Raw genomic sequence first — 126,047 nt, 5'->3', positions numbered from 1 at the left:
GTCCTATGTCTGCAGAAGAGTGTATTCACGGGCCCGGTTTGTTTGCCAATTCTGGGAACAAAAAACCGGAGTTTCCAGGTTACCTCCCCCACCACCGCCTCCGTATGAGACCGGGTAATTCACCTTTAGTTGAAAGAGACCAGATGAAGATCCTCATGTCTTGGACGTGAATCGAACCTCGGTCTTTCCGACCAAAAGGATTCGTCTGTTCCAGTGGGTCTTAACCTTTTAAGTGATCGGCACCCCCTTGAATCTAAAAATAAGTTCTCGTACCCCCTTGAAAAATATGTTTCTATTTCTTTATTTAGGAAATTACATCTATTGCAAGATAATTTATTTATTGAAAAATAAACACATACATACAAAACAATATCTCAATTTTAATGGCTATGTTGTTGTTGTTTATTCATAATAATACTTTTGAAGCGAGGCTCCTTTTTTAAAGAGCCACGCGTAAGTCATCACTTGCATTTAAGCGATTTCTGGCTTTTGTTTTTTTTTTATGTGCAAAAGTGATGAAAATCCCATTTCACACAGGTAGGTGGTGGAAAATGGTAAAAGTGTCTGCAATTCTGCTTTTGCCAGCTGTGAATAAGGTTCTAACTGTGTACACAAGAATTGTTCTAAGTCCAGTTTTTCAAATTCTATTTGAATACGCGCAATTGGCTCGTATTTCAATAAGATCGTCTTTTATTAAATAGCTGTCGTCCATCGAATCTGGATCAAAATTTAGAAACTTCTCTCGCACCCCTGGAAATGCTTTCTCGTACCCCCAGGGGTGCACACGCCCCAGGTTAAGAACCGCTGGTCTATACTGACTGAGCTACTGAGGCTCTAAGAAATTAATAATAAAACATAAAAACTTTAGTAGTTAAATAACAGAATGTTAATCTCAAAACGATTCGAAATGATACAAAATTACACGATAAAAATTACAAATTACTGTTTTACAAATATTACTGGAACACTTGAGAAATAAGACAAATACAAATGAGGAGGTGGAAGCTCAACTTTAGCATTTGTTACAACATTTAGTCTGCGTGACAAACTTTGTAAGCACTTCTGGTATGTTTCATGCAGAAATTAATGTCGATTTGATATGTCACAAATCCCGTAGTGAAGAACAAGTTCACTATCGGATTCCATAAATGTAAAGTTATTCAGAATCTCGACTTACATTCGTGGAAATGACGCTAAAAGTTGGCGAATCGATTCCACATCACGATCCTCCCCACATCATCATCATCATCATCATCATCATCATCATCTTTCCAACAACAAGGTTTCACCTCTTGTAAAACAAGCAAACCACAGATATTTGCAAACACAATACTCGATCCTCGTACCTTAGCTGCCTTGACAGTGATTCGAAACAAAACTATTATTATTATTATTATTATTACTTGACACCTCCAGGGAGTCCAAAGACTCATCGAGGGAGGGCACCTACTCTACCACTCTCCGTCTCCACCACTCACTCAATCCACCAACTACAACGAACTGCAACTACCAACATCATCTACACGAACGCCATCTACCGTCCACACTACCGCTAGTATTTTAACAGACAATCACAAATATCCCTGCCCGCTGCCGGATAACATGGCAGGACTACCAGCCCTTCTTCTATCATGCTTTACAGTTTCAATCCAGATCCAAGTTCTTTCATGTGTTTAAAACACAATCTAGCGAGATTCAACTATCGAATTTCAAAGATTTAGCTTTTAAGCTCACTACAACTATTGCTAACTATGATTTCTTGATATTACGTTCGAAGTCATAGTTCTACTCGTGTGACATTTGAATTCCAACTGAACGCAATGTTTACATAAATTACTTCTCTGTGTATCTTACTAGAATGGCATCGAAGTTATATGCGTAGAATCTCTTTGGATGGTCTTTCCATCATGTGCTGCTTCGCTTGAGTGTTCCAACAATTTCATCAAAATAGAATACGTCTAAAACAGCCCTAAATTCACCTGTGGTAATAATGAATGATGTTTGCTATGCAAGCATGCTTCAATATTATTTTTATTAATCGAATCAGTCTAAAACTGTGCTGAGCATGTAGCAGCTTATTTTTTATGTTTCATATTATATAAGCGTTCGCGCGTTTAGCCTACTGGCTATGCGCTTCGCAACCATATGCCTGGGAAAAGAGTATCCTGGGCTCGATTCCCGTCGTCGACGAGAGGAGCTTAAGGATCTTTCTCAGACATAGCCAAGTTAGCTGGTCTTGGGCGTAGACAGCAGGGTTTTTCTCCCCAGTTTATCTGGGGTTTTTCCTCCCACCAACAGGCAAACCGGCTCCGTAAACAAGCGCAGCTACAGCCATAGAATATACCGGAAGGAATAGGGCTAATCACCTTATCCACAGGACCGGTACGACTTAGAAGCGCTTAAGGTAGCTCTGTAACAGGCCAGTAGGCCTAACATGTAAAAAGGAGAAGAAGATTATAATAAGCAGAAGTCTGGCTCAGGCGTAAACACATAAACAGTTTATAAATATCTAGTATCTAGCAAAAGCGCAAATTTATGTTTCAGAATGTTAACACAATACCTACCGAAATATACCCGGATGTTCTTTTCTATCTTCCATGAAACACAATCTTATAGTCATTATAAGGACTAGGTTAAAGGGGGCAATGCAAGAATGCTTTTCATCTTCCACGTTATCTGTAGAGGACAGCGTAGGGATAAGGTGTTAATGAACTATTAAAGCTCTTATCATGGCAGGAGGGTAACAGCTATAGCCGAGCCTCAGTCAGAACTTCATTGGCTACAGCATTGCCATCCATTGCCCTCCAAGGGTATTGGATTGAATGAATCAATCACCGCATCTCACCTGAAACTAAATCTTTTTACAATAGTTTCTTTTCAATTATTTGATTATAAAATAATGTTTGGTGTCGGAAGAAAAAAACTATTTTATACTAAACTTTTATGACATACACAAGACTAATATTATGTAAACAAATTAATATATTTATTAATGTTATATATATATATTTTAAAAACATTATTCTTAATAAATATTTCAGATAAACTGTCCAAAGAATATAAGGAATTACAGATATATTGCGCTTACCTCATAATAGCAGTTGTTTAACGTACATCCCACTCAAGAAATGTTATAAGCTTACAACACTAAGGGGGCGGGGAAAAGGGTTAAATAATCGATGAACCCTGGAGACCGAACATGGAAGTTTCCCGAGCTACTTCAGGCTTCCAATAAACAGAGTGACGATTCGATTTCTCAATGAAAATACTCTACTGCTTCCTCAAAGTTGATTTGATTTAGCCCTAAATAACCACAACAACATTAAAATGTCAGATATATTAATACATTTTACATATGTGTATTGCTCTTTCAGCTTCAAACTATGATTTTTAAAAAAGTGATTTTCTTACTAGAAACTAAATGCTTTAGAACTACTGGCTATTGCATTGTAAGCGACAATTTTCTATATATACTTATAACTTATTAATTGATAAATGCCAAGAGTGTTTCCAATAATCTAAGAACATGAATATATTCTTTCATCTTCGTAGAAGATGAAGAAACATCTTTAATATTAATTCTTTTAGACTATTTATAAGATCAGCTAGTAAAATTCTCAGAAATAATCGAAAATCTTTTTTAATTAAATCATGACGAACAACAAATGCCTTACTTCCAGGATGTAATAAACGACAGGTGAAATTAATGATATGAAATAATAAGATCCATACACTACTGACAGAGGATGAAACCGTTTTTGCGGAGAATTCATTAAAACGTATATAACTTATAGGTAGCAACTGGGATGGACAAAGATAAGTCTAATGAAGCTTTTACCAACGTCTGAGAAACCTTATGTGGAAGGTTGCAATCATATTGCTTTGATTAATTAACTTTTGTCGTCTACCCATCATCGTATTCGATGTTTCGATCCCCCAGCTCACTTACTGTACCAGTTATTGATTTTAGCGGAATTCCTCCTTGACGAATGCAAAGAATCTGAATTTACTTTGCTACTGAAACAGCAAGGGAATTGTGATATTTCCTAAAAAGCTAATGGTAGCATAAGTCCAAATGTTTCTTTGACATTCATTCATCACTGATGACTATATGCAAGGATACACATGCTTTATAATTAAACATATTTATGAAATAAAGCATTTAAAATATTAAAGTACGAAAATAATCAGCTTGGGTGCCAGAGTAGATAACGGCTCCAGTCCTCAAACTACAGATTCTGTTCAATTCTATTGTGGTATGGACTTTTATTAATATCTTGAAGGGGGGAGGGGTGACAATTCTCATTGCACATTATGGATGCTGCTTATTGGATATTTGAAATGATTTGAAAAGAAAAGTGCCATGCATGTTTGGTCTATTCAATATTACTGGCGTCAAGGATAAACTTTGGAAAGACTTAGGTTACAATCCTTCCTGGGACGTGAGGAATCATTATAATGGCTTCTCAGATGAAGATGAGTTAGCCAGTATCATACGAAGGAAGAAAGGTTTTGCCTTCCTGGAAATACGAGTTTATATCCCACCATACAGGCACACTGGCCACAAGAACACACCCAGTTGACAGATTTAATAAAACAAACTCATAGCCTTAGTTGCTTTTTCAGCTATTCAATATAATTCATAGTACTCCATATATTGCCTAAGATTCCATTCTTGCACTTCTTTCTTATATTTCTAAAGATCCCTGACAATTCCTGCACCGCTGGATCGAAATGGATGGCGAAGAAGGAGAGGGCAGGAAAATGCCAAAACATCACTAAAGACAATATCATTTAACCTATTTCGAACAGGTTTTTAGATAAAATAATTTATCTAAAATTTCACGGAAAATTTTAGATGGGGTTCGAACCCCCCCTTTTTTTTTCCAACTCAGTAGCACCTCGATTGATTGGAACTGAGCTACGCATCCTCTCTGCTGTTACAGGTACGGTATCATTCTTATGTGATTCGATTTCAATGTTACATAACACGGTGGCACATTGTTTATTTCATTTATTACCCAATACTTTATTGTGATCATTTGTCATCTCATTACTTATGTCATTCTGAAGAGAAATCAGATACAGCAGAGAACATAAAGGAAAAGTGCATTCTGATGGTTAACTTGTGATGGGTCATCAAATAGTCCTTGCGCGCAACACTTTATGATGTACATAGAATATTAAACATAGAGCATGTTTGTTACACACACACACACACACACACACACACACACACACACACACACACACACACACACACACACACACACTCCATAACGCTAATTAGGGGTAGATGAAAAGTGGTGCATCTAATTACTGATGATTAGTTAATTAGCCTGGTGATGTGATTAGATAAAGGACTTTGTCTGTCTCTTAATTAATATTTAACATACGTTAGTATAAAGAAGTTTTATTACTAACTACTATAAGTCTATTGAGTCCAAAGTAGATCCGATATTCTTCTTCTACAAAATATATTCGCTCATTTCTCTAGGTCACATGTTTTGCCAATAAGGGACGATTAGTAACATAAAAATGTGAGAGGAAATTCCTATAAATTATTCTTTTCAAGGGACGTACTATGTTTGGTACGATACAACGCTACATCACGCAAAACTCGACATAGCGTGCAGTTGTCATGGAGACTTCCATGTTTCCAAGCAGATACAACACTAACATTGGCTTCTCGGTTTGGACCAACTGGAATAAGAATCCACTTCAAAATGTGAAGTATATTTGACCCTTGTGACCTCTTATAGCGACATCAACGTGTTTATTTACTGTAAATCTCTTTCCTGATCCTATGTTAAAGTGTTTAAAATATCAATCGCATCAGTAAATCTCATTGGTTGAATGACAAGGTGTACATTCACGAGATATATTTCTGGTAGTAATGATTTTACTTTTGCATTTGAACATTGCTAAAAACTAGCTCGCTGAAGAGGACATTGGCGATTATTAAAAATATATAAAGTTTTGCCTTCAAAACCTAAAAAAACTTTAGGTTTTGAAGGCATTGTAACTAAACTCATCGAGAGGTGAATATATTCTATGGAAATAAATAATATCTTAATGTACTGTACTATGTGAAGAGTTCATAAATATAAAAATCGAAACTAAATGAAAGAAAACTCAAGAAATGATAAAAGAATAGAGGCAAGAAGACAAAAAGAAAAGAAAGTGAAAGAGGAAAGATCGAAGATAAATACGAGATTAGAAAGCAAGAACGTAGGGGAAAAAACAGGCAATCGACGAGAAAAGGTCAAAATAAGAAAGAGAAATGAAATAAGGAAATAATAAAAAAAATCAAAGCTGGACAGGATTACTAATTCCACTATACTATAGCAATGAGATGGTTTGTGATTTTAGCGGGAAATAAATCACTTATTAAATGTTAAATCACATTTTCGCTTAGGAACAGTAGTTGCAAAGAAATAATGGAGAGAGAGAGAGAGAGAGAGAGACTGTTGTTGTTTTGAGTTAAGAATGAAGCAATTAAGGCCATGAGGCCTGTGTGTTAGGTCCTTTAACTACATGTATTCTGGTAATTTTTTCTGTTTCGCAGAATGGCAGATCCAAGTTTCCAAGCGGAAAAACTGGAAAAGTTCGGGTAATTCACCAGTTGAGAAGAGTGAGGGGGAGAGAGAGAGACTGCTTATCCTGGGTACTACGACCTGATTGGTTGAATTTTAACGATAGTGCTTTTAAAAACAGGAAAAAACATAGGAGTGTTGAATTAAATTTCTTATAAAAGGCCTTCAAAAGGCTTGAGTAATGAAACTATGGGAAATGTGGGAGAATTGCAGCGTTATTATTGTGCAGTTCTGATTGACACAGTTTAACGTATCCGCTTTCCAGGCTGCGGGTTCGAATCCTGTGTGTGTGTGTGTGTGTGTGTGTGTGTGTGTGTGTGTGTGTGTGTGTGTGTGTGTGTGTGTGTGTGTGTGTGTGTGTGTGTGTGTGTGTGTGTGTGTGTGTGTGTGTGTGTGTGTGTGTGTGTGTGTGTTCCATTATATATGAGTTCCGTGTTTCTTTTCTGGAACAGGATTTCCGTACTATGTAAAAAATAAACAAAAATAGAACAAATATATAAATTTGATTTCTTAAACTACCTGATTTGGAGTTAATTAAAATAGTTATGAACTAAAATAACCAACGACGCTTCCATAAGGAGGAGAATGTATGCTTCTTTGGCTTAGTTTTGGATTAATTAGGAAGCCATTTTCCAATCGAAAATCACGTCATGGACTTGGAAAAGATTTTCCAAGTCCATGACGAAGAAATCTGGCTAGATTCAAACTGAGTGGCTTTGTTTAACAGGCCTAGCACATGGAATTCATTAAATCGGTTTATAGAAAACAAATTCAACTAACAACTGCAAAGTAAGCATAATTAATATATCTATGACGAAGTGTGCCTGACATCAATTCATAACACTGCACGCAATTCTTTCGATTTCATATCAAACCTGAAACTCCTGCTATTACGAACTTTGAAATTACATTAATTATACATTTATTTAGACATTTATATAAATTAAAAACATCGAACTTGATTTTAATCTAGCAGATATTCGACTACTAGGGGAAATCGCACAAAAGAACTTCAGAAAAAGGAATGTTCCTCAAAAACTTTCTACCACCACTCAGTTAGCTATGTGGCCTCTCTCTCTCTCTCTCTCTCTCTCTCTCTCTCTCTCTCTCTCTTGCTTGTATTCTTTTTTATTGTGTTTACTCGTTCTGTTTGAATATTTTCGCATTTTCCAAAATCTTTCCACCTTTTCTCTTCTTTCTTCCTTTCACTATGCAATATTCTTCTCTCCTATTTATCACAAGATGATTAAGATTGTTGTCATTTCTTCTTCTACTTCTGAATGTTTTCCTCAAAACTGCTCAGGAATATGAAGAAAATGCGTTTCATTTATCTTACATTCTTTATTCATCTCATTTCATATCTAATCTCTCTCTCTCTCTATTATTTGAAGCAGAGTGCTTGCTTTGTGTTTCAGCAATGCTTCTGTAATCATGATCTCCCTGTTGGCACAAGGAAACATCCGAATGAAATATGAAATTCTTTCATGGAAGAAAGTTGAACGAAACGACGAATGACAAGCCCACACCCATGAAATGAAACTCTCATCGCTTTCTCCAACTATGTCATCAATATTTACATATTGACAAATATTCTACTCATGTTTCGCACCAGGTAGCTTTTGGGTGTCGGAAGGTCTGATAAGATGTGTTTTATATATTATGACATACCTGGAAGAAATTACTCTATCTATCCTTTCATATTAGCTCCATTTCCAAGATGTCTCTTATCCAAGAATTTTAACTTCTTATAAATTCAGAAGAAGAAAAAAACACAGTGGATACAAAAACAGTATAAAATATTTTGTTTGAAAGGGGTATGATATTATATTTTCATTCCATTCCAATGTCAAAAAGTGTTAGAGAGAGAGAGAGAGAGAGAGAAATATATATATATTTATATATATATATATATATATATATATATATATATATATATATATATATATATATAATCATAAAATAATCATAGCAGTAATCTCCTGCTGCTGAGAGGTCATCACGGGATGACTGAAATAGTAGGTTTACCATACAAAATATAAGATTGCAAAGACAATCAAAAGGGAAATGAATTTATCATGATCGCAAAAAAGCCAACAGAACAAAGGGTTAATGAAGCTGTTATCATAGTAAAACAGAAAAACAAGCAGTGACGAGTTTGATTCAATTTTTAACAACATAAAACCACACGACATGATTTATTTAATGTGGTCATGTTTTGCCAGTTCATTATTTTGGCGTAATCTGAACACAAACCTAAGATAATTCTGCACAAATTTTCCTGCAACTAAACTTCAAAATGTCTGCTGGACTCGATGAACGTATTCTTCTTACGGGCTTATAGCAACATCTGCATGAAGTCCTCTGTGTAATTGAATGGTTAATAAATATGCAACATTGACTCTTTTAGATTGTTTCGTGACTATTGGCGAAAAACTCTAATTATATATTATTATTATTATTATTATTATTATTATTATTATTATTATTATTATTATTATTATTATTATTAAGGGAAACCTCCGGGAAGTCAGGAACTTAATCTTGTTCTTAAATTCATTCGTACTGCTTACACACACATCCATTGGCAATAGATTCCAATCACGCAGCCCTCTCTATGAAAGAAAAATCTAGCCCTCACCCACTTCATAGCAGCATTCACTCTCAGCTTCCAAGAATGCCTCCATTGTCCTTTCCCAACCCTCCATAAAAATTAAAAATTCCATCAACTGAAATCCTGTATGACCCTTTCAGAAGTTTCAGAATAAGATCACCCATCTTTCTCCTGTTTGCTGGTGTCTGCAGTCTATACATTCTCGTTCTTTCTTCATAATCATTATCCAACAATGCTGATATCATTTTAACACTCTCCTTTCCACTCTTTTCACCATATCTGCCACAGTATTTCAAGTGAGGCCTTGTAAAGAGGCAAAAATGGCATCCGTATCTTTAAATGTCAAAGTTCGTTTCAACATTGCAATTATCTTTTGGGGTGCATCTTTGGGGTGCATCAAAGTTCGTTTCAACATTGCAATTATCTTTTGGGGTGCATCAACTTCACATCTACTAACACTCCATGATCCCCCCTGGCCTGATCATTTTCTTCCAGCATAATCCCATAATGGAACTAAAACCCATTTTCCCATGCCCCCACAATTCCAGCCTATTCAAATCATTCTTCAAATACTGCATATCAGTAGCATTCGTGATTACTCTACCTATCTTTGCTGTATTATATAAATTTGTGTGTGTGTGTGTGTGTGTGTGTGTGTGTGTGTGTGTGTGTGTGTGTGTGTGTGTGTGTGTGTGTGTGTGTGTGTGTGTGTGTGTGTGTGTGTGTGTGTGTGTGTGTGTGTGTGTGTGTGTGTGTCATTAAAAATTTCGGTCTAAAATATCTATTCCAAAAATCAAAGTATTAGAAAAAGGTCTTTTCAAAAGACTTCTAAGTAATTCTAAAAGAAATCAAAATTTCATTAAAGGTTTTAAATTTATTATTTTGGACTATTCTATACGCTTCAAGGATCACTTGTCTAATTTCTATTAAGCTCTCTTAAATGCTGACACATAAAGAGGGGTAATATAGGCTGCAGACGTCTGTGAATTCGTTAAGCGGTCTGAGAGACAATCTTCAATTTAATTAGACTGCAGTGAATTTGATATGCCTTTTAACGTTGTTTTCCTGAACTAATGTAAGCAATTGTTTCGGTGACTGTATAATCTATTTCCAGGTGATTAACACTTCCAGTTGAACACGGAACAGTAGTGTGGAATGTGCGTCTACCTCTCATTAAGCACAGCTGTTGACTTGACCTTGTTCCGTCGAAAATTAATGGCACATCCTACAGCCAAATGTTACTGCAATGGAACTTTAAATAATTTCAAGTGCCTCTCACTCTAACTGTTATTCTCTTAACTCAAATGAGAACGTACAATTGTTGAACTCCAATAAAAATATTCGTATTAATCATATATAAATAATTATTTTAAATTATAATATAATTAAAGTAATTTTGCAATAATAAAGCATGCGTTGTGATTTTAAATCAACCTAAATGTCAAAATTAAAGACACACTTAGTTTAAAAGTAAGATATTGTTAATTTAAAATTTAATTTATAATTTCAAGATCGTTTTGAAAGCAAGTAAATCAATAACAGAATAGCTGTAACACAGATTAATGCAGTTGAGCAGTTTTAATTGATTCACTGAATGATGTTGATGAGTTAAGATTAACTCCATGAACAGTTGAGATCACACAGCCTACTACTTTCTTTCTCTTTAATGAACCATGTACTGAATTGCCTTTTTATAACCTCATAGGACTTACATGTCTAATAATATTAGTGTAATTCTCTGTTCGAATAATATAATTGTTTCCAGATGACTCCACACTGCAGAAATTTGTACTTCGTTTTTCCATTAGGAAAACGATGAGTGACTGGCCAACTATGCTATCTAGACACTGCAAATTTTACAGTACGTGATGAACTTCAGTGGCTACTCGCTGGCTATGTTCTTCTTGGCTTGCTATTTTCCCAAATTACGAATATCAAAACCTGAACCTTCTGAGTATCAATATGTTTTTGTCCGTTTCAAAAACAAATTATTTATTTTATGGAGACTCTTCTTGAATTCGTAAATATAATCTCTGTGTTCAAACGTTCACGGAGATCAAATCTGCTGGTCACATTTATCGAGAAGTGTTCATTGACAATGCTAATATCAGCAATGGGACGGCTAATATTCAGTTATTCAATGTAGAATTCGCAAAAGAGGGTGTTGAAAATAAGTTTTCAACAAACATCTGAGAGTTTGCATTCAACATTCGTGCCCTTGGTTGCACTGAGTTATCTTCTACTGTTACCTCCGTGCATGATAATCTCTGTCACTATTCGTCTCAAAGGCCATCTAACTGTGAAAGCGAGTAGTGAGCGAGATTTTTTCCATTGTGATTACTAATATCTTAATTATCTCTCTATATGCAACATAAATAATTATTTATTAGCACTTAAACCTATCTACCAGCCTTGAATGATACTTAATAAATTTTACGGGAACATTAGTTCATGATATCCTCCATTTAATTAAAAATCACATCTTCATTTTTTCTAAATCGACACTTCTGTATTTGAGTAAGTCATAGACTCGCAAATAAACGCAATTATTCTGTTGAAATTATTACTTGAGGGGTAAAATGGTTCGTTCCCCTCCTATGAAGTATCTTGTAGAAGGGCTGAAGTTTTGAGCAATGTAAAACATTATACTCTCAAATCTTCTTAAAATGCACGATAGAAATGATAGATCTTTCAGTCAAAGTTTGTCAGGAATTATCAGTTACCTAGAGTTGAAAGAAAATAACAAAAATATAAAAAATCAACACGCATTTCTCGCAAGATTCTTATTTATATATGTATAACGGAACAAATTGGACTTTGGCCAAATGAGTTATTTTCGATTTTCTTTCAAAAATAAGAAATAACTAGAACATTTCTGTGGAAGTTTTAAGCATGAATAGTTTGATTGTAAAGGTTACAATACTTCTGTTAACATACTTTACAGCCATTCCTCAATATTAAATTCTAAAGAGCTTTCTTAATAGCATGTGCTCTCATTGGCAGGTGAGGAGCGGTCTTGTTTTACAATAATTTCAAATGACTGTGGATATTAGCCAGGTGTGCAAAAGTGCATACATGTTGTACATGAAAACTAACGTGATTTTAGTTCCAAAAAAGTGTCCTTTTGCGCAAGAAGAAAAATGAGCAGACATACTGAGGCTTTAGATATCTCTAGATAGAGGTTGTGGGTGTGGTTTTATCTCGTGTAACACGGAAGAATAGACTTCAGTATTTTTATCTTTCTCTATGATTCTATAGTTGAACCAAAGTAGGGGGGAAAAAGAAAAAAAAAGTATTTCAGTGCGCCGTACGCTCAAGTCTTACAATACTATTATTAGATGAAGCCACATGCCGCGAGGTGGCGCTGCTCACTCTACAGTTCCTCTTGAGGAGTGTTCGATGAGGAGGAAACACGCGGCGGGGCCAGCAGAGAGAGTAACCTGCGTAGCACTTAGAGTTTGTCGGTGGAGGTATGTGGGGTGTTCCCGCGACGGCGAATAAATGCGTCGTCGTGGCTTAAAAACACTGTGTAGAGCGTAGCGGCCCCTGTGATCAAATGAAGGGTTAGAGATTAGACCATACAAATACATTACTAATACACAAGGTTGCCTGTGATCGTTCGTAATGGTGTGCCTTAGAGACCTGTCATCCCGAGCCTTCTGTAACGGGCCAAATCAAAAACATTATCGTGCACATGAGTGTTGGTGACAATAGTCTACGATACTGGAGATCATCCAATAAACACGTGTTCTATTATCTCTTCTAGCTGTACCATGTGTTGCCATGGAAGCGCACGAGAAGTTTCGAAAGTGTCGTAAAGTAATTTCAGACCCGTCCTGTATTGTTGTGTCGTACTATCTGAAAAGCTGCTGGGATAATTGCAGGTGGATCCCTTTCGTAGGCCTAATCTTATGGATCTTTGGCAGGTGAGTACAAATGCACAAAATTTTCAACTTCGTGGACAAAATGTTTTCTTCGGTATTCTCTCTTGGCGAAGATTGTAGTTCGGAGTTTGTTAATAGTGATGATTACCTTTGATAGTTTAATCTACGTGTGATTGAAAAGGTATAAAAGCGATTTGGAAAATAAGTCCAAGTCAGTTTATTAAACTGAGTTTCAGATAGAGAAAACTGTTTAGGCCTCAAAAATCTTTCGGATGAGTCAATGAAAATGGCAGTTGAAACTCAAACATCACATTTGCTTAGATAAAGATACAAAATATCGAAGAAATAGTAATAATTAGCAAGCGAGTTGGTATTAATTGACTTTAGAATAAACTATATGGTAAAAATAATCCAAACTTTCTTAATTTTTGATAGAAATATGAGGTGAAAAGAATGGAAAACAAATAGGTCACGTGATCTAAATTGATGCGTGCGTATCTTTAAGTAGGTAAACTTAGATTAGCTGTAAATGGACTTAATTTCGTTTCGCAATCATCTGCTGAAATTTATTCCTCCTTTGTTATTAATTTGCCATGATAGATTATGTATCATATTACATGACTATTTTTCTCTTCTCATTATTCTGCTTATACTTTAAGAACTTGATGTTCAGAATACATAATTAATAATAATAATAATAATAATAATAATAATAATAATAATAATAATATATATAAAATTTATTATTTATTACAGAACTCTCAACTTGCTCATAGATTTTACATCTTTCCTTTGAAGCATATAACTTCCCTTAAGCTATCACTTTGTCAATATTATCGACTTAAAGAACATAATTTTAATATTTTAGACAAAAACTGAAATAATCATTAATACAAAAACACATAACTCCATCAGTTTTGCATTCTTGCATAAGTTATAAGATATGGGATTGGTGTCAGTGCAAGCCGATAATACTGATGTATTTGTCGTTAACAAAGACTACATTTTGTTAAATAGCTCATTACTTTTAAAAAATCTTCCAAACCTTTGACCCGCCAACGATTTCAATCAAGCTATTGAGAATAAATTAAGAAATTGGTTCAAAACATCCATATAAAGTAAAACCATCAAAAACACGAGAGCGCGTATACGAATTTTAAATATTTAATAGCTACAAACAACTGTACAATTTTGTTATTTGGTATTTTTATTTTTAATTTCTGACTTCTCTCGCATTGGGAGGAAACTATATTCGAAGCGTTAATAGCTTAACCCTAGAAATAGAACAACAAACTAATCTCTTCAAAATTGGTGCATCATCATTGAAAACCGTAATTAATAATATGGAAAATGTATAATCATGTAAGAAAAGAATGCATCCCTATGAGCCAAAGCATCTACGCAATTAAGTAACAAACGGTTTTTAAGTTTCATAATTTTTTAAAAATAATAAATATTTTCAGTATTTCAATATTCCTTACTTTATTAATTAAACACCAAAAATATGACCATATATACCAAGTATTATTAGCATTCAACTTAGTGTTCACATTTATGACGTCTGTAAATAAAAATGAACCCGATTGTACTTTTTGGCGCAAAATAATCAATGATAGATGCTCTATGGGTTTCATCTTCAAAACGAAGTTTGCTCGTGCATTGTCAAAACTAGTTTGTTTGTCTTTATCTGTCATTATGTGCCTGTAAAGAGTAAGAGCACTGAATTGAAGGTGAAAGTTAATGTCTAAGTTAATGTCTCAACCACCTCAGTTGAATTTTTTTAATTGCTTATTAGGAATATTTGCTAGATTTCTCCAAGAAAAACAGAATTAGGAATGTAATCTTGATATTTATATCCTAGTATTGTTCGAAGGCATGTTTTCCCGAAGCTATTGATGATATTAACTGCTTTTTGAGTGGTGATGTTCCATGTTGGGGTCCCATATGTGTAAATATCGCTTGACTTATAGTTTTTAATGTTGGTATTTGTGGTGATGAGATTTCATTTTCAAATAGTTAGGCGTGTATCGAATTGAAGGCATTTGTGGTTTCTTGTAACTGTGTCAGAGTATGAAGTAGAAACCATATGAAGTAGAATGACATCATACTTATTGTCATTATTGATAATTTTTCTCAAACTTAATCTACTGTCAAGACTCCAACTCAAATATTATATTTCGGTTTTCTATGACAGTCTTTACTGTGCCAATCCACCTAGAACTTCATTTTCCTCTGAGTGTTTTTCCTTCCAAGTAGCAATGGAAGTACTGAAAATCACTTCTTCGAGAATGTGGTCATTCATCCTAATATTTTCTTATATATTAATACTCTTTAATACTTTAATTTTAGTACTTTTGAATGCCAATTCAATCAGTACTGCATTTTTATATAAATTATCATTGGCTTCTGGCAGTCTGAATGTTAGAGTCAATCAGCACAACATCATCGACAAAACAAATATTGTTTATGTGGGTTTGACCTGTCGAATCTTCGAGTTATTCCGTAGTTATTTTCTGTGTCTGAATACATAATCAGAGATAAGGATGAAGAAAACGTGGTGCCAAAGAATCTCCTTCCCAAAGAACGCCAGTGGAAATATAATGATATAAATGCCAACTCTGGTTGACTGAGTGATTAGCATATCCGCTCTCCAACCAACAGTCTGCAGGTTCAAATCCTGCCATAAACGCGAATGTTTGTGATTGTCTTTAGGCGGGAGATGAATTTCATCGCGCGGTGTGAGACCACCATCCCGCTTATTGGAGGTCTGAAGTGGCTTAAAATATTCCATATTTGGTCTCTAGAGCAGAGTTCCAGACCATGTAGACATTAATAAAAATACCCGGATATATAATGTAAGTAATTTTAAAAAAATAGAAAAAAATCTTTAGCCTCCCACGGTACAAATTGACAGAAAAACCTTTCGTGGGTATGAGCTGTATATATGATGAAAAGTTAATCGGTAATATTTTCTGAATCTTATTTAGGAGCTATTTATTCTTCTCCTCTAATTCTTTATGTATATTCTTATTTTCTTAATCCAATATTTTGAAATTTCATCTTAAGCGCATTTGCCATGTAACAGTCAAGCCATTAAACCTTTTCCAAAGAACAGGCTTACTTTACACTTGCTGTTGTTTTGGTTTTATATTACAAAACTACTACGAAAAATGCTATTCAAATATATTTTGTAGTCTGATTCAAAAGTATGTTTGCTTTTTTTTTTAAATATTTCTTTTACATTTATATAAGAAATATATTAATATTAATAAAAAACTGTGGATAGATTGTTTGTTTTGTTTTAAAGAAAACGGTTTTAATTTATTTTATTTCTTCCATTTATTTATGTAGAATGCTTTATATGCACGCAATATGTGTATTGATATATAATTTATTATAATAGGTATATTAAATTATCCGGCATTGTATTATGTTATGTATTATATTCTAAATTAGTTATTTAAAATATTCTTTTGGTACGTAACTCTTAATAAGATAGGAACAAAGAGAATGTATTGTACATTTAAATTCGTTATGTGCTGTCTTAACAAGTTTTAAGTAGCCTATGAATTTGCATTTTTCGGATGTGAGAAATTATTTATTATTTATGATGTATTTTTATTTCAAAAGGCAGCAGACAAAAAAGTTGGAGATCATAAAATAATATTTTATTTATTTAAACGACTGAGTGATAATCTATAACTGCATTTAAGTTGGATAGACTGATAAACACAAAATATAAAGTAAATATCAAATAAAACATTAAATAAAATTTATTAATTTATACTAAAATATAAACTATATGTGAAATATCTCAAAATAGTTTAATATATTTCGATATATAAACTTACACCTATCCTGACAAATAGATATAAAATTATATATACCAACTTATTTGGTTCTATTCCAAAACAGTATAGCAATGCTTAGTGCTTAATAGGATGCACGTGTTTAATTTACTAGTCCAGAATTCTTTGGCTGAAAACATTTGGTGATTGACGACCTGCCTTATCTAAACATTGTTTCAAGTGTAGAACTCAGCTGATGTTCTTGCTTCGCTTTAAGAAAAACATTTTTCTACTTGTTAATCGTATCACGTGAAATGAATATTTCATGCAGCCTATAAACTTGCATTTGGCATGAATATACGGCGGGTGAATTAACGAACACGTACTCAGCTATATGGCAGTTTTCTATGGAACATCTGGGAATTCTATGAGAATGAAAATTAGATTTAGAAATTCCAACCAAGCAAACCTTGACATCCTTATAAATATACACTGCAGAAATTTAATAAATATATTTTATTTTCATCATTACCTCATTCCTTGATACCATCTAGACAACACTCTACACACGTATAAAACGTCAAAAAAAGCTCTTTTCTGTGGATGAATTATGATGGCCTTTTACACTATTTATAAGAAATGTTTGAGAAATTTCCTAATTAATATTTCGTGATTTTATCCTTTACAGCTCTTGCAGGGTAAACTGTAGATTTAGTTGCGTATCGAAGAAGAATAAAAAAATTACAAATCAAATATATCAGAAGAGAGAGTAGCCTAGAACAAGCCAGAAGCTATAAAATTGTCTTCTCTGAGTTATAAAAAATGGAATTCCTTTCCGGAAGCTACTACTTTTAATTTAGCATTCCAATAAACTTAATTAGAACATATACTTTTCATTCCATCATAACATTCTTCGGTAACAGCTAATTTACATTTTGGTCAGTGCATTATTTTCTTCAAGCGTGGGCTGAAATCCATATTTATAAAACATCAAAGCTATTTTTTTTATTTCCTTTGATAATCAAGCGAAATCGGCGTTATTTAGAAGACCGAAGACTAGCTTGCCCCTTTATCGATTCAAATATTAAATTTATGTATGCGTTCTGAGTTAATAACTTTTTATTTATTGTAGAGTTTTCTTTGTGCAATATTATACCCACCCTACAATAGATAAATCAGCCAACTTACAACAATATACACCAATGACATGAGTTAATAGTAAACGTCTACGGTTGCCTTTATCACACATTCTGTTTAAATACTAACTGATTAATAAATCTATTTCCTTACTTTTTAATTAATATCCTAAGAAGGGCAAGTCTAATTGCTCTTACATCTCTCTTTTTTAAAACAAAAGTGAAACCAAATCATTAAACATATGATTGATTATTATATTTATTTCAGTTCAACTGGCGTTAATAATATTTTCAGAAATAAGCATGGCTTCAAATCTGGAAAGATATATATACACAGATTTAGAAAGGCTGGTTTCCAATCGCATCCTAACATTCAGAGGATAATGCGAATGAATAGTCCAAATCGACTTCTCTGTAAAAAGTTGTTAAATCAATGTTTACTTTCCCTCTTATCAACCTATCAATATCTCATAAGTTGTATTTAGCACAGATTAAGGAAATCTTGGTTTGAAAAAAAAAATTAATTATAAATGCTTTAAAATCCATATTTCATAATTAGATTATATAAGGATTGTTGCCACATAAGATAACATTAAAATTCAAGAAGTAAGAAGTGATCCAAATAATATTAAAACATGTCATTCAAGAGTTTTGAATGACATGTTTTAATATTATTTTTTGCTTTGTAACATTCCGAACGTTACAAAGCAAAAGGTTTTGTAACGTTCGGAATGTTTTTGCAAAACATTACCACTCAATACAACCATATCCAAACCAAAACTGAGAAAATGTAACCAAATAAAGTGGAAATCCTAAATTCTAATAACTCATTTGGCTAGGGCTAAAGAACAGACACTAAGAACGAATCGGCTCTTATGTATTTTCTGAAGCACGCTTGAAAAAATACGTCAAAATATTTTGACTTACACTTTTTGAAACAAATTTTTAATTTCTTTTCTTTCAAGTCCACAGCAAGCGCCAATAAAAATTTCGGTTTTGACCAGTTTTGTCCCCTTTTTTTTTTAATCTAATGTTTCTATTTTGAAGAAAATATATTAATAATTGTCAAAAGGAATGTAGAGTAAAACTTGGAGAACTGTCACCGAAAATAGCATGCGAATCATTATTTAAGATAAAGATTAATCACGTTCTGAAATACCCGAGATTAGAGTTGAGTTCAGCCACTCAGTGGCCGAAATGAGAAATAAGGAAAGAGAAAACTGTTAAAAAAGAAATCGCTAGCCACTGTGCATGATGTGAAAACCATTTCCTAAATTTATATATTTCATGCATTAATTTTTTATTAAAATTATATATTTTGCGATTAATTTTTAATTGCCCTTGAAATGTTACTTTCTCTGTATTCATCTTTATATTTATAGACGTTAATGGCAAAATATATATTTCATTCGGTTATTTTAGTCAAAATCAATGAGAACGATACCAACATTATTGGATATTGCAATATTGTGTTTGCGAAAACGCTAAATAATATGCAGAGGGCACTTTTCGGAAACGATAAGAAAAATGTTTTATTGAAATAAACAACATTTAAAATGCAGCAATAGTGATTAAACTAAAGTCCGCTGTATTTGTTCTAAAGAACCTGATCTCTACGAATATATCATCCTCTAAAGAAGTTATCTTTCTTTAAAATCCGACTTAACTCAGTTCCATCTTTCTTCTGATTTTTCATCCCTTAATAAAACGAAAACCCTCCTCAAAAAAAGCACATAATTGATAAGCATAATACGCTGGAGTCATGGCTTTAATTGTTGCAGTCATAATTCCAACCAATACCTAACCGTAATCGTCTGTCTAGCCATAACTGCACGTTTAGCGTTTGCAGACTAATCTCATATATTTAAGAGGACCATAACTAGGTTAATTTTTCATTAATATTCCCAGCGAAATTTAAACTGTCTAATATCTCTACATCAAGCAAACTCTAAATAAATCTTGGTAATCATAGTGAGTATTGCTTCTGATTTACTTGGAAAATTCATTTTTTAATCTAATTCCTTAATATATTTAACTTTATATTGTTCTTTTAGCATAAAACCTCGTGTTATTAGTTATTAGTAGTAAAATATCATTTTTATACCGTTTATAAGAAAAATTGCTAAAGATTTTTGTTTTTCCGTTATACACGGAAAAACAAAATATACATCAGTACATACATTAGGAAGAAATGTATGTAATAATGCAAATGATAGATTAAAAATCAAATGAATTATCAAAATTCTATAAAGAATTCTAATACGCCCTGTTGTAGATGGAATGAGTTCTCTAGCTTGTTATACGAACGACGACTGGCAGCTATTTGTACGCTAAAAATTCTTCACGCTTTGTTCCAAACTTTTGGATCTTTGAAATATGATATTTCTTTCCAAAAATATTCTAAAAATCTATAAATATAAACATTTACAAATGCAAATCTGTTATATCGCTCAGACAGACAGAAAATTTGATATTAGAGAAGAATAACATCGTAGCGACGACGCTGGTCATAACAGTAATGAAATGTCAGATTAACTTCTCACATCTTTTCCGCTAATCACGGAAATTCACGAAAATGGAGACAATGTACAGTGAAATAACATAGAGAGAGGGAAAATTCCTTATTCGATATTTTAAGGAATCTTTGGATGTTTCTATTCCGATCTTGTGATTCTTCGTCAGTTACTAGTAATCATTTGAAAGTATTTGAAGTAATTTAAAGGCTAGTCATATGTTACAAACATACTGTTTGCATAGTCTTCCTCGGCATTTATCTTGTTGACTGTATTTCATATCATTATTTCACTATCTTCTGTGTATTATGCAAGCAACTGGTAACTGAACTTTCTTCCGCTGAGAGAAAGTTACCAGATATTAAGACAGTGAAACGTATCGGATATTTCAGTATGTGTATTTGTGATTTGCATTAAAAATTCACTGGATTTATTATTATCATTAATCAAATAGTCTAGTCAATTCAAAGTTTCTGAATCCCCTCATAATCATCAAAATAAACCTCATTTCCTGGAACTTGTTGGACTTAGTTTAAGACGGCAACCGCTATTTATAAATTCCCTTCTGGTACTCCCTTTCGTTTGTATATGAAGTTGTAGAGCTGGACATGATCAGCATTGATCAGTGCTGATCGGAAGTGACAGAAATTCGATGCTGGATGACTTTAGCTAGCAGTTTTAAAGTATGTGAAGTGTAATAAAAATTATCGCTGACTTTGCTTATCTCTCATTAATCACATTGCTCAATAACATCATCTAAAGTGTCTGTACAAGTTACTGTTTATGTTATAACTTAATAATAATAATAAAAATAATACAAGGTTTCGATTAGAGCTAAAGATTTGTAACATTTCGTGATACAGTAGAATCTCTCTGAACCAGCAACAACGGGACCTCGCCGATTCCGGATACGAAATTCATGTTTTTGCGATGCCATATGTAGAAATTGCAGCATGCGAAGTTCGTTCGTTGGTCGTGTTTTTCGATCTGCCGGTTATAATTAAATAAATAAAAAATCGTGCGGATGATTTTTTTTAAATTTAAAACACATACATATAATTTTATATTTCACAAAATCAAATTTAAACTGCATTTAAAAATTACAGTACGCATTATCACATGAAAGTTGTTGTGAATTTCTTAGTGTGACGACATAACATAACTTACAATTTCTGCCTGCTTACAAGATTATCGCCGGTGCTTTAAAAATTCACTGTGCATACAATGAAGTTTCATAACATCATGTGATGACATGGATGAACATTGCTCAACAAATCTTGCAGAATGCAAGCCCATTGCATATTTGTCTTATCTCACAGGCTTAAAATTCAGATTTAAATTTAGACCTTCGAATGTGCCGTTGTTTTGGTATTGCCAGTTAATTGAGTGCCAGTTACGAGAGATTTTACTGTGTATCGAGAATTAGGAACATTAGAATAAGTCTATAAATGCATACAGAGAACGGTTTGTCTTGAGAGGAATAATCCAAGATTCTGCACGTTCAACATTTTGGTTTCCTCATTCCGGATTTTGATCATCCCTCGCATTTTTCATTAAAGGAGACCTAGACGTCAGGAAAAATCTTTTAGAGTTTCCATTGAGGTCCCTAAAGAAACTACTGCATCTCCATAGTAACTCTAAGATAAACAACTACCTTCCACTTAACCTATGGGATGATTAAAGACTTTTTTCATGTTATGAATGGTGTACGCTGGACTTCTAGGAAAATTTAACTAAGTTAATCAATGCAGAAAAAAAATGATATTTTTCTTCCCTGATTCCAGGATTGCGTAAAACAAAAAATAAATAAATATAAAAATTATTTTAAAAAATCATAAAAATATTTTCCGAACCAATATATATTTGGAATGCCTCAACACGGTTTCAGCGTCATCTGTAGGAAAATTATAAAAGCATATCAAGAAGTCATGTTTGACTTGCATATCCTTAACCATTCATACTATTTAATTATCTTCAAATGCTGTAAAAGGATTTTCAGTTTATCTTCTTAATTTTATTTTATTTACCATCTCTTTTATTTTCTAAATACTCGCATATTTTTAAATGTATATCTGTTAATTATGTTTTGTTATTAATCGTCTTTTATTGCGTTGCAGAAAATACGAATAGATAAACTCCTTTTTCCAGTCAGAATTCTGTATATTTTAACCGATCTTCATCAATCTCTCTCTCTCTCTCTCTCTCTCTCTCTCTCTCTCTCTCTCTCTCTCTCTCTCTCTCTCTCTCTCTCTCTCTCTCTCTCCCTTTTTTGTTTTAGCATTTTTACACATTCTAATCAGGTTTTGCTTAAATAATGATACTGCCTTTCTCATAATATTCCCTTTTAATATTCTATACGCATCGCTTTCCCTCAGTGATTTAACCATTCAGTTTTCAAGAGACGGATAGACATACGTCACTTAAATACGCTTTAGTAATGATCCTTGTCCAACATTTTATAAAGAGATTTACGCTCTTCTTTTGATATATGCGTTGGTATTATTCTTGAAATAAATTTAGTTAATGATATAGTTCTGACCAATGATTTGGGATTTAATTTCGTTTAGAAGGAACCGTTCCAACAGTGAGTTCTCATTCGTTTTAAAATTGCAAACTATTTGGATAATTCCATAAATGTGTAGCTAATTCTAGAAAATGCATTATTAGTAGTAATCACGGCCTAAGTAACCAAGGCTGCATTCCTTGGTTACTTAGGAACCGTTAATTACAAGAGCTCTCCACTCTGTTTTCATTTCCTCTCTTGCGTTCGATTACTCTGATTTTTGGGAAGAATAACATTTTGCTATTTCTGTATGACACCTAAACCCCCACATTTCATTGAAAATCAGTTAAGAACTTCCTAGAATTCTAGATGTGACTCGAAAAGGTAATGTTTTGCTAAATATCTATGTATTTTACCTATATGAATATCTATATTAAACTCTCTCTGTGTCTTGAAGAACTGGCATCTTGGATATTTGTCCTCTAGGTTACTTTATTTGCTTAATGATCGGCCGGCTATAATTTTATTCCTAATATTTTAATTCCTTTTTCAAAATGAACCACGGGAATTCTAAAAAATCATATTGATCCATAGAATTGAAAACTGAAACCATTTGAATGTTTTTGGAAATTCTTTCCACTTGGTTAGACTATAATAATTTAGTTTAATCCTTTATCCAAGTGTAAGCAAACAAAGTCTGCGCCTGAAGTATCTTCAGGACTGAGGCAACGCGTGGTAAAGGTGGACCAAGCTCTCATCATTACTTGTCTTAGTATTTCCCATAATGCAAAGCATATATCCTTACGGACATGTATAATGCTATGCATTAAGGGAAGGGCCACTACCCAGACCGGTTCCGACCTTTATTGAGGTCTCATTAAGGAGCCAGACATAGAGGTGGTGATACTAAGGTGGGAGCAATGGAGAAGTCATATTTACCTATACGAGTTTCCAAAAGGTGTCTCACCTTATTATTAAATTACCTTGGATTTAAAGAAAGATGTTCGAAGTTTTTTCCACTTGGTTGGACTATAATAAATTTAGTTTAAGTAGTGATGAGTAGCTTCATCATCATCATCATCACAAGAAGTGGTGAGAGCTTGGTCCATCTTTACTACAAGTTGACTCAATCCTGAAGATACTTCAGGCGAAAACTTTGTTTTGCTTACACTTGGATAAAGGATTAAACTAAAGTTATTATAGTCTAATTAAGTGGGAAAAAATTTCCATCTTTCTCTAAATCCAGAGTAATTTAATAATAAGGCGAGACACCTTTTGGCAACTGGTATAGGTAAAGATGACTTCTCCATTGCTTCCACCTTAGTATCATCACCTCTGGGTCTGGCTCCCATTGACAAGACCTCAATAAAGGTCGACACCGGGCTGGGTAGTGGTCTTTCCCCTAATGCATAGCATTCTACATGTCCGCAAGGAGATGTGCTTTGCAATATGGGAGATAGTAAGACAAGTTGTGATGAAAGCTTGGTCCACCTTTACCATCAGTTGCCTTAGTCCCGAAGATACTTAAGGCGCAAACTTTGTTTGCTTACACTTGGATAAAGAATTAAACTAAATTTATCATTTGAATGGTTTCTTGGTACTGAACTTCAATTTAGTCATTTTTTTAAAATCTCAACAACGAAGTTAGAAAGTCCACGTACCTGAAGAATAAATATTTCTTGCCAAATAGCCCTGTAGGTGATAAAAGTACTAAAAAAAAGTGCTCATCTCCTTTATTCCACAGTGAACATGGTAATAGAGTTATGCCTATTAAATGAAATTATTCTGATTTTTGAAGTCCTCATGTCTCAGGTGACAACAGAAATTAATTTTTTTCCCGACAACCATCTACACGTGGTTTATCTGTGATCGTTGCAAAATAAGTCGTTATTTTCCTCTTTATTTGTTTATCAAGTTCTAACGTGGTCTTGATATGTCTCATCCGTTGTTATCTTAGACGTGATCGCGATACGGACATGTCGTGCGTGCTTCTTTGGATGAGAGAGAAACTCCTCTACTTATAACTACAGAGCTCTCTTCTTGACTACAGAATCGAAGTGCTTTACTCAATGTCTACAGGCATGTGGGCACTGGCTAAGTGTTCGATTGTTGCTATTTCTGTGCAGATTAGTTTGGTCCTTATTACAATGGAAATACTGGAACGAGAAAACGTACGGGAGTAGTTCGAAGTGAGGCAAAACAACAAAAACATCTTTAGAAGTTAATCGAAACGATATAGATAATGTTAGTGAATGGTGCTTTTCATGATCTACTAAGCCTCTATATTGACCCACGTGATATTTAAACAAAATACATTTCTAGGTATATCATGATATTTTTTCCTGAAAGTATGTGGATACTTGGAAACATCTAAAAATAATTTTGCCATCGCAATTTTAATATCTCTCTTAGCTTTCTGGGATTTGAATTCATGTTACAGGACTTATGGTATTAGCCACATGTATTAACGAAACTAAATAAACTAAAAACGATATGGATATCTTTTCATTATTTATATGTGATATCGTTATTTAATTCAAGTGTTAACATCTTTATAGATAAAATATATAAAATATCAAGACAGCATGAAATAAAGGTAGCATTCTTAGCTTTACTCAAGGTCCTCATATTTTTTCCACCTAAATCACATCGTCTTTCTCTCAAAAAATTAGAGAATGGTATAGTATCGGGAATCTCTAAAACCTACTGAAATATTTTGAAATACCTGTGATATGAGACAAACTGAAAGCTCTGGAGAAATCTGCACGTCATGACACACAGTAGGTGTAAAAAATAAAAAAATAAATAAAACATAATTCAGTGTCTAGCCTTTCGCACAGAAAGCGAAGGCCATCATGTGCTTGCCCACAAACCGAAATGGTCAACACGAAATGGAGTTGCACAACAGATACGTCCAAAATTACCTACGGCACTCCTACTCAGTCTATCAAAAAGAAAGGACTTGTTTTATGTTAAATGTCTTCCTAACGTATAAAACATTTCAGCCACATAGATATGGGATATAATGAATATTAATTTTTATAATACAATTATGTCCATATAATGGCAATTATGATTTAATTTATATCATTGTTTGGATGTTGCAATTGCCCCTGAATTGCAACATCATTATTCATTTACTTCGAAGAATACAAACGCTAATCCCTACTTGAGTTAATAACTATAAATCAGTTTATTCCCCCACCCTATTACATTTATGTGGTTGATACCAGCAATTCTTTAGCACACGATTAATATTTCTAATGAATAAATTTACGTGGATAATCTATTTCTCCGACTATTAGGTATGATATACAGTAATTTTCTAGTCGCTTGGCGTATTATCATTAGCTTCCATCTTTTTCTGAGGAGTGCCATGTCTTGTCACATTTTATACACGTATATATTTATTCTCCTCTACACACACACACACACACACACACACACACACACACACACACACACACACACACACACACACACACACACACGAGAGATATAAGTACGTATAGTGCATTAGTGTTGTGGGGGGGGGGGGGGAGGCTGCAAGTAAGAAATGAGAAAGAAGAAATCTAGCGACATCTTTATTGAAGAGCTAGTGGGAAACACTGTTCCAGAGGACAGATATACATGGAAAAAATTAGGAGGAGGTTCGAAGAGTTTCCAGTTGCACTGAAAAGGTATGGTGGGCAGCTGCTGCTCTTGTTTTAACAGGTCTAACAGAAAGGGAAAGAATGATATTTTTATATTCCTGCCATTCACTGGAGCAACGACCATTGAAGTACCATGAGAATAAAGAAAGGTAAGTTGAAATCTCTTTTTAGAAAGAAAAGGCAGGATTCCATTTTGGTGTACATTGAAGGTTACCTTTCGTCCGTCCACTGAAGACGGTATGAAGATCAGTGTTTACGCATTGGTTGCAGTTGATCTTGAAGCTTTGGATGCCTGAGAATTACATGTGTCCGAAATTGGGATGAGTGGAGTGTACCATCGTCGGCAACGTCGTCGATAGGATTAGTAATAATTGAAAGTTAGTAATTTATGCATAGTAGAAAAAGAGTAAGTTAGAGAACAGAGTCCTGAGGCATTCCTGCATTGGTGGTAAAGCTCGAAGAGAGAAAGAGAGAGAGAGAGAGAGTGCCATCCTCCATGACACGCAGTGAACAACCATAGAGAAAGCTAGCTATCCAATTACAGTGGGTGGCAGGAAATTAATTTGCTAAGCAGGTCTGGTTGCTGAAAGCAAGACCGACGGCTGATCTCTTAAACTACATCACCCACCACCAGACACATGGAAAGGCAACAGTGCAAGTTTCTCAGAACATTTCCATGTGTCCAGTGGAGAGTGATATAAGTTAAGAGGTCGGTTGTCGATCTATGTCGGCGGAATCCATACTGATGTTCCTCAAGAAGGTGACTGTTGATAATTTTCTCCATTCCATTATTTTCGAGACGACTGAGGTGACCTCAATTCGTCAGTAGTTGGACTCTAGGCTTTTATCTCCCTTTCAAGGAGATAAAAGGAGATAAAGGGACAAAAAACAGACCCTGTAAGGGAGATAACGGAACAGTTAACTGGCATGCTTGAGTCGTGTGCAATGCAGTCTCGGATATACGGAGAATGACTTGAAAGAAGAAAGCATCAAGTCGGAAGACGAAGGATTTACATGATCGTAAAGTCCCTTACGTAAAGTGTGCAATAATTGATCAAATGACTATGCAAGTATAAGTAGAGATTGTGAAGAAGTACCCTCAAGGTACTCTTATGATGGTGATCGGCCGTTATGGCTCAGTCAGAAAAGGGTGTGCATGTCCTGTTAGTATAGTTTATCTATGCTACAAAACAATCTGCGGCTAAGATGGGTAAAGAAACATCAGCTTCGGTTATAGAAAACTGAAAGAAAGTCGTAAGGCATAAAATTCAGGTTTCTGTTCTCATGCTGATGGAAATCCACAACGGTATGGCGACAACAACACAAAGTCATGGTGTCATCATGCTTAGTCGCAATAGTGCAAGGCATAATAGAGGGAAAGCAGTGATGATTTGGGACATGTTTCATGGAACTGCATGGATTAAAATGGCATATACTTACTTTACTGATAATATCCATACATGTTGTCCTTTAATCTTCTACGTAATGAACGTTTTCAGCAGGATAATGACCCATGTCACAAGGTAAGTAGTCTAGAAATGATTACAGAGACATTATTTCCCATCCCCATCCCCATCCCTATCCCACCCAACTTCATGCTGGATATCAATCCCATTTTTGGATTGATATCCAGCATGAACGATGTGTTACTGACAGAGACTATCCATCAGCGAATCTTATGGAAATGTCAGAATTCATCATTGGTCTGACACTCTTTCAGTGAATATAATATTAACAAACTAACCATTCAATGTATATATACGTATAAAGACATCTTATTTATCAAAGTACTTTACGGAAATCAGTATGTTTGATTCAATACTAATCAGAACACTGGAACGCACTAAATTGATTTTACAAAAAAAAAAAAAAAAAGAAAGAAAGAAAGAAAAAAAATGCTAAGATTAAAAGAGGATCCTCTTAATATGTTTCTGAAATTTGAGGAAAGTAGTACTTGAAATAAACATGATGAGGAATGCTGTTCTAAAAATGTACGTTTGAAGCTGAACTGCAGGTGGATCAGCTGCTCCTGATTTTACAGGTTTTAATCAGAAAACAAATTATTGTAGGACGTTCGCCATAAAACAGTCCATGAAAATGTCTACAGAAAAAAACTCAAGTCAATAAGAGAAATTCTACAAGGAAATGAATGAAATGGATCTTGGGAGGGCGACGAGAGAGAGAGAGAGATTATTAACTAATTTAATTTTTTAAAAGAAATATTATTTACTGTAATTGTAATAACATTTTATACTTAAACACTGATTTTACTCTATTTTTTTTTTCATCAAGTTGTGTCGCCACAGAAGAAACGTTTGGCAACCAATATAGAACAGAACTTTGAATTTGCAGCTGAAGGGTTTCTATTGTCACGCTCAATAAAATCTAAAATAATCATCCTACGTTGTTCAGTTCAGTGTATTATAAAATAATAATAATACTACTACTGCGATGTTATCAAAGTAGGCTTTATAAAATCTACATATATGTTTTCAGGGAGAAAATTAGATAAATGGGATACATTATTGCGAACTGTTGATAAACGAAAAGTCCTTGTGGGTCAGAAAGTAGATTTTAAGTGACGTATTTCAAAGAAAAATGTATGCAATCATCTGATTATCAGTGTTATCTATTTTATTATAGGTCACTTATGGCACTTATTAAATGTCGCTTATCCACGAAATTCCGGTATAACAAGAATGTTTGCGAAAGTCTTTCCGTGATAGTTGAATTTCATCACCAGGTTTTGCGACAGGTAAAATGTGAGAGAATTCAAGCCATCAACCTACTTATTAACGGGATGGTAGTGTGAAGTAGTTTAAAAAGAGCGTTCACGTGTGGTGTCTAATTTATCTAATTCATAGACATTAGTAGTTTCCACAACTACTAACATACTATAGGTTTAGATCCAAAGTGAAAAAGAACGTTATTGCTTTTTAGATTTGATTTTGTCCCAGAAATGATTGAAATATAACAACCAAAATATGATTGCACTTTTTAATAAATAAATTGGAAATTAAGTAGCTAAAGACCGAATAAATTATGTTAATTTATTGTGTTCGTGAGAATTAAAAAGGGTAGAAAAACCTTGCTACCTCTGTATAACACCAGCTAACGTTACATTTAACACGGTGACAATTTACAAAATTAACAAATACTCAAAAATCCAAAATTGTTTCTTATTTCTAATAATCTATCATTTATATGTCCTCGTGGTTATCCTAGTGGCTATGCACTTCTCAACCATATGCCTGGCGAAGGAGTGTCCTAGGTTCGATTCCCGTTGGAGACGTGAGAAGCTGAAGGATTTTCCTCAACCATAGCCAAGTTAACCGGTTTGGGCGAGGGCAGTAAGGTTTTTCCTCCAGTTTAATTGGGGGTTTTTCATCCCGCAAGCAGGCAAACCGGCTAAGCAGGCACACACGGACTACAGTCATGAATATCTCCATTAGGGATGCAGCAGAGGAGTGGCGTGCAGGCTGCATTGTTTCGCCGTGACTCCTCATTAGGAGGAGACCCAACCCGTCTGTAACAGACGGAAGGGAGAGATAGATAGATAGATCATTTATATGTGTTTTCTAAAGCCGGAGCTTTCAGTTAACATTTCAATGTGATTGCTAAAATGTGATGAAGGATAAAACTTATGGTAATTAATGAAGTATTCCGTAACCAGTATGCAGCACAGTTGAAAAATCTGCATATGTACAATCTAACCTAGATCTTGTCTATCTGAAAATAGCAGGTAATCCCTATGTATTAATCTGTTATTGCTATAATAAAATATTAATACGACATTGTGCATCTTTTCATCCCAATCTCACATTCAACAGAAATACAGTATCTCTGATATCTTACCAAGCTCCTCGCTGTTCGAATCCGAGCAAATGGGATGGTTTACATCCTGTGTTAGTCCACTGCACTAGCATAGCCATCGCTGGCGCATGCACGCTCAGAAAAAAACAATATCAACAACAAATAACAGCGTAGTAGTCGTAAATTTAAAAAATTCAGTCAACCGTTTTCTACGATAGATATGAAGGATATCTAACATAAGTATCACTAGCCAACTGCTAATACAATTAATTCAAGGTTCATAAGCATCATCGTTATCTGAAATGTGCATATTCGTCTATTAATTCCGTTTCACCATTTTTATTTCCAATTCCAAACTTAAAGTCAATACGAATCAACTTCATAAAATGCTGAGGTTTGACTTTGCTTTTATCTTAAAAATGTTGAAAGTGAATTAATAGGTTAAGGAATAGAAGTGTTTTTTTTATTTTTAAAAATCGCTTTTATTAATAAAATAGGCTATTTGTGGAAATTCGAATTTTGCACACTCGATCAAAATATAACAAAATTATTAAATAAATAAATAAATAAATAAATAATTCATTATTTTTTTCTCAATTTCTTTTTATTTAAGTGCTAGGTATTTGTTTTCATTTATTACAGAGCTGACGGTCAATTAACAATGAACGAGATGTTATCAAACACTTCCTATTTGCTGGATAGCCTATTATCGGAGGAAAATTATGATCGTCAACTTAGGCCTGAATTTGGAGGTAAGATTCTTCAAGATGATCGAAATTGGGGTTATCTTTTCTCCATTTTAATTATTGCTCCATCCGTACGTTTAATATATTAACATGACATCACGAATGTTCAAATATGTTATTGGCTGTTATTTGTTATTATATTTTATATTTATGTTACAGAAGAATGCAATCAATAAGAATTCTATGTTGTCCTGAAACGCTTTCACAAAGTCCATCATAAATTATTTTCTTAACTTCTTTTAGGTAATTTAAATAATAAAGTTAAAAATAAAATTTTAAATGCTATAGCTTTAAAAAATTCTGAAATATGGAGAAAATTAAACTGAATCCGACATTAATAATAATTAGGAAAATCAAATAGAGAATCTCTTCCACTGTTCTTTCAGAGTAACGTTTTCTATTCTTCTAAATTCCAAAGTAGAATGCTAAAATTATAATACTTATGAGTGACTTACTTTAATATTATTTTAAAAAATGAATAATTCCAATAATGATAATTGGTTTGAATCACGAAGCGCAATGTAAAGTAGATGCTATTTATAACTGAGTGGCTTATTGCCAATAAAAAATAAAGCAAAATGTCTTGAATTGAGTTTTAATTAATTCAAAAAAAACAAAAATAAATTACTGAAATCATCTTAAAATCCCTTGCGGTTTCATCACGAAGCGATCTTTAGACTTCTATTTTATTCCAAAGCGAGCAAGTTCTGAAGACAGCTTTCCGTAGAGATTTTAACAGTGGATACATGATGATGTCACCATGGCGTCATCAAACGTCATCGAGACAGCATATATTAAACAGATACTTCACTAAATCTATAACAAGCAGCTGCTGCTCAGTGAAATAAGAATTGTATCAATTATAGACAAAAAATCTCAGTTCTCTTAGTCTTATTTAAATGTCTTAAGTATCTTAAAATCTCTCTTAAAGAAGTAAATGACGTAGGGTTATTATTACAGAGAAAATTTTTAAAAATATGATTATGTAATATCGCTTTTGTTAAATTTCTCCAGACAAAGGACATTGTTCTGGATGACATCAGAGCTTGAAGTCATGAGGAAGTAACTTTAAAAAAAAGTAAAAGCACGTAGTAATACATCTACTTCTGTGTTTTTTCCTACCGTCATTAATGTCAAAAATATAATCAATGCTTCGCATCCATAACATATAATTTCATGAATGTAAAGTACTGATTATATATTTTTATAATAAGTAACTTTTATTATTTCATGAATAAAAAATTGTGCATTAAAATAGTATGGAAATTCTAAGTTGTGCAAAAATTTATCTGATGTGAATATTTTATATTCACGACAGGTAGATTCATGTGAGATAATAATTCGGCCTTGATTATATTTGATTGATTACAGTGACGTAGTCGTTGTATGTTATTTTGCATCCATCTTCTCTTCATTAAGATCTGCGGTTAGGCAAGAAGTACCCAAGATTTTTTTTCTAATATTTAGTAGAGAAAAACCTTCTTCTTCAGTCCATCAGTCCCTTAGGAAGGTTAGAGTACACTAATTAGGGATCAGGACGATTTAATGCGGCCGGCACGTCACTCCTCTGCTCCATCCTTTAAGGGAAAATATTTATGAATGTCGTTCTGTATGTCTCCGGGACGGATTTTCCTGTTTTGAGGGACAAAAAACTCGAGTTTTCAGGAGAAAAGACTTCTACCTCCGTATGAGACCGGTTAATTGACCATCTGATTTCAGCACATCCATCTGGTTTTTATGAAAAAGCTACTGGCCGACTTTTCTCCAATAGTGAGTCCACTTTTGCACTTGCATCGTTATTTACAAACAAACAATAACAAATAAAAACACTTCTGGTTTCTTATATTTCCTGTAATTCTTGCATAGTTGGTTCTTGTAAATCTACTCATTCCATTCCTAACAAACACCATTCAATGTTCTTTTTTATTTTTCTAAAGAAAGTGATCAAATATAAGTTTAAGCTTGATGCTAAAATGCCGCTTGGTTCCTATGAAATTGCTAACATTCTGAAGGTTTGGGCTCTAAAGTTGACTTCTATTATGTGTCGGCTTTTACTCTCTCCTTCTTTAATGGTATGCATCCTGCAACCTGGAAATTAGCCCATACTCAACCCAAAGAAGAACTGAAGGATGATTCATAAGAAGTATAACAAATCTCACTTCAGAACCATTAAAAGTAATCTTTTAAGCTACGTTGAATTCTCACAACCAATAAACGATCACCAATATGGATTTCACTGTCAATCAAAACGGGATGTTCTTTTTTGTTTCTTACGTTACGAACATCCGAACAATGCCACGGAAAAGGTAGAGAAATTTCAAGTGGTTGCTCTTGACATATGTAAGACATTTCATCCTTTTGGTATAAAAGCCTATTAAGTAATCTTCCGTCATATGATCTATCTTCTGACTTTTGTATTTGTGTTTCTAGATTTCTGACCGAACGAACATTACCAGTAATGATGGATGGATATTTTATCTTAAGCCTCGAAACTAATGCCAGTGTTCCACAAGGCTCTCTTGTTTTTATATATATATATATATATATATATATATATACTAGGTGGGCTTTGCCCCCCCCCCCTGACGCCTACTGCACCCAATCCTCCGAGTTCCGGGCTGGTAGGCCGGTTCTTTATGAACCTCACTTTAATTATTCAAAATCACGAAATGAAAATAAAATATTTACTATATAATCAGTCATGACATGCGCGCTATGCTAATTTCAGTAATGAATACTAACACGTACTGTTCTAATGGTCTACAATGAGTTTGATTGTTGTAATCCTGAAACGATAAAATTGTTGTCTCATGAAAGCAAACACACTGTTGGACGTTTCAAAACAATGAAGACGTGACATAAGAACATGACAAATTTTGTTTCAAATTTCGGCTTATCGGCTTAACAAATTGTTGTCTCATGAAGTCCTTCAATGACCTTCTTCAGTGAACTGCAAGTTCAGCGCAATTTTCCAATGATATACACCATATTCCTGTCTCATTTGAAAAGCCTTATACTACACAAATCACTAAACACAATCCTGTTTCACTTCATTTCATCAAAAAAAAAAAACGTTTTCTTCAAGTGTTATTTTTGACAACACCCAAATCTTTAGGAAAGGCGAAATTTCTCTTCCTGATATTATTCTGGCCTTAAATCTCTTTTGTCATAAGCATATTACAAACAATGCATCTTCAATATCCAAAAAAATCGGACTTTGTGTTTCGCTTACCGATTAATTTTGAATAGCTCTTAACTGCGTGAAAATCAGAAATTCGTCCTACCATTGAATACTATTCTCATATTTCTAATAGTTACCATAAGCGCTTCCTAAAATACTTGATTCAGTATAGATGAAAGCAATTAGGTTGATAATTGACCCGTGTGTCGCTAATCTAGATCCCATTCTATCATACAGACGTTAAGTTTCGGCTGTTTACAGTTTCCACAAATATATTCATGCATATGTTTAGCAGAAATGGCATTGATAGTTTTCCTCACTTCTCTTCTAAATATATTAAAACACGTGCGGTAGCCATTCCCCTCTCCTAGAGTTCAACTCCAAACTTCCATCAGAAAATTTTCTTCCTCTTCATTCATTCCTTGTGTTGCTCTCCTTTGAAAAGGTCTCACCGCTGATGTGTTTCTTAAAGAATGCTATCTGCAAGTCTTCAAACCCGTCTTTAATTCTCCTTTCCTTTTGCCATAAAAAAGGGTGAAGTTTAGAGTTAACAGAATTCCAGGTCAGTGTAATCGGAAGAAAATCGAGAATCCCTGTAGTGTAATAGTTGTTGCTCATTAAGGAATCTCCCCATAAACTAGCGAAAGGAATTTCAGAGCTACAGTTAGAAAGCAAATTTGATTGTCCTGAGGGGCGCAGAGGCCGACATGACTGGATAGTAGACCGTCAGATAGCTGGGAAATGAGGTGTCGTATCACCATACATAGTCTTCATATCAAATGAATATTCTTAGATATGAACGCAGCAGGAAAACATTAACAGATTTTATTTACTTTTTTTTATTTTTTCCCATATGTTAAGTCGTATTATAGTGTGTTGATGCTCCACCTGGTGATTATCAAGTAATTTGGTTTAAGAAGCACGGCAGATGTATATAAGGGAGGAAGCCAAGATATTTTGACGGTTAATTCTTTTGTGTTTGTGGCTGTTTTCCTGTTTAGCGGAACGACAAACTCAAGATTTTGGGAGAAAAAAAAACCCTACAGCCCTATATGAGACGAGCTAACTGGCCTGTAATTAAGAATTAAGACTCTTATGTTTCTCTGTTCCAAAATAGATTCGAACCCTGCTCCTTCTAACTAAATTGAAAATATTTAGTTTATAATTCAGGAAATTAAAGTACTGACGTTAGGCTAAATAGCACAGATTCTGTATTTCAATCTTACAGAATTCGATTCATGACGAGACCAACATCGCATGATTGAAAGTTTGAAGAATAGACCAAAATATGTGTGTTCGTTCATCAACATTTATTAAAAAGTCTATCCGTCAGAGCAGCATCAGTATTTATGGCAAAAAGACTGAATAACGGCATACGGAGGCTTGAGAAATGAAAGAGTATTAAAATTCTCCGATGTCATAATTCTTTCAGCATAGGTTAACGTTAAAATTAAAAAAGTCATCAACCTGCAAAAAATTATAATAGTCGTAACCTTTCTAAGAAAACAAAATATTAAAAATAGAATAGCTGTGTATATTTCCATGTGTTCAATAAATTTCAAATTGATAGTTTTTCAGTAATATTCCCTTCACTGGGTGCGACTATTTTTTTTTTTAATTCATGAAGCCCAAATATTTTGGAAGATCACAAATTAAATTATGTTAAAGCCACTGGAATGGATTTCGATAAATGTTTACTTCATCGGCAGAAACGTTGGGCAAAGGACAGTTACACTAGATGGACTTATTTCAGAGGCTATCCTGTGAGTTATATTGCTTGTGAATTCAAATCAATCCGCATGCACAATGAACAGAACCGTGTATTTGAGCAATAGCGTCATTTTTCTTTGTTTTTTCACAATATAAATAATTTGTTTTTCATTAAAATCCTTCTCTTCTTCGAGTCGTCTTCTTTGTTCTCTTCAGTTTCTGTATTTCGATCTTCATCTTACGCTATTCTTCTTCAGATTTCTTCTCATCAAAATCAACTTTTCTTTTTTTTTCTTTTCAACTGCACATAGAATATTTTATTATTCAGATATTCAAATTTCCATCGTTCTTCGAAGAATGTATCATTACCAGTTCTGAACCACAGAAAACTATCGTTTTTAAATATATATTTCAAATTATCTTCAGTTTTGTCACAGGATGAAAACGATAGTGAAATTGCACATCCTGCATGGAAACGTCACTCTGGTTAGTAATCCTATGCATTCTTACCAAATGGTCTGTTTATCAAAACTCGCTTACTCATTGTGAAATACCCTCCTATTCATTGAAAATATCCTCCATGTGACTGTTGTAAACTTTTTCTCTTAGGAAAACTTCTTTCAAATTAGAATTTTATTAAGAATTTGTTGGTAAATAAAATACGACTAAGAATTAATTTTTAAATTAAAAAGAAATTTAAAAATTAATTATTATTTTTCGATGAGTAATTACGTAGTTTTAATTTCATATAATATCATGTCCACAAACCACGCAGTTACAGCATCAGACTTATGACAGGGTTCATTGTCCTGCTGAAAGAAGCAGTGGTCAGTTTCCAAGAAACGCCACAAAGTAGGAAGCATTGCATTGTCAAGAATGTTTAGATACCTCTCAGAGTTCAATGTTCGCGACACCAAAAACAGAGGTCCGATGCCAAACAAGGAAACATGGGGGGCCATAACATCACACGACCTCTTAATTTCATAGTTGAGGGGTACTCACTCTGGTAAGAGACGGTTAGTTGCGTATTGCTACCGTACCATGGAAACCAATGTTATGAGCGTCGGTTCTGAATATTTTGTGCAGATTCGTGTTCCCGAAACTCCGCATTCAATATGTCTCGGTCGACGAATGGTAGTTTTTGCATATTATCCTTTGTAGCATCCTACGGTCACGTTCGGTGAGTGTGATGAGTCGTCCACTGCGAGTAGCACTTGCAGTTGACTCCTTGAATTTCCACCTCAGTATGGTATCACTGATTGTTGACCTGAGATGGCCCAATTTGTCAATAATCTGCCGAATGAAGAGGCCTGCAATATGGCATGGTGTCCTATTACGACGCTCCTTTCAAAGTCCTTCAGGTGCCTTTTCGCACCCATTTCACCAGGACACAGTTGCACCGATTTGGGAGCATCATATTCCTCCAATTTATACCGGCTACAAACACGTGACTCGTAACAGGGCACGATGTACTTTGTCCATGGGATGCCCTTGACTTCTTTCTAAGCAGTGTACATGGAATCCTGATAATTTCCTTTTAACAATAACGGAAAACCCACATGTAGTCTGCATATAGTTTAAGACCCAGTCATGTTTGGTCTTGAAGTCTGAATGATTATAATGATACTTTTTCCCTACTCGGACATCTCACTCAAAACAGTTTTTTGTATCACGTTAATAATGTACATGATCTTTTTTCACTTGGAGGAAACGCTTATCAACAATTTCACTTGGTTTCAGTTATCAAGACTTCATACCACACTCTAAAAATAGCACATACAGTAAATGTATATATAGCTGTTTGCCGGTCAGGTTTTCCGAGTAGTTAGCATACTTGTTCTACAATCATTAGGTTGCTGGTTCGATACCGCTGCAAGTATGGATGTTTGTGGTAATCTTTAGGTGGGAGATGAATTTCATTGCCCGGTGTCATACCGCAACTCTGCCTGACAGAGGACTGAAGTTGCTTAATCTCTAGAGAAAAGTTTTTAGATTATGTAAAAATAAATAATTAAAATAAAAGAAATAAAAATATTTTGGCCCACCTTCACTACTAATGCACTATATACAGATTCACAACTTTTCACTGGTTAAAAGTCTCATTAAAGAAATATTATAACAACGTTCATAGAAGACGTCTACACATTTCTCCAGGGTAGCTGTCTACCAGTGTATAAGGTTCCATATTTTGCAATCATGTTGAATTCTCCCTAATAATGCAAAGTAATATTGATAGTGTTCGTTGTTATGCTCTCTATGTATGTTGAAAAGTAATCTCTTCGCTTTAAGCTGTATTAGAACGTTCTCCAAAAGAGTGAACGTTCTGTAAATGATGAAATACACTTAGCGTCTGTTACGTTTTTTGGACTTCTTTAGTCTGCTTTCCAAATTCCATTAACATCACCTAATCTCACCAAGAAATTTCGTATCTTTGATTTAGAGTCATTGTTTCTTGAGTTGTCTTCATAATTTTTTCTTTATCATCAGTCATCATCTGATCCTCATTGTGAGTCATCATCATGTTTACCTTATTCTCATTCCATCTTTATATTTACTGATCTTGTTTCACCATATTCTCATATGAATTTCTGTTACTGCTTTGTCTTCGGATATATTCATTTTTCTTTGCACTTCAGGCAGGTGTTGTAATAAATAAATTCTTATTCTTTTCAATTCCCTTACCAAGCTCTCATTTCTTTCTTATTTGTTGCCCATGGTCTCATTTCTTTCGTCCCTACACTGTTTGCTTCCCTTCTTATTTCTTCTTTATTATTATTTTCTCCTTAACATTCAAAGCTCCGTGTCCCGAACCCCCTGCCCCCCCGTTCATTTTCTTTCACCTACACTTTATCTCGCGAATATGTACGCACCACACCAAAAGGATGAGTTGTGTCAGTCAATTATAACTTTTATAGTTCAGTCTTCATTACACCCTGAGGGTTCTTCATAGGAATACATCACTCATTTGATTCTTGTTTAATTCAAATCAGGATTGTAAGATAAATCCCCCCCCTTTCTAATTGCAATTAATAATGTTAAATTATATTACAGCTTGTTTCCTTGTTCACTGGACATTCTATTATGAATTAAATTATACTCCTATTTCCCTAGTATATTGGTTAGGTCCAAAATTAGCATCTATAATATTTTTGAATAATCCAATTGATAATCGAATATCTAATGTTCAAGACAACTTTTGTTCAAGTTCTCTTCAACAGATATTTTGAAGAGAACTTGGACAAAAGAACTGTTGAAGAGACCTTAGGCTAAACATGGATTTCAAACAATGGACAGTGCTACGTAATAACAACCAATGTGTTGTTATTACTTATAACAATAATAATTACCAACAACATGTTAGATGACCTTGCAACAATCAACTATCCGCGACAATTTGTTTCTCGTTGAGATGAACATATAATGCACATTCATCTGTTTCCAAGTGTTTATCACCTTATTGTTTTCGAGTTTTTATGAGTTGATTTCTAACCATTACAAAATCTGTTCATGTTAAAGAGGCAGCTGATATCTCGCAATTAGAGATGAATATATAAAGTACTGTCTTAACATTCATCCACGTTCTGTATATCGAAGACTATGAAGAGAAGGCTACAGTAATAGCCTTGACCCTGTGCATGACAGCAACGAAACCACACAGTGCATTTTGACTACGAAGTGCATTGCACTTGGTGGTCAAAACTGTTATCCGCCTATGGAGTAGAGTCTCTCAGGTATTCCATATAACGTACTCGTGAATCAAGAAATAATTAAAATGTTATGCTTGTCAATCTGAAGAAAATCTTTCATTTATAGTCAAAATAAAAAAAAAATCAAATAAAACTATATTAAAACTGAAAGAGGTGTCTTATGTTTAAAGCCTTTTTCGACATTTAATTTCACTTCGCATCACCTTTCTATATTATTTATATGTTCCGGGATCAATATTCTCACCTTTTTCTATAGCAACGAACCCCACAATCTTCTAAAGGATTCTAATTTTTCTTAAATCCTAGTGACAAGAGTGGATGGTTCCAATTAGTCTTCAATCAATTCTAATCGCTCACACTTTTTTCCCTGAATAATTCAAGCGACAGTCCACTAATCAACACATTCTAGATAATTAATCTTGATTAATCCCTGCAAAAATTCCTTTTCTTAAGTTCTGACGGTCTGAAAAATAAAAAGGCATCACTCAACATTATGGCACATGAAATTGTATATAGCAGCTTACTGAAGTGCTTCTTCTTAATTATCATTCATCATCTGATTTTTTTCAGCTGTTTCCATTTAGGAAAGAAATAAAAGATTCCAAAATATCGTCAGTGGTTGAAACAAACAATTTGTTCACTTATTGTCATTTTAACACCGGAAATGAAATGTCAAGCGATTGTGATAACTGCAACAAATGAAAATTTGTTCAATTGTTGCCATTTTAATGCCGGAAATGAATATGTTGAAACAGTATGATAATTGCTACAATTGAATGTTTGTTCGATTGTTGTCATTTTTAAGGCAACAATTCCAGTTACTGTTATACCGCTGTCGAGATTGTAATTGACAATAATGGAAAGATCAATAATGCATTGGTCGCCAGTTTTACCTATCTGCCTTTGTTTATTTACAGTTATTGGCTTTCTTTCAACAAAAAAAAGTAAAGAAAAAAAAACTAGGCTGAGCTTCGTCATGTCAACAGTACGTTTGTATATAGGATTGGTACCTGACTTGTCTGTCTATTCGCGTTGGTGCATGCATTCACTCCAAACAGAGTAAAGATATGCGTGCCAGGTGTAGTGCAGATGGTTTAAGCGGATCTATAACTGGTGAGAGGTGGGAACACTATGGCGACAATCGCGGACACGAATGTCTCTTTGGATACAATATCAATGCAACGTCACACAAGGCACGCTCATGTGCGTGCACTTCTAATTAAAAACAAAATTATGCTCTCTTGTCTATAATGGCCAAATTTATTCGAACTCTGAGAAGTCCTTTTTTACGATGCGTTAAAATTCGCTGTATATTCCTGTGGCTTGTTCTGCTTATGCCTTACTTTGCGCTTCTATAAAAGCAGTTAGCTGCTGCCTACTTATATAAACATAGCTGCTCCTAATGCCCAGGGGATGACAAAGAATTGTTTATTCCTACTAATTTTGACGAAAAAACATACCAGCAAAGTGTGAAAATGTTTTGTACTTGGTTAAGCATCACGTACCAAGAAATTTGAAAAAAAAAAAAAAAAAAGAGAGAGAATTAAAAAACCAGTGCATAAACTCATGGTGGTTGTCATAGTAACCCAACGGTAACAGATAACATCATAGCATTTACATTGTCGTGAAAGAGAACCAACTTGCGTGAATTTTCATGCGTTGTGAACATCCCTCCCCCCCTCCCAGAACAGGAAATGTTTCTTCCAAGGCCTTTTTAGTTCAATAAAACCAGTATATGCTATATGCAAATTCATAAACATTCGTTTTGGGTAGTAGCATTAGGATATTCTGTGCACATTATTTACTCTTTAATTTTAAGAAAAAATTTAACGAACACAATTATAATCAGAATCCAAGGAAGTCCTTAATTTGAACCCTGCCTAGGACGCGAGGAATTTTATATTGACTTTTCGCCTAAAGCTGAGTTAGTTGGTCTCATCCGACAACGGACGGTTTTAACTTCATTACCTTCTTCTCCTTCTGCAAAATAGACAAAACCCAGAACAAGCCATAAACAAATAAAATACACTTGTTTTCGAACTTTATCAGTCTAATATTACACTGACCTCACCGCCTTGGCATCATTAATTGAAGTAAGTTATCCTAAGTTAATCGGACAGAAATTTCTCTGGTCTCTCCAGTTTCTTCAACTTAGGAATTAAATAATTTATAATTAATAGACTTCTACATTAACTAGAAAATTAAACTCTTTCTAGGACATACATCTGCATAGGAGAGACAGATAACAAAGGCAATATTATGATGATTTAATTTAGTCGAATGGAATAAAAGAAGGAATGTGATTTCGATTTTATATTAATTACAAATATAATTAAAATATGTAGACAATTAAAAATCAATGCATAAAATTCGGTTGCGTAGTTTTACATTTTTAAAATAACCGCTTTCGTGAAGTTTACTTAAACTTATTAGGAATCCTAAGACGAATTTCTACAATTGAAGTCACGTTAAAGAAGAATTATCAGACCAGACATCGCATCCTTCAGCAGTGTTTGACATATCGGTAGATAAACAGCATGAATAATCCATTTCAATCCAAGAAAATGATGTGATTTGCAGGTCCTCTCTGCAATCACTTATATGCTTCAGCGCCCTCTTTTCGATGCGTATTATGCTGACTGTAAGCCTTCTGATCATCATGTCAACAACATTCTGCGAATTCTTTCACTCTTCTCAAACAGAGACTAAAGGAGATATTTTCGAATATTATTTGTGTTAATACCATTAACTTTAAACGCATGCAATGGCGTTTGGTTGGTTAACACGTATCAACTTAATTATAGCCTTTAGATAAAAGTTATACTTATTTAAAAATAGTGTTTTAAAAAATAATAATTTAAATAGCGTACTTTTTTTACTTAAAACAAACTGAAATTATTTGCAATAAAATAAAACAATTAAAATGTAGCTGTTATCTCAAAATCCAATTTTTCTTTAAAATTAATATTTAAAATTTTATTTTATCAAACTCTTAATTTTTCTATTTGAAAAAGAAATACCATCTGTTATTTTATATAAGAAAATGAACATGCAAAAAAGCGATTACATTTCTGTTTTGTTTAGTGAAAAGATTACAAGAATCGTTTACATTTCCAGACAATGTGAAATACATACACGCGCTCGCATGAGTACGCGTGAAAGAAAGCATTGTGCTTCCGTTGTTGTTATTTACAAGAGGAAATTTAAAGTCGATATTTAATTAAGCGCTATTTTCTCGAAGTCAACTTTTACGGGAGAATTTAATAGACTTTGAAACTCTTCAAATTTAACTAATGCGTTTCAAGGCATTTTCCCCTAAGTTTGACTTCGATTATTTTCCTTTTAATATTTTGGAAGAAAAACTCTTAAAATGGAACTAAATTTTTGGGCATCATACATTAAATTAGTGCAATTATTTACTTACTTACTGATTTTTTAGAAAACACTTGAATATTTAGTAAACATTTGTCTCGCTAGACGTCTCTGTGTTCTCACACATTGCAATAATGGAATAAACCAGAATTCTTCTGCTGAAAAGAAATTAGAGATAAATAGAGAGGACATTAACACACATTGGTATCGCAAATGCCGCTTTTCATTAGATGCCACTTCCTTATCCACCTGTTTCCCTTTTTTCACCTTGTCAAGATGTCATCGTATGCAACGTAGCGAAGTAAAGCGATTTGCCGTTGGTATTAACGGTTGTCCAGGAGACAAATTCTCCGCCGGAAAATCAACATTCCCTACTGACTTGCTACTTGACGATGAGCTTCTTGATTGTGTGTGTGTGTGTGTGTGTATGTGTGTGTGTGTGTGTGTGTTTAGCATTGCATGCACGGTCAGTTGTTCCTTTGATAGAAGAATACTTTGAATCTTCGTGTTTCTTTTGTATTGGTACTTTTTTCTGATACTTATATTATCAAACATTATTTGGGTTATTTCATACAGCATAGTTATATCGAAGTGAATGACTAAGTTTAAGGTTGTATAATTATTGTTTATTTAAAATATAATCAATTATTGTTGACTTGTTTATTTCATAAACAACAAAATGACTTATCTATTTCGCTTCTATATCTTCTTCAATAGTAATTTTATCGATTTTCAAAACCTTTCAAGTCTATTGTTTAGCTCTTCTTTCATTTTTCTAATCTGAATACAATTTGTATATGAACAGAAAACTGTGTTGAATAGAGAGTCACAATAGCTCAGTCGGTTGTGACGAATCCCTATAGGTGGAAAGATCTGGGTTAGACTCTTCTAGCAAACAATCAAGGATTTTTTCAACTGATGGTGAGTTAGCTAGTCTCAAAAGGAGGTAGCAAGGTTTCTCCTGCCGAAATTCTGGTTTTTCATCCTCAGGCAAGCGGGCTAGATTTTTATAGCCTTAGGTGCTTCGCGGTACAGCTGTAACAATGCTATAATTTCAGGTACAGTAAAAATAAATGAAAACAGGACCTGTCCTTTAGAGAACGAAGAAAGTTGAATATGGTAAGAATACGTGTTAAGGCCACTCTGATGTTACGAATTTAAATGAGTTGAAAGTTATCGTCGTAACTAAGTGAAATGAAATGGAATCGCTGGTAATGAATTCCAACATTTGGCCGTGGAGGAAGAATAGAAAAAAGTAATTTTGCACGATTCCTCTTAAATATCCGTTGAGGATGAGCTGGCTCAATAGAAACTGATCCTTTCTCTGTCTCCCGTCATCTTTTAAAACGAAAACTGCAAGGTTTGTTAAAGTGTGAATTATAGGTGATTTTTGAGATTGAAAGAAAAAACAAATTATATTATGAGGAATGAAGATAACGGGAGATTATATAAGCTTACCAACCACTGCTTCGATGAATGAATGATAGTCGTTAATCCACCATAAACAATCAAAAAACTTAGCCATATACATTCGCCATATATAAACAAACAGCTCAGCACTGACGACTTACTTTTTTTAACATAAAAATGATTTCTGCAATTCGTATCTCTACAAAGAGATGCCAGCAAATTTTTGTACAGATATTCACATATCACTAAACACAGTTCTTTTATCTTAAAAAATAAATCGCTACAGATAAAGAATTACACTCACACATAACGAAAGCGAACCTTTTTTGTAAAGAATAAAAAAACATCCCGAAGCTATGTTCATCAATACTTTCTAGTTCCATTTATAAGATAAGCTGTAAAAGAGCTAGCGTGGGACTTGAGTCATGAAAAATTAAAATATGGCAGAGATTTCGTCTGTAATGGTGTTAAAAAGAGGAAGAGATTTCTTCGAGAGATCACCTTCTCAACTACAGCGCTTTCTTCAATTTATACGAAGCTTTAGTCATTCATAATTCAGCTCTAAGGATCATAACATCTTGGTAAAGTTTAATTTTTTATCACCGTAATCTTCCGTTCTTTCTTGAGTGTTACATGCTAATTTTTGACACAAAGACACCTTTTTTGCGGATGATACTGTGATATCATATAGAAATATAACAAGTTATTAATGTATCTTTTTATGTAATATTGACTAAAGTAATATTTATATTAGTGTATTATGAAAATAATCGTTACATTTTATTACATTACTTAGAAATGCTTATTATTATCATTTTACCATTATAATTATTAAATATCGATTCCTTTTAAACTTACACGTATCTAAGTCAGAGATTTTCTTTCGAAGAAAGGTTCATATCATCAATGTTATTTTGTTTTATTGGGTTAACAACTAAGTTAATTCCTAAATCATGTTATCGTTTCTTATAAAAAATATGAAACTTCAGCTTATCAATAGAACAAAATTAATTTCTTGGCCTTCTCTCCATTTGCTCTGAAAGATCATTGCTAGGGTAGAATCTCAAAGTGATCCTCATTAGCAATGCTATCCACCCTAATAATCTGTTATCTTCGCTGATTTTAATTATTCATTTTAAAAATAAATATTTATTATCTAATTGTTATTAATGAAATAAGTTGTCACTGACTCATCAGAAGAACGTGGTTATCGCACTTGCAATTTATGTTATGTGAAGTATTTTCTAAATATATCAACGCGCTTTTCTTTTAAAATGCCACGAAGACGAAAAAAAATATCGAAGTGAGGTCTTAGATACAGGTGTCATTAAAGGTATTTTTTCAGCCTTTATAAATTCGCAATTGGCACAATAGAAATGTCATTTCTAAAATAAGAATCTCGACCTTTCTCTGAGCATCATAGTGAGTGGGTATATACGATCTTTAGTAAATTCAAATAATAAATTATTAGCAGTGGTTTTTACTCTTCAAGATCGAAAGGCGTGTCAGCTATTACAAAGCTTTTAATGATGACAGGGTTACCACAGCGATAGGGACAAATTCAGTTGGACATTTGCCACTTTCAACAGTCTTAGAAAGAGAAAAAAAAAGTGTAATAATGCCTGTATTCTTTCTTATTTCATATTGGCAAGACATGCATTTTAAAGTTAGAGAAATCTTAGATTCAGATAACGTTTTCTTTATTTCTTTAGATTTTTCTACAAAAAAATACATTAATATCAAGAAATGCGAATAACTAGAAATTATTCATGAAGAAGGTTTGCTTCTAAGTGAATTTTTATTTCTTTTACTATTAATTGATTGGCTATCAGAGAGCTTCAACTCTGCCTGTTTTTAATCCCTCTGACAATTAATTTAATTCAAATCTAATATTCAACTTGATTTAGAAAAATGTTATGATGCAGCACAATCTGAAAGTTTTGGGCTTGATATCCGCGTGATTCGTTTTGTACTAGTTTCATGGCAGTAAATGGCTACGTTCCCTAAGATGGTCGGATACATTATTGGGAAAGATCAATCTCAGTTCCGTCATACTCATTATTGTGATTAATCTAAATGTAAAGCTTTCGAAATTCAACAAATAATTGTTCAATATATCGGGTATCAATTTTTTTTCTGTTATGTCTTGTTATGCTTATCCTGGGTAGAAGGCTTTATCAAAGCCAAGTTTCATAAGCCTTAACAATCCATTGGAAGACGAAATGGGATTTAACATTTTTATCCTTTATGCGGTTTTAAATATTTCATTAATCCGAATTTATAAGTTTAAGAATTAGGCTTGTGATAAATAAAATTATAATAAACTTATAACTATAATTAAATTCTAGAATTTTACAATTTTATTTTTTTTACAATCATAATTCCATAGCTCAAGTAGTTTCTTCCTTGCTCTAATAACACATCATCTGATTCTTGGCTGGAACATTTTTTAAAAGTTCATGAATTCAGCTCTCTATGAGTTCCCGTGACTCACTAAGTTTCTCCATACTAAAATCTACCATTTCTCTTTTGTGCCAGTGGCCTTGACGTGACTAATAGAAATTTATTATCGAAATCCTGGACTCATTGATTACGATAAAGCTAGCGCTGTCAGAATGTAAAAAAATGCCTTATTGGGTATAAAAATACATTAGAATTGTGCAATAGTATTAAGTAAATTGTTACAAGCCACAATACTGATATCGTACGGAACAACAATGCAAAGGAATTGCCTCGAGACCATTTGGAGCCATCATATGAAGTTAAATTCTTTTGAGAGAGAGAGAGAGAGAGAGAGAGAGAAATTCAGTAGAATGATAATAATGAAGAATTCTTAGTCCTTATTCAGCACTAAAAGCGCCCCTGTATTCTGAAATCTCAACTAAATGTTTTATTGAATTATTTTTTCCTTTATTGCCTATAACTAACATCAATGCTCTTGTTATTTTTATACAGTCTCTGCATAATCCATATAATGTCTCAATTCTATAAGTTTTAAGTCTCATATAAAGAAAATCAGTCATAATTCCGCTTGATATTTATATCATTACGATAAATTTTTTTCAAGTCGGAAAAAACATGCACATAAACAATGTTCGCGTTATGAGCATGCGTCAACTTGTCTGTTGGTCTTCAAGCCGTGAGAGTTTACGAGTTCAAAGCACGAAAACATTACAAAACGAAGTTGATAATCCGACCGCAAGACTTTGGCTCTTTTGTGTTTATTTTTGCAATGTGCGTGATTTCAGAAATTTCAAGACTCTTGGCTCCTTGTGCAAGTTATAAGAGGCGTTTCTGACGTAAGGGCCAAACATTTCTTTGACGTCACAAGTCAAACATGTAACCACAGAGTCTACGATTAGGAAATCAGCAACATATTAAATGATCATTTATAATGTAATTCTTTGGACTACATGTGAAATAATTTACCTGGAACATTTACACCACGGTACAGTAAAGAAAAAAGCTTCCAGATACTGAAAAATAAACAATTTTGACAATAATTTTTGTCAATAATAATTTACACATTAAATAGCTGTAAAATCACATTTTTACACAAAATTGACAATTGACATTTATGTCTTTAGGGGTGAAGCAAGATGTTTTTCATATCCCCCGCTATCTGTTGCGGTTACAATGAGGGTAGAATTTATGAGCAGTTTTCTTGTCCTGGATGGGCATGGAGATTATGCGTTCGCTGCAGGAAGTTATAATGGTTTTTGGTCTTTTATATTTAAACATATCCGTAGCCTCGTATGCTACAGCTGCACTAGATCATTGGAGTGTATGGACGTCTTTAGGGAGAACTTATAAGAGAAGAAAATATAAGGAATATTTGTATCTCTATGAAGTTGATTGTTTCCAACATACCATGGGGCGTTCAGAATCATTCTCAAGCACTTGTTCTGTACTCGTTGTATTTTGATAATGTTAGTATTAGAGGTGTGGCTCCACGCTGGAGAGGCATAGGTGATGACAGGACGAATCGTCATCTGGTATAGCTGCAATTTGATTCTGTTGCTGAGGTTGCTATTTCTATTTATTAGCGGGTAGAGCTGAGCGATGGCTTTAGATGCCTTTGCGCGCACAGACTTGATGTGTTGGTTGAAAGTTGGCTTTTTGTCGAGCATTACACCCAGATATTTTGTTTCTGTATGCCAGGGAATTTTAGTATGGAATAGTAATACGTAAAATTGTCTAATATAAAAGTTATTTCTAAAACTAACTTACACAATCTTTTCAGGTGTATAATAATAAATACAAAATTTTCAAAAAATATTTTTTTCTTTCTAAGCAAATTATTATTATTACTTGAACATGTAAAAGTTTCATATAAGATTATTTTATATTTAAAAAAGAAAAAATCAGCACATATTCTTTATTTTATCTGATTGACCTTGAATAAAAATCAAAATCCATATATTCAGAATCACATTAGTCAAGAGAAAAGTTAATTATGTTTGCGGTTTGCAGCCAACTGAACAGTAGACATAATATTAGTGCAAGAAATATAATGGCGGTGTTGTTCTTCTAATAACTAGAAGCGGTAAAAGGTCTTAGTGATTTCAATCTATTTTGGGATGGCCGATAAGGCGACTCTTGGCTGAAATGGCTTGTCTTTATGGCCATTTAAAGAAACTGCCGACACTTAAGTGACAGCTGTTTTGTAGGCATTATATCGATGACCAAATAAAGAACAAATTCCAAAAAGGAACGAAAAAAAATAAAAATTACGTTTTTGAGAGAAATGTCTTAGGAAAATGTATTTATTATGCTTTCCGCCAATGGAAAATGTTTAATTAGGAAAAATTATATATATATATATATATATATATATATAGCCTTAAAATGCTTTAGTTAATAAACGGGAACTAAACAAATATCCACAATTATCTTATTATTAGTAAGCAGACTTATTTACAATGGGCACATAAAATGCAATGAATAATAATGTTTAATTTTTAATATCTGTTATCACGATGTCCTAATACAATAAAATGATATTCCGTCTCCCTCTTCTCATGCCTTTGATCTCATCAGGAGATCAGTGGAACGATTCTGAATACTCTGAATAGCTTTAATAAACATCCCTCTATAGGCACAATATACGTAGAAATAGTTGTCTTTGAGGTTACAAGGTAAAACAGCAGTACTTCATTATACAAAATTTATTTTTATATAAATTATAAACAGTTGATTGACGAAATACAACACGCTGTGGCAGTAAAAGTGTTATCCCTTTTATTTAAAAACTGTGCTACTTGCTCTAAGTATTTTACATCGGTACCGAATCGATAATTATAAAAAAGACAACCGAAAAATCAGAATCCTATTTTAAGAATTACACAAGCTGTAAAAATGGGCATTCGCTGCACTCTCCTTTTATACTGCCTTATTTCAGGTTCCTATATACTTGAAAAAGTTAAATTCCTAAAATAAACATAAAGGATAATTTTAATGCACTCTTAAAATAAAAAGTGCATATCGTATGACTTATTTCTGCATATGATCTGTTTGTGATGGATATTTCTTGTACCTAGGTTCTAAAGGGAACACACTTTCAGAATTCTTGTCTAGAGATTATAAGATTTAACTATTAAAGTTCCAAATATCAGCAATGTTATCATTAACGTTAGATAGAGAATGTAGCACAAACTGATCGTTTCTCGACATAACTCGACTGGTTCTGAAAGCATTTGATACAGCAGTGCGAAACCTTTCATATGCATGCAGATAATGAATTGTACAAATTATGTTCATATTTCTCCTTTACGGCTAAATCTTTCGCGCATTTTGAGTAACTCGAATAGTTGACAGTTCAACGAACTAAGATCTGGATTCTGTAGCGATTACTGCATTTCCTTAACATCCTCTAAGAGCATAGTTTGCTCCGAATTTCTATCTTTAGTTTAGTATGCAGTATCTGAATGTAATCTGCAACTCTTTATCATCATTCCTTTTCTGATAAAGAGCAAATACTGGTCCTTGTGAATCCGTGTTTCACAAGGATTCACAAAGTTTCACAAAGAACGAAGAAGAGCAATGAAGAGGAGTACCGTCACCGGCGAAGCTGTGAATAGTATTTGAAGTCAGAGAAAAGGGGTCATTGATGTAAAGGAGGAAAAGTGTGAGTGAGAAAGACCTCTTGGGAAATTATTAATTCTTATTTATTAATTATATTACATTAATTCTTTTATCGTTTCACTTATCTACTTGAGCATTTTTCTAGTTTTGCTCGTTTTCGCTTTCGGTCTCCATATTCGTTTTTATATTCATGGTGTTTTAGTTTTCTTTATTCTTTCAACATATATTTTTCCTTTATTAGTTGCATCGGATTTTACACTGACACCAAAATCAATTTCCTCAAATTGCACACGCAAAAAAACTGAATATTAAAATATTTACACGCAAACTAGTTGGTAAGTAACTGCATCGTAACTCGCTTTAGAAATTTTATGCACTTCATCATAAAACTAAAGTGGTTATAGCGTGGGGGCATTTCTGTTTTAATTCATTCATAAGTTAAACAAGAATCAACTAAGTATTCCATGCCATATCATTTGTGGTTTTTAAATGGACGATAGTGTTGTTTCAACCCCCCCCCCCCACTTGGATAAGTGCGGACTACTTGACTCGCTTTTTTCAAATAGCTCGAATTTGTCGAAATATTACATGCAGAAATTGTAATTTGATATGCAGGATTATACTGTCGAATAAAATATCCCAAAAAAGGTTCCTTTTTTTTATGGTGTATAACTATCATTTATTCATTTGTTATATGAAAAGGCTGTCCTGTCCACGGAGATTTATGCTATTTATTCTTTGCTTTTCAGAAGAAAATTGCAATAATTGCTGACTTCACAAAAACTGCTTAAAATCTGTTGTTATCAGGTGGGCTCTGTTTAAGCACCCTTTCTGTGAAATTGGTTTCATTCTTTGTGACTCCCACCAGAAATCCTCATGCCACTTGAACTACGGCATCATTTATTCCGATACCATATCATTTATTTAAACCTAAACTACCACAAAAATGAAATAAAACTGACATTTCTCTTCAGAGCAGGGGACTTTCTACTTTATACATAAATTTAGAACACAATGTCCCCCCCCCACCCACACATTACAAATGTTCTGTAAATTTCTAAATTTTGAATAGAATTGCAATGAAAATTTGGCTGACACATTTCTGATTTGCTACACTAATCAAATGAGACTCTGCATACATTTTTGCAGTATAACGTTTTACAATAATTATTTTTATTCCAATATAACTTTTTATCTCTTTATACTGATTACCTCTTTATGGCTATGTGTTCTCGCTTTTCTTCTTATTCTTTCTATCTTTCTTTCTTTTTAATGCAGCTATTATCATTCTCATAGGTATATGAACTAGTCTGCGATAGACAAAGTTAACAGAGTGTGTGTGTGTGTGTAGTTTTCTTCTTTATTGCAAATTCCAAGCAAATTATTTCATTGTTCATCAGAATTCTCTCTCTCTCTCTGTTGCTTTTATCCTATTTCATGTTATTCTTCTCTGTCACTCTACCTATCCCATCTTCTACATTTATTTACTCTTTCTTTCTGGGCTGCTTCCTTTTCTTCTTTACTTATGTTTTATCTGCTCTCTTTTTTTTCCTTTCATCTCACTCATCCTTTTCTTATCTTTCCGTTCCCGTGTTAATGAAATACGTGTCAACAGAAATCCTGTAAGAATGATAACAACAGATATCGAATTTTAATATGTCAAAGCAAACCAAACATCCTTAGACAATTAGCATCCATAAATATTAAAGTGGTTACAAATCCCTATCTCTGCAGATTGACGCAGTACTTATTTGGCATTTAAAGAGCGCTTGTCTTTGTTTTTAATGCATCTCTGTTTCGAAAAGCAACATCTGTTAGTGATTTCACTGTCATGACTTCAGACACGAGAGTTTCCCCAGCCTCGTTACGTTATAACAATTTCCTGGATCACTTTAACTCATGCCACGAACATTTGCCAGAAAGGTTACTCGAAGAAATTCTTAACCGAAGAACACAACCTCAGGCTGATATCTATTTGTCTCCTCTTCATAAACTAAAAGCTAATGAAGAGTCATTTTATCGATCATATTTTAGACTAACTTTTAATAAATGTAAACATACAGTATTTATTTATTTAAATTTATAATTTAAATTTATCTGGTTTTGAAATAAATTAAATTAAAATCTTTAAAAATCATTTCATTTATCAATATTTATTAAAAGTGTAATTATGAAATAATACTGAAGAGATTATTAGTCTTAAAACTATTATTAGATCAAATAATAGTTTTAAGACTGCATCATACTAAACACATACCACACTTCCATGCGCACCTGAATATCACTTGTCATAAAAAAAAACTTGGTCGGAAACCCTTCCGGGATTGCAACGAATATTTTACAGATCGTTTCATATGAAGTCGAGATAGTTAGTTCAAAAGGAAGTTGTTTTCGTGTCTGTAAATCCTGAGTTTTTTTTCCAATAAAATAGGCAAACTGACCAATGAAAACAAGCAACAGACATAACACACGTTTCTAGGCAATGTGTGTTTTTTCCTATCATTATTATTCCATATAATGCTAAAGAACTCAATTAAAGGTTTTAAAAATGGCAGGAATTATAGTTCGGATACAAATAATATTGCAGTATCAGAAAATAATTTATTTTTAGTTTTTTACTTGGTATAGGATATTAAAAATTAGGATAGTCGAAAATTGAATTTATGGCTAACTAAGTTATGTTTGAATTTCAGACAAAAAATAATTAAAAAATTGTATGTTGTTTATGAAGAAAGTAAGAGTTAGGTGAGAGAGAGAGAGAGAGAGAGAGAGAGAGAGAGAGAGAGAGAGAGAGAGAGAGAGAGAAATATGAATGAAAGAATACCAACAATCTAACCCTTTCAAAGATTGCCATAACGCCATCTCATTGTGTCAATGAAAAATCAGATCTCCATAACTACCAACAAATTAGTTAATATCTTTATGGCCTTTATGATCTCCGAAGAATTCATTTAGAGAACACATCATCCTTCAGCGATTTTAATCCAGCTCTGGTCTTATTACACAACTGAAAATTTAAACCAAACCTAATTACGCACGTGAGCTTGACTCTAAATAATCTGTATTACAGGCCTTTAGTAATAATAATAATAATAATTAAATAAATATAAAATAATAATAATAATAATGATTTCATGAATATGAAATAACAACAATAACAAATTTTGGAAGTCAATCTGGGATAATCCTATTGAACTAAATAAAGATGCCTCATGGATTAAGGAAACAGAATCAGAAATGAAACAAAACCAAAATGTCATTATCACTAAAGAAATGATCATTGCACAAGCTAGAAAATTAAAAAACAGGAATGCACCTGGCAAAGACGAACTACGTGCATTTTGGTTAAAGCATCCAACCAGTCTACATCAACATCTAAAGGCATCATAAACATTCATGTCCAAGGTATGAGTCGAACCATCATTCAGTTGGTTGTACAAATAGTACCCTAATCACTCAGCCACCAAGGCCAGAAAATTGAAGCAATCATAAAGGTAGAAAGTATTTTACCTTCGGTATAATAAATGTTAAAGATACCAAGCTATTTTAAACCTGGTTTTACTCCATTTCCCAAGCAAGCAAACAGACAAATAAGTCAAGTTTGCGCCTGCAAGTATTGCAAGTCTAGGTGACCCCACACGTAGTGCAAGTCAAGGCAACTCATTGTAAAGGTGGAATAAGCTCTGATTACTTTTCTTAATATTTACCCTTAATGCAAAGCACATCTCCTGGAGGAGATGTATGGTGCTATGTATTAAATATTAAAGGCAAGGGGCGACTACCCAGACCGGTTTCAACCTTTATTGAGATCTCATCAGTGGGAGCCAGGCCAGAAATAGTGTATTACTAAGATACAAGATTTTAGTAATACAGAGCTACAGAGCTGATAAGTATTTTACCAGAACAAGTTACCATAAGGTGTTTTAACCTTATTAAATAAAACTCTCAAGATGAGAGATAGTTGTAGAAAGTATTTTACCTTGGGTATAATAAATGTTAAAGACACCAAGCTATTTTAAACCTGGTTTTACTCCATTTCCCAAGTGAGCAAACAGACAAACAAGTCAAGTTTGCGCCTGCAAGTGTTGCAAGTCTAAGTGACCCCACACGTAGTGCAAGTCAAGGCAACTCATGGTAATGGTGGATAATTGCAATACTTGCAGGCGCAAACTTGACTTACTTGTCTGTTTCTTCGAAGGATGTGTGTGTGTGTGTGTGTGTGTGTGTGTGTGTGTGTGTGTGTGTGTGTGTGTGTGTGTGTGTGTGTGTGTGTGTGTGTGTGTGTGTGTGTGTGTGTGTGTGTGCGCGCGCGCGCGCGCGCGTGCGTGCGTGCGTGCTCGTTTAATTGCTTGTTTAAAATAACTTGTTTAAGACAAATGTGGTTATAAGTTTCCAAATTTTCATGGCAAACATGGGATGCGTTTACATCTAATAGATGGCTGAGTATTCAGAATAAATATTCTCTTGCAAGTAGATCACGTTTTCAAAAATTAATATATAGATTCAATGAAGATCTTTTATCGAGATTCTCTACCATTTCATGTATCTTACTTGTTCTATATGCAGTTAGTTCCTTGCGTTTGACATTTTCAAGGTTGTATTCGTCATTCATTTATATAAAAATACGCAAGGGACAGACTGAAGGAGGAGATTTGTCGCGCAAGAAGGAACCTGTTATACGGTAGCCCGAGTAAGATTCGAGATAGCGTGTTCTCGACACTCACATTAGTCACAGATTTATGGAAATGTTTCCTTCAATTGAGTACTATAATTAGAAAACACAAAGGCGTGGAATGTCCACCATTATTAAATGCATAAATAATATAAGATCCTCCACTCATGAGGGGAAAATGTTCCACCTTTTGGATAACAAACGTAGCTTTGAACTCACCTTGACATTTTGATTGTGTCATACTGCAAAAGGTTAATATAAATCAGAGGTATTAACGTTGCACTCTTGAACACTAAAGCGATGAACAGAAAATGTCTGCAACTCTGCTACTTTCTCAGTCTTAAGATAAAGTTGACATCAAGCTCTTTCAGGTATGGCAAATCGGAATTATTTTAGAAGCAGAAATCATTCAGATAAAATGATTTCTTCCCCTAATCGAATATTTATATCGTAAACAGCCTGCCTTACAATTTACATTAAAACATTAAATACACGAGTTTTTAATTTAGATAATTATTGGCAATGAAAAACAGTGCTCTTTATTTGATAGAAAACGAACAAATGCTCACTGCATGCCTTGTAATCTTCCTAATTATTGTTCCTTGAATTCCCAAAGAAGCCTCCAAATCGACAGAAAATTGAGCTGAACACACTTACTCACTCACTGGATTTTCAGAACTAACCAGAGTAGCAAAACTAGGATTCTACGCAATGTGATAAACTTTGACAGAGTGAATTTATTACTAAAAATTAATGCATTTAAATTTATGTCAACGAAATTGAACCCATGATTATTTATACCCAACGATGTTTTACTTTATATAATTAAACAATCCATTGAAATAACCAAAACTTCCACAACAATGCTTACGTGAAATATGTTTAAATGAGAAGTCTCGTATGTTCTTGTGTATTCAAAGTGATTAGAAATCATGTTATCATTACTGTAAATTGGTATTTAAATATATATACTTCGACCATGATAAGAGTTAATTTCATTATTAACTCACTGTTAACTTAGTAAGGGAACAGTCTAAACTCAAGTGTGTAATGAAATTTTATATTTTCACTTCGAACGAATAGGAAAAACTGATTATTACTGTTTTTATGTCACAATCTTGTTCAAATGCACACCATTAAATATTGCAGATAATAATCAATAATTATAAATATTCTTTTTAATATATGCAATCTTAAAACTAAGTGAACCGTTTCATGTTGTTTTAAAGCACAAACGCCACAACAAATAAAGATGCAGTTTCTTCATCACGGTAAATTCGTGATTGAAAAAAAAATTCAACAGAACTACTGGCACAATCAGACAGTCTCGTAATAATAACTTAATAGGGAAAAATAATACATGTCTTAGGAGAGTTTCATCAAGTAGTTTCGATGTTCTTAGAAAGAATGGACTCACAATACATCAGACATTCAATCCAAAGGACAAAACAAATTGCAAATATAGGAGATATAAGGATAGGAAAACCCTTTTAGGGTTACCATATAATCACTCTAATGGCGTAGGCGCACAAAACCAAGAGGACGTAATTGGTACCGTACAATCATCCTTTATGCATTAGGCTTAACAGCGCCAGTCACAGCTGACTGAGACAAACCAAGTTTGCATTGCTAGGCCAATGACGACCCTTGAAGTGGCATACTGGATATTAGTTTCTTCTATCACTTTGCTCTGCTTTCTTGGTGTGCTATTTGTCCAAAAATAGTATTATTAGGATTGTTTGGCACACTTATTTCCCAGATCTAGTATTCTCAGAATTGTTTACCCCAAAATTGCAATTATTAGGAATTCGATATTGTGTTTCTGCAAATGTTTGCAGCAATGGCGTGGATACTGGCCTTCTCCTTAATTTTTAATATCTATAAACTAATTAAAGCAACTCCCTTTCTTAACTCAATGAAAATTAGTAAATGGATTTATTTTTGAAATAAGATTGATTTTGGGTTTTACATTTAGTGTGGTTTTTATGTACTTTTAGTGCCGTTTTTATATGAATCATCTAATCCACTAATAGTGGTCATCTTACAATACATTTAGTACTGTAAATGAACTAATAGATGATCATGATCTAGAAACAAAATATCGAACTCTTTCAAGCTACTTCCGGTTTCCGGTAAGCAGAACAATGGGGTGACATCGGACTTCAAAAATCATCTGCAACTTAACACATTGCAAACATCCATATCCGCATTGTGATTTTAACTCACTACTTGTTGATTAGAGAAGAGATATGCTATCAACTTGGCAGTCAAACCTGCACTTAATTGTACAAAATATGAAAATGCGTTTACAAGTGTGATGTATTAATATTTTTCAAATGTTTTAAACAAAACAAAACCTCAGATTCAATTATAATGTTATTTACTAAAAGGCAATAAATAACTAAATAAATAATCCCATACCATTCTTGTGTCTATAACTAAACGTTCTCAGATTCTTTCAGGGATATTTTTGATAAACTATTGATTTCATTCTAAGAGTTCTGCGTTTGATAACTAAATTTCAATTCAGGGTTCAAGTAAAAATTTTCTTTTAACCTATCTATCTATCTATCTATCTATCTATCTATCTATATATATATATATATATATATATATATATATATATATATATATATATATATATATATATATATATATATATATATATATATATATATATATATATATATATATATATATATATACAGGGTGTTCGGGATAAATTTGACATATTTATAATTAATTATATTTTTCCGTAAGTTACATGTATTAACACACACTTCTCTTCATTTAAAACTTTGGACCCTTCTTCATTCATATACAAGATGTCAGAAAGGATGGATAGCTGGAACCCACCTGAATCATGGAAGAGAATAACTTGTATCATGATGATTCGTGCCCGCCATCAAAATAAGGATATTACGACTGCTGCCCAATGCTCCCTGAATACAGTAAAAACAATCAGGCATGAACTAGAGACTTGCAATGGTGACTACGAGGATGTAGCAAGAAGAAAGATCCCTAGCAGACGATCTGATTGCGTTCGTACAGCAGAATTCCTCGCAAATCTGCAGGAACAGGTGTTGAAGAACCCTGGCATTGGAATTCGGGCTTTGTTCGTGGAGTTGCTAACTGTAGTCAAGCCCTGGATAACAAGGGTAGCCAATGGTAGGCCGTATGTATGGCAGCAGGATTCGGCCCCTTGCCACACCTCTGGGAAAAGTCAAAAATGGTTGTCTGAAAATTTCTACGACTTCACCAGTCCAAATGTTTGGCCTCCAAACTCCCCAGACCTTAACCCCATGGATTATTTTGTATGGGGCGCAGTTGAAAAAGACACCAATCGCACTTCCAGTAATACAAAAGCCCAGTTAATGGATAAAATTAAAACAGTTTTTGCGGCCCTTCCCAGGGAGACTGTAGCATCAGCTTGTTCGAGGTTCCGAAGCAGAATTGAAGCTGTGATCGATGCTAATGGTGGTTATTTTGAGTAAATCTTGTTGATAGTATTGTAGTTAACTCTGCCTGTAATGTTTTTTTGTCAATTCATTAAATTTAATAGATACAAAGAAGATTTTCTTTTTCCTTACGAAACTGTCAAATTTATCCCGAACACCCTGTATATCCTTAAGCTCATCGCTGACGTTTTTCTCCTCAGTTTATCTGGGGCTTTTCCTCGCGCAAGAAGGCAAACCTGCTCCTTGAACACACGAGTTATAGCCATAGAATATACCAGGAGGCATAGGGCTAGCCACCTTATCCTGAGGACGGATTCGACTTAGAAGGGCTTAAGTTAGGCCTACTGGCCTGTAACAGGCCAGTAGGCCTAACACGTAGAAGGGAGAAGAAGAAGAAGGAAAAAAACAGGTTGAAATAGTTGATTGGAATAAAAAACGCAGCAGCTAAGTCTATGTAGTCTATAAACTGCATATGTTCTCTAGCGTTTTTCTGTTTTAGATGATGAAAACTACGAGTTTCTAAACAGAAAAGCTTTGCCACCTCCATATGAGATCGCTAAATCAACCTTTCACTTCAAAAGTACTTATAAACTTTTCTCATAGACAGGATTCGAACACAAATTTTACCAATCGAAGGGCAAATGTCGGGACTGCTCCATGGAGGCGTTGAGAGAGTTGAGATATTCACATTTTATTCAAATCGAAAACAATCAGTTCCTTTTGCTTCAGCTTCCAAGATAATATTTTAAGTGTAGGGACATAAAGTGACGTCAGAAACGGAGTTAAATTTCAAACATACGCTGCCAGTTCTATGATATGAAGAAAAACTAAACATAAAAAAATGAAAGAGCAAAGGGGAGAGAGAGAGAGAGAGAGAGAGAGAGAGAGAGAGAATAAAAAAAGAACAGTTTGTATATATACTCCTTCTAGATATTCTCCAAATTTGCGTAATATTTTATTTCTAAATCCATTTCTCCCTAAACATCTTTAGCGTTAGTGGTCAATATAAGCCTAATCATGGTACATACATTAAATAAATAGATTTGTTAGTTCTGTTTTATTATATTTTAAAACAATTTATTTAAAGACAAACAAATCGATGAAGACCTTTACGAGTACGAGTTTACTTTCCTGTCGTTAAAATGAGAAAATCGGTCCGGTTGTTATGATGTGGTGGGATGAATGATATTTGCTTATTTGAATAATGATGATGACCCAGGAGTGATATTATTTCTTTTCTTTCAGGTTCACCTATTGAAATATTAACTGACATCGAAATCCGAAGTTTTGGATCAATATCGGAAAACGATATGGTAAGTTCTTGTAATTCCGTTGTAGCAAATGGCCTAAAAATAAACCCCTTTTAAATGTGGGAGCTTCTTCTGCTATCAGTCTTCATGTTTGAGTGGACTAAAGTCTTCATCTTTTTAATTTAAGACTTACGTCTTCTAAAAATCCTTAAAAAAGTCTGCCTACTTACAAATACGATAAAATTATTATTAATGTTTTCCACTAAGATTTTATTTTGTCATTCCATTTAGATGCCATTTTCTTTCTCGCTTTGCATTTCTCTATCTTCTGCACTATCTAGCATTTCTCGATGTTCAATATTATGGCGATTAATCCTAACAATTACTTGCTAAAAGATTGATTTATTCATTAATCAGCCTTCAATTTAAACGCTAGCATTGCTCTTTTATTTTTGTTGGCTTATTACGCAAGTAATGAATTCAGAAATATAATTATCTTGCTACTAAGCATTTTACCTATATTAGTCTACAGATAAAATATTTTTTTAAAAAAAAGTAAAAGATTAATGGAACACGTACTAACTGACGTTGCTCAAGAGCCCGAAATTGATTATTATTTTATGATTAGCTTGAGATACATTAAAAAGGGGGCTTTGCTGGAAATTTAGTTATTGTAGTTGCCGCTGGTACACTCTTTATAATATAACTCGGTCAGTTAACTATTGACGTATTAAAATGGTCTTATTTTATTTTATTTTGTGAAACTTTCACAGCCAATAGAAGCACAGGAGGGCTTTTTAAGTGTAGATAAAATGTTTAAACATTGCAATATACAGCTTAATTCAAAAATATTTCTAGAAGCACTTTATATTAATAAAGTATCATTAAAAAAACTCTGATTTTTGTTATGTGTATCTTCTCCTTTCTTGTTTTATTATTTTTTTTGTAAAGTATTATAGAAATATATCCCTTTTTTGTTCAAAGAGCCAAATCATTTTAGGGTGTAATATTCAAACAAGAAACACTCTCGGGTAATGGATGGCAATTCTGTAGCCAATGAAGTTTTAACTAAGGCTCGGCTATTACTGTTACCCCGCCAAGACCAGAGCTTATAGCTCAATAAAACCCTATCCGTACATTTTATTCTACAGATAAAAGGGAATATGAAAAGCATTCTTAGTTTTCTGGATGAAGTCTAATTTTTTTATTTCCTGTCAAATAGGTCTAAACATGTTGCTTTTATCAGATCGGGGAATCCTCGTTATGATCATTTCTGTTTATAAAAACTGACTTTAGTTTTTCTAAAGCTCCTTCCATACTTTGTTTTTCATTTCCTCGACAAAATAAAAATAAAAAAACAGACTTTTTTAAGATCAAAGCTGTTCTTTGTTACTTAATATGTTTCTCGTATGCAAAAGAACTTTTTCAATTTTAAAGTTTATCAAATAAATCTTATAATCCTCTTACAGGTAACTAATGGTAAAACTTCAGTATTATAAGGAATAAATATAGATTGGTTTTTTTGTATAGATTATTTTACAATGATTTTGCTATAGTTGATTTTAAAACGCTTTTCTATGAAAATTTTGCGATGTGTTTTTGCGGATTTTACAAGTTTTTTTTTGTATTTTATCTTGTAATTTTTCAAATCAAAAATAAAATAAGACCATTTTAATACGTCAATAGTTAACTGACCGAGTTATATTATAAAGAGTGTACCAGCGGCAACTCCAATAACTAAATTTCCAGCAAAGCCCCCAATTTATTTTAAGTGAATTCTAAGAAATCCCTTTTGTGTACTGTTACAGATATTTTCTATGGATTGCTATTTTCGACAAACCTGGTTTGACACTCGATTGAGGTTTCATAGTAGAGATAGGCAAATACTTTCGATGGACTGGAAATTTCTACAAAGGGTGTGGACGCCGGATACTTTTTTCTTAAACGGCAAGAGTTCCTACTTGCACAAGGTCACAGTTCCGAACAAGTTTATTAGAGTTAGAAGTGACGGCCAAATGCGATACTCTATGCGGTAAGTGGATTATAATGATGAGTATATAAACGTAGAAGAAAGAAAAAGCTAATTTCACGTGACTTGTTCTTTCTTTAATGCCATTTCATAATTCTTTCTTTTAATATCGTCGTCCGCATTAATTGGAATACAGAAAATTAACTATCTCGGTAGGAAAATAACAAAGAATATAAACTTAATTTAATTGAAATGTCATGTGCGGGAGAATTTGTCATTAGTCTGTAATTAAATGAAGAACCACTTCGTCCAATTATTTAATTACAGACGCTAAGACAAGATCAATTAAGTGACCTCATTAACCCTTGTGAATAACGCTTCTTCCATTCCCTCTTGTTGAATTCGTTTATCATTTGAAAAGTTTCGAACTAAAAGGAGAACATTTAGAATTCTCGTAAACGTGCAGTTTCTATACATACCGATGTTTCAAATGGGAGAAATAAAATGGAGCCAAATCGTCGATGAGTTCTTTAAAAGTATTAAAAAAAATCGAGGCGTGAGAGGTAGATCGTTTCAGAATATTCGATTAAGATGGGCAGGGCGATTAAAGAAGATAAGAAAGAATGAAGCTGGTAGCTGTAAAAGCGAATGAGGAAACGCTTAAGCTAAATTCGAATACGGAAAGGTTATAAAACAAAGAATGATATTCAGAAGAAGCTGCATTTAAAATAGAAAAGACTTCCTAGCAGAAATGGATTTAGAATAATTATCTGAAAGCCTATTACTATAACAGTAATCCTATGGTGAATTACTATAGGAATAAAAATAAAATGGCAATCTTTATTTTCTTATTCTTCAGTTTAGCTATCAGCAGTTAACGAAAGTCATGGCATGGATTCTCCTAGTGATATTTGTGCCTCCGTAGCACAGTCGAAAGAACGACAGTATATTGCGACCTTCACGATGGTTCGATTCTCATCACGAGAGGAATCTTTATTGTGGGCTTTTTCATGTGAAGGTGAGTTAACCGATCTCATACTGAGTAGAAGAGTATTTTCGCCCGGAAATTTGGGCTTTTCATCCCGCGTACACGCAAATCGGCCATGAGAACACACGCAATTTACAGAGAAAAAAATAATGTTGTTAGTCGTAATGGCGGTAGATGGCGTTGATGGTAGTAGAAGTAGTGTCGTTGTGTACAGTTGGAGAATTAAGTAGTAGGGGAGACGGTGAGATGTGGAGTAGAATGCACTTCCGCGATTAGTCCTTGACTCCTTTGAGGTGTCACGTAATAATAATGATAATAGTAATAATAATATCCTGAAAATTCGCCGAAAACTCTTTAGCCAAACACAGTTCATTGAACAACTATTATTTGATAAAGCAATTGATCTAAATGCAATTTTCGAAAACTTTCAATTCGCTGAAAAGCCACAGTTCATCAAAAAATCTCATTTCATCGAAATAGCAAATAATTGAAGAGAACAGTCCATCGGAGAATGAATTCAAATTTCGATAAAACTGAGATTTGTTTCTAAATAGTGATTGACTAAGATGTAAAGTTTTTTAGCGTTGCTTATATCGTTTAATCCGTTATCAACTGCTTCAACTCATATTCTTTAAGTATTTGTAAGTTACTTTTATTTATTTATTTTTATTTCATTTTTATTTTATTTTTTGAAAACAACAATCTTGCTATAGTCCGTATTTTCGTAGTTGGAAGATGGCGGTTTCAATGAATTGCCATCGATGATTTTTATGGAAATACCCCTCATGTGACCTCCTTTTATTTTTGTCTCTGTCTGTCAATTCTGTGTCTCTGGCTATTTCATAGTGAAATCAGAAGAGCGACGCAACATGTACCTTTTAATCGGAAACTCCGAAGCAAGCACGAATGCCTATTAAGACGAATGAATCTTTATAACGGCTTTACAACTGAAAATGAGGTTACAAATCCAATACGAAAGTGAAACAATTCTTTATAGAACATACATGGAATGGCCAGAAAACATTCATTTGATAGCTATAAGAGACTTCTCTGTAACTTTATAGGTTGATCGTACTTCTGATTATTTCTGTGTGTTTTCAGGACAGTTTATTCTCCTTTAGATGAAAAAATAAGAAGACAAATTTCTAGTAAAGGAAATATTAACTCTCTTTATTTTCCATGAAAATCAGTCATCTTAGTTTTGCTAGAAAAGTTTTCGTAAAAATGCCTAGAAAGTTATTTTCCCTCAATGAAGGCAATCAAGTGACACGAAACGTATCGAGTACGCTACGTTGTCGTCATAAAGGAAGTGATATTAAATTAAAAAATATGCTATACGAAGCGAATACTACGAATTGGTAATGAAGGTAAAGTGTTTTACCCAGTGTTTTATATGAATTTCTTGTATATAGTTATCATTGCCTTTAAAATAAATCCTCTCCCATAGTTCCATTTCCAAAAGGAGTAAGCATCCTTTAAGCCTAACTTTCTGAGAATGCGTAGGCAGCCCTCTCCACTTCTCACTAATCCCGACGTGAACAGCATTTCCAAAGCGTACTACATAAGATTAATAATTCTAAATCTGAGTGTGTTATAAGAGATTATGAATGTGATTAATTTTGTGAATATTGTGTAAATTATGTGTTTAATTTTTCTTATTAATGTTTAAAATATAGACTTTCTTCTTGGATTAAAAAACAGACCTCATTTCTTGTATAAAAGATCGAATAACGCTGGAAACTTCTCATAAAGATATGTAGCAAAAAGATCCTTTCTCAATGAGTGGAATCAAATCTATGAACTCTTTCATCTGTAGGTTTGGTGATGGAAGTTTAAGTCGGTTTGGAACTGGATTTGAATTCTAAATTCTAAATCACATAACAATTCCCCACTTAACAAATATCGTTAAAGGTAGGAAGAAAAAGAAAACTCTCTCTCTCTCTCTCTTTCCCTATAGTTGCTTGTTCCACATTGACTCCTCCTGTTTATTTTTCTCTCCTAGGGTCTCTCCTTCCCCTTTTCTTTCTTCAACACTAGCAATACATTTTCGTTTTTCTCCATTTTCTCTCTATCCTTCCCATAATTCTTCATCTTTCTCCTTTGACTTCGTCCGCTGTTTTTCTTCGCTTTCTTTATTCTTCTCTTGCCATGCTAATGATAGCCGTTTTCTCTTCGACGTTCAGCTATTCCTCTTCCGCAGTGAAATATCTTGATGAGCTTGACGATGACGAAACGATCTAAGTACCGACAATGATGGACGTCCTTCTATTAAAAATATCACGCTGGCACAATTATCTATGCAAAGTGAGACATTTAGTGGTACATTTTCAATAGCTGTCGGACGTCGGATTAACTTCTCTATTGATTGTTCTCTTCTCCTGCTCCACGAAGACAAGAATGTGTATAAGGCTAATGCGAGTTCCAGCAAAGTGCAGTATCAGACGTGCAGAGCATCTAAGACACAAGTTTATCTCCTGCAAGTTTCACTGAGGTCTAGACTGTTCAGAAGAAATAAAATGCTGATGTTAGTTAGCATTAAATTACTTTAAAATACTTTAAATTCTTCTCATCTGTTATTCAAGTACAGTATTTCACATTTTAGATAAAATAGAAATATGCTACTCTAAGATTTAATATATTATCATGATTAAAGTAGTTAGGATTTCAGTACAATAATTCAGTAATTACATTAGCCTAAAATCTAGACTGTCGAACAGGGTTCGCAAATGAATAACGTGCTATGTTTCAGCTTGCTATACTGATTGTTTAGGCAGGGAAGAGGGAAATTTACGTAAAGAAAGATACTTCACAAACCGGAAAATTAAAAAGATATTTTTGTTCTTCTTCTTCATTTTCTCAAATTTATTTATTTTAATCTAATGACAAAAGTATAGTTACTTCATAAAATTATTTTATTCATAATTTTATGAAATGTTAGCCCTTTATTCACGCAAATTTATTATAAATGTAAATGATGATTTGAAATCACTAACATTTTTCAAAGAAAACACTTTGCTTCTTTTCTTTATTTAAGGTGATCATCTTAGTTTCATCATATGCGATGCACTGTAGAACTTTTTTAAACACCAATAATGATCTGGAAATATTCATTACTTTCAGCACCGTCCTTTCCATTTAATTTTATGGTGTGACATCTTACACCTTGTCCTTCGCTACTACATAAATATTCTCAACGCAGTATGAATGCGAAGTATTCTCTCTCTCTCTCTCTCTCTCTCTCTCTGTGTGTGTGTGTGTGTGTGTGTGTGTGTGTGTGTGTGTGTGTGTGTGTGTGTGTGTGTGTGTGTGTGTGTGTGTGTGTGTGTGTGTGTGTGTGTGTGTGTGTGTGTGTGTGTGTGTGTGTGTGTGTGTGTGTGTGTGTGTGTGTGTGTGTGTGTGTGTGTGTGTGTGTGTGTGTGTGTGTGTGTGTGTGTGTGTGTGTGTGTGTGTTGTTGCTACAGTCAATTTCATAAACTCTTTCTTATCTTCTTTTTAATGGTTCCTTTAAATGTTATTTTATTTTTCACAGTCTATTTGTTCCATATCGCCATTCATTGTCTTTTGTAACTCTTCTTTTGTTAGTCTTTTCCCGTGAGCCAATTTATTGCTCCATCTCTCTCTCTCTCTCTCTCTCTCTCTCTCTCTCTCTCTCTTTACAAGGGGATTTCGTTCAGTGTTTTTTGTCTTTTTGATAAACGCTCCATAAGACAGAAAACATGGCATATTACGCTCAGAAGACCTTTTACTTACCACAACTCATAACAAAAACGAATAAAATTATCGTAAATACTTGCCAAAGTGCAACCAAAAATCATCAAATAAATTTCTTAATTTTGTTCAATGGATTACGTGATCGACAAAATTAAATAATACCATATCATAAACACATGAAATTAGCTCTGATTCTTATGATCATCTGATCTCGAAATGGCTAAAGTATAAGAACTAAACTTGAAATTAGCCAGAATCTCATGACATATCCACATTAAACATGAACATAAATCAAAATATGCGTGAATCAAAAAATCGAGAGCAGGTGAGAAGATAAAAGTATTTATAAATAATTCTTTAAGAAATTACTGCAAATTGGCATCGCTATTTTAAAGAGAAGATGATTATTGTGACCACTGTCCGATACTAGAGTACAATCCGAATTCTTTTATGCTCATTACAATCCCAGCATCAGATAGAGTATCAGAACGACAGTAAATTTAAAATGAGTTAAATAGCCAATCCAATACTAGTAATAAAAACAAACTGCTATTTGCATTGCACTTAGCCAGTGACTGCATTTTAATGGAGAAGAATAGTACTCAAAACTTGCATAGAACATTCAACATATGCAGAGAGTTCCAAAGGTACAATTCACTTCCATTGTTTGTTCTAAATCCATATAATCCCTCACTTTCCGTATCAAGCAAAATATGACCACGGCTTTCACACGAATTTCTTGTAAATGCTGCACCTAACACACGCGCACAAGTGTAACATATAAACGAATAATTTTGTCCCATAAAGATTGCAAACCTGTAGTACATTAGTACTATGATTGTGCTAAGGATTTTTTATTGCAAAACAAGTGTTCTCTGCCAGGTTGGCAGGAAAATCATCCAGAGAAAGACCAAGATATAGATGGATTGATACAGTAAAAATGCCTCAGAAGATAGAAGTATAAGATCTGATAATGCTGTAGTCTTGACAGGTAACAGACTGATTTGGAGGAAAATTGTAGATAGGAAGTTAGTAATGATGTAAATTTCTCATGTAGTACTATCATATCCTGTACACCCCCTGAGGGTATATGTCAGGAAGTTGATGATGATGATAATGATGATCATGACCTAAAGACAATCACAAACTCCATTCCAAGTGGAGGATTCATACCCACAGTCTGTCGAATGAAAAGTTGATACGCTATCCACCCCGCCAACTAGGCTGGCGTAAAAATACTCTAAAATTACTTTTAGCGACTACTTTGTGCGACATGAGTACTTTAATATTGATTATTTAAAAACAAATCATTCTTATACAGTTATTTAATTGCATCAAAACTACTTGATTTTAAAAAACCATTTTAAAAAAAGGCTGAAATGGGTTGAAAACTTAATATTTAAATTTTAAAATTTAATATATCACAATATACTAACTGAATTTTTAAAATGCACTTTAGCTGTAACAATTGTACGACTATCAATTAAGCACACCCTTTAAATGTAGTTTTCCTGCAATATGCTTAAGCGTTACGAAATAGACACATTTACAGTATTGTAAGCAATCTGCACTTATTGCAACACTTATTACAACAGTTAAATATAGGAGGGTGCTAACTTTTTCATTCAATTTGACCTCTCGACATTGAGAAGCATAACAAACATTTATTTATAAATAAAATATAAGAAAAGAAAACAAACACATATTTATTTAAAATATTTTTTATTTATAAGAAATTCTGTAATTGTAAAAAAAAAAAAAGTTACTAGCTATAGTCGGTTTTATACTCTTCTTTTTCATGTTTCCAAGCGATTGAGTGGGTTTATTTTCAAATAAAATTAAGACAGATATAAACCAAGAAATAAACTAAATTAATTGAACAATAAGGGGTTAAATTGTGAATGAAGCTATGTTATGTAATTTATTATTTTTCATTCACATTTAACATGGCTTATTAAATATTAATCATGGTTTATATAAAATTGTTTATTATTCCTTAATTAAGAATTACTAATTAAATATTTACTCAAAATCTGACCTGCTATTAACTTATAAAATAATAATATGTTTAGAATTTTGTGTAACTAAATATATATGGTGTAACGTAAAGTGTTAATTTATATTTAACTGTATACGTAATCAAAAAGTTAAAGAAGTAGCTTAAATATTCTGTTGTTTTATTTTGTAAAGTATTTAATGTTATGTAATCACTCATGAATAATATTAGACCATACATTAGATTAGCGAAATGTTTACGTGCAGTCTGTTGTCATGGAGACGCACGCGTAAACAACCACGAGTGGAGTAGAGCGTGGCGTTCGAACATAAGGTGGGAGGGAAGGTCATATAGAGAGATATATAGAGAAGAGGGAAGGTCATAGAAAGAAGAGATAGAGAAGAATTATTATTAAGGAGTGAGGAGAGAGTTTTGCGGATCCAAGATTATATAATCCTCAGGGCAGAGATTTATGAGTATAGTGTTCGAAAGTGAACCTATAAGTAGTGAAACATAAAGTTTAATGTTATAAGCGAAATCTGCTGTTGTTATGAAGAAAGGTTGATGCCGTAATCAGATAAAAGGAAACTGGACAGTCAATGCGAAAATTCTGATTAGTTCTAGTTAATCTGGATTACGATTAAATTCTATGTTGCCCTAGGAAAAAGGTTATATTGGTTACTTGGAGAAGAGTGAACAGGAAAAGATATTAGTACCTAATTACTGTTGTTTGGAATAGTGAAGTGCGACTTACAGTAATACAGTTTAAACTATGGAGAATATTTGTTATGTGTGTTCCGCTAATGTTAATTAAGTTAATTCATAAGTGCTCTCTCAATAATTTGATGTATTGAAGAATTTGTCTGGTAAGAGTAGTTGTATAAGTTTCTCTATTCTAGCATTAACTGTAATATACCTCCGATGCTCAAGGTCCGGGAATATATTTGCTTGGAATATAGCTTACGTAGTTTATTGCCTGCTGTGAATATAAACATTGAGCTGATAGATTTGTGAAGACTGAATAAGTGTGAAATTGTTATATTAACTTGAGATAAGAAGATTTGTGTTTTTGAGACTGTGAATAGTATATGAAAGTTAGAACATTGAATTAGCATCAGTGACCTAAGAAGATGTGTTAAGTTAATTGTATAGTTCCATTTTAAAATAGAGTTCTTGTATTTGTTGTCCATATCATATATTAAATGTTTTATTTTGTTGATCTAAATATTGTGTTTGCCTGAATTCCTTATTATTGCACCGTTCATAAATATTCGAATCTTGCGGGAACCCCAAGTAAAAATGATAATAGATAATTCGGCCTAATGAGATGACTGTTAACTTAATTTAGAACTGATCCTACTATTTATATAGACTAATCTAAGAATAGGGTGGCGCAGTATAAATATAAATTTCCCTACTTTTGGATCGGTGATCATTTCGTAATTAGTTGTATTATTCATAAAAGTGACTTGAAACTAGATAGAATTAGAACACGACAGAAAGGAGACGTCACGACACTAGCTATAGTCGGTTTTATACTCTTCTTTTTCATGTTTCCAAGCGATTGAGTGGGTTTATTTTCAAATAAAATTAAGACAGATATAAACCAAGAAATAAACTAAATTAATTGAACAATAAGGGGTGTTGGAAATAAAAATGTGTGCTATTACTTACGAGAATTCTACTACTGTATGTGTGTACGCGACTCCATGATCACCAACAATCCACTTCTAAAATGTTTAATGCGATCGCTTGCTGCTTTTAGGAAATATATGTTTATTAGTGTCGAACAACTTTTTTCTCTCTCGGTATATACACATTCATAATAAATATATACTTTAATTTAAAAAACAGGTTACTTAGAAAATCCACCATATTTTCAGTAATCCACCTATTTCTTTACGTGAAATAATGAAGTTCAAACAGAAACTTTTAAGAACGAAGTTCAACCTGTAAATATTGTTTGCAATGCGATTTGGATACTTCTGTTTATATAATGCCAATTATGGGATAAGGCTTAAATCTAATTCCCATTTTCTCATTTTAATTAAACGAGCCCAGAATAACAACAAAATTATTCAGTTTTTATTGCAAAATTCTCTTGTTATTGTAAAGATTCTTTGGTATTTCTGTATCATCCTTGGATCAATAGCGCTCCTCCCTGTCTACATTAAAAATAATGTAATTTAGTCATTATTATTAAGATGGTGAGCTAAATATTTTGAGGAAACAATCTCCTAATGCTCTAAGATGTCCGTTTTTAAATCCGACAAATTTCGTTTTTAATTAAAGCATAGCAAAGTGTGACTTGTGGGCATCTGTTTCCATATTTGATTAAATCTTTGTTTACAAAGCAGTTATTTTTGTTATTTTCAAATGGATTCTTCAGGGAATCTTCATTTGGATTAAATAAAATACTGTAAACACAACGGAGATAATTAAAAGAAGAATAAAGTGTTCTTCAGTTATTAAATATTATTCTATTTATTGTGGCATCTTTAAAGCGAGTCCTTGATTCGCTGTCTGGAATGTATTGCACAAATATATCATATATTCACATGGAAATAATAATACTGAATCATTATAGCTAAATAATTAATAACATTAAGTTTTAAATAAGAAAAGAAACCCACAACGATTGAATAATGTTCGGAAATTTGTTTGTGTTTTAAAAGTATCCTGCTCTTATCTTTACAGAAAACTTCAAAGTGAGAAATTGTCATAATCTAAAGTAAATAAAATATTGCAGCAGCTTAGACATGTGTAATATTTCCGATAGAAGTTTGTATATTTCAATATTTATTACCCGCTATCACAGGGATTATATTTTATCTATGAATTATTTAATATTTGCATCCCTAACAGGTATTCCTTGAAGTTGTTTCCATTGACTATTATGTCATCATCACGTATTTTGCCAAGTAACAGGTATAGGTTTCAGTTAATAAGCTCAAGACCTTCCATTAAGATAAATGATAATAATACAATTATAATCGTATTATAACTGTTCAAACTATACATTCATTCATTCATATTATAGTCATATACAATGATATACGATTATAATATGAATAATTCAACAATATTTGCTGAAGATGAAGTTTATTACCAGCACCAAATATTATGTGTTTCTTTGCTTTGTATTAAGCAACTTAGTACGCTAACACACCACAAGCCTAAAATCCGTTCACATCTTTATTTACATAAAAATGGTTAAATACATTACGCTTAACAAATTTCAGAATCACCCATTTATGGTATTTACTTTACACATGGCGAACAGTGGCAACTTTTAAGATAACATTTAAAACGTTGAGTCTTTAATACACATACTGGACTTCGACCTTACGTTTACGTGATAATTAAAAATATGAATCGTACAATATATTCTTGATACTTTTAACTTCTACTAATTTACTGTTGCCGAACAATACTCGACTGTTAGTTTTCTCATTCTCATTTTCTTATTATTAATAATTATTTTTATTATTAGTTTCTCATCTTATGTGTACCAAATTTACTGTTAAGTTTAAGTGGAATAGATTATTCCATGTCCTCTTCCTTCATTGGTTTACATGGACCTGCATTACGATGGTGGTCTGAAACGTTCAGGGCCTCGACCATAGATGGTAAAATTATCTGCAAGATTTTTTTTTTCTAAATTGGTACATCTGACATAAGTATCATGTGAAATTGCAAGTCATTCTATCAAGTAGTTTGTTTTATACAGCTGTCTGAAGCAAAAGTGTTGTCTTGTATCCCTTGAAATGGATAAAATTGAGTATCGTGTTTATAAAATTCTTTGTAAAAGAAGGTTTAACGCCAAACGAAATTCATTCGAAGTTCATAAAAGTTTATGGGCACTCTTCTCATTCGTTTTCAACAATTAACAAATGGGCTGCCGAGTTTAAACGTGGACGTACCAGCCTTGAAGATGATCCACGTGAAGGACGTCCAAAATGTGTAACAAAACCAGAAATCGCTGATCAAGTGCACGATATGGTTCTGAATGACCGCCGAGTCAAAGTGCGCGATATTTCTGAGACTATAGGCATTTCAAAAGAACGTGTAGGATATATTTGCAATAAATTTGCATGAAGAATTGCAAATTAAAAAGCTTTGCGCAAGATGGATGCCGCGCTTGCTCACAGCAGATCAAACACACTCTCATGAAAATCTCTGAACAGTTCTTGAAGCGTTTTAACAAGAATAAAACAATAATTTTGTACGTCGATTTATTACTGTGAATGAGACTTGGATTCACCATTACACACCAGAATCCAAACAGCAGTCAAAACATTGGACAGAAGCGGGTTGTTCAGCGCCAAAGAAGACAATGTCGGTTCCTTCAGCAGGAAAGGTCATAGAATCGGTGTTTTGGGATGATAAAGGCATTTTGTTTATTAATTATCGTGAAAAGGTAAAACAATAACCAGGGAATATTATTCCGATCTTTTAAGCAGACTAGACGAAAACATTCGTGAGAAAATACCCGGTTTGCAGAAGAAAAAAAATCATCTTTTTTCAGGAGAATGCACCTTCCCACAAAGGAGTTTTTACAATGGGAAAATGGTAAAGGGATCTGCACTATGAATTGTTGGAACATCCACCCTTTTCCCTAGATTTGGCTCCCTCTGACTTCTATCTCTTCCCAAAACTCTTCCTCGCTGGTCAGCGTTTTTTTTCGAATCAAGAGGTGATTGCAGCTGTAGAGGGGTATTTTGCAGATCTTACTGAGAACCACTACAGGGATGGGATAATGGCGCTGAAATAAATGTATTAGTCTTAAGGGAGATTATGTTGAAAAAGAAAAATAATTTTGAAATTATAAATTCGTTTTTTTTTTATTGTAAGGCCGAGAACCTTTCAGACCATCCTCGTCAGTTCTTAATAATTGTCTATATCAGAGCACAAGATTTCATTTGAATGTTATTCATTTTGTGACAGCTGCGTTTCTTATGGGGAAAGAAGTGATCTCTGCTGGGATAAATGATAGTAAATTGTTAGTTTAATAATTAACAAGATGAAAGAGAGAAAATGAAAACAAAAATGAAACAAAAAGAGGCAGAATGGATGGTTGTCAGTAGTTATTTGTAAATACATCCGAAACAACCAAGACTATGATGCCAATGTGTTATGTCTGTTTTGGCTGTTCATCCTGTTTTAAGGGATAAAAAACCTGAGTGAGTTGTTTCAGGGAAGGGTAAATATTCTCCCCCCCCACACACACACACACATTCTTATGAACTATGAACCCAGTCACGTCTTTTCAGGTGAAGAGCTATTATAAATGTTCTTCGCATCATGGGTCGGATGGGAATTTGATTTCGTATCCGATGTGGTCTAGAAATAAAGACTTTTGAGGTCCTTATTTCTAGACCACACATTGGAGTTGATTTATGAAATTTCAGTTGGATTTCTTCTAGTATATTTTTTATGTTATTCAGTGTCCTTTTAATTATTCTATATACTTTGTTAAATTTATTTTATCCGTATATTTATAAATGTCTTATTATGAATAATTGAACTGTGTCGCCTGTTCTACTATTTTATCTTCTATGTTTAAGATCTCGACCTTTAAACTGCCATGATTTTGTTTCCTTTGTGAAATATTTAAATCTTGTTGTTGGCCTATTTTATGTAATACCTAAAATTACTTTTTAAGGTCATCTTCATTGTCTGTAATATAATCTGTTGATCTACACACATCATTCTATTGATATTTATCGGAATATTACATCATTATGTTTTGTGGGAATTAATATATTAATGAATTTATATCAATATATTCTGCCCCATAGTTTACTGTGAGTATTTGTTTATAAATTATTAGCTGATTTCGTCTAGTAAAGATATTATTCTAGGACTGAGTAAACTAGTTAGATAGGGGAATATTCTCCTCTCTCTTTCTTCCAATTAGTGGGTTTATTGATCACACGATAATAGATTCACCTGCCGTATCCTATTCATCATTAGGCAACATATAAGGTATATCAACAAATGCTTATTTAAGAGACTACTTGTTAAACAAGTTGTCTCTTTGGATAATCTCTTTTGAGTAGCATCTCAAATAGGATTTTGAATTTCAAAAAAATAATAATAATAATAATAATAAAAATAATAAAATGAAAATAAAATAAAATAAACAAAAACCTTTGTCAGGCTATTCCATTTTTTTCAAGGATGTAAAGTGATAAAATACGCCTAAATATTTCAGTAACTCAATGCCACCTGCACTCTAATCCAAAGGAATATAATAAAATTTGGGAGTAGGATATGCATCTGTGGTTAGGTTCTGTTTTGTTTCCATTAAACGGTTTATTGTTGCAAAGCTAGTTGCTGAAGCTTTGCCGTAAACACATATAGAAGGTAATAACCATAAAGTCAATATGACATCATGTTTGCGCTGTGCTATTTCATTGTTAATGTAATGCTTCGTTCAAGAATACCTGAAGAGATTTATGATTATAATTATGTCTATGTTAGCAGAAAGAGTTTTTTTTTAACTTTTTTTTTGCTTTCCCTGGTTTTCCCAATTAATCGTTTCAGGGTATTTCACCATTGCTTTCCTCAACTCCCTCAATTTTATCGGGTCGGGCATTATGGCTGGGATGTATTCATGACTATAATGCATGTGTGTTCAAAGGACCGGTTTTCCTGTCTTCGGCAGCGAAAAACCCGATTTTACGGCTAAGAAAAAAACCTACTTCGGTATGGGACCGGCTAACTCACCTTTAGTCGAAAGCGACCAGATAAAGGTTCTTGGCGTCACTGACGGGAATCGAACCCAGGTCTTTCCGACCAAAAGGCTTCGTCTATACTGACTGAACTATGGAGGCTCTATTTTTTTCTTTTTAATGAGGAAATTGGCAACACAAATTCTACATCTCATTATAAGGTTTAATGGAATAAATACAGCGCATCTAAATAATTAAAAATACGTTCGGTCAATCCTATATTTTGTCTCAATCACTGGGACATCGTCAGGGAAGAATATTAAAAATGAAAAACACACAAAACAATAAGTGGGAAAAATTAGACTGAATGTCTAAGGTCCTTTCAGGGTCGACGTTTATTAAGATTAGGTTGGTGTTTGAAATCCACTACTGATTCTTAAAAAGTCTTTCAAATTCTTTGTGATGAAGCATAATAGTTTTCCCTCCATTTGATTCTGTACAAAGTATCCGAGGCATGATCAGCTAGACCCAACTAGCCATACTTATGGCGGCACAACATATTTCTTATGTTCTTCTACGCGTGCTGTATTTATTCTATTACACCTTATAATGAGTTCAAATAAATCTAAATAGTCAACAAATTCTACGTGCTAACTGTACGTGCCAACAAATAAAGAAACGATTTCAGACATTCCTTAAAGAAAGTGGTCTGTTTGGAAATAGCACTATTTTATTTAGCGATATCTTTAATTTTCCGAAACAGTTGAATCTAAACAAATTATTGCCGCATTATTGCAAAGAAAATTATTTGTGTTTAGCTATTTACTTAAACGACTCAGTTATGCCAAACAAGGAAAATATATTAATAGAACTATTTCTAATTGTTGCCAAATAAAATAAAAATCTAATTATAATGAAAGAAAAAGTCTTCAAGAAGTTTTGAACTAAAGACTCAAAACATCAAAAACTATACATCAGAAATGTATACTTTGCACCTGAATGACGTTAATATTAACAATTCTCATACGCTTAATGAACTAATTATAAATATAACTAATATATACTGTATATATATATATATATATATATATATATATATATATATATATATATATATATATATATATATATATATATATATATATATATATATATATATATATATATATTAGTTATATATATATGTCAAAAAGCATTTGACACAGTTAGCCATGAAAAATAAAAAGAGATATTAAAAGACAGTCTAACTGATACAGAATACCTCAGAATAGTTATGGAATTACATTTGAACTAGAAGACACGAATTATAAATGAAATTAATAATGAAAGAATAGACATTAAAAAGGAGTGCAAAATAACTTGCATGCGGTTGGAAATGATTCCAATAAGACACGTGTTGATACATGGATCTAAACATTAGGATAATGATATTGCTATACAAATAATTTGATTAGAAAATATGAGTTTTTTTATTTATGATTGTGTCGAATTATTTCTATACTTGTTTAACAGAAGGACCTAGAGAGCCAGTCCACCCTGCAGTTTACTCTATTTCTCATAAATTAGGAGCCTCCGTAGCTCAGTCAGTATAGACGAAGCCCTTTGGTTGGAAAGACCTGGGTTCGATTCACGTCCAAGATATGAGGAACCTTTATCAGGAACCGGCTAACTCACCTTTTCAACTAAAGGTGAGTTAGCCGGTCTCTCTCATACGGATATAGGGTTTTTACCACCCGGGTACTTGTGTTTTTCGCCCCCCCCCCCCAGAACAGAGAAAACGGCCTCGTGAACATACATGGATTACAGTCATGAATATGTCCCAGACATATGCCGGTCCCGAGTGCTCTCCCCACCAGTGCTCTCCCCCCCCCCCGCATTTTATCCCTCGGATAAAATGCGGGGGGGGGAGAGCACTGGTGAACTACACTGTAAAAAAACTCACCAGGAATACTTTGTGGGTAAAGCCTACAAAGGCACCTACTTCGGAAACGACTGAAAGGGAAAATCAGTCAATCTCATAATTTATTATCTAACTATAGAATATCATTTTTATTTTTTTTTATTAAAATTTAAAATTAATCTTTAGTCATTTAGTGACTTGAACGAAAAATAAATATGTGTGATTTTTCAGAGCTACATGCTGCCAAATGTAAGTTATTTCAAGTTCGCAAGCGGAATTCAAATAAAATACAATTCAACTGGTTCAATGTGTTTCATTTAGTCTCTACTAATATCCAGTTCATGTTATCTGTTGGTTGAGGTCATTAAGATTAACTCATTCATTACATCTATTCATTTTATTTGGCAGCAAAAAAATTATCACAAGTAGCCTATGCAAGAATGAAGAAAGTGGGGTGTAAAAACTGCAGATAATCATAGAATGACAATGCATCATTTTGAGGGTGTTATTATCGTTTAGATGATATGATTGTCCACCACGCTTTTACATTCTCTTTCTAAATAAATATAAATCAATATTTTCTTTTCTTTCGATAAATATGATAATTATTTTGTATTCTCGCATTCACAATTCTAATGACATCCAGTTGCACGTCTTATGCATCTGATGATCCATTAGAAAAAAAGCAGAAGAATTCTAAATATACTAACATTCCTCCGCTCCTATATACCAGCACTGCTCTAACAAAGACATGTTTGGAGAAACTCGTGTCTTGCTTTGTAATATTTACTACTCCAAAGCATGCGATGAGGTCATCAATAGAAAAGTACATGGAAGGCTAAAAAATAAATCTTACGGTTTATGTTTTAGATTTTACTACTAGTATTCTATTCTTTTGCCTACCCGTTCTACCTTACATATAACTGACCTGCTGTCATCACATTGTGATACGCACCAAAAACACCCTTGAAATTCTAGAAGAGGAAAGATTGTTTTATGTCCGTGAAAAGGTGATTGTCATATAAAGGATTAAAAGATGTGTCATATAAAGGAATAAGACAGAAATAAAAATATATATTTTTATTTCTGTCTTATTTCTTTCCCCATACATATTCAAGAAGATCTTCTGCTGAACTAGCTTTAACTATTTCTCTACCACCTTTTCAATATATAAAAACGCGTGCATCTTCTAATCAAAATCTATTCAAACGCCTGATTCGGAACCAATTTCACGTTCTCCTTTTTTTATTCTGTGTATTGTTGTTCTCTATAGCAGTTTTCCTCACACTGTGCAGAATGAGAATGACAGTCCAAAAAAAAAAAATTATCCTTGCTTTTTAATCACCGGCCAACACGAAATTAATATAATATAGTTTCAACCGTTCAAATGTATGTACGTGGATGGGGGGGGGGGGGATTCACATTAAAATTATTCATGCAGTTCTTTTGACAGGTATTTCTTCGAACAGACTGCTTGTAAAAAATGTATGAGAAATAATAATAAATGTCTGTTATCAATAGTCTGCCACTAATGCAACTAACCTTTGACAATAAAACCTTTATCATACAGAATATTTATATATACTTCGTACGATTAGATCAGTATCACTATTTATGTTGTTTGATACTGTTGGATTCTGTAGTTCTGGGATTTGCGAAGTGTATATAGGTGTTAATGTTATATTAACCGTGTGGGTATAACTTCTACAGTTCGTGTTTCAATGTTCTGTAATTGTCTATGCGTTTTAAATTTTGCTGTAGGTTGTTGAGTGGCCTGGGTATGAGATGTGATTTCATATTCACGCTAAGTTTTGCAGAACCGTATGAGCTTATGAAGGGTCTAAGGATGTAAAAAGTTGTGGAATGAGTATTATGCAAAATGTGTCTCGGTTATTACGAACGGTGTTGTTGAAGTAATTCTTTATTAACATTACGTATTGTTTCGTTTTAATGCTCATGATTGTCTGTATAGCCATAAATAGTTACTGGTAAGGCTTATGACATCTCCAAAGCACTAATGAACCAATTTTCCGATGTGTATTTTTTTCTAATTTGGTTAGATGGTACTGATTGGCATATACCGCGAAATATGAGTGCTTTTTAATTTTTTTTAATTTGTTTTTTACTTTATGTTTGAAGGAATACTTGAAAGAGTACTGCTGCCTTGATGCGGAGTATAATAATAAATTTTTGACAAAGTTTATTATCCTCTTCACACATATACAGAACATGTGCAAATATATAATTGAAGTATTATATTCAGTATAAATATTCACAATAATTAAAATTATTTTTAAATAAATATCTTATTTAAATACATAAATGATAACACCGACAATGTATTTTACAATTTTGTTTTTCACGTACACATTTACAGTGACTCGTTTAATGTGTTAAGAGAGCGATAATTTTCCTGATAAATAACGATATTCGTTGTGGAATAATTTTATATACATATAGCTAATTTTTCCGCATTTATATTTCAATCTGCAGTTCATTTTAATTCACAAATTATATTTATAGTTTCGTTTTTGTTATCAGTAGGGATTGCTGAATGAATACATTTAACGTTGCTGTTTTTTTAATTGCTTTTTGGGTTTTTTTGAATCAGTAATGTTAATATTTTTTTAATTTCAATTTACAGTTTATTTTATTTTAATTTAAAATTTATATTGTCAGTTTCTTTTCTGTTAACATGTAATAGGAATACTGAATTCATTTCACTTCACCTTTTCAGAATACTATTTTCAAAGCGATAATAATACTTATTCGTTTAGGAGTGCCCCAAAGGACACTCCGAAACTAAGGTAGGTTACATAGCCATAAAAATAATAGTTTACTTAGAGGAGTAACATGGGAATTTTCCCAGAAATAATACCTATAATAACTTGTATTTTATAATCCAACCCCTCAACCATTAGCTTTTTTTTTTTGCCACTACCACTACTTGCGCACGGTTTAACTTTTTTTTTGCAAAGGGGGGGGGGATTTGGATATGGCGTGTTTGTACTTGTAATGGTGTTTGAGAGGGAGGTTTGTTATATGTATAAATAGTATATGTAATCATGTGTAATAATATTAATAATAATAATAATAATAAATTCCTGCAGTCACATTTTGTTCTCTTTCTCATGTTTAAAAAAAAAAGCTAGTTCATTTTGAAATAATGTATGAAGTGTCGCTATCCTATCAATATTGGCGTTTTGACTGTATATAACTCTATAATTTGAACTTATCTGATGCATTTGCTTCATATACTACCATGCACATGACATAAATTCCAGATGCTACTATATAACTATATTCTGTCAGTCAGTCAATCATTAAATTCCGCATCTAAGTAATTAATTTCGAATATATTACGTTCAAAGATCGACTTTGTGTGTTTAATTGTTCTCTTGCTACAGTTATAGATCCACACTACACTTCCATAATTCACTTCTTGTTTGGTGAGCGGTAATAAGGCAAACTTCATCGTCTTCTCTCTCAAACTGCAGAGCAATGACCTCGCTTTATAAACACACAAGAAATATTTGATTTGGGATTTTTCCCCTTAGCCATCTATATGTAGCTTAACAATTTATTCAAACTAGGCTGGAATAAATTAGTGAGGGTAAAATCATATGTGAAATGAAACTGGGATAATCATGGTTTATATTTCAGCTCTATGTCCTTATTTACATTTTGCCATGAACAATATTGCAATTTTTTAAAATTAAATATTTCTAAAACAGCTCTCTCTCTCTCTCTCTCTCTCTCTCTCTCTCTCTCTCTCTCTCTCTCTCTCTCTCTCTCTCTCTCTCTCTCTCTCTCTAGTGGTTTATCCTTTGCAGCAGCCATAAGTCATATGTTCGTATTTAATTAGATTCATAGTTTTCCTAGAAACTCTTACTTGTAGCTGTGTAATTAGAGGCGCCAACGAGCAATGAATGCACTCATTACTGTACTTGAAAGTAATAGAAAACTGCATTATTACCATTTCACGTAGCACAATACCAGCCATTCCACCGTTAGAATTAAACGATAATTTTGTTGTGATTGCAATTTTACTTGCACATTGTTAGAATTAAACAATAAGTATGCCGTTTAATTAGCTAATACCGATGTTCTGTGATAAAGAGCCAAGAGATTCTGTATTTGGACATTTTTGTGATTTCCATTAATGTCTGTCAGAATAACCAAAAATGTGTTCATTAAAGTTGAATGATTACCCTTTATATTATTCAGATAGTAATTTTTCTCTATTCTTTATAAATCATAAAAAAATAAAGAAATTAAATTTATAAAATGAAATAGAATATTAAAGATGGTGTCCTTATATTTTTTGAAGATTTAGGAATTATTTTAAATAAATGGAAAATTTTCATGTAAAATATGCTTATCATATTTAGATTTAATTAGTTTATTTCCAATTTTAAAAAAAATCAGATGATTATCAAAAAAATATGGGTGCCAGAGCTGGACGCTTCATCTTTAACGGGAAAAAACACTTCGTAACGCTATTGATCTCAATAAAAGTCATTTTCGGATTGATATAGAAAGGAATATGCAGAATAAAGAGGTAAATATCAGGAAACAAACGACAGAAAGTAGATGTACGGTATTAAAACGACTTTTTTATTTCAGAGAGCTACGGTACCTACTCAGATCACTTAATATGGAAATGAAGCAAACGCATATCTGGGATCGTACAAAAGAGCTTTTTTTGCAATAGGCTTTTGCTGAGAGCTTAGTTTGATAATTAAATCGTTGAACTATGAAGCGTAAATAAATTAGAAATTTTAATGGGTCACCAGAATATATGTCCTTTCAAAATATAATAAATTCTAAACAAACTCATATTGAAGAAATCAGTCCTGCCATTATAAAGATTAACTCAGGACCTTTGCTTGCAGATATTTGATAGGCCTTTATTAATTTAATTTTTCAGACATATCCAAAACGTAGCATACATTTACCGAGGTTAACCGAGAATTTTCACGCATGTTATAAACTCAGAATATTCATCGTCTATATTAAGAATTCAAGATTTAAGACCCCGTGTTTTGTAGCTCTCGCTGCGGTAGTATATGAGTAATAGAAGAACCAGTAGAACGAGATTGTTTCTTTAATATATTTGTTTAATTGCCATCTTACTTGTATACGTAATTGTTATGACTTTTAAACTGATTGTGCAATGATATATTAAATGATATTCTGATTATTTTGCTTTTTGTTGGGCGTAGACTGACCATCAAAGCCAACTGTCCTATGCATCTCCGGAAGTATCCACTAGACACTCAAGCATGTCCATTGGAAATTGGAAGCTGTAAGTCTATATTTATGTGTGTTTAATAAAATTATACATTACATTAAGATTAAATTAGAAATTCGATTTAAAAATAGTACATGGGATCGCGAAATGGAGAATTTAATGACCGCTATGGAAGTTTTTTTTAGGCAATTTCATAGGCCTGCAGCAATGTTTATAACGGAACGAACTCATCGCTAAAAGAAAGAATTCTCAAAAAAAAAAAAAAATGGGAAAAAAAAGAAACAAAAAAGACTTAGTTTGGCCAAGAGTAAGAAACTAAAATGGTTTTTCATTTATTTAGAATCAATAAATGGAAGTACATCAATATAATCTAACAATAGTAAATAAGGTAAATAAGGTAATATATTACTGTAGCATTAACTGAACATATAAGGCGTAAAAGGAAAAGATGTGTGAGAGAGAAAAAGAAAAGAAAGCATTTCAATAGGCAAACTCTTTAAAATTGGTGATTTTCCGTTTTTCTCAGTATTATTACGAAATGATTAAAATAAAACATCAGCATAGCAAGCTCCATATGAGACTTGTATAAAATCCAAACTTTTTTGTTTATGTTGTTTAGCATCTGAGTTGATAACTGGGGCGGTTCTGTTTCTTTTTTTTTTTAATTGTGTTAACTGAAATAATAGCCAATTCCCAAAACCGCACGATTCATCGCTTTGCGCGATATCGCGTTAATCGAGGAATCTGTATTGAATAGTCCATTCTTTTGTAATCACCTCTTTTGAGGCGTTAGAACTAATTCTTTATCTTCTGCTATTATTAAACGCATAAGTCGCAAATGTTACATCCAACAGGAATTATAGATTTAGAAACAGAAAAAAAAATGATTTCACATAATTATGATAGCAAAATGAAAAGTTATGATATTATTGAAAATGGTGATATCGAAGGAAATTTAGGATATTAAAGTGGAAATTCTCCTCAGCTGGTCTATTTAGTGAATAGTGCTTTTGCTCAGCATCCAACATACTGGGGATTCAAATTGCAGAATGGACATGGATATTTCTGAATGTTCTCTGTCATTGCAAAACGTGAGATCACCACCATCCTTGCTTATTAAAGACTTGAAGTGATTTGAAAGAAAGTTCCGTCTTTAGTCTTTGAGATATTTTTTCCAGGACTATATAATCCTTAGCTCGGCTAAGAATTCCCCCTTAATTCCACCCAATAAATCCACCTACTGAAGGTTTTAAACCAACACCAAACGACTGAAGTATTCTATAATTTCTGCTAATGTGATTGATTCTGCTAATGTATCGAATACTTTTTTGCTACTTGATATTTTCTGTTAAAGCAACGATTACGTTTTCGCTAATGCGATACTGTACTTTCCACTAAAGTATCGAATACTTTCTCATAATGTTGAGTTACTATTTTATTCTTAATATTAGGAATACTGGGAAAGTTTAAATAAAAGATAACAGAAATCTAAGTACTAAGAATTATTGTCATCTGAGAATGCATTTACAGAAAAAAATCTATCGTTTCCATTCTGGCGTATAGTCGTAATATCATCTTGAAACTAATACGAAGTCTTTTACAAACGAAGCAACACCGTTTTTACTTTATCCTCATTGTTCGTAACGTTCTTCAGTAATTCAATTTCATCCAAATGGTAACCGGAAGGACTTTTAAAGTAAATAGAAAACTACCGATGAAGTTAAAAGTGTCGAATGCGCTGTTTCCTTTTTGCTTTAAATTTCTCAAAGATGCAAAATAACCCCATTATATAAAATGCATTGCCATTTAGTGAATGACTAAGCGTTGTGATAATACCCATTGCATTTCCATTCGTTTGGGAATACCAGTCCATTACGTACATTCAAATCTATTCGGAAGTTTTGGTCTTTCTTCTTTAAATGAGCAAGTTGATATTAAGAGTAAATACTACTGCTAAATATATTCGATTGTCAGTTTTCACGGAAAGTAAAAACGGTTAACTGTTTGCGTGCTAACATAACGAAAAAATAAGTTGCAGTTTATGATTCTGTTTACTATGAGCCTTTTCTTTATTGTGCAGAATAAAAGCAACACGGATATTAACAAAACAACTGAAAAAAAATTTTTTTCATCGTTGTTTTTTATGTTTTAAATTGAAACAGAAAATGAAGATCATATTTATACTGAACTGAGAAAACTCCGTCGATTTGCAAAAATTAACTGTTTCAAGAAATATCTCACAAATCCCTTCTTAATCTTGTAGCCTCCTCTCTTTAAAAAGGTTGCAACTGATTATTAGGGAGATATGACGCAAGGTGGTTTCCCGTTGCCTTCCTTGCCATAAGTATTTATGACTGTGGCCGTGTGTGTTCACTGGACCGGTTTGCCTGTTTTGAGAGATTAAGAAACCACAATTACCGGTTGAAATAAACGCTCCACCTACGTATAAAACCGGCCAACTCACCTTTAGTCGAAAGAGACCACATGAAGTTCCACATGTTATAAATGGGGATTGAACCCAGGTCTTTCCCACCCAAGCGCTTCGTCTATACTAACTAAGCTACGGAGGCTCTACAAATCCGTTATGAATGTAAAATTGTTTTAGTTCTATAAACGCTTCCTCTTCACTTTTGACCTTTTTATAAAAATTATTTTCTTTCTGATCTTATCCTTACAAACATAAAAAAGAGCGATGTATTAGGTCCGAATTCGTATTTAATATCATTTCGAAATGATTGATATCATCACTACGATTATGATGTTGATTACCTACAGAGTGGCCCACGAAGATGTTTAAACATTTAATGATTTTTTATTTATTAATTCTTTTTAATCTTTTTTGGTACTATAAAATATAGAACCTGGAGGTTTTTTAATAATCAAAAAAATGTTATTCACATTTTAATCCCTTTCGTGATTTATGAGAGAGAGAGAGAGAGAGAGAGAAGTCGTAAGTGAAAAAAATAAACTTTTTTTGTAGAATCCGAGCAAAAAAAAAAAAAAAATGTGTTTCCCTCAGTGTCTTTGTGCTGACAGTAAATTCCACTGATTAGTAATCCAGAGAGAGATATTAAAAATCCCACGTTGTTTCTGTGTTAACGAAATTCTCCGGAAGTCTCCGTGAATGCCTGATGCCCTTGTTAATTACTTTTCTGTTCAGGAAATGAATGTTGCTAATGTCATTCCCAGTTTGATGTTTTTATTCAAGGGAATCAGTCCGTTGCGCAAATATCTTACGAACTTCTTAAGGTACCCTTCCCATGTACTTTTACTCTCCTCCCCCCCACCTCTCCTTCCACAACCCTTATCTTTCGTGTTCTTTTGCCTTGCACCAGTGCATCGGTAAAACTGGCATATTCTTATCGCTGGCCAAAGCAGAATGAGAGATTAGATTTTTTTTTTTTTTTTGAAAATAAGTCTGGTATTGATGGCGGATTTGCGTGAGGTCTCCACTGCTCTAAGGTAAACCACTCCTTCTCTGCGGTGACATGCTGTTGTGTGATTTATCTTACACGACCGTTGTCTGAATAGGGGGCATATTGGCGCTAGAAAGAACTGGGATCGGCTAATGAATTATTCAAACAGTCAACTCTAAGAGAAACCCACTCATCATGCCTCATCCTACAAAGCCAATTCGTCTTTTACGTCACACTCGAAGTCATTGTTTAAGACAATCGCTAGTTAATTGTTATCTCATGTTCCAGTCTTCATTCTTGTCTTGCTCTTTCTTTTATGACAAAGCATTGTTGATTGGTTTATTTCTTTTTTTATCGATTTTAGACTAAGTGATTATTATATACTGTAATGTTGGTTCAGGAAATGAAAACTAAAGCTCCAACGGCTAACGATTTGCAGATAGATAAAACGACTAATTACTGATCATGCGTAAAAAAATTAAACAATATCGAAATAATAATCGCTCTTGAACAATGAAGTTTGGTTGTATTTTAAATATTTTTGCAAATACCTGAGGAAAAAAGTGTGTGCTTTCGATTGACTAATCTGGTATTGTTAAGACCAGTTAAGTGACATCGTCAGAAATATTTCTTCAGAGATTTTTGCTACTTAAACCGAGTTTTATTATAAGGTCAGTAAAAATTGGTATCATCAAGCAAGATCAGGGCACCATCATAGCCAAGTAGTCCATCAGATTAATCAAGACATAATAAGGGCGGGTCTGTTCTACAGAAGAGGACTTTGTTCTTGTAAAAATTGGCCATACAAATTAGCGTCATGGATCAAGTTCATCACACAACATCAAAAGTAATCCTTAGCGAACAAGCTACAAGATGCTACAAAAATGATACAAAACAGAAAAGAAAGAGAGTTTTTCTATTGTTTTACCTCTCTCTCTCTCTCTCTCTCTCTCTCTCTCTCTCTCTCTCTCTCTCTCTCTCTCGCTTTCTTTTTTTTCTCTGTGTATTCTCACAGGAAATATTTCTCCTATTTCTTCCATCCTCTCCATTTATCGTTTTCATCATATTTCCCTATTGAATCTGTAGAATCAAGCGAATAATGTAGACATTGTTACTAAATCCTCCCAAACTAACACAAACCTTCCTCTTTTTCTATTTTCAGTCGCTTACTCATCCCAGGATTTGGTGTACAAATGGAAGGGATCGAATCCAGTGTCAATGGCTAAAGATGTCGCCTTATCCCAGTACGACTTCCTTAACATCTCCACCGCCAACTTCACTGCTACAGGGCCCGGAGGAGGTTTGTCAACATTCTTTGTTTTATCATAATGGCTACTGCCACGAGATCGCTATACTTGTCAGCACGCAATTATTTTCGGTCTTTGATGCTTCTGAAAGACTGTGTGTGTGTGTGTGTGTGTGTGTGTGTGTGTGTGTGTGTGTGTGTGTGTGTGTGTGTGTGTGTGTGTGTGTGTGTGTGTGTGTGTGTGTGTGTGTGTGTGTGTGTGTGTGTGTGTGTGTGTGTGTGTGTGTGTGTGTGTGTGTGTGTGTGTTCATCCTGCACTTTAGATTTGCAGGCCATTTCCGACTTTCTCAATATAACTGACAGTTAGTTTCCTTCCTTTAGAGATAAATAAAGAGTCTTGGCGACAAAAGGAATCTAACTTATATTTTAATTGTTAATGACTTGATGTACACTTACTGATCTTGAGAAAAAGTTCCCATTTTAATTATCTGAAGAACTAACAAGAATGTTTGGTATTATTATTATTTGCAAAATTTTCATTGCATTTTAAAATTTTGCTTTCACGCAATTAAAGCCAATTTTTAAAATTTAAATTTTAAAATATAATTTAAACACACACACACACACACACACACACACACACACACACACACACACACACACACACACACACACACACACACACACACACTCCGAGAATCTCATCTATTTGGAAAATATTTTAGATATAAATAATTTATCGAATGATTTATATTTTAATAAATTAATTTCTATCCTCGGAGTTTATTATATTCTACGATGTAAGAAATGAATCTTATCCCACCATATAGTACATTTGAAAGAAGCAAAAATAGTCAAATTTGTACGGAGACAAAACGGATTACCTCCTATCAAATTTCAGTGATTAAAAAACTAATGAAGTGGAGAAAATCATCCATAAAATACAAACAAGGCTATGTTCTTCATCTGTAGAAACAACCGAAGAAACAAACCGCTGAAAAAAAAAATATTCACAATATCATGACTGAATTTGGTATGCTGAATTATTCTGTCAGAAATAAGCAGTCAAACAATCGGAGCCAATAATTGTTCCCACCATTGTTTACGGTGGGAACAACTTCGGGGCACTTCATAGAAGTTTTATGCGAATCATTCCTTGCAGCTCATTATTGTGCACTGAATGTCTTTGCTTCGAAGTAGAGATCGCGTCGATATGGATGTCGGTTATTGAGATAATTAACATCAAAGATTCGGTAAAGTAAAGGGCCCTGATATTTCGTTCTTAATAGCTGAATGATGTAAAAGGCTATTCTGGTCACAAAAGATGAACGCCAGTTGTTCCAGGTTTGTCCTATTAATAAGTAAGAAGCTCTGCTTTATTCCAAAGTAACCTTTAGACTAGATTAGAATATTCCAACAACCTTGATTTTCTTCACTCCTGAAGAACTTCCCTACTATGAAACGGGAGAAAAAAATTGGCTAACTCTATGTCGATTTTATCTCATTACCCCCCTTAAAAGTAAGGAATATTAAGGGAACTACATAGGATTAATTGATTTTTTTAAATAATAGTAGTTTATTTTTTAAAAAAACTTTTTCTTTCTTTGGTCGGGTGGAAGTGGAAAGTTCCGGAGGTGGATGGTTCCATCTCTCATGAACTTTCATCACACAAAACAGGCAAAAGCCAGAAAAACACACTCAGTTTATATACTATACAAAATTACTTTCTGGTTTGTTTAAAGCATAAATCTTCATTTCAGTGCGAAATATAAATGCAGAAAATCAGTTGCTTCAATAAGCTAAAGTTCAAAAAAAAATCCATCTTAAAAAATTTCATCTAATACAAAATGTTGCAAAATATTTAAATTAGGGAGAGCTCAATAAAAATTAAAATAAAATAAAAATATTCATCAACAATATGTATTTATATAATTGTGTTTCATGCATAAATTTGCGTATATTGTTTCTGTTAAGAATCAAATGTAAGCAGTACGATACCAAGGCAACACACCCAACTAAAGCTGTATGCTCATAGCACTCTGATCAATTTTGAAATTTTTTAATTTAAAATTTAATAACTTTACTATTAAATAGTGATTTATTCATAATATTCTCCAGTAATATTTGCAAAATGACAAATTATTTTTATTAAATCTCTTCTTTCAAGTATTATTTCTTAAACACCTAAAAAGAGTTCATTTATGACAAATACAAGAATTCAACATTAACGGGTTTCGGTGTTGATGTCCCAACTGTTGGGACATAGTGGCAATAGTTGTCTAAATTTTCAATACTTATTTAAAAACAGGATGACCACATCTAGTGCTTTCGTACTAGATCTAGTACTTTCTTCCTTCCGAACAATAATAACAACAACATGAGAGTTAGACATGAGTTTAATATTTTTCTCTTATCCCACCTCCCCATATGTGTCACGTTCATGGACACAAGCATGATTTCTCTTTTTTCCTCCCCCTCTCACTGTTTGCTAACGATCTCTTCCCCCCCCCCCCGATCCCATACTCACGCAATCTGACTCACAGTAGCCAAAGAAAATATATTCTTCGCTATTCAAACACTTCTCGCGCGTTATAAGATCATCACAACAATGAAAACAAGTGGGAAAATTAAATATTTTAATACGAGAAACCACCTTTTATTGATGCACAGCGTAATTTGGATCCCATTGTGTAAAACGTTTGTTCCACGTTTAAAACCTAGCACACAACACTGTTAAATGTTATGACAAGATGGATGACATTCCAGTGGATTTTTATCCTTTCATCGCTTAGAAGTTGATTATGTAGAGGAAAATTTATCGAGGGTTGTGTGATATCGCGTGTACCGACGAGTAGAGTTGCCTTCGGGAGCTTGTGTTTCCATCTGTCGATTTCGATGTAATTGGATGACTCTTGAACTAGTTGGTTTGGATGAAGAACAGCTTGTACAAAGCATTTGGAGGCAATATCACGAAGTAACGTACAGATATTTGTACAGATATGTACAGATATGGCTGCATCTCGATGGAGGAGAACATTTCTGACAAACCACGGGGCATCAAAGATCATTCGGAGGCATTTGTATTGTAGAACTTGCAGTTTTTTTTTATATTACTGGAGGAAGTGTGACCCCAAGCAGGTGATCCATAGGTTAAAGTGGGTCTGATGATTGTTTTATAGATGCACAGCTTGTTCTCGGTGCTAACTTGGCTTCTCCAGTTGATGAGAGGATTAGCGCTCAGCAATTGCTGAATTGGTTTTATTGCAGGTATATAAAATGTGGGAGATTAAAGCTGAGGCAACTGTCTAGTTGTATCCCTAGGTATTTGACTTTGGTTTGCCATGGGATAGCAACATTGAACATTTAAATTACCCCGTGTTGCGATTTTTCTCTTGTAAAAAGTATGGCATAGCTTTTGTCAGCAATGACGTCTATTCTCCATTTCCTGAACGATTTTTCAAGGTTTGTTGCTGCGTTTTGCAATCGCTGCGTTGCTATGTGCGACCTGAGTGATCTGGTCATAATTGCCATGTCGTCCGCATAGAAAGCCATTGTGGTTGATTCTGTGTATGGGACATCCGCAATATAGATGTTGAAAAGTAGGGATAGCAAAGAGCCTTGTGGGATACCTGCTGTGATTCTTCTTGTAGCACATCGGAGCCCACGCAATTTAATTTGGAATTTCCAGTTTTTCAGGTAAGAATCAATGAGCTTAGAGAGATATAATGGAAAATTAGCAGTTATTTGTAAATGAGGCCTTTGGACCTGTTGAATTGTGCTTTGACCTGTCCGAATTGCTTTTTAGAGAAAAGGTTGGTTTTGTTTGTCGCCTCTTGCAGATGTTAAGGATTATTTTTCCCAGTCATGATAGGAGGCTGATGGGTCTGAAGTTCTGAGGGAGCTGAAGTGCTTTCCCAGGTTTGTGAAAGGATTATGTCTGACAGTTTCCAACGAGTGGGGAAGTAACTAAACCTTAGCATTGCATTAACTTTGGCTACTGCATGCATGATAGCTTCATGGGGGAGCGCTTTTATTACTTTGTTGGAAATCTCATCAGGTCCTGGGCCTTTTTGTTATCAAGTTTCCTGATAACAGAATATACTTCCTTAGGGGAAGTACGAGATATATTTTCACAGCTCTGGAGTAGCGTAGTGCGCAACGAACGTGCCGGTGAATTTTTGCAATGAATAGTAAGTCCTCATGCGTGCAGTTAGAGCTGCATCGTAACTCCAGGGCGTCGAAAGCTTCTGCTTTTTCGTCGTTACACACAACAATGGAAATGTCGGGATATTTGAACTGTCAGATGTTTAAAAAAATTTCAAACTTCACCAATGAGATACAATCGATGTTGTACGAATTTCAATTCATCGCTCGCAGTCGCAGTTTGAGTTGAAGTAGTCGTAGGTGTCAGTTTAGTACAGTGGATTTTGAAGTCCAGTGTTTTTATTAAAAAAACGTGTTCACTTCTTCATCAAAAATATTGTTATTTAGATTTTCTCTTTACACATGGAGAAGTGGCAAGAAAAGCTTTCTAAATTTAACTTTGATTCTAAATCTCAGGGGGGAAAAGTGCACTGCATCAGTTAGGAAAGTACATAAACAAGCTATAAAAGTGAAGATCTGAATGTCGGCCCTTCCCACTCACAAGAAATCACTTCTGACACAGGTAATTCAGATAAAAGAGAAAGTGATGCTAGTTATGATTTCAATTCAGATTCAGGTTTACAAGGTTCTTCTAAAAAAGATCAAAAAATCATATAAGCAAAAATTCAAAGAAGACTGGTTGGAGGATCCCATTCTTAAATCATGGATCAATTCAGGTAAAAGTAAAGGACAAACTGCTTATCGTAAATTTTGTGATAAAAGCATTAATGGAAGCAAAAGTGTAATGATTCGTCATGCAAACACTCCAAAACACAAGCAGAATGTATAATCTAAAAGAAGCACACCAGGTATAATGTTGTTGTTTAAATCCAGTTCCAAATACCAGTCGGAAAAACAAATTAAAGAGACAGAATTAAGATTATGTGCATATGTTGCAGAACACAATCTGCCTTTGAGGCTTATGGATACTCTTCCAACTCTATTGAAAACAATTGCCCCTGATAGTGAAATTGCTAAGAAAATACAGTATGGAGGCACTAAATATAATAACTCGCCTTAACTGTACATTTTGGCATTCAGGCTCGCCCTAACTGTCTTATAAGAAATGTTTTGTCTATAGATTCACTCAATGAAATCTAAAAACCTTCAAAATACTTATTTTTCTTTAATTATTGATGAGTCAACTGACATTACAGCAAATAAATCTCTAGCAGTTGTGGTTCGTAACTATGATGATTCCACAAAATTAGCAGAGGATTCGTTTTTAAATATCATTGATGCTAGTGACGAAACAAGTTCAGCTTTGTTTGAAGCTCTAAAAGAATTATTAAACAAGCTGAAGGTGCCCTCTTGCAAACTTATTAGGCTTTGTTGCTGATAATGCTTTAGTTATGATGGGACAGCAATCTGGCATTCAGACTCGCCTGAAATCATTAAATGAACATTTATATATCGCCAGATGCATGTGTCAAAGCTTTAATTTAGGTGCAGCTGAAGCATGTAAGAAACTACCAAATTCATTAGAACTACGTGCATATATTTACAGTTTCATACAAAGGAAACCGAAAAGATTAACAGAATTTAAACAAATTCGGGAACTATCAAACTTAAAACTACATAATGTGCTGAGGTTGAGTAAATCTCGTTGGCTCTCAATGCATAATGTTGTGCAAACAATAGTAGAACAATGGAATGCTTTGGTTTCATAGTTTATCTTGAACGCAGTAGAAGATGGAATTGAGCAAGCCAAATCAGTTTTAAATGCACTACAAAATCCCTTAATTAAGGCATATTTTCTCTTCTTGGCATTTATCCTAGCAACAGTAGTAAATCTAAATTTAGATTACGAAAGCACTGAATATCGTTTTCATCTTCTAATTTCATCAGTAGGAGATAAAATGAAAATGATCATGAAATATTTCATGAAATCTCGGTATGTTACAAATACATCAATTGAAATGATAAATCCAGCTGACAAATGGTCAGTTTTTAGACATAGAAAATGTATATCTAGGGGCGAGAGTGGAAGCCCTTCTGATGAGTTTAGATAAGAGTGAAGTTCCAGAAAGAGACATAAGACACTTCAAGGAGAAATATTTGTCCTTCTATGTTGAGTTCTGTAGCCACGTTTTCAAACGAATAAATTTCAAAGATCCTGTATTAAAAAGCTTAGTGATGCTGAATCCTGAAATGTGCAAATCAGAGACTGTTTTTACAGTATAATGACACTTGCTGTAAATATTCCTAATGTTATTGAAGAAAATAGTTATGAAGACCTCGATAGAGAATGGCAACTATTGAAGACTGTAGAAGCATTGCAAAAAAGGTCAAGAATCCATGGTTTTTTGGAATAAAGTTTTTGAAATAAAAACTGTGGTAGGAGAAAAAATGTTTCCTAATTTAACAATATTAGTTAAAGCTGTACTGTGACTCCCTCATGCATCAGCAGCAACTGAAAGAATATTTTCAGCGGTGAAAATAAATAAAAATAAAATAAGAAATCAACTCCAAACTCCCTTGATGAATGGACTCCTTTTGACAAAAGAAAAATTGAAACATTCATCAGCTACAGACCTTACTCTTTCCGAAGAGTTAATTAATTTAGCAAAATCTGTTACAAATAATGAATAAATACTGCCAGTTTTTCTTGTGAGTTGTAACCCTTGTATATATGTACAGAGCATATTAAATAACTGAAATTTTAATGTTACATTATTTATATAAAATGTTACATAAAAATCTAGTACTGTTTTTTTTTTATTTAATACCTTTTTCCTGCATAAGTTGCTACAAACGTTTTTGCTGGGCGGTCATCCTGTTTAGGAGAATTCTATAATCTTTCTTCAGTTATAATTTCAATACTTATTTAGGAAGATTCTAGAATTTTTTCAGTAATAATATTAGGAGTTTTACAAAAAAAGCAAAGCTGAACCTTCTTTTTATTTCAGGTGCAGGCTCCTCCCTTTTGGTTCGCTTTATTCTTAGAAGAAGAAGAGGTTATTTCATTCTTCAAATCTATGCTCCGTGTGCCATGATCGTGGGAGCATCTTGGGTTTCATTTTGGATTAATCGAAATGATGCCGCAGGTCGGGTAGCAGTAGGTTAGTATTTTAATATTTAATTTTGTATATTAAATATATCTGGATTTTTTATTATCGTTTCTGTTGTTTGGATGGTTTAATAGATTATTACAGAGTAATAAGCAAAGGAAGTACTTCACTGCCGGTATTTCTCTTCCAGGTATTGAGGCATTCTCAAGGTTAGAATGACTGTAATGTGATCACAGACAAGAAGATGACTGTGATCATATTATAGACAAGAAGATAATCGTAGAAAATTATAAAAAGATGCGTTTCATAATGGTATTTTGTAAAATGATGCGATCCATTTGCCACAACAATAGGTTTAAGATTTTTGTTTATATTTATAAAACAAAAAAGGACGAAAATGATATATTAATAGTAAATATTATATAGGGATAAGTAATATCACTTCAAATCGTTTTAAGATAAAAAGAGTACTATAACAAGAAAAAAAAAGTAAGCCTGAACCTAAAATATTTTAAACTATGAAAATTATTGCTCTTTGTCCACACTAATAATTCGCCATAGATGCCTTTCAGGCGACTTACCAAGATCGGCTTGTCTAACCATAATTTTAGGATAAAGTGGTTTCGTATGCATAAATATATTTTTTCGTAAATTGTGTGTATTCTCCTATCTGGTTTCCTTGTTTTCTATGATGAGAAAACGAGTACTTTTTTACTACTTGCGCCCTAGGCAGCTAATTTTGTTCTTGTTTACGGGGTGGTAAACATAATTGATTATTATTTGCGTAAAAAAATTACCTTTTTATATGAATTGCTTATAAACATTTTGAATTAAAGGTTATTAAAGCATACTGCTGATTTTCAAAATAGAACGGAAAATTGATTTAAAGAAATTTGGCGAGATGAAAAGAACGTATCAAAGGTCTAGGAGACTATCATCCTCTTTTGAGAACAGTATCAATCAGGCCACAGTTGAACATACCGTCTGTGTGCAGTCAAGACACTTCGATAACAGCTTGAGTATTTCCATTCTTATTCATTTCTTTAATAAAACCTCCGTAGGATTAAGGTTTTTTTCCCTCCCAGAACCTTCGGTTTCTGTGTTTCATCCATCAAGACATGAGACAGACAGAGAACGCGCATGGTGCACTAGTTAGGATTAACAAGCTCTATCTTAATATTAAACGTTTTTATGAAGACAAAGTATTTAGCCCCTGAGCTTGACACATTGAAGGGAAGGTGATGATAATCATAATGTTTTTTTTTAATTCTTAGTTTGTTTGTTATCAGATTTTATTGCTTTATTCTTAAAAATGTCTCAGTGTTAGTGGAGAAATATTAGCAATAAAGTACGTCTTTTACCTACAATGATATATATATATATATGGGACTTAACAAGTTAATGAACGAAACTTGTATCCTTTCCATGAAATCTCATTTCTAAACGTAATCCTTAAAACATTCCTTTCATCAAACAAAAACGCTATATCTTCGAGAATTCCTAATTCATTAAGGGAAAGATGCTTACATAAAGTTCCAAATTCAAATTCTGTTTTTATTTCCTTATGTACTGAGTGCAATAAATATTTAATTTAGCCCTTGTTTGTTAAGTTTCCACTGTGAGTTGCTGGTGGGTGTCTTTATTCGTTATTTTCTGTTGCGTCATTCTGTTGGTGCCAAAGGACGTTGTTCAATATTCAAGAAGATAATAAACTAAAGCGGTCGCTCTACTTTCTTCGTTTTTCCTACTGTTTTCCCGAGTTCAAAATGGACGTTCAAGGGGGAAGTTTAGCAGCTGTTGGTGATGAGTTATCCGTCGTCAGCCGCAGCTGTTAACGTCCGTACACTTGATAAGGATATCTAGAGTCATTGCCGTTTTTAGTGGCTTCGATTCAGAGCAGATAATTGAGACCTCTACAAGGTAACTGAGTGAAATATAGCTGTCAAAAAAGGTTCTTAAAATTAAAATGTAATCGAAAAATGTTTTTACCTCCTTTCGGCGTCACAATATTTTTATAGTTTATGTAATGGAGATGTTGAAAGTGACGTATTATGCTATTAATAATTAAAGTATAAGCTCTTTTAACTATTATTAATTATAAGCAGTTAATTAAAAGTCATTTTAAGAAGGCTTCTCCAACATGTACAAGAAGTAGGAAAATCACGTCTCGTGAGGCACATCATCATCTTTTCCTCTGTGATTTTTGAAAGATTACTGGGGGTTGATCTTGAAATAAGAAAGTATTGATTCTGAAATAAGTTTGAAGTATTGTTTCTGAAATAAGTTATCAATCTATTTAATTTTGGAATAAGTTAAAAGTATTGATTCTGAAATAAAATACCGTTAATTCTAAAATAGTCACCTATCATGTTGAGGATCTTGAGCTTGAAATTAGGTAAATTACCTTATAATATCATTTTCGATTTTAAAATAATATGTTGATCTTCAAAAGGTATTTATGTTGCTCTACATCTCGATTTTGAAATATGTTGATCATGAAAAGTTACTTATCTTAATGTAGATCTTGATCTCAAAAAATCTCTTATCTTGTTATAGTATCATCTCGAAGAATTACTGTCTTGTCACATATCTTGATAAAATATCGATTTCGTTTTGAAAGTATGTAAATATTATCAAAACGTATTTGTGTTTTATACTCATGTAACTATAATGTACTTGTTTACAGGGGCTACCACAGTACTAACATTAGTAACGATGGGGTTTGGAGGAAGAGCTGCTTTACCCCGTGTAACATATGCTACTGCACTCGACTGGTTCGTCATCATGTGTTTTACTTTTGTGTTTGCTGCAATGGTAGAATATGCCTGTGTGAATTTTGTTGATCGGCAGGATGCTCATGCCATTCAAAAGAGAATCGATCAAAGAAAAAGGATGGAAGAAAAAGAAGAAGACGGCAACGATATAAAAGTAAGAACTGTAGAATATGTATTTTTTAATATTTTTCTTTAATTTTTGTATAAATAACTGAATGATAAAATTTAAATGTAAACATAATAAAATAAACACTATATATTCTGTATCTTATTAATGTGATGTAATAGTGTTCAACTTTTGAACTGGAATTCGGCACTCTGTATAAATAAGGTATCAAATATTGTACAGTCAGAATTGAAAAGATGCTTATAAAAACTGGTATTTTTAAATAAACCAAGCCTTGCCTACACCTGGCATTTTCGCGTTAAAAGGAAATATTAAAGGCGCAGTCGCTAGCTGAGATAACAAATTATATGATTTAACAAATTAACCATGAAAGCATTAAGAATATGAGATATTAATTTCAGAGCTTTTTTGAAAGGAAGGAAGAAAGTAAGAAAAGAAACTAAAAGCATTCAGAAGCGGTTTTGTAAAGCGTTGTTAATGCATAAACAAGGTGAGGAGTAGTGAGTTCGCTGTCATTCTTATCGCAGCGTGCATGGATGTCTCAAAATCAGCGATAGCTTCACAATTTCATGTCGTGTGAGGACCATATATATACACAATATATATATATATATATATATATATATATATATATATATATATATATATATATATATATATATATATATATATATATATATATATATATATATATATATATATATATATATATATATATATATATATATATATATATATATATATATATATATATATATATATATATATATATATATATATATATATATATATATATATATACAATATATATATATAGAGAGAGAGAGAGAGAGAGAAAGAGCGAGAGAGGGAGAGAGAGAGAGAGAGAGAGTTAAATTAAAATATTCTTTATATCAAAATAGGGCATCCGTATCTCAACCACAACCTATTCTTTTCACTTGGAAAGATCTGGATTCGGAACCTTCCAGGACCGAAGGACCAACATTGGTCTTTTAAACTAAATTATCCCGTGAGTTATCGGATTTCATACGCGTGTGATGGGGGAAGGGGGGGTTCTCCCTCCATGAAGGGAGTTTTCATCTCACATAACATGTAAACCGGGAAGATAAACACATGCAGTTAACAGCTATATCAAGCATCAGAGTAAAAGATCACATGATAGCAAACTTCAACTAACTGGCAATATCAGTACAAATTCTGTGGAGCACACAGAAAGATACACGTCTCTTGATTGCAATGATGTCGGTGCGAATTCCTTAAAAAAACATTATATTTTTATGACTCTTCAGCAGCTGAATTTGTATCACTATGATTTCTATTATCGAAAGTATTTAAAAAAAGAAAGCAATAAATATAAACCTATAACAAAATTTACGGACAGCATCATCTCTTACTCAACACTATAAACACTTAATGTTCTTACTTCGTTGAATATGCAGTGTAAAAGTTACTAACTGGAATGCTAATCACATCATGCAAATAACTTATTTTATATGATTTCCTCCTACAGAGTTTTTCTAACGTTTTGTCAACTAGTGACAGAAATGGCATTCACCACATATTCCAAAAATTCCCTAACGGAAACAACTTCTATTACATCTTCAAAAATAAGGTTAGATTTCAAGCAATTTTAATGACGGTACTTTATCTTGATGAGAGTAATCGCTGCTTATCTTTTATCGCTCGAAAGTCAGTAGACAGCCAATCAAAACACAGCTGCTGTATTTGAGGTCCTGCACGTGAGCAATCGACATTGCTGGTTTTGCTAGTTTTCTCTGCAACTAAAGTCACTTTATGATTTCTATTTTTTTAAGTTACGTAGCACACACACACACACACACACACACACACACACACACACACACACACACACACACACACACACACACACACACACACACACACACACACACACACACACACACACACACACACACACACACACACACACACACACACACACACACACACACACACACACACACACACACACATTCATGACTGAAATATTGCACAAATCAGAAAGAGAAATGTTTGGCGTTATGCTTATTTCCAATTGTTAAAGAAATGTCAAAGTTTCTCTACCGAAATTTCTACGGTTCTACATGATTTGTTGTGCATACGTGTTTGTCAGTCTATATCTGTGATTTTTCTGCTGTGTTATGTGTGTTATTCTCTATTTTTATCGTAAACATCTTCGACCAGACAAAACCTCTACAACAGTAGTTTAGTGATTGAACTAAAGAGTCAGTACCAATCAGGGCATTGGTAGACACCATACGATACAGTTACAATCACAGTTGTTATTGGCTCTTGTGAGGTCAGTAGTGGAGAGTCTACACGCAAATAACATGACTAAGAGCAAGTCATCGAACCACAATCTCTTTTCTTTAACGACACAACTCACAAAGGCTCTTAGAGTGTTCTACTTTCCTTTTTTTTTAACATAAGTAAAAGGCTATTTTTATTGTCGTGTTTATTTGGTGAGTATACATCAAAGGAAAACAGATAATTGTATAATATGAAAATAAATTTCAGTAGAACGTTTAGGAACTTTTGATATTTCTATCATCATTTATTTCTAATATTTTTTTTGTATCAAAAAAGTATTAGAAAATTTTCTCATGGATGTTTTTTTTTATGATTTCAGGATGGCGAGCTGAACCAGGAAACACCCTGCATTGATAACACCAATGTAAAAGTAAAAATCGAAGAGATTGATGAAAAATCAAAATTTATGAGGTACACGAAGAGATTTAGAACACGATTTAGAAGAAAATGTCGTAAAAGATACAGAGAGTTTGGAGATTTCGCAGATGCGGATGTGTTGAGTTTCTCTATGCTGGAAAGAGGAGGAAAAATTGATGAATATTCAAGAATAGTGTTTCCAGTAACTTTTACAGCTCTCAATATACTCTACTGGACGTTATATTTGTACATAATAGACGATGAAATTCCAGTAGATCCAACACCACTATAGAAAATCACCATTCATGGAAATCTCTCCTGCAATAACACTGTATTTATATTACTGTACATTTTTGACGGAATGGCCACATATTGATGATTTAAAAAAATACAGCGAGAGACTCGTTGCCACTGTAGATACTGCAACGACTTCTCTAATATACCATTCTCATATGTGACGATGGAATTCAAGTTTTTTATTACTATGCTATCTTGGGTGATAGAACTCTGAATTTCCAGTGCCAAGAACTGGAACTACAGTTGAAATATTAGACTTCTACAATGGTAGAAACTTAGATTTTTCTTACAAAACATGACATTTACCTATTAAAAAGTTACTGAATATTTAACATTTGCAGGCAAATACATCGGACCATGGTTTGTATACTTCATCCTTCTTGATTTGGTGAATAACAACGCCATCTGTTAGTGGTTTATTGTAGTATGTTTGTATTGAACAATTCAAAGAGTGGCCAACTACGGCATCAAGAGAAATTTAAAGGAACGTACATTTGAACTGCTAAAAACATTGAAGATCTTAGTTGGTATTATTGCTAGAAACCACAAGTTTAATTTTATAAGACTGTATAATCATTCATGTACTACTTTGCAATTGCAGATTTAATGGTAATATGCAGTTCAGAGATATTTGTTAATATGGTTTTGTTTCATTCAAGTCTTCCAAAAGCAATTCGCATAATATCATCAATGACTCAAACAACTACCATATATTTTATAAACTTGCATCTTTTGACATACTTCCGTGCAGATCTCAGTATAAAAAGAGAACAGGAACTCCATCTCTTCAGAACTGGCTGGTTCTCGTTCTTGTTGCGTGATAACCAACCACCAATCACTACATGCACCATGAACGTTTAATTAATGTCTCTTCTTCTTCTATCACATTAATACCAAAGTAGCTCTGATTGGTTTTTATCACTTCTTATGCAAACCGAGCATTCTAAAGATACATGGAAAAATATTCAAGATGCGTTACCAAATGTAGCTAATTCATTAAGGGTGCTTGTGTCTTGGACATCTTTCTATTACTTTGACGAAGAGTTATTAGGTCACTTCATTTCATGGACGAGATTTAAACAAAAGATGCCAGAAGCCAACGATTTCAAGCAATATCATTGTTCATTAACTTTCAATGAATCTAGTAGGAAGACAACTGAACAGAGAAACATATATTTATATATTCTAAAATGTACGTAGAAAAGAAATTTATTTTCTGCAGTTATCGGAAAGGGAAAAGTTAAAATTAAGATTTAAATATTCATAGTAGAAATACTACATAGTAAGTTAGTCATAGATATTCTTCTTTATCTAAAGAACAGATCAAAAATATTCAAATCTTACTGGATACATTCCTTACAGTAATTCATAGCTATTAAAAAACTTCTAAACTTTTAAGTATTGTAATATGCTGTGTTTTTGTTCATTCTCTTTCTATCCTTACCTTTGATCACTTTTAAAAAAGGTTCTTAGGTCGAGAAAATAAATCAAGAAGAAATGTTTTATTTCAATCATGTATTTACTCACTCGAATGATGCAGATGTAAAACTTGAAATAAAATTTATCCATCCATCATGATTATTTCAAAACATTACAATAGTTGTCTCTTCGTTTCATTGTCTGTATATTTTGAGATTTCATAATTATTATGACTAGTAGTAAAATAGTAATCATGATGTTAGCCACCGTTTATTTTTATTAAGCCTACTTTTTGATGATATGCCAATAAAATAATTATATCTTATATTCTGAATTTTATGTGATAGTTAGAATTATAAAGCCATGCAAATTATTAATATTTTAAGAATATTAAAGTTTTATTCACATATACACAACAACATATTTGCATTTCCGCAAATATTCCAAAACATTCGTTATTTTATTGTTCAAACTTGAGCTATACCTACTTTTTTGCCTATTCATTTGCTTAATTATCCTTAGAACAAGAAACTTCCCCAACCTCTATGTAAAAGGGATTGCTTTACTTATTAAAAATGTACTTTTTGTACTTTTGGAGAATGTTAGACGTGATGTTATAATTACTTTTAATTTCTGTTAAAGAAAGTAATTTATTTTTCTCTTTAGAAGTAATATTTTAACTTATATTTCATTTGTAATATAAAAGACAATAATTTAAAGCTAACAATATACTGTACTTTCAAAAAAATTCCAAAGTGTAATATACGCCTTTATAAATTTCATCTTGCAATATTACAATTAAAACAGTATGACGTATTTGAAAGTAAATAAGATGCGATATGTAATAAGAGAAATAACATAATTGAGCAACCATACTTCAGTTGTTGTCAACGGAGTATTTTGGTTGGAAAGGCCTGGGTTCGAATCCTGTCTATGATTCAAGGAATCTTTATCAGCGCTTTTCGATTAAACGTAAGTTAGCTGGTCTTATATGGAAGTGGAGTAGTTCTTTCCCCCAAAACACTTGCGTTTTTCTTCCCTCAAACATTCGACTTTCCAGCATCTCTCTACTGCATGCTGGCAAGATGAATATCTAAAAACATTATAATTAGGGGGCTCAACTTAATCCTAAATGTACCAATAAGCTTTCATGAGTGCCATGCCAAAGGATGTAGTATAATATAATTTTGATTCAATTTAATGATGTTTATGATTTAATTATGAAATAAGTTTAACGATTTCCCTCTAGTGAATACTTTGTAAGTTCAAACATCAAAAAAAATATTTGCAGATACGACTGTTCGAAGTAAGAAACATCGAAAAAGTTTCTTATAAACCTCTCTAAACTATTTGAGAAATGAATACAGACTGGTATTGGCAAAATTATTACTAAGTAAAGAGGAGATGAGAGTAGGGACAGGTTGGGAAGTATACCACTTAATACTTGTTCGAAATGCCACCAGGTTCTTGTCAACCGAGCTCTCTGTTTTCTTTCTTGAATGCGTCACGATTTTTCCATTCTACATTTACAGTTTCCATAGAAACAACCCAAGTTCTTCTGACGTTTGCCAGCCAAATATCATCGTGTCTGGCCTCAGTTTCTTTATTCGTAATTACTTCATGGAAGCACAGAACTGAAGAAAAGAACGCGAAGATTTAAAAAGGTTTAAGTTAATTAAATTCACTGTTCAAGTTCGTTGACATTCGTGTTGTATCGTATTTATATATATATATACGTTCTAATTTAGATTAAAAATTAAACGTCAAGAAGAGATGAAATATTAATATCATCCGAATTTAAAACTTTTATGTGATTTCTCTTAGTTTAAGGAGGACTCATGTTTAAACAGAATTATTTTAAGAAGAGAGAGAAGAGGTAAAAAATCACACGAAATGACAACTGTGACGTATCGTTCCTGATATTAGTTTCATTGGCTTCTGCACTCACAATCTCAACTTAGACAAGCTATTTCTCCTTATTAGGATGGCAATCTAACTTTGGCGCTTCAAATATTGGAATATGGAAAAGCTTCTTCTTATATATTCATGTTTTGATCATATTATTTGATAACTCTTCATGATAATCTATATTTTAAATAAAGAGCAAAACATGTAATAGATTGGCAACGTTAGATGCACCTGACCACCAGAAAAAATAAATATTTTCTAAGATTAAATTTATTTGAATTCCTCTTCTATGAAGCATAAGTCAAGCTGAACTTCGTCCTACGCCGACATACAGGGTGTTCGGGATAAATTTGACATATTTATAATTAATTATATTTTTCCGTAAGTTACATGTATTAACACACACTTCTCTTCATTTAAAAGTTTGGACCCTTCTTCATTCATATACAAGATGTCAGAAAGGATGGATAGCTGGAACCCACCTGAATCATGGAAGAGAATAACTTGTATCATGATGATTCGTGCCCGCCATCAAAATAAGGATATTACGACTGCTGCCCAATGCTCCCTGAATACAGTAAAAACAATCAGGCATGAACTAGAGACTTGCAATGGTGACTACGAGGATGTATCAAGAAGAAAGATCCCTAGCAGACGATCTGATTGCGTTCGTACAGCAGAATTCCTCGCAAATCTGCAGGAACAGGTGTTGAAGAACCCTGGCATTGGAATTCGGGCTTTGTTCGTGGAGTTGCTAACTGTAGTCAAGCCCTGGATAACAAGGGTAGCCAATGGTAGGCCGTATGTATGGCAGCAGGATTCGGCCCCTTGCCACACCTCTGGGAAAAGTCAAAAATGGTTGTCTGAAAATTTCTACGACTTCACCAGTCCAAATGTTTGGCCTCCAAACTCCCCAGACCTTAACCCCATGGATTATTTTGTATGGGGCGCAGTTGAAAAAGACACCAATCGCACTTCCAGTAATACAAAAGCCCAGTTAATGGATAAAATTAAAACAGTTTTTGCGGCCCTTCCCAGGGAGACTGTAGCATCAGCTTGTTCGAGGTTCCGAAGCAGAATTGAAGCTGTGATCGATGCTAATGGTGGTTATTTTGAGTAAATCTTGCTGATAGTATTGTAATTAACTCTGCCTGTAATGTTTTTTTGTCAATTCATTAAATTTAATAGATACAAAGAAGATTTTCTTTTTCCTTACGAAACTGTCAAATTTATCCCGAACACCCTGTACATTTTCGACATCATCATCCCCAGTACATCAAATTCAATACTTCTGTGAGAACTTAAACTTTCGTTCCTTTTGCTTCTAAAATGCCTTTTCCAGAAATATACTTTATATTCTTGTTTCCTCTTCCATTTATTTCTTATTTTTGCAAATATGGGCCAGCAGCATCTACACAACTAACTCTGGTTACATTTCATTTAACCAATGCCAATGTGTAATGGTTCTGTTTAGCGTTATCCAATATCCAATAAATATTTTTAAAAAAAAACTAGATCGCTTATTCACCTTGGATTACTTATTTGAAAGATACTCAATCCATTTTTAAACCCTCGTTTTTGAGATCCATAAACCTGAAGTTAAAAACATGATTCCAAGAGCATTCTATGTCAGGAGTTTAGAGCCATTGTTGGAGATTAAATTAAAGAGTTTATCAGCGTAAGTAGCAAGAGTACATGCTGTGTATGAAAACCGATGTCTTGTCAGGAATAACAAAGTGAAATGATGTCAGTATTGATCTATCTCGAAAATCTGAAATATGGCAAATATAAACTCTAGACAGTAAAGGAGGCGCGTTTAGTTCTTAACAAAAATATTTGAGTATAATGGATGCAGTTTTACTGTTCTGTAATTACTACTACTACTTCTAGGTTTATTTATTTATTTTATATTAAATAAAAATATCTCCGTCCCTGGATCGCAATTAATGTTTTTCTCTGTTATCTAGGTTTTTGTATTATCCGGAACAGGTTGATCCGGAAATGCCGATTTGTCATCCTTTAACATTCAGAAATAACATTCTCTTAGCATCATGAAAGGATGATACATCTGGAATAGCATTCCTTGACATAAAGTACAACCGGAAATAACTTCCGAATGAATCATCCTTTGATAACATGGGCATAAGCGTTTCGTTTTATTGGATCATTTATTTATTTATATAAAAATTTATTTACATAAAAATTTATTTATATAAAAAAGGCAATACACTCAAATGGCTCGTGCAAATATTTCATTTCAGTTAATGAGCTCCGTGTATTTTATTATTATTATTATTATTATTATTATTATTATTATTATTATTATTATTATTATTATTATTATTATTATTATTATTATTATTATTATTATTATTTTGCATTTAGGCAATTAAATACGTACAGTAGAATTCAAAAATAAATCAGCATCTTGATAAATAACTGAATTAATGTAAATAAATATACAATATTACCAAAACAAAACATATACACCACACTACAGCTATCATGACTATGATACAAGTATCAGTATTAAGGATCTCGGAGGTAATGGATAGCAATGATGTAGCCAATGAAGTTCTAACTGAGACTCGGCTATTGCTGTTACCCTCCTGCCATGATCAGAGCTTTAATAGCTCCATAACACCTTATCCCTACACTGTCCTCTACAGATAACGGGGAAGATGAAAATCATTCTTGCTTCGCCCCTTTAAGCCAGTCCTTATAAGGATGAGGACTAATAATACAAGAATGAAATAATTCAGGGTAACGGATGGCAATGCTGTAGCCAATGAAGTTTTAACTGAGGCTCGGCTGTTGCTGTTACTCCCTGGGACGCTGAGTTTCGCTCTCTTAGGTTTGCTCCCGGTGATGGGGGTTTGCCTGAGAGAGCATTTTGAGTCTCCGGGGAAGGTGTTCTTCGGCATGGCCCGGTGAAGGGCTGTGTCGGTGGATGCTTTTCCCTAGAATATGAGCGGTTCTGCTCGGTGGTAGGGAAGCCCGTCACTGAGTGGAGCCAACGCTGAGTTGGACGGTCTTTCGGCCACTATTGAGTGATCTAGGGATCGTCCTTATTTTTAGAGATGGCTTTACTTATACAGTAGCCAATGAAGTTTTAACTGAGGCTCGGCTATTGCCGTTACCCAGCCATGACCAGAGCTTATAGCTAAATAACACCCCATCCACAAATTTTCTTCAATCAGATGAATGGATGAAGAGTCAAGGACTCAGTCCATCTCCAAAAAAAAAAATAAATAAATAAATAAATAATAATAATAATAATAATAATAATAATAATACAGTTCAATATTGCATCATATGCAAAAGCAGTCTTGTAAGCTGCAAAGTACCTCGCGAATACTACATCTAATAATAAAAAATAAAACGTTGTTGCGCTTTCCTCGCGAGGAGGGATATCAACCAATAATTCGAAGACCATCATTCTACAGTATGGTAAAAGAAGAAACGATAAGTAGAAGCAAGACCCTACTTAAAAGAATTATGACTACAAAATCGTAAGGGTACATCAGCGAACTGAGATGTCCAGGAATAATGGAGCATTATCGGGTATGGAGGGCACAGCAACTTGAAAGGGCATCGTCTGAAAAAATAAAGGAAAAAAGAAAAATAAGGTTTAATGCTTAAAATATGCAAAAATATTATTATTATGAATTATTAAAATTTTAGAATATTTGGAATTTTAAGATGATTTTAGAACACTTCGAATTTAATGCTATTTTTTCCTTAAAGTAATGTTCATGTTAAGTAAATTATTAATTTTGAAGAACAGCATTAACATATACGGTCCTGTAAAAACATGCCTTGTAGCATGAAAGGCATTCACTACTCCTATATAAAAAGTTTTTTTATATAAATAATAAAGGATTTGAAAACATCATTAATAAAAAAATTAATAATTCAGTACTCAAAACTAATATCTTTTAGTTAATAAATTTTAATATAAAGAAATGAAATATCAAAAATTTGTAGTCATATAAAGTAGAAAAATCTAATACGTAAAACCCAGTTAATTTTGCCAGAACTCTGTTTTAAAACACCATACATTTTTTTCGATACGAAATATTAAATTTAGTTTCATTTTATGTAGAACATTTTCTGTCGGTTTGGTCTGGTGATTTATGTATAAAAATACGCCTTATTTTAGTTTCCAAGACAATTTCCTGTGGAGCTATCTTTCTCAAAATATTCCTGTTTACACAGTTCATACATGGCTCATGAAAATGAATTTCAAAAATTGGCTTCTGTAGAGAATTTGAAAACAGCATTAATAAAAAAAAAATAAATTCAACTTTCCCGAAAGTAATGCTCCTAGTAATAAATTTTAATGCAGTAAACTAAAATATCAAAAATACGCAGACGTCAGGGGAATTAGAGGAATGTCATGTTTAAAACAAACGCATTTTGCCGGAACATGTTATATAACACCATTCATTTTTTTCCATATCAAATATTGATTTTTATTTTATTTTAATAATGTCATTTCGCTTTCATATTTGGGTATAGAAATAAGTTAACATCGCAATTTCCTATAGAGCCATCTTTCTCAACATTTTCGTTGACAGCTCAAGAAAACCAAACAATCAAATAACAATAAATTTGGTTATGTAGCTACATGACGTATAGTTCTTTAAATAAATGTTTCATAAGTTCCTACAGTAGCTCTTCCTTCTTGCCTTTATTGGTATTTCCTCAATTGTCTTTCCATTACTAGCAGTGTTTTTTATGTTTTGGCTTTGGCAGAAAACAAATCATCCCACAAAGCTCAAACAGGGAGAAGAAACTGAACGGAATTATTTCCAGAAGCGACTCGATGGCAAAATAAAAAATAATCGTGATGGAAGCAAGCAATTTTATTCCAGGAAACGTAGTGTGTTAGAAGACACGCGGGCTAGCTTTCCCGGATGTTATGTAACAACAATGTGGATGCAAACACTTTCATCCAGCGTGACCTCAGAACATTCGATTCTTTCAGCATTGCGTTCATTTCTATAGCAGTGTTTTCTTATTTATATTCGCTTTTAGAATCGGACAGGTTACGTATACATTGACGCCGATAACTGTTAGCCTTCTCTTTCCTCTCTCTCTCTCTCTCTCTCCCTCTCTAAGGACCCGTATCATCCATGATTCATTTTTGCAAGTTAACAATCGAACTGTATACGCAACAATAAAAATGAAATCACACGTTTCACAGTTTCAGGTTAACTTACTAACGTTTGTATGTCCACAATAAATTCTCACGTTGAAAATGTTATTTTCCCTATCGTAAAACAAACACGCGACTTTCTCGTTTCCTTTGAAATAAATAAAACATTTAGAACGAGAGATAGCTGTTCCTCAGAATCGGTTTCAGACATATTTCCAGGAAACCATTATTACGTTGTGTATAGTAACTTCTTGAAGGAGAATGCAAAGCAATGTTTACTTCTAAAGGGAGCTTGTAAAACAGAAAGAAAAATGGCATCTAAAAGGCAGTCCTATTATAAACAGTGACAGAACTAAAGGAATGATATGATTGATTGGAGTACAGTAATCATAAAGAAAGGTAGCTAGGTCGAAATTGGAAGTAAGAATGGTAAAAACTTTGAACATCTTCAAGTAATGGATCACTTGTAAAATCCTTTTAGCACACAAATGTTTTAAATTCAGAATTAGTTTTTTGACGTTCATAAACCAAAGTAGGATACGACTATCATGATCATCCGTTTTGTAAGAGCAATTATGTTTGCTCTGATTGACGGCCAATAATGTATTAGATATCCTACATAAAACTATCTTGAGATAGATAGAGATGGAGAGAGAGAGAGAGAGAGAGAGATGCTTAACATTGCTTTAGATCTGCATTAAATTACATTGATTTTTATGTTGCCATTTAGCTTAGGAAAATATTTATCTTTGATGAGCAATATCTGATTGTACAAGTTTACAACTTAAATTTTTGGGTGTATTACGAAATACTCTGATTTCGTTTATGTGTGTGTGTGGTGTTAGTTATTTTCAAGAAGAAAAGGGCATTCGAGCTTTGCATTGCGAGTTGGAATATAGTAATCATCCATCCACGCAAGTGACTGTTCTACAAAAATCACTGTTAATGAGTTTCCTGATTTTCTTTTAGTATCAACTAAATTTATAAACATCCGACTACCAAAAGGCAGCATGCAATGGATTCTTTAAAAGAAAGAAGGAGCAAATTACAGAATAAATAATAAACTTTTGCTTTGAATATTAGCCTGCTTGCTTTAAAAAAACTACAAGAGATCATCATATATTTTACATTCTCCGTACTCAGTGTTATAAAACACGACGTCCAAAGTTTTGAGAAACTATTTAAAAAAACTACGCAGTTACTTATTTTAAGATTCTATACGTATTCCTATTTTTAAAACACTTCATTAGGCGTCAGCTAACAGGGGAAAAAATATTTTTTCAATCTTTTCAAGAGAGGAAACATTAGCATATATGCACAGTTAATTACAATAATTTAAACATTAGCGTCAGTAGTGCGGGAATTAATTTTTAAAACGTTTTGAACTTTCACTAACATCCAAGGAGACACGGAAACACTCATTGTTTTATTACTTCCGGCAAGAACACAAGAGGCCCAGTTCGCAGTGAAAACACTAATGTATAAGAGACTTAATTCGGGAACTGTTTTGAACATATTGCTACATGCATCTGTTCGCAGAAAAGGAAATTGGCCAAGCACGGCATCTAATGAGGTCACGCCGAGAAGATAATTATTTCAAAAACGAATCGCTGAACGAGTTTAGATGAAGGCCATGCATTTATTACTTCAACTAAATGTGAGTTAAAGTTTTTGTGGTTTTAATCTGAACCCTCATCACTTTTACTGTCAGAAGCATACTACGTGCTCGCTAGTTTCCTGTGGAATCTGTTAGCTTATACCGCTAATAGAGTGTTGCAGACTGGCAGGTCGTCAAGTAATCTGTATGTTGATTGAATTGTACTTAAAATGCAGAACCTTCATCATCATCATCGCTGCTGCTGCTGCTGCCTGCCTGTTGCTCATGCATTTTGACCCGTGGGTGTAAAACAATTGCTGGAACTTTCTTCTCCTTAGACACTTTACTGCAGAGGGAATATTCATATTTTAAACAAAACATTTTTGATATTTTTTTCTTTCTTTCTGTGCAAAGTGAAATTCAAACCCACTATTTTGATAAAGGGTTCGAATCTAGGCAGCAATAAGGCAGCTGATCATCTACAAATATTATCAATTTCAGCCCTGTATTTATACTATAAGTCACTCTCGCTGAGAAGCACTCAGCGAGAGTGATTTATAGTATGTTTCAAAATACATTGAATATTCGTGACTGATACTGTTTAAACTTGTCTTTATAAGTACTGCAGTATATTCTTGTCAAACGAAATGTACAATTAAACGGTGGACATCTTAACTATTGGATTACCATCATTCAGCACGTAGAATATCGAATTCCACGGTCTAATTCTGATTTATCTTCCATTTTCCTTGCTTGCTTTTTCTCTTTGTTTCTCTATTGAATAGATTATAAATATTTTTCCATGGCCTCATATGTATTCTAGTAAGGGGTGTGGTCACTGTTGTCATACATTCAAAGTGTGCCAGTTTCATGCGCTTGATAAGTAGAGCATGTTATGGCCATGGATAAGTTTTGAAATATCAAACTCTGTTCCGAAAGACGTATGACAGAAATAATATTCCGTTAAAAAAAAATTAAATATTACGTTGCCTTAATTACCTGTAGAAAGTAAACGCAATTTGAATTATTTGTTTGTCTATGTTAATTACGAAGAGCAATGAAAATTTAATCTATTGTGATGTATTTAAGATTAAATTGGAAGAAATAATTTAGAGTAGACGATAAATGAGTTGTGCCATTGTTCTATCCCTGAAATTAGTTGATATTTTCCCCTGCAAACTTCTGTAAAGTTTGATAATAGGTCGAATACATGATCAAATAAGATTATTATGGCGAAACAGCACGTTGGTTCTTGAGATATTGTGCAAGTTCTACGGACATGCTTTTTAATCATTTATGATTGTACTTTTTGTGAAGTTATTATATTAAATTAGTGATGATGTACTATCTTTTATAGTGTCAATTATCTCAGATCTTTCGATGAATTTGTTGAATCAATTACTGTTGTCATAGAAACGCATTCAATAAAGTCCGGTAAAAAAAAGTAAAGCAACTAATATCGCTTATGTCAAAACGGCAGTGTGGGTTATAATATATCTCCTTTCAGATTTCATAGAATTCGTGTCATCCCACTTTTTGTGTTTCGAAAGAGTTGATGGGTTTTAATTAATTAATTATTGATTCTTCATTGCATATATACTTAGTAGATTCTAATTCAACTCTTATGTGTGCAGACTACAGCACATTTTCTAAATATGGAGTGGCAACTTAAGCATAAAGTAAGGTTGTACTGCCTTAATTTCAATCACAAAGCAAAAAGAAATAGCGACCCCACAATGATTGCAGCGGCTCGGTGCTGCGATTCACTACTCGAACTCCGCAAACTCTCAACATTTCCGGTCATTGTGAATCCAATCTGACTCAGATTCTTTCTCCATTATGAAGCATTCTAAGACGCATTACATTTTCCTCCCAATGTTTATGCATTTGCGGGATGCGGAACTTTGGAAATGGTTTTCGTAATTTTCTTCATAATCTGAAAATAGCCCCCTAGTTACAGATAACTGACTTTTAGAGGAATATTTTCATGGATTGCCATATCAGTCGTCATTAGTTTGTGCGATTGAGATCGACTGGGCTCATAAAAATAGGAAAAGATGATGGTGAAGAAAGCCCAACAGTAAGGTAGAGTACACATACGAAAAGAAAGGAAATGAAGAAGAAACAGCGCTGTAAGCGATTATGAGTTCCTTCTGTAGTGCTGCAGTAGATTTTCTCAGTCCACAGTTGAAGGCTGTAAAGGTTTCTTCAACACTATGTGCAATTTGGTTTTCCACGAGAAGGCTGCTACATACAAGTCAAATAGCACCCTGAATAGTAAAGGTTTGTGAAGAACTCACAGTTGATTAATTGAAAGGTAGATCGTTGGATATCTGTAATACGAGCTGACGATATACATTTTTCAAATAAGACGGTTTTGTTTTGGTACGACAGATTCCGTGAAAATATTAATGACCACACTCTATCACGCTATTCGTTAATTATAGTGAGGGTAATGCTACGCATGGGAAAGCTTCTCTAGATTCAGATCACAAATCCTTTGTCGTAGTGCACAGAATATTAAACAGCGAACATCGTCTTGATATTCTTTGCTACTCAATTGAGTCTTTGTGTGGAAAGGCTCAATTGAATAGCAGCTTGGAAATGGATTATGTTATACCAGAGGCTATGACAATGCGATCTGAAGGAAAACATGGTGTGCAAATGTTAGACTGTCAGCTGAGCGTTCCATGCGAGTCCTGTAGACCAATTTTTATGAGAGTAAGGATGCCGATGAATACAATATTTTGATCTAAGTACAAACCACTGCTATAATGCATTATAGCAGTGCATAAAATAGTTGGTTACAAAATGTTCAGCTGAGAGTGATAGCTGTACAAGGCAGCAATGGAAAAATTGTTCAAAAGTGACAATAATATTGATTGAAATGGAACAAACGTTTGAAGTTATTTTGAAGGAAACGAATATTGGTGATAGTCGGGAAAAATGTCAAATAAAGTCAATCTGAAAACGAATATTATTTATCAAATAAAATCAATCTGAAAGAATATTATCGAAAGAAAAACTTGTAATAAAATCTTACCTATGTCTGATGTCTCGTAGTATCATATACATTGGCTGTAAATGCCTCGAAATTACACTCACGCTCGTATTATGTATATACAGCAGATGTTACCAAAAAGACCCTGGAGATGGCAGACTTCTCAGTGTCACCGCACAAACTCTTTTTCCCATGAAACTTATTTTCATGGTTTTAGAGTTTACGTCTTTGACACAGCATTTATTCAACTGATGTTTAATCTCTCCTAAAGCAATTTAGCGTTCCTTGATATTTATTATGAGAGATGCTCTTTCCACAATACAAAAACTAAATAATAAATTTCAACCAACAAGTAGCTCACCACAAAAGATAAACAGCATGATGCATGCATTTGCCACATTATTTCAAAAGGCGGAGGAATAAACATAAACGTTCAGGAGTCATTAAAAATGAAAAAGAAAAGAAACTCATAAGGTTCGATAGATTTATAACCATCGATTAACACAAGACTATTCAGATATCTGAACCTGAGAGAAATGTATTTAAATTTAAAGTTCTTTTTGTATGAGAGTGTGTTTGTTGTTTATGATATTTAGCTTAATCCAAAAATGCATATCATATTAGAATTTATGCAATTAATAAGCTGAAATTCGATACATTTAATAGGGTATGTTATGGTTTATGTTATATTGCTATAGTATAACAATAACTGAACTTTTTTTCTATTTGAAAAAAGAAAAAGAGAGAAACTTCTGTGGAACATTTGATATCATCATATTAATATAACAATCGCTTTCGTGTAGGAACAAGGTAGTCGATACGTAAAATGTTATTAATGTTTGATGCTAGAATATATGAAAGAAATTGAAGCTTTTAAATGTGATTAAGAAATCGTCTATCAAATAAGGTGGTTACAAATTCTGAGGTTGAAGCAGTTCTCCGTTTTTTCCATAAAAACGCATTTAAAAAGCAAATACCATAAATTCTAATATTAATGTGTAGAATGCCACCACAACAATTATTAAAGGAAAAGTAATGCAGCAATAAGCAAAAATGAATAAAAATAACAACAATAAAATAAAAAGGAAATATAACAATTAAATTGATTGTTATTGTTTTATGGCAATAATTTCTACTTTTGCGATAGGAATTAAATATAAAAGAGTGATAGTAAATCAAATCATTTGGTCAATAATAAATATTCTCATTGTTTAAATTAAAGTGTGTTTTCCTAAATTACACGTTGGGCATTTCATCTCTCAACAGTGATAAATGACATAAGAATTCTCAAAATCAGTTCGTTATAATTATTATTACTTGAAAGCTTCGGTAGCGCAGTCAGTATAAACTTCAGTCGGAAAGACCTAGGTTCGATGCACGATTATTGCGTGAAAAATCTATTGCCTGGTCTCCTTCAACCAAAAAGGTGAGTTAGATGGTTTAGTACGGGGGGGGGGGTCACTCTGAAACTCGAAAATATATATATATATATATATATATATATATATATATATACAGAGATATGTAGAAAGTTTTTTACCTTAGGTTTTAATACACGTTAAAGATACGAAGAAATTTTACATACTTGGTTTTAATCATTTTCCCAAGTAAGCAAAACAAAGTTTTCCGCGTGAAATATATTCACGTCTAAGCTACTTGTATATAGAGGCTAACGACTTTGTATCACTTGCCTTAGTATGTATCCCACGTCCGAAAGGGGGATGCTAGAATAGCATCCCCCTTTCGGATGCTAGTGTATAATGCAATGCGTAATGGGAAGGGCCACTAACCAGACCGATTTCGACCTTTATTGAGGTCTCTTCAGTGGGAGCCAGACCCGGGAGAGATACCAAGGTTGAAGTAATGCAGAACGCAGAACATTACTGACTATAAGGGTGAAGCATAATGCTTTTATAATCCCTGCTATCATAAGGTTACTGTGTGGGGAAATGTTTGGAGCTAAGTGCTCTGCTAGAGTGGGTGCGAGTTATAGATCATTGTTAGGAACTAGGATGACCTTTGGTCTCCTATATTATATTTGAGGAAATCCGATTTCGTAGGTTGCTGCTTGTTGAACTAATTCATTTGGGTGTGAGGACGACTTTGCGAAGAGCTTTACTGCTAAAGACTGCAGGAAAGAGTAAATATAAGGGATATTTGTGTCCCGATGAAGTTGAACATCTCTGATATACCATGGCGCATTTAGAATCATGCAAGGCATTTGTTTTGCACTCCCTGTACTTTAAGGATGTTTGTGCTTGAAGTGTGGCTCCAGGCGGGGGACGCATAAGTAATAATGGGACGAGTAGAGAAGCAATTTGATTTTGGTATCTAGTTTACTATTCCTATGGATAAGAGAGTAGAGCTATGCGATGACTTTTGATGACTTTGCACATGAGGCTTTTGCATGTGGGCTGAAAGTTAGTTTTCTGCCCAGCAGTACACCGAGATATCTGCTTCTGCTTTCCAGGGAATTTTGATATTAAAGAGGAAGATGTCTTCTTTAGGAGATATTTAATTTTTAGTGAAAAGCACAGAAGTGCTCTTTTGTGGGTTTACTTGCAATCTCCAATTAAAGAACCAATGCTCTAATTTCAGCAGGTTTTCTTGCAGTTTCTTGGTGACAATATGCGGTTTAAGAGATCTGGCTGGTATTGCTGTGTCGTCAGCGTAAAGGGCTATGATAGATGACATTGGATTATGCTGGATGTCCGCCATATAAATTGAGAAAAGTATCGGTGCTAGGAGGGATCCTTGAGGCACTCCTGCCAAGATCGGTTGCTGGGTAGATAATGCGCCATTTAATTTGACTTGCATTCGTCTGCCACAAAAAAATGACTTTATAAAGTGGACCAGATCCAATGGAATACCGGCTAAAATTAGCTTGTATAGTAGTCCAAAGTGCCATAGTTTGCCGAATGCCTTTTTTAAGTCAAGAAAAACTGCTTCAGTGTATTGATGCCAATTGTAGTTGGTGGTAATAAACTCAATGAGTCTATGGATTTGTTGAGTAGTGCTGTGAAACTGGCGAAAGTCAAACTGTTCTTTTGGAAGGATATTTGACTTGTTTACAGAGACTTGAATTCTGGAAAGGATACCTTTTTCTGCAATTTTACCCAAATTAGAAATCAGACTGATGGGACGATAACTTTCAAGCAGCTATGGATCCTTGCTAGGCTTATAAATTGGGACCTTCCATGGTAGGATGAACGATGGCCTTTCGGGACAGCAATTTAATAACTTTATTAGGAATGCCGTCAGACCCATGAGCTTTTTTATTCTTTAAATTCGGTATAATGTCATAAATTTCAGCTGGAGAAATAGGTGTGAGTTGGCTGGTAGAGGTATCAGACCGTTTTAGCACGCATCTGACTTGGCGGTGAGTTTTATAAATATGATTGAAGTTTAGGTTATCATATGAAGGGCTGCACTGCTTTTCTGAATTTTTTACTATAGTTTCAGCTTTTTCAGCATCTGAGTGAACAATGCCTAGATCAGATTTGAGAGAGAGAGAGAGGGGGGAAGAGATTTTTTTTTGTTTTTGATATTTCTCAGCAGTTTCCAGATGTTTGATCGGGTGACATGGAAGCTAATTTCTCTTCCCAAAATTTGTTTTTGTGGACTTTAAGTGCATTTTTCTCTGCACTGTTCAGTCTGTCGATAAACTTTTTGTCTTGGGGTGCCCTTGTATTATGGTATCGTTTTCTTGCCTTATGTTTTTACCTGATTAAGTTCATGATATCTTCTGGTAGTCGATTAGGCATAAAAGCAGTTGTATTTGAGGTGATAGATGATAAGGCTGCGTTGATTTGTTGAGGGTACCAAATCAAGTTTATTGACTGCAGTTTCGATTTCTTTCTTCCGGTTAATATGAGGAACAGGGCCAATGCAGTCCGGGAGCATTTTGGATAATTTTTCCCAAGGTATGAAGGTGTGAGGAGAATGGCAGCAGTCCCTTCTGATTACCCAGTTAGAGCAAAATAAAGTTGTGGTCAGAGGTTAATTCATTTAGCGATTCTGGGTTATACTGTAATTTAACATTCTAGAGGACAACTATATCTAGGACGTCGGAGGAGCCAATCGGACTGTGATGAGTTGGTACTCAGGGGCCAGCCACAGCTGCACAGTTGAAACGTGAGTAGTTAAAGAGGATGAGGCCATTCTTGTTGATAGATTTACTGCTCCAGGCAGGATGTTTTGCATTTAAGTCTCCGGCGATAATAACCGGCCCTTTAAGTCCGAGGATAGCATCCAAATCTGAGGTCAGCAATGTTTTTGATGGTGGGTTGTAGGCTGCGTAGAGTTTTAGGTTTCCGACTGAGTTTGTGATGACATTAATACCGGTGATTTCGAGGTTAGTGGTTGAAGGATTGTCTACAGAATGATGGTTGGTGTAGTTTTTGATAAGGATGGCTGTACCACCACCTCTGTATTCAAGTCTGTCATTTCTGTAAATCTGGTACCCTCTGATTTTGGGGTTGTCAGCAGGCCTCAGGTGTTTAATTAATTAATAATATATCCGGGTTATATATATATCATTGAAATCTTGGATTTCTAGTATTTTGTTTTTCAGACCGTTTGCATTCCAAGCAATAATCTTTAGGGAATCTGGGGTGAGGTTTATCCTATATACATCAGAGAGTGCAGATAAAATGGACTGGGTTGGCTGTAAAAATCTTTTCGTAGTACTTAGTGATGGATTTGAGTTACTGAAATCCTTGAGAATATTTGCAAGAGAAGATGTGACGACTGCTGTTATATTCTGGTCTTGGATTGTCTTTTTTGAGCGGGCCACGTTAGTATATGTCTGTGTTTGATGTTGAAGGTTCATCTTCTTGGGGGGCTCAGTTAATGGTGGGTTACCATGTCGCCCTGTTCGAACTAGTGGGGGACTGATGAGCTTGAGTATCAGGAGCTCTCTCTTTAGATAACAAGGTAGATTGACTGTTTGGCTCAGTCCGTCTGTTTTTTTATGGTAAATACACCCTTTATAGTTAGCAGGGTGAGAGCCACAGTTTGCACACTTAGACGAGGTTGTTTTGGGCTTGGTGCTAATATTTGTGGGGTGGATCTCGCCACATTTTAAGCATCTGTGCTGAGCTTTGCAAAACTTTTCGGGGCGGCCAAACTTTTGGCGCTGTCCAGAAGAAGCTCTTTTCCTCAGTGATACTGGAGTAATTTTAAGCTCACAGATTGGCTTTAAATTGTATATGTTTTTATAAATATTATGGATCTCCACAAGAACTAGAGGCATAGGGGTCTTGTTTGATCTATATATTCTGCTGACCTTTATATGAGGTAGATCTTGTACGTTGAGGTCAGTAGCTATTTCATCTTGGTCAATATCTTCGGAAACTCCTCGAATCACCATTTTCAACTTTTTTTTGCATTTCCTTTGTTAAATTTTTGTAGCCTGTCACCGTGACGGGCTGAATTTTGGTGCCCTCGTCTACATTTTTGGCCGTGGAATAGTTTATCTGCAGGTTATCCATAGTGGTTCTTAAGGCTGTCCATCTCTGCTTTTCCCTTAGGATAACTGCGGACACCTTCTCATTGGGAGGGGGCAAAGGAGTCTAAATTGGGAGTGTCTTCATCCATGCCAACATCATTTGTTTGCTCCGAGGCGAGAGCTTTGCGATTCTTGCGTACGTGGGTCTCTCCTTGATCAGAGGGACTAGAGGGGAGGCCACTAGGTTACGTTTTTCCTCCATTTGAGGAGTGCATTCATTCTCATCATCATCATCAACCCCTGGTACGGAATATAAATTTAGGAAGCCGGGCCATACAAGCTCGAAATTTTTAAGAAGCTTTTTTAAAAAGCTGAACACTATCCCATCATGATTATCGAGCGCGTCAATGATGATGTCTGTATCGATTATACTTGTAGGCCATTTAAGCTTGAACTTTTTTAAAAGTTTGTTTAAGAAGATATGTGCCAGCTCTTCATAGAGCGAGTCTATGATGGTGCCTGGGTCACGCACGCTCATATTGATTATTTTGCGAATGAACGCAAGTTGAATCCCATAGGTCTAGGGGCCTGCCAGCAAAAGTTCTGTAGACTGAGGTAGTCTACTACCAGAGTTTGTGAAAAAGAATTAATGTGTTGTGGGAAGAGACCCTGAACTTGCTTGGCTCAGCGCGAATTATCTACCCCCCTAAAAACCATAGTTCCACAACTGGTCCTCATCACGGGTGGGGCCTAAGCGACTATTGACCTCATGCATGTCACGTGTAGAGGGGGAGAAGTAGGAATTCGGGTAGGGTTAGAGCCAGTGCAATGTAAGATTCGCAGAATGCCTCTGTAAATAGTAAAATATAGCCAAAAAAAGCGCAGTTTCTAGCTGTAGAAAGTAAACACCATTCACCATAATCCTAATCAATCACTCAAAAATAATCATAAAGTCCTAAAAAGGACTGAGAGATGGACTGAGTCTTTGACTCTTTATACCTTCATCTGAATGAAGAAAATCTGTGTGGATGGGGTGTTATTGAGCTAAAAGCTCTAGTCATGGCTGGGTAACGGCAATAGCCGAGTCTCAGTTAAAACTTCATTGGCTTCAGCATTGCCATCCGTTACCCTGGAAGTCTTAAAAAGGACTGTCTCCTACACAATCTACCCTCCAAGTGAGATACCACCCTCCAATGCAATGCCTCAAAAATAATCCTAATCCTAAAAAGGACTGGGAGATGGACTGAGTCCTTGACTCTTTATCCCTTCATCTGAATTAAGAAAATCTGTGTGGATGGTGGTGTTATTGAGCTAAAAGCTCTAGTCATGGCTGAGTAATGGCATTAGCCGAGCTTCAGTTACAACTTCATTGGCTACAGCCTTGCCATCCGTTACCCTGGAAGTCCTGAAAAGGACTTCCACCTCGTAACAAAAATAATCCTTATATTATATATGGACTGGCTTAAAGGGCGAAGCAAGAAGAATGATTTTCATCTTCCCCGTTACCTGTAGAGGACAGTGTAAGGATAAGGTGTTATTGAACTATTAAAGCTCTGATCATGCCAGGAGGGTAACAGAAAATAGAGGACAGTGTAAGGATAAGGTGTTATTGAGCTATTAAAGCTCTGATCATGCCAGGAGGGTAACAGAAAATAGAGGATAGTGTAAGGATAAGGTGTTATTGAGCTATTAAAGCTCTGATCATGGCAGGAGGGTAACAGCAATAGCCAAGCCTCAGTTAGAACTTCATTGGCTTCAGTATTGTGGTGGATTTTTTTCACTCGATTTCCACCACCCTCCAAAATATCCCAATGCAGAAATCATATATATCTCGTATACAAGTAGACAAAAGGTGCTTGATCTTCTTAATAAAAATCTCTATATGAAAGAAAGATGTAGAAATCTTTTTACATTGAATGTAATACACGTTAAAGATACCAAGAAATTTTATATACTTGGTTTGAGACCTCGATAAAGGTAAGGTCGAAACTGGTCTGGGTAGTGGTTCTCCTTATTATGCATTGCATTATATACGTCCGAAAGGGGTGTGTGCTTTACATTACATACTAAGGCAAGTGATACGAAATCATTAGCCTCGATATGCACGTAGCTTAGGTGTGAATATATTTCACGCGCAAAACTTTATTTTGCTTACTTAGGAAAAGTATTAAAACCAAGTACATAAAATTTCTTGGTATCTTTAACATATATTACGTCAAAGATAAAAAAACTTTCTACATCTTTCTCTTATTTATTAAGAAGTTCAAGCACCTTTTGCCTACTTGTATATGATATATATATATATATATATATATATATATATATATATATATATATACCCCATGATCAACAACAGAAGCACCCAAGGGTGTGAATGGCACCAACACTCTGGCCTAGTTTTCATGGACATCACTCAGGCATTTGATAGAGTGTGGCATCATGGACTAATTTTTAAACTACACGAAGTTGGTATTCCATTGCCACTAGTTCTACTTATCAAATCATATCTAAATAACAGAAAATTTAAAACAAAACTCAACGGTATCAGATCCACAGAGAGGAGAATCACGGCTGGAGTCCCTCAAGGCTCTCTGCTATCTCCCCTACTCTTCTCCATATACATGGCAGATCTCCCTAAACTGTCTCCAGCTATCACCGCTCTGTATGCCGACGACACAATCATTATAGCCAGATCCCTCCGTCCACACCTGGCCATAATCAAGCTGCAGAGAGCAGTCAATGAATTTGAGGATTGGTACACCAAATGGCGTATCGCAATTAATCCAAACAAAAGCTCTGCAGTACTTTTCACCAGACGTAAAGCAGAACCGAATACAAGCATACAAATGTTTGGTAAAATCATCACTTGGCGCAATTCTACCAAATATCTGGGAGTTCATCTTGATAGACGTCTAAACTTTAAGTGACATATGGATAGTGTTGCCACTAAGGCAAGTCAGACTATAGCACAGCTATATCCACTTTTGAATAGGAACAGCTTCCTAAGCATAAGCAACAAAATCCTCCTTTTCAAATCGGTAATCAGACCGCAACTAATTTACGCCTCTCCAACCTGGGATCACACGACTAAAAGCAACATCAACAGACTTCAGATAATACAGAATAAATGCCTAAGAATGGCATTTAATTCCCCATGGTTCATCAGAAACATCCAGTTACATCAAGAAGCCAATCGTCCAGATATTAAGACCTACATGACAACCAATGCGGAGAAATTCTTCACAATCACGGATAATTTTCACCCAAATCAGCTAGTTCGACAGGCAGCGGACTACAAGCCCTCAGATCGTTTCATACATAAAAAACCGAAATCCTTCATCGCAGGAGAAAGCTGATACATCCTCAATGCTCACAATGAGCGGGTAAATTACCCACAATAATCTCATCACCCGCAACCTAAAATCCAGATGAAGGGATAAAGAGTCAAGGACTCGGTCCATCAACCAATTAAGTTCAAAGTTCAAACAACAGAAGCCCCGATCATACCTTTGGAGGGTAATGGATGGCAATGCTGTAGCCAATGAACTTTAAGCTGAGGTTCGGCTATTGCTGTTACCCTCTTGCCGTGATCAGAGCTTATAGCTCTATATAACTCCATCCATACATTTTCTTCTACAGATAACGGGGAATATGAAAAGCATTCTTGCTTCACCCATCTAGCAAAAATAAAATAAAATAAAAACATAAGAAGCATTACTTCAACCTTGGTATCTCTCCCGGGTCTAGTCCCACTAAAGAGACCAAAAGAAAGGTCGAAACCGGTCTGGGTAGTGGCCCTTCCCATTATGCATTGCATTATACACGTCCGAAAGGGAGGTGCGCTTTGCATTACGGGATACATACTAAGGCAAGTATACGTAGTCATTAGCTTCCACATGCAAGTAGCTTAAACGTGAATATATTTCATGCGCAAAAGCTTTGTTTTGCTTATTTGGGAAAAGGATTAAATCCAAGTATTAATATATAACATTTCTTGGTGTCTTTAACACACACACACACACACACACACACACACACACACACACACACACACACATATATATATATATATATATATATATATATATATATATATATATATATATATAGTTTAATATAAAGATCTATGTTGAAATTTGCATTAAAACATTTATTATGATTTTAAAAAATGCATATGAATTTCATCTTTTTAATCAAAAACTGCAAAGCAAGTCAACAATTGCTTCCCTTTCGGGAAAAAAAATATAAAGACAGATTTTGTTTGTAAAACTGCTACCCCGTATAGTACATATACTTATATTTTGTAATTATATGTACTATACTATATCAATATATGATACAATATTGATTTCTTCAATATTAAAGAGTGAAGTAAAAATTCTAGAACTTTTAAACAGGCAATACAGAGTTCTGTTTAAAATGCTACACAAGAATCCTGTATTTTATTTTGTGAACGGTGGCATTTCCTATCTAGTTTTACGAAATCCTGAATTTGTAATAATTTCATAAGGAAGGGACGATAATAAATACTTCAAAGAAGGCTCTGAATTTGGATGTTTGGTAATATTATGGGGTTGACATAAAGCAACTAAGATTATGAAACAAGTGTATTAAGCCTGTTGATCTGCAAGCTACGTGGATTCTCAGGCTTTTATGCGATTATCTATTTTGCATGATATGAATCGTGTTTCCTAGAAGAACTCTTCAACCTTAATGCGAGACCATCTTGCTCCCACAAGGTGGAAATCTCGTAAAACTTCCTCTAGTCCTTGAACAGATTAACCAACCTGAATGAGGAAGAGAAATCTTGAAAGTTTTGCAGTTAAAGTAGAATGACTTCAACTGGATATTTTAGTAGGAGAAACAAAACGCAGGACTTATGATCACAAAAAATAAGCTGCCCACTCCAAGAAGTGTTGAAATGTCATAACGATCAGATGATCTTCATAGGAGTGCAGTTGGAAGGACATTTGCCGTCCACTAATATGACTTAGATCGAATACGTTTTGAGAAGGAACCATTATAAGGAATCTTCATTAATCGGAAAGTTATCTGGTCTCATTACAGAGGTGGAAAGGGTTTGCATCCTTTAAAATAGAACACAAGAGAATAATTTTCATAATTTATTGGCATAATAGACTGGTGCATTGCGTTAGTTGCTTTGGCAATAATTCTAACAAGCAAACCAACATAACCTCACGATTCTCATTTCGGGCTGCATTATTACCAAAATATTATCGCCTTCAATGTGCAGCATTACACCATAAAATTTCCTTAATTCTCTAGAGGATGACAGTAGAATACATTCAGCATATGACTTAAAATTTGTCTTCATAGTTCGTTCTTCGATGTAGTTTTCCTGAATTAAAAATATTTTCTATAAGAAGTACGAGTGGTTCCTAGAAGTTAAACTGTTACAGAGTCCTTTCGGTTCTCTGAATAGACTAAACTTTAGAAATAGAAATTTAATAAATTATAAGTTTAGTTAAAAGAAATCTTGTGGAGAGCATATCAACTAACTATACAGGAGATTGTTCCGATCATCATTCTAAAGAGTGTTCCCTGTATACTCAAATTCCTGTTTCCACCTACAGAGCTATTAGAGAATGGATTCTTCTCGCCGAGATAAAGTTATGTTACAGTTAAAATTGTACGTAACAGTTGTGAAATGAATATATCTCCACTGGGTGGATTAGCCTATTTCAACTTAACACCTGGTAATGTAACGCATTACTGACTTTTAAATACATCACGAATTGTAGCACAGAGGCACGTGATCTCGGCGGAAAAACATTCTTCAATATGCTTCACTTCTTGGAAGATATTTGATGGTTGTCTTATGTAATTTACAAGAATTTAAAAAAAATCTTAATTTTCTGGAGGGGGAACCGTCATCCTGTTCTGAGATCGGTTAAATCAGCTTCCCTTTGAAAGACCTAGAAATGTATCCTTGATGGATTCGAACGAGGTCTTTCTGATCAAACTTTCACGCACTTTCTTTTGACTGATCTATAGAGCTCGATGATTGGGCACAGATTTATTCGAAGACAAGACGTAAAATGAAACGAAGGCACATCGCTTGTTCACTATCAGCTAATGAAGCATACAATTATTAATACAATTTGATATTCTGCATTTTACATTTATGAAAGACTATTGCTCATTTGCACAACACATCTCCTATTGTATCTAATACTGCCAGTGTTCCACTACAGAAGTTTTTAATCTCTTTTATATTAACGAGTTCCACGCCAATATTAAATTCAATTCTCAGAGACGAATTCATTCAAAAAAAAGACATTCCTCTGTTAAACATCAATATCTTAATGAAAAAGAATGCAGAATCTGTGTGTGTGTGTGTGTGTGTGTGTGTGTGTGTGTGTGTGTGTGTGTGTGTGTGTGTGTGTGTGTGTGTGTGTGTGTGTGTGTGTGTGTGTGTGTGTGTGTGTGTGTGTGTGTGTGTGTGTGTGTGTGTGTGTGTGTGTGTGTGTGTGTGTGTGTGTGTGTGTGTGTGTGTGTGTGTGTGTGTGTGTGCGTGCGTGCGTGAGAGAGAGAGAGAGAGAATGACTTGTTTTGCAGCAATAAGACAAATTTCTTGGTGTCAAACCCAATAAGGTGGCGCACAAACTTATTTCCGATTAACTTACGACTGGAAAAATGAGTGCTACCAAATCGATTGTGACCTGAGCGTCAGTGGCAAAGAGTAAGCCAGATGCGGAAGTCGTTCAGGATAATATAGACAGAAAAGATAAACATCAGGTGATTGCCAGAAGAATTCAAGTACCACTCTCTCAATAGAAAGGTGACGTCTTTGAGTGTGGAAACCGAAATGATATCGAACTAACAGTGCACACGTATTGAAGGCTTTGAAATAATAATAGATAAAAACCAAACGTTTCTGGATTCTACCGGCTATCTTGAATTTTATTAACTACATTATCGTTATGTATAATGACACTCGAAATATAGAAAAGGAAACGATTTCATTGAGGAAAGTTTAAATATAAGATAGGTTTACAAGTGAGACATATACTGGAAGTATTACATTAGACAAAGTTACAGTGAATCAAAAGTTTCCACTGGTTTGATTGTATGAATCGTGTCCATAGTTCTGATAGCAGATCTACTATTTTGTATGTTATTTTATGCAGACGTTGCCTCTTTTACCAGTCTGTCTAAAACTCATGATTTTAAGTGCAAGGAGTTTCGTAGGGTTCTGGAACATAGA

At 33.8% G+C, this 126,047-nt stretch overlaps 1 protein-coding gene across 1 annotated transcript; it reads left to right on the top strand.

Annotated features, from left to right (window-relative positions):
• The first annotated feature begins 27,992 nt into the window (after positions 1–27,992).
• On the top strand, positions 27,993–100,279 carry LOC150107417 (gamma-aminobutyric acid receptor subunit alpha-6-like). The gene is made up of 9 exons (XM_090391837.1): positions 27,993–28,207; positions 31,140–31,249; positions 60,083–60,150; positions 61,896–62,119; positions 82,554–82,636; positions 87,161–87,298; positions 94,297–94,449; positions 97,085–97,326; positions 99,950–100,279. Exons 1-9 carry the CDS (start codon positions 27,993–27,995, stop codon positions 100,277–100,279), a joined length of 1,563 nt encoding a protein of 520 aa, XP_090247963.1.
• The last annotated feature ends 25,768 nt before the right edge of the window (positions 100,280–126,047 follow it).

Source organism: Typopeltis vanoorti, chromosome 4 (assembly GCF_054136105.1).
Source record: "Typopeltis vanoorti isolate ZY-2024b chromosome 4, IOZ_Tvanoo_1.0, whole genome shotgun sequence".
Classification (NCBI taxonomy): domain Eukaryota; kingdom Metazoa; phylum Arthropoda; class Arachnida; order Uropygi; family Thelyphonidae; genus Typopeltis; species Typopeltis vanoorti.
Note: the sequence above shows the minus strand (reverse complement) of the source record. Positions and strands in the feature narration are given on the sequence as shown.

What these genes read in the sequence shown, in the direction of transcription:
- LOC150107417 (XM_090391837.1), top strand. Translation starts at nt 27,993, where the DNA reads ATGGCGACAACAACACAAAGTCATGGTGTCATCATGCTTAGTCGCAAT. An exon ending in CAATATCGGAAAACGATATG is followed by an intron (nt 60,151 to 61,895) that starts GTAAGTTCTTGT and finishes GTACTGTTACAG; the next exon opens with ATATTTTCTATGGATTGCTA. An exon ending in AAGACGGCAACGATATAAAA is followed by an intron (nt 97,327 to 99,949) that starts GTAAGAACTGTA and finishes TTATGATTTCAG; the next exon opens with GATGGCGAGCTGAACCAGGA.